Here is a 131,758-nt window from a genome sequence, read left to right as displayed (position 1 = left end):
TAATGATAATATGGAATAATTGCAAATACTGAAAGTAAGTCCAATGTACTACATTCTACGTATATATATATATATATATTCTGATATTGAAATCATGTCGTTCTTCACTGTTATATCAGTGGATGAGTATACATCATGCATGCAGCAACGCCATTTACATCATTGCGAGACTTCTTGTTCTCTTAGAAGCTAGTAATACTCATAGGGTCGTTTCTGCTCTTATCACTTGCTTTCCTTCCTTTTAGTTAAAAAAAGTATCAAAACACTTAAAACTCTGACACTGCTAAAGCAGCAAACTGACCCTTCTCGTAGATTACCTCATTCTTAACCATTATCAATTGGTTTGCGTAATGAATAGTTTTAAGATTACGTAAGAATTTTCCCAGTTGACCGGTTAAATAAATTGACTTAAATACGGCCATTGACTAAACATATGATTTTTTAATCGTTATCTTTCAGATATTTAGCTTTTGCGGTATTTATCTGTGTAATGATCATTTATATTATGAGTTTTGTTTCAGTTTGTAGACTAATTACAAGCATTTATCCTAGCAATTAATTAAAATTACATATTTCATGAACTGTTTCAGTCCTCTTTGCAGATGACTGATATTTGTTATGTAATTGTAGAATAGGAAATTGCAGTTATTACATCATTTTAGCTCACCGAATTCAACAAAAATAAACATCTAGAGGTCAACATACGGGCTTAAACAATTAAAGATTTAAATAATATGTTAGCTGTTATATAAATAGTGGCATAAATGTTAAGATAAATTTACCAAACTCCTAGGCAGTTTTTAAAATTGAGCCCAAAATTATTGGCAAATGTTGGACACACATGCATCACCAAAGCAACAAACGAATCTTATAGAAAAATCACTCCTCGACAAGGTGTATTTTCTAAGGGAAAGAGACAGATATAAACTGATCAACACTGATATTTTTTTTAAACAAAAAAGGTTTTGGTGGAACTACATAATAATTTACTATTCAAAATTTTATGAAGCGGGATTAATCAGGCATTTTGTTATGGCAATCTTATATATAAAACATAAAAAAGTGCGTATGAAATCTTGAAATCTTTTGTTTTGGCTATGATAATATAAATAAGTGATAATGGTTATTTATATAATATTTGTCTGACTGTTGTGACATCATTGCGTTTTCTATTTTTCATATTAATATCGATTTGCATATTTACAATTTGAAACATGCCCACAATGTTTCATAAGTATAGGTTAGATAATACTTGATCATGTTTTATGAATATTTGAAGCCCGAGGCGTAGCCGAGTGTTTTAAATGTTCATAAAACGTGACCAAGTATTGTCTGACTAATTTAGAACATATTCACGCCTACGAGTGACATAACAAAATTAGCCTCTCCCTTTGTAATAACTAAACCTTAATATGAGCTCACTTTAAGTGTTAACATGGTTAGTAAAAGGGATGTGAATCATATGTAATGGTCATTTCAACTGATGGGATGAAATAGCAATGAGATAGTTTTGTTATAACATAATAAGGATGAATTATTAGATAAGAAAGATTTCTTCTGATTCGGGTACAATTCAATACTTATATATAAAAAAATCCTTCATTTTAAAAGGAAACAATGTTGTATAAATCAGCTTTTCTAAAATTGCATGTTTTTTAATAATGACAAAAATTCATCAATGAATTTTAAAATTACAATAGTTTCAACATCAAATTTCCTTTGGTTTTTTTATCAAGAGTCATTGTTTCTTTAAAAAAAAATTGATTTAATGTCTCATATAGGAATTGTATTAAATATTATTTTACTTACATCTTTGCCGCCTTTTCAATTCTTTTTTATGGGGGGTGGGTCTATATATGTACTATTATATAACGCTTACAATGTTGTTATCTCAACTTAAAATGCTTTAATAGTTCTATTATGTTTTCATTTACGAAAAATATACAAACAACAGTACTCATGATTTATTTCTTTTGCTCTTTTCCCAAGAAAATTGCCTAGGGGGATTGTACACTTCGTTGGTGCAGTTTTTAAGAGTTCACTTTCATAATTAACCTACATGTACAATGAAAAGTCATTCATGTATAGTATTTTATAGTGCATGGAAAGCCATGTACTAAGAAAAATAGAAGGAAAAATACTTATTTTCCATTGGACGAGAATGGGTGAGTATGTTTTAACCTAGTTTTCTGTTTTGAAATTTAACAACATAAATTCACCTTGGGCATTGCACAATATTGTATGTTTTGTACATTACGTTTTAGTATAAAATCTCCTTTGTGGAAAATCGTCGTAAAAAGGACTAACAAAGGTAGATTATTTACTTCGTTCTTACAATCAGTAACTCGATTTATCTGCAGGTCCTTGGTATGGAAATTATACTTCAAGTCAAAATGCCAGATGTTGATTGGTTATTACGAGGGTGATAACTTACTCTATCCCATGGCTCAGCATGAGACAATTTTTTAAATGTCACCCTCGCGTGCTTGTGTCACATAGGGCGCGAACGAACACCCTCTCGTGCAGACCAATCAAAATCGATCCTTTAAATGACAATGAATTGAATTTACATCAATGATTTTAAAGACAATGCTGAGGTTCTACGTTTCGGCCTCAAACCTTTTACATAGACTGTCAACATAAAAAGAATACATCTTGCTTCACTTTGGTTGATTTTCTACCTATAACGTTGTTATGCTTCGCCTCGGTTGACACTGTTTTCTCGGGGTAACAATCTGTAAAATATGATGTTTTATTGAAACGCGTGTGCTCTAAATCGGTAATATTGATGATATAGATTTTCACCCGTATTGCTATTCATTGTGAGTTCTTCTCTGCATATTTGTTAATACACTGAAATAAAGGTACGCGAATCAAGAGACGAAGGTTAAATAATCGAAACACATTTTATCTTTGAAAGACATTAGTGTGTCTGTTTCTTTGTTTTTTTTCAATAAAGAATTTGTGTTGATTGTTGATTTTTTTATTATCTTTCTTTAATTTTAATCACAACTTTTTTAAACTCCATATCATATAGAATGTAGCATATTATGTGGACATTATCTTAATATTCTCCTACTGCTTAATTCACACGATTATCAGATGAGAGACTATACGAATACGAATACGAAAGTTTTATTTTGAGTCGGTTCACATATAACAGTACAAACACATCAAACTCTTGAGAGCTTTTTACGACGCAGAGATTATTACCAGATCATCTGCAAAGTTAATCCTGGATTGATTGCACTTGTAAAATTATTGTGAGGTAACGTTTATGCTATTTTCAGCGTCATAATTGCAATTCTTATATTTTGTTGTCAGTTTAAGTAATGTATTATGTAATTGGTGACTTTATTGTATTTTGTTGTCGCTTCCATTATTGTGTTTTGTTGTTGCTTCCATTATTGTGTTTTGTTGTCGCTACCATTGTTGTCGCTACCATTATTCTGTTTTGTTGTCGGTGCCATTATTGTGTTTTGTTGTCGCTACCATTATTGTGTTTTGTTGTCGCTACCATTATTCTGTTTTGTTGTCGGTGCCATTATTGTGTTTTGTTGTCGCTACCATTATTGTGTGTTGTTGTCGCTATCATTATTGTGTTTGGTTGTCGGTGCCATTATTGTATTTTGCTGTCGGTGCCCTTGAGAATTTTGTTGTCGCCATTTTTGTATTTGGTTAACTAATATACTAATAATATGTTTATTGCCAATGTCATATTTGTATTTTGTTGTCAGTGCCATCATTGTATATGGTTGTCTGTGTCATGACTGCATTTTGTCGTCAGTGCCATTACAGTGTTTGTTTTGTTGCCGCATTGTTGTCAGTGACATTTATGTATTTTGTGGTCAATATCATTTATGTATTTTGTTCACAGTACCATTTTCCGATTTTTTTTTTCAGTGCATAATTGTATTTTTATTGTCAATTCCAATTTTGTTGTTGGTGCCATTAATGTATTATGTTGTTGTCAGTGCCATAATTATATTTTGTTGATGTCAGTGTCATTATTGTATTTTGTTCTTATCTGTGCCATAATTGTATTTTGTTGATGTCAGTGTCATTATTGTATTTTGTTCTTGTCTGTGTCATAATTGTATTTTGTTGTTACCAGTGCCATTGTTGTATTTTGTTGTTTTTGTCATTATTGTATTTTGTTCTTGTCTGTGCCATAATTGTATTTTGTTCTTATCTGTGCCATAATTGTATTTTGTTGATGTCAGTGTCATTATTGTATTTTGTTCTTGTCTGTGCCATAATTGTATTTTGTTGTTCCAGTGCCATTATTGTAGTTAGTTGTTGTCAGTTCCATTGTTGTGTGTTTAATTGTCGGTGTCATGAATGGGTTTTATTGTCGGTAAAATTCTTTTATTTTGTTGACAGTCTCATTGTCGTGTTTTGTTGTGAGTGCCAATGCTGTTATTTTTTTTTTCAATTCACCGCCCCCATATTGTGTGTGCTTACGATAAGGGTAAATATACTTAAGCTCGTCCAGTTCCCTTTTTCAATTTAAAATAAACAATAATATTTGTAATTTTTTAATAGAATGCTGTATTTGACCTAATTATATACTTAACGTAACATTTGGAATTCTTTTCTTCGTGTATTCACCCCCTCCCTATCATAATATGTTAGCTGTTATATAAATAGTGGCATAAATGTTAAGATAAATTTACCAAACTCCTAGGCAGTTTTTAAAATTGAGCCCAAAATTATTGGCAAATGTTGGACACACATGCATCACCAAAGCAACAAACGAATCTTATAGAAAAATCACTCCTCGACAAGGTGTATTTTCTAAGGGAAAGAGACAGATATAAACTGATCAACACTGATATTTTTTTTAAACAAAAAAGGTTTTGGTGGAACTACATAATAATTTACTATTCAAAATTTTATGAAGCGGGATTAATCAGGCATTTTGTTATGGCAATCTTATATATAAAACATAAAAAAGTGCGTATGAAATCTTGAAATCTTTTGTTTTGGCTATGATAATATAAATAAGTGATAATGGTTATTTATATAATATTTGTCTGACTGTTGTGACATCATTGCGTTTTCTATTTTTCATATTAATATCGATTTGCATATTTACAATTTGAAACATGCCCACAATGTTTCATAAGTATAGGTTAGATAATACTTGATCATGTTTTATGAATATTTGAAGCCCGAGGCGTAGCCGAGTGTTTTAAATGTTCATAAAACGTGACCAAGTATTGTCTGACTAATTTAGAACATATTCACGCCTACGAGTGACATAACAAAATTAGCCTCTCTCTTTGTAATAACTAAACCTTAATATGAGCTCACTTTAAGTGTTAACATGGTTAGTAAAAGGGATGTGAATCATATGTAATGGTCATTTCAACTGATGGGATGAAATAGCAATGAGATAGTTTTGTTATAACATAATAAGGATGAATTATTAGATAAGAAAGATTTCTTCTGATTCGGGTACAATTCAATACTTATGTATAAAAAAATCCTTCATTTTAAAAGGAAACAATGTTGTATAAATCAGCTTTTCTAAAATTGCATGTTTTTTAATAATGACAAAAATTCATCAATGAATTTTAAAATTACAATAGTTTCAACATCAAATTTCCTTTGGTTTTTTTATCAAGAGTCATTGTTTCTTTAAAAAAAAATTGATTTAATGTCTCATATAGGAATTGTATTAAATATTATTTTACTTACATCTTTGCCGCCTTTTCAATTCTTTTTTATGGGGGGTGGGTCTATATATGTACTATTATATAACGCTTACAATGTTGTTATCTCAACTTAAAATGCTTTAATAGTTCTATTATGTTTTCATTTACGAAAAATATACAAACAACAGTACTCATGATTTATTTCTTTTGCTCTTTTCCCAAGAAAATTGCCTAGGGGGATTGTACACTTCGTTGGTGCAGTTTTTAAGAGTTCACTTTCATAATTAACCTACATGTACAATGAAAAGTCATTCATGTATAGTATTTTATAGTGCATGGAAAGCCATGTACTAAGAAAAATAGAAGGAAAAATACTTATTTTCCATTGGACGAGAATGGGTGAGTATGTTTTAACCTAGTTTTCTGTTTTGAAATTTAACAACATAAATTCACCTTGGGCATTGCACAATATTGTATGTTTTGTACATTACGTTTTAGTATAAAATCTCCTTTGTGGAAAATCGTCGTAAAAAGGACTAACAAAGGTAGATTATTTACTTCGTTCTTACAATCAGTAACTCGATTTATCTGCAGGTCCTTGGTATGGAAATTATACTTCAAGTCAAAATGCCAGATGTTGATTGGTTATTACGAGGGTGATAACTTACTCTATCCCATGGCTCAGCATGAGACAATTTTTTAAATGTCACCCTCGCGTGCTTGTGTCACATAGGGCGCGAACGAACACCCTCTCGTGCAGACCAATCAAAATCGATCCTTTAAATGACAATGAATTGAATTTACATCAATGATTTTAAAGACAATGCTGAGGTTCTACGTTTCGGCCTCAAACCTTTTACATAGACTGTCAACATAAAAAGAATACATCTTGCTTCACTTTGGTTGATTTTCTACCTATAACGTTGTTATGCTTCGCCTCGGTTGACACTGTTTTCTCGGGGTAACAATCTGTAAAATATGATGTTTTATTGAAACGCGTGTGCTCTAAATCGGTAATATTGATGATATAGATTTTCACCCGTATTGCTATTCATTGTGAGTTCTTCTCTGCATATTTGTTAATACACTGAAATAAAGGTACGCGAATCAAGAGACGAAGGTTAAATAATCGAAACACATTTTATCTTTGAAAGACATTAGTGTGTCTGTTTCTTTGTTTTTGTTCAATAAAGAATTTGTGTTGATTGTTGATTTTTTTATTATCTTTCTTTAATTTTAATCACAACTTTTTTAAACTCCATATCATATAGAATGTAGCATATTATGTGGACATCATCTTAATATTCTCCTACTGCATCAATTCACACAATTATCAGATGAGAGACTATACGAATACGAATACGAAAGTTTTATTTTGAGTCGGTTCACATATAACAGTACAAACACATCAAACTCTTGAGAGCTTTTTACGACGCAGAGATTATTACCAGATCATCTGCAAAGTTAATCCTGGATTGATTGCACTTGTAAAATTATTGTGAGGTAACGTTTATGCTATTTTCAGCGTCATAATTGCAATTCTTATATTTTGTTGTCAGTTTAAGTAATGTATTATGTAATTGGTGACTTTATTGTATTTTGTTGTCGCTTCCATTATTGTGTTTTGTTGTTGCTTCCATTATTGTGTTTTGTTGTCGCTACCATTGTTGTCGCTACCATTATTCTGTTTTGTTGTCGGTGCCATTATTGTGTTTTGTTGTCGCTACCATTATTGTGTTTTGTTGTCGCTACCATTATTCTGTTTTGTTGTCGGTGCCATTATTGTGTTTTGTTGTCGCTACCATTATTGTGTGTTGTTGTCGCTATCATTATTGTGTTTGGTTGTCGGTGCCATTATTGTATTTTGCTGTCGGTGCCCTTGAGAATTTTGTTGTCGCCATTTTTGTATTTGGTTAACTAATATACTAATAATATGTTTATTGCCAATGTCATATTTGTATTTTGTTGTCAGTGCCATCATTGTATATGGTTGTCTGTGTCATGACTGCATTTTGTCGTCAGTGCCATTACAGTGTTTGTTTTGTTGCCGCATTGTTGTCAGTGACATTTATGTATTTTGTGGTCAATATCATTTATGTATTTTGTTCACAGTACCATTTTCCGATTTTTTTTTTCAGTGCATAATTGTATTTTTATTGTCAATTCCAATTTTGTTGTTGGTGCCATTAATGTATTATGTTGTTGTCAGTGCCATAATTATATTTTGTTGATGTCAGTGTCATTATTGTATTTTGTTCTTATCTGTGCCATAATTGTATTTTGTTGATGTCAGTGTCATTATTGTATTTTGTTCTTGTCTGTGTCATAATTGTATTTTGTTGTTACCAGTGCCATTGTTGTATTTTGTTGTTTTTGTCATTATTGTATTTTGTTCTTGTCTGTGCCATAATTGTATTTTGTTCTTATCTGTGCCATAATTGTATTTTGTTGATGTCAGTGTCATTATTGTATTTTGTTCTTGTCTGTGCCATAATTGTATTTTGTTGTTCCAGTGCCATTATTGTAGTTAGTTGTTGTCAGTTCCATTGTTGTGTGTTTAATTGTCGGTGTCATGAATGGGTTTTATTGTCGGTAAAATTCTTTTATTTTGTTGACAGTCTCATTGTCGTGTTTTGTTGTGAGTGCCAATGCTGTTATTTTTTTTTTCAATTCACCGCCCCCATATTGTGTGTGCTTACGATAAGGGTAAATATACTTAAGCTCGTCCAGTTCCCTTCTTCAATTTAAAATAAACAATAATATTTGTAACTTTTTAATAGAATGCTGTATTTGACCTAATTATATACTTAACGTAACATTTGGAATTCTTTTCTTCGTGTATTCACCCCCTCCCCTTTTTTTCCCCGGCTACAAAAATACAACAACTAAAGTACAAAAATACGTTAAAATGCATTGAAATCTAAATGACATTAGATGTATAACCATCAAAATCCTACAAATGAAGTTATGAGTAGTATACCATAACGCACAAAAAGATTTAGCCTACAATACTGTACTCCCTCTTTCAATCAGAAGACAATATCTTAAAAGACATCATTTGTAATATATTTTTGGCGTATTTTCTGTATCCATCTATAATATCTAGAATTGGATTTAATGTTAGATCATAACGACAGCTTGTGTGTGTATTGTCTGTCTTGTGCATATAAAATTCTAACTAAAATGACATTGGTTATATAATTTATTGTAAGGACAGACCATAGTTTAAGAATGACGTGCTTGAGAACTATAAAAAAATATTTGTTTTTATTCGCAGTCTATTAGCATAAAATCTACCACATACTAATCTATTAGCGTGATAGAAAGAGATCTGTGTTATCAGTGTCGAAAATTTAAAAAACAATTACATCAGATTTACAATTATAATGATCAGTAATCTAAATCGAGAAAATGAAAACAGCATTTCATAATATATAAATTTGGTTCGTCCTAAACGGTTTTCTTGATTTACCTTCATCATGGACACTCTAACCCAAAATTTGAAGGCCTAGGATGTTGGAGTGCTTGAATACATGATAAGCTTTTAGGTAATAATGGACCTTTAAAGAATAATTAAATCCACCTTAGGTCTATTTTGCTTCAGGGAGATAGGACTTTAGTGTCTTCAAAATTTCTTAATTTAGTAACTGACTATTTAAGAAAGGAATGTTATAAATCATGTCAGTATAGCCAAGTACCGACTACTGAGGTGATGATACCTTTGGGGGTTTGGGTGTAACTGTTCACAAGCGGTATCAACACAGTGAAAATAACACCTTATAAACGTTGCATCCGAAGAGCTATCTCTGGAATACCATTTAGAAGTTGATATCGTCTTCAGTGCCTGAAATATACAAAAGTACAAACAGTTTGTACAAATATACATGAACCTATGTATGTACCGGTCGTCTAAAAATAGCAATTGATTCCTTTTTCCTCGGTAATACTTGCTCTTGTTATTTTTTCAGTTTACTTTGAAGGGATGTGGCAAGGTTTGAACTGTTCGAAAACGGACAACAACCTCCCTTACTTTCGGCTGTTTTATTTCAGATTAATGTCGGTGACGTAGCTTTACCCTTATTTCAAGTGAGGCAAACGATTTGAAGCTGGAGAGTCAACGACACGGTGCGGAATTAATCAAAGATTATGAAGCAGTTTGTGAGTTGATGGTTCAAGGGGAAATCCGGCGTCTCAAAAGAGATTTTATTTACAGATGCATCCCTCATAGAATTGTTGCTATGTTTTTAGCGTGTAGAAAGTGTGTCATTCACCCTACACAAAGCATCACTTTTACGTTCAATAATTTACGTTTTAAGTCAATGTAAAAAACAAATGAAAGAATTATGAGCATCTCTAAAGAGGTTTTTGTAAAATCGGCTATGTCTTTTAACATATACGTTTCTAAAGGGGATTTACCAAACTACAGGGATAGATTATAACTGGAAGAACTATGAAGAATAAAGGAACATGTTAATGAAAATAGGAGCGCAGTTGGTTCCTTGCACAGCGACGTCGACTGTCAGTAAGGAATGTCCAATAAACATTACAAATAAAAAAAAAATTCAAGTATGTCACTTTTACAGTTCTTACTTCATGTATGAATATATTTTTACGACGTTGAATTTCTCCGTTGAAGCTACGCCACTGAATGTAATTGAAATCTGTGGGGAATATGTCAAAGTTTATTTAATTGTTAAAACAAATCCTATCTTGTGGGCATATTTTTTTTTATTGATCTATCTTTCTTTTTATTTTTCCATCATTTGTGCTTTCCGTCTTCCAATTACAATATACAAAGCTATATTATCGACTCTTTCCATTCCAAAACAAAATTATGGATATAGATATAATCCATCAAATGACGGGGTAATACGAACTCATATAATGACTTTTTTTTCTTCTTTTCGTTCTATCTAACAATGAAGATCTGTCCTATATATCTAGAACTGATGAAATTCATTTGTGAAAATACATAATATGAAAAAAGAATTTTCCTCTTCATGGATACCTCGGTAACATATAATCTAAAGCCTATTGTCAGTGATAAAGTGCCTATTCAAGGTTTCTTGCCAATGGCTAAATTCATCCATTTATTGATAGTAAAGTGTAATAACATTCAGCAAACAATTTTTCCATAATAGATAAAGGGTCAAGACAAATCAAATATGGCTTATTAGCCTGCTTGAGCTATTCTTGAAGAGGTCTCCAACAAATAAGCTCAAAAGGTGAAGAGATGATTTAACGAAAAATACTTAAAAATTACAAATGAGATGTAAATCATTATTTGGATGAAATTCGTACTGTGAAATAGTTTAGTTGTTTACACACCAGAATAGTCCTCTCATTAGTAAATATCACGATTGTGTTCTATTCCTTATTTTGACTTTCCCTCAAGTTTTTTTTTCTTTCGGTTTGTTTATTCAAAATGGATTTACCAGTAAATTAGCGTTGCTTCTTATATGTAATAGCTCATCATTGAAAATCATTATTTGTTAATTATGGCATGTATGATTTTAATTTAATGACATTTCTATATTTAGGCGTATGGATGTCTGTTTTAATTTTCTGAAACTGGCTTCGTTTTTACTAGTTGAAAAATATCCTGTTATAATCTTTCTTGTCTTTTCATAGCATTTAGTAACATAAAGAGTTTTTATAATATATTAACAAAATAATCAGTGCTTTTGCAGTTGGATATTACAATGGCGGCTGTTTTTAAATTTAATTCGTTTTTTTTAATGTGTGGTTTTCTATTTGATCGCGTTCTTCTTTCACACTTAATACTTGAATTAACCAACTATAGCTAACACATTACTGTGAAGAAAACTGGTTATTGGTTTATTAATGCCACATCTGCAGCTAGTCCAATATCAAAGTTTATCATCAGAATCGCCATATTTATTTTCCTCTGTATAATTACGAAATCTGTTAAAGAACCCGCTTGTACTGGATCGATACATCCTTGTGCGCAAGGCAATTGTTCAGCTATCAAAATAAAGACTGAAGTCAAATAAGGCAAAAAGTTTTGTCACAAGTGTAAAGAAGTTTATATTATGATATGAGGACTATGACGCCGGAAGAAAAATTATTATTATATGAGACAATAAGCAAAGAACAGAAAAAGTGTACAGAAAGCATTTCTAAGATTAGGCCCAACTTTGGAGGTAAGAAAAACTTGTATAATTACAGAATGTGATATTTTAAATGAAACACGATAAAATATTTAATAGTTTGTCTATATATGAACTAATTTCTCACTGTTTATATAAAGAATAGTATACGCTATCATGAGTGATGTCCAGTTTGCATCGATCAAAAACTACAACATAGAGCTAAAAGAGGCAGTGCACTTAGTACGGAAACAACGTAAAAACTCATTGAAGAAAAAACAAAGGGAGTATTGACCCTGTGAAAATATTTGTATTTTTCAAATTTTCACACGGTGACTTACATGCAAGTTAATTTTGTCAGATTTTCGCTTAATGCATAAAAATACTAAATAATACGATACCGTCCAACTGAGTATATATATATCAATAACTTTAAGACATGTGGGATAAACGTGGAATTTTTTGTTTTGTTTGTCTTTAGTTTGTGTTTTATATACTGTTGTTTGTTATTTCTATTCTATTAGAATAAAAGTCTATTCAGGAGAAATAACATCAGAAAATTCTCGATGATATTTATTTTAAAAGATATTACGTACAATTAGGAGTTATTATTATTATTCTAAGTTATGTATCTATGTTTGGCTTTTATTTGGATGGGTTTTTTTTTTTTTTGGTTTTTTGTTTGTTTGTTTATTTTTCAAATTAGATCTTTAATCGTTTGAAAATGTTATATTTGAATCTGTTTTTATTTCATTCTATTGTCTGTACTGTAACAAAATGACTGATAGCACCTTTTGCAAATTGCCTTGGTATAATTTATCCATATATAAGATTCATACACAATACTAATTTCACTTTAGACGGCCAAACAGTAGTGATATGTTTAAGTACACAAGTATGGTTGAAATGAATAAATGACATGGTAATAGCATTTAAATGATTTGTATTATTTGTAATATGAGTCCATTAATTGGATTTTTACAGATAATGCAAATACTATAATAATACATGTATTATTTGTAAATTGGCGAAAAATGTCCTGTTATCCGTGTTTTCACTTAACAATGCTTAGTTTTACTTATTTAAACACTGCTTGATAAAATACAAAAAGTGGTTCTTTGATAATGAACTAAAGTACATTATATTTTTATTATTTAAAAGACCTGTATGTGGACTATTATATAACGTCTTTATTCTAATGTAATATATACGAGTGAACATACAGTATGCCTTCAAATGTGGTTTGAAGTCATATTAAACGAGTTTCTTGTAATTATAGTATAAAAACGCATATATGTAGAACTCGACTCGACGTCCGGTCTCTAATCGATGCCCGTTCTTCAAATCGACGTCGAATCTAACGTGATAATTCAATAAGATTCCAAATCGACGGCCGATTTTATGCGCTCTAATCGAGTATTCTCAAATCGAAGCCAGCTTCTTGGCTTAGATTTCACGAATGAAAGAAAAATTGCATCAAATAAATAAAAAGTTATTTAATTAGATTTATTAAAATTTTGATTTGATAATTTATCATCGAGGTAAACAGGTAAAAAAAAACTGATGTTCATTTTAAATTGCCCTAACTTTAGAATGGTACGTCAGATTGGACGTCGATTTGAGACCGGACGTCGATTAGGGTCTAACATATACTAAACTAATTCATCTATCGTATGCACTTTTTTGTTAACATTTATTACACGTGTACAATCCATAACGTATCATATATTACCAAAAGATATCATTCAGTGATTGTTGATCGAAAACTTGGCTGCTTATTTACTTTCGGGTTATGTTGCCGAAGTTTACCAATCGTGACCTTAGTAAACAATCAACACAGATCATTGAGCACTTGAACAATAAGTGAGATAATAGAGCGTTGTTTAATTTTGTTTTTCTTTCATGTTTTCCATGCGTTTCCATTTGTTAATTTAATTTTGCCTTAACAGTTGTTAAATGATAAGGTCTAGTAAAATTTTACTTCTAGAATTAATTAACACTATCTACCTTGAAGTTCCACGCTCGTTTACCTTTTCTTTCATCACAGTCTTTCCCTCGCATTTGAACTGTGCGGTTGCCGAAGTTCTAACGAGAGGTCTCGTGAATAAGGTCACTGTATACTGAAAAGCTGTTAAAGTACGGGAAGACAATAATTCATTAGCAGTACATTTCTTAAGATTTTGATAAGATAAAGGATTTTCTTATAAGAAAAGTTCATGTACACGTGTTTTATAGTAAAAGTTAGCCATTCAAGTATACAAAACATATTCAACTTATTTTTTTAATTTGAAGTATCATATGACTTAAAGAGTTTTTCTAAATGAAATGGTATATATAAAAACTTCGCTTAGGCTGAATCAAAATATGAAAGATTATGCAGGTCCATTGATTGTTGTAATATATATTTCGAACACGTTTGTATAACATCTTTGTGTTCGAAATATAGGTCTTGGTATACTATATAATTTACCCGTACATAAGTTGATTTGAAACAGTTCATTTTAGTTGAAGTCAACAGCTTGTTGCACTGTTTTTCTGTTTTACCACAAGTGTACAACTATGATTTTTCCGCCACATACATTAACAAATTGTACATGTCCACACCAGGAAGTCAAGTGATTGTTATAGTAATCTTATACATTGTATTAGTATTATTATTTTATTTTACATGCTTCAATTTGGCAATCTTTTATCTCAGTTGAATTTATAGTATTTGATATATTCACCGTTTCGTTTAGGTATATAAATATATATAGATGGATATTTATCGGACATCGGGATAGTTGCATCATTTGCAATAATACCATGTTTCTTTATTAACTAGGAAATATTACAACAGCTGCCATTTCATAAGATTTGTCAGTTTTCAACCATACAATCTTTTCATTTTTATGTATGAGATAATAAACAAATGTTTAGAATGATAATGAATTCGCGCCGTTTCCCTGGCTTTTTGAAATTTTTGGTATGAGCGTTCCTGATAAAGGATGTAATTTTATATTGGTTTAATTCGTCAAAACAGTATATCTGTAAAATATAACTGAGGAGATGTAGTATGATCTCCAAAGAGACAACTATTACCAAAGACTAAATGACAAGTATGGATAACAAGTAATCGTAATTACTATGGTCTTTAACAATAAGAAAACCCAATACCGTATATTAATATTTTAGTAAGCTATAAAAGTCCCCGGGGTAACAAAATGTGAAAATTTCGAATCAGAAAATCAACAGCCTGATTTTATTTAATAACATTCAACAATACTGGGATACATTGAAAGCTGAACTTTAATTTCGTTCTACAGGGGATATTGGGTTTCCATGCAATTCCAAACATCTTTTTTATAGGGATATTGAGTTCCTATACAATAACATATTTCATTTTTTTAACGCAATTCATAATATCAATCGTTAATGTGGATATTGGCATATACTATTACATTTTGACACACTTATAGCTGAATGTGAATACACGTTGATGTTGGATAATGAGACGGCAACCACACACCACAATTTATACACAAATGCGTTATGCATTTAAAGTCTTCTCATTCAGACATATATGAAAAAAGGAGATTTCAGGTAAACATCATTGAGACAGCCACTTAACGACCCAAAAAGCATGAAATCTAAAGAATGAATATATGTATGGTCTTCAAAAAAGGCATATGTCAAGGTCTGTATTTGCATTACAGGCAAATGAATACTTGATCTGGTAAAACAATTGTTTTATTTCTTCTAGATCTTCTTCTTGCATGCTAAGGACATACTTTCCAACGGGTGTGTGGAGTCTGACTATCGCCTTATAAGTACGCCTATAGATATACTTTTACAGATTATGTATGCAGATTAAAACTATATGCAGTCTCTCCATTAAGTGGTATCTGGAACTTGTTCTTAGGGCTGTCTGGAATACGTCCAGTGTAGGTGACTTTGTCAAGTTGGTAAGAAGAAGAATTCTCTCTTGAGTGGTTCTTAAGTTTAATGATGATTTATTTTGTTAACACGGAGAGTGGCTCTTAATTGGTACAGACGTTGTTGTCCTCTAGTTCTATGGTCGTTTGGTTTCAGTATGTCACTGACATCTACAACTACGAAATTATGATCTTTTTGGATATTGTGTAGCAAGGAAAACCGCTGCTTCTTCTCAGAACCGGTAGTTGTTCCCAGCTTAGGTCTGTAATCATTTTAGTGACGCATAATGGAGTATTGTCTGAGATTGAGTTGTTATAATTGAAAAAAACGAGCAGTTGTTCTCTGCGTCTTGTCCAGTGGCGATATTCACCCTCCCATCACATAAAAACAAAAAGAAAATAACCAAAATGTTAATTTGTAATAACGTAACCGAAATGTATTGATTGTACATAATGGGGCTTTGTCAGATAGCATTTAGTATTATATGTTCTGATGATTATAGTGACTTTCTTCTAAAGATATTCAATAATCAATTTTTTGTAATGCTGAATTATATACTAATTAGATATCTTGTACGGGTTATGGGTAATTTTCAGTGAGATTGCCATTAACAATGATGTAACGTTTTGTTTCACAGAAATCGACCTAGTTTCATATAGGGGATGTTACGTCGAAAATTCGATGTGCATGCACTTACTTAACAAGAAGAAAATAACGATTATATCATTTTTGTATCATACATGTATCTATGGAGTTACATAAGACAAGACGAAGATATTTCAATTATTATCTTATGAATGAAAGTAAATAAAGGTTATGTTACTAGTCACGGTACATAAAGAAACAAAATTATTTTAGGTAGATATAAGAAGATGTGGTATGAGTGCCAATGAGACAACTCTCCATCTAAGTCACAATTTGTAAAAGTAAATCATTATAGGTCAATGTACGGCCTTCAACACGGAGCCTTGGCTCACACTGAACAGCAAGCTATAAAGGGCCCCAAAAATTACTAGTGTAAAACCATTCAAACAGGAAAACCAACGTTCTAATCTGTATAAAAAAAACGAGAAACGAGAAACACTTATGAACCACATCAACAAACGACAACCACTGAACAACAGGTTCCTGACTTAGGTCAGGTGCAAACAAATGCAGCGGGTTTAAACGTTTTAAAAGGCGCCAACCTTCACCCTAACCTGAAACAATAGTGTAACATCACAACATAGAAAGACACATTTTTCAGGTTTGTCATCGAAAGAAGCAATTTTGTCCGAACTTGTATATTCTATAAGTTAAAGAAAGAACTGTCTTAATAGTTGTTACTATGCATGAAAATGACTTGTCTTATTTGTAGTATGTAGGTTTTACATTGTATGTTTAACCTATTTTAAATATGAAATATTTGCTATAAGAACAAGTTGACACGACTCCTTTACTCTCGTCACTTGCAATTTATAAAATGTCGCACTGTTTTGTCATTAAATTATAAAAAGTTTGCGAAATAATGCACTTTATTGATGTAACAAGAAGTATAAATTAACGACCACATACAAACAGAAAGTCTAACATATGTTACAAAAATAGAAATTTAAATGTAAGATATCATAACTGATGAGTTTTTTGGAACTCGTGTCCATATCCTGAATGCGATATTTACACAACAAGATAACCACTTTTCTCTCGCACTCCTATGCCACGTGCTTCTAGTAGCGTGCAAACATTTTTGCGTGTATATATTGGCGAGTTTGGAAGTGTCTATGGGCCACTCGATATCCTCGGAATCACGATTCTCTGAACGTCTCGAAAATTTTCCATCATTTATATAGGTAGTTATTTATGTCTTTGATACGGTCCCTCTATGGATAGGCTACAACGTGACATTGTATATTTCAACAATCTGACAAACGGTTCATTTGTAGATTTGAAAGTAAAGTAATAAAGAATAGGTTGCATTCGAAAAAATCGTTTATATGTTAGAACCTATTTGCCTTTTGACAAAACATATATGTTTTTAATAATGTAAATGTTTATTAAATATCAAGTATAATGATAACGCAATTATATAGTTCATGCTTTGAGACGGTCCCTCTACGCGTTGTGTGTGTTTTATTTAATAAACCTGGGAATAGTTTATTGATATACAATGACCCAGAATAAACTGATTATTTCTGAACGTTTATCATTTGATAATTAGTATTTCAATCATAGCATGAGAAAATGTCGGAAAGAATGAAGAAAATTAAGAAAACGATATTTCTGTTAAAAATATTTATCTAAGGTCGGAAACACAGTGGTCGGAAAGCAGTTCAAGTTAGCTAATTGAAATATCTAAATTTTAAACGGTCGTGAATGAAAAAATACTTGCGTGGTTTCAATTCTCAAGGATTTTAAATCCTTGCAACTCACAAAAAACGTAATTAATATTTTACAATAATCATAACAAAATTTAATTACTATCATAATGTTAATTATTTTTTTTTATTTTTTTTTTATTTTATTAGTTCAACCTTATAGCATCTAAATATTTGTACTATGGTAAGGTTTTTAAAATTGTATTCATTGTGTTAGTCAGCTATCCTACACGTCTTGGTTCATTCACATTATACATCACCCTGTTCACACGCACACTATCGGTTTGCGTTCACAAAAATTCCGGATAAAATGTCAATGAATCCGGAGTTAAATCACTTGAGGTAGGTAGTTTGACATCCGAATTCAACTATTAGATTAATATATGTGATGACGCAAATGCGTATTCTCATCCAGAGTATCAGTGCGTTTGCTTTCTATTTACTATTTCTTGCGCAAAAATATCACGTTCATGCATAAATATTAATTTCACTCGCGAATGCGAATTTTCGCTTTTCTTATCTAAATTCAGGACACGGCAATAAGAGCTTGCCATGTGACTTTCAAGCACGGTTATCATTGCTTACGGTATTCTGACCTCTAGCTGCTTCTCTTTTTTCTTATTTTTTTTGAGTCACTGTCCTTTTATAAACTTTGACATTTTCGAAATGCCAAGGATTTTCTACCCAAGGAATAGATTACTTAACTTCGTACTTTATTTGGCCTTTAAACTATTTTGATTCGAGCGTCACTGATGATTCTTTGTAGACTTAACTCGCGTCTGGCATACAACATGTTAATCTTGGCATGCCACAGGGTTTCACTTCACATGGAAAATGGTCTTTAAATTTATCTGTTACAGTACAACATCTACCATGAGTACAGACAACTTCAATAACGAGTTGAGAATATTTAGGCATCCATGCAGGAAACAAAATATAAAGATGTGATAGATAAAATAAATGCATCCAGATTATAAAGCAAACTGAGTGCTTAAATTTATATTGCGATTGGTTTGTGCAATTTGCATTATTCATCCGGTTTGTAGAAACTGGGATTTGCAATAGGATTATAAAAAAAAATGATGTACAATCCCAAGTAATAAATGAAATAGTCGAGCTTTAAAATGTATATTCAAATAGTAGTTGTATATACACTTTTCTATTCACACCTATCCAACATTGCTTTCAACTGACTTGTGCAAGAATGTACACACTATTACATTTTTATTTTATTTTTAATAAAGGTAGCTTAACTTCATCATTATCTCCTTCTATTCACAGTCAATTATTTCAATTCAAAAGCAAACAAAAATTCAGCAACAATCTTTTGGTGACCAGTCAGCGGTCTTAGGTTCACGTATTGCTTTTCTTTTTTTAAAGAACGCAACTTGTTTTATGTTTAAACATTTTCAAAAAATGAATTTAACTTGTAATTTCAATATTGAAGATCGGATTGTCTGTGCATAGCTGTAAAATGAAATGACCACAGAATAATGCAACGGACTAAGATATGGCTTCAGTATTCTAATGACCATGTAATTGACGTCACAAAAGATGAATATTTATTATAATAAAGATGCTGCAGGATTCCAAGTTCAGCAATATGTTATCCATATAATACCAGATAATGAAAAAAATAAGGAATACAGGCCATTGCTATTATTTAATCATGGTGTAGGCTACTGATAATAAACACCAAGGTTAACAACAATGCGTGCACTGTTTCAAGATCTTACACCGACCGACAGGGTATTTACGCGACCTTGTTCTAAGAAGAATAATCTATCATTTAAACATGCACTGTTGTAATAACTCTCGTCAGAAAAACCAGTTTACGTGGACAATTTATAAGGTTTCTTTTAAACTTCTTCAAGTTGTCTTTTGAATGCATATACCTTGTATTTAATATAGCATTTATAGAGCATATTGATACAATAGTACATATTGATATTTCCATTGCTTCAAGCAGATATCTTCTGGAAATTACTTACTCGTGATATGGAAATGCAAGGAACAAGTCTGTTTTAAAGATTCCAAATTTCATTATTGGCTTTAGATATAGATAATACGTGATACATATGTACGGATATTCTTGAAATTACTATTTCGCTTATTCAGACACGGCAAGTGTCACTTGTAGAACAGGAACTACAGTCCATCCTTTTATAGTTTTTGATGTAGGGTTTTGAGGATTGCTGTTTGTTTTTTCGTCGTTTTTCTTTTTTGCCATGGTATTGCCAGATTTTTTTTTACTTATGATTTTTTTTATTCCCCCCTAACTCACACAGACAGACACACATACACACACTTTTGATATCTTTTCCAGCGTTTTTATAGCTCAGATTACGATATAAGTGTTTTGCATACTTTTTTTCAAGATCTATTAAATCTTGCCTTTTTTCATAAATGTACCTTATCTGTTAACTTCTATGTCATTTGGTCTCTGGTGGAGAGTTGTCTCATTGACAATCATACCACATCGTTTTATTTTTATACGTATCTCCATATTTGTATATGAAGGACATTAAATGATACCTTACTATATTGTGCGGGCGGACATGAAATATTTTTACCAGTGTTAATTTGTCCCAGAATTGAATGTACTGGTAATTTTGCTGTCATTGCTTCCTATGGATATGTACTTGCACACAATTAAAGTTTCCTTTTTTCTTCTCATTTAATCACATTTTTACAATAATAGAGAAATAAAACTTCTATTCATGGAAATTAACAAAGCAATAAAACATATTTTGAAGAAACTAATTGGATGGGAACACTAATGAGGTTGTCACAATGATTGATGTAAAATAAATAAAAACACAAAGTGAGGTTAGAGGTTGTGGAAAGGGTCACACAATATAAAACCATAGCAGTAAGTGAAAAAAAAGTTATAATTAACCCACAACACAATACGAATTAAAAATTAGAAATATGATTATTTGAAAACTTTTGATATGTATCAAAATCTTCTCACCTCAATTTTTACTTCAGGTTTCCTTAAATGAATTTTGTTAAAATCTTCGACTTAAACAAGAAGCGTATTTAAAAGAGCAAACGATTCACTTTCATTTAGGACACTGTCATGATACATGATCCGTTCAACTAAGTGAAAAATAATGGGGTTTTATATGAGTTGTTCTGATATAAACTTCCAGTGGAAAATATTTCATGCATTCTCAGAAAAATAACTAAAAAACAAGTAACCCGTTGAAAGGATATACGATGTTTACAATAACACCACAAAACAAGTAACCAATTGAAAGGATATAAGATGTTTACAATAACACCCAAAACAAGTAACCCGTTGAAAGGATATAAGATGTTTACAATAACACCAAACACAAAGCTGTTCATTGTAACGACTGTTTGACTAGTCGATATAAAAACAAATTGTGGATATCGAATTTTGAGGGACCATTTTTTTCCTTGGTCCTGCCTTAACTTCGATGATTGTTTTCAAGAAAAACATTTTTTCAGATATAACAGAGGATGGATAGCACATTTTCGTTTCCTGCCATTTAAATTTTTTTCCTTTAAAATTAATTGTATTTTTAAAATCTTATAAGAGACGAAAACCCAATCTATACTTTTTATTAAAATTTACATTTTTAGTTATGTTTTGTTTGATTTCTTTTATGCAAACTACATGACTTTGTATATGTAATTTACAATTTTCTCTAATTTCTAATGCATAGATTATTCTTAAAAAACTATATGTTGTTGATACATAAATTTCCGTTTTAATGATATAAAATGATCATATGGTCACCGACTTTGTTTTTTGTCTATGAAATCAATCTAGTGAAAAACGTAAAAAATTAACGTTTTACGGCCTGCAACGAATGACGTTACGATAAATCTGACGTTTTCTGTTTTTTGTTTTACATAGAACACCACTTTGAATGATGTACGAAGTCGGTGACCCTAACAAGATTTGATGATTTTAAGACAAATTTAAGGTTTTTTGCCGATTTTATGTGCTTTTATACAAACGTTTACCTATTTTGAAAGGATAAAATCAGTAATATTTCAATTAATAAAAGAGATAAATGCATTTTTTTTTCGATTTTCAGTTATTGTTCAAAGAGCCATAGTTGTATGCAAAATTTTACCAAAATCTGTGATTACCGATTTACTGTAACTTGACCTTGAACTGTTTTTTGTATAACATTTTTTTTTCTTTCAAATTATTATAATATCTCACGATGGTTCTTTTACTTTATATCTGTGTGTTCAACAAATCTTTCGTTTTGCTATTTCAACGGATGACGTACAACGTAACAAATTCTACAATTTATCCATTATCTGTTGTCATGTTTTGTAATCGGTAAGATAATGACAAATAATAAGTTAACAGTAGTTTTGTTGTATGAGGCCAGCAGAGTTAATTGCATTTGGCCTCAAATTATCGTAACTTTCTGTATACAAACAGGAATAAGTGATTGTCAGATTGTTCAAATGGCTGGGAAATTTGTGGCGTTAAGATGTTTGTTTGTAATTGTGCTAAAATGTAAAAACTAACTTATCTAAAAATGTATAACAAAAATACCAAACTCCAATGCCAATTCAAAAAGGGGAAGTCCATATAAATTCAAAATTCCCTCAAAAGTGAATGTTAAGCCAAACGATTTAAAGAAAAAAAAACGCAGACTGTTCACTCTTAATACGTATATGGAAACAATAGAATTTGTTCAACGCTGCATATGATTTTACGGGGAATTTGTGGTACAAGATTTAGAGAACCTCAATTTAAAGTGAAATTGTATGTATTTTTAGGAATGATATTTTTGTTTGGAAATCAACAGATAAACAAGACATATTTTTGTAAGAAGCACAACAGAAGAGTGGTAAAAAATGAATTATCCTGAAGAAGTACTGAAAACATCGAATACGTAATGCTCAGTCACATTTTGGCAATTCATAGTTATAGGTGTAGTTATTTTGTTATTTCAAGAAAAAAAATGGGTTAATTGAATCAATCTTTCTATCAGACTTTCTGTTTGAAAGGTTTTTGCAATAAATGTCATGGACGGTTACGTTACTGAAACGTGGTAATAAGTTTGAATGATTAAAGAAATGATGCTATGACTTTGATGATAAAATGATTATCAGCTGAACTCGAGAAAGGAACGGTAGAGATAAAGAATGAAACTTTTAATGGGGCTGTAATAAGAGGTCGATTTACTGCAATAAACTTGTTATCATACAAATATGGTATTGTAAAAGTAGATAACGTATATATAATGGATCCGGTCTTCTTACTCACCACCGTTAAAATAATAGACTTTTCACGACCGATTTATAAAAATGTGTAAAATTATGCTATAATTTGTACATTACAGTTATCATATATAACATTGTTTTAATATCATAAGTAACAACATATTGCACAACCGGTTGAAAACACTTACCTAGAAAAATGTCGGTCTAATGACAGGAACTATGTTCCTCAAATTTCCAGATTATGAAATAATAAATTGAGTAGTATTTTAAGCTCTGAGGATGTAGATCATCAACTTTACTGTCATAAATTGAGTTTCAGGAAGGACTGAACATAATTGTGCTAGAGAATTTAGGTAAACTACTTAAACAGGACCACGAAATAGATACATGAAACAAACACTTATGGAAAAGTATAAAATAAAAATCGTTTAATAAATTCAATAAAATCTACGAAAATTATAGATTTTATATTTCTATATTATTTGAATGTCACTTAAAATTACAAACTTTCGGAGTAGGATAAACAAATTAACGTACGTAGGAAGAACAGCTTAACTATATGTTACAAAATATTAATGTACATTTGATAAATTAGTTCAGTCTTATTTTAATGTTTTTATATATATATATATATATATACAAATTATCAATTCAACTTTGGATCAAATGATATCATGAAATGTTTGTATATGTATAGATGCCTATACATATTAATCTTTTGTGTTATTTTGCTGACCCTTTGAATTTTTCTGATTATCTCCTTATTCTTAAAAAAGATAAGATTAATCTAAGGTTTGGCTCCTTCCTCCTCCTCTTATTAACATGTAACCACTCCCCTTTTTCGAAGTTCCTTGATCCACTACTGATAAAACTAAGGGAACCAAAAATAGGTGTCTGTGATTTACCTCTTCCGTTTGACCAACTCACCAAGACAAATAAAACAATTCAAAATGTCTTTAAATTTGACACCCTTATAATTAAAAGTTCTAAATTATATAGAAATTGCTTGCGCTCTTCGATGTATTTAGGACATTTATACAAAAAATGTATTTCATCTTCAATTTCTTTTTTGCAATTGTACATCTTCCAACTTTTATTTGTAATAAATTTGCATTGAGTCGAAATTTAGAATTCTAAAAATAAGAAGACAATCGAAAATAAATCAAGACCAAGATATTAGGGGGTATAGTCTAGTCCTGGAATTGAGAAAGTAGCTAAGTAGTTATAACGAGTAAGCTAAGTTGTTTTAACGAGTTAGTTAAGTCGTTATTACAAGTTAGCTAACGAGTTACTAAGTCATTATAACGAGTAAGCTTAGTCGTTATAACGAGATAGATAAATAAAAAGTTAGCTAAGTCGTTAAAACGAGTTAACTAAGTCGTTATAACAAGTTAAATAGGTCATTAATACGAGTTAGATAAGCAAATAGATATAAGAAGATGTGGTATGAGTGCCAATGAGACAACTCTCCATCCAAGTCAAAATTTATAAAAGTAAATCATTATAGGTCAAAGTACGGTCTTCAACACGGAGCCTTGGCTCACACCGAACAGCAAGCTATAAGTCGTTATAACAAGTTAGCTTAGTCGTTGTAACGAATTCACTAGGTCGTTATAAGGAGTAAGCTAAGTGTTTATAACAACTTAAAAAGAAAACTAACCGGCTTCCGTAGATCTAACCTATTTACAAAACGTAAACCTTCTCACTATTTCTTAAAATTGACAGTTCAAACATGCAGCGCTATAAGGGTTATGTATTGCTTTTTCTGTACATGCACGAAATTTGTTAAGAATCAAATTCTAAAAGTTTTAATTACTTGTTATTTTTCACACCTTTTTTTGTGTTGACTGTTAAATAATGATGAACTTTCAAGGTAATTAAAACGTTAAGACATACAACACGTAAACGAACATGTTAAAAATTAAAGAGAGTTCTTTACGACAACAAGTAGCAATCCACAAACACCTGCTATGAGCAAACAAGATATACAAACAACAACGAACAACGCATGGTCCAGAAAGCCTGACTTGGTACAGGTACAAAATGTAGTGAGTTAAACCAGTCTTATATGAATAAAGAGTTCAACTTATAAAATAAGATAAAAATAATAAGTGAAAATAATAATAATGATAATTTGTTTTAGAAGATTATGCTTTAATTGTTTTCGTAAGCATGCACATAAAGGTTTTTACTGAAAACTCGTATTGTCTTTATTAACATTGAGTTGTCTGAGATGAATAATTTGTTATTTTCTTCAACTGATTACTAAAAATGAAAAACAACTTTTCCACTTGCTACTTGATAAATTAAGTATCTATTGAATTAGCTGTGACAGTGAATGAGGCTTTTGTAATTTGCGGAGAAAACTGATCAAGTTACAAAAAACCAAGGTTATATGTAATGGGAATCAACAGCTTCATGGTTAGAAATTTACTTACTTAATTCGCAATCTTTAGACAGAAAAAGTCTTTAAAATTTGCAATTAGTTAAATCATCAAATGTCTTGTTTAATGTTTCTGGTATTTCCTTCTTTGAATGAAGGTTGACTTAGTTTGGTTTAAGTTTCTTTTACCTTTTTCTCCTTCTTCTATATTGTCTAAATCGACATAGTTTACCGTTAAAATAGACACATTACAACAACTAAGAATAACATTCTAGTTATACAGAGTTCAGCAAAACATAACTTCCAATTTAGAAATACTTGTATATTTAAATGCACCCTTTACTGCAAGTTTGTTTTGCAGCTCACCTGGCCAAGAAGGCTAGTGTGAGATGTTGTATAACTTGTCGTTCGTCGTCTATCGTCGTTGTCCGTTATGTTTTACAAAAAAACTCTTTAGAAACTACTGGGACAATATTGAAACCAAACTTAATTTGCCACGATAAAAAATTAAAAAAATAGTGAATCCGATACTAGTTAGGCATTCCAACAAACATGGCCGACATGTCTACAAATAGAATAAAGCGGTAAAATACAAGTACATGTTTTATCTTGAAAACCGTTAAAACAGAAGAAATCTGACAGGGAACGGAATTGATCAGAAGTTCAAAATCTCCAATAATATTCCATTTGATATAAAATGTCAGACCATCCGAATAGGAGTTATAACTCTTAAATGACCAGTTTTACCATTTCTTTATTTTTGCGTTTCATCTTCAATACTGTAATAGAGAGAATATTTAAAAAGAAAAAAACATTATCAGCAAGAAAAATATCTTCAATAAAATTCAATGGCCGAAATCATGAGTCAGCTCCCTGGAGGAGTTATGCCCTTAAATGACGATTTTTACCATTTTAGTTTCCTTTTTTGCTTTTTACTTTGAACTAAAATAGATAGAGAAAAACTTTAAAAATGAAAATTAAAGTGATCAGCAAGATCGACAAATAAAACAAACTGCCCCGTTATGTTTGCTTCTTAGCTTAATAGATAGAGTTCTTCACAAGAAACTATAAATATCAAAAAATGATCATCGGAAAACAAGAAGTAAACTTGGCCCAAATCATTTTTTTTACGATTTTGCCCTTAAATGACAATTTTATACCATATATTTTAATTTTATTTTTTTGTGTGTTTACGGCAAACATTATAGTTGGTAGAGCAACACTTGAAACATCAAAAATGATCAGCAAGAAAAGATCTACTAATAGGCCTACATAGCCGAAACTGATTTAGTAAACTCCTAATAGAGTTATTGTTATTTGATAATTGTAATCCCTTTTTACATATTTTTGCAAAAACCTATAAAGAAAAATTGACAACAGCACAAATGATGAGCAAGACAAGATCTACTAACAAGTCAATATAGCCGAAATCGTCAGTCGACTCATATAGGAGTTATTGCCTATTTTTGTGTTTTGTGTGAAAAGATAGAAAGAAACTGTAAACAACAGAAAATTATCAGCAAGACAAGATCAATTAAATAGAAATGGTCATTGTTCAAGATATGCACATATCCAGGTGAGCGACGCAAACTCTTCAAAGCCTCTAGTTTCTATAATCACCATAGTACATAACTAAATATACAAAATATAAGTCAATTTGTTAATTCGAAAATAGAAAAAAAAATGAAAGATCAATTTTCTTTTCTGGACTATTTGTTTCCCTTGATACCCGACAGTTCCATCAGAAAATAGTCCGTTAAAATCTTACAAAATGATAACTTGATCTGTCTCTACCTTATGTAACAACGAACTTATGTAGTTTCGATCTCCTCTCTGCAATACAGATGGCTTTACTATCTAATTGACACAGATGTTTAACTGCATGAGAGCATAAAATTTGTTAGAATTTATCATTTTTCATTAGAATTATATCTGTAAGATCTAAGAATGAAAATTGATCATTTAACATCGCTCAACGCATTCTTATTCTTTGACATCAAAAGAGAAAATTCTGCTGAGGAAACATAATTACCATTTCTTAATCTATAATTGTGGAAACTTTTGTTTTTCTGAAACTGGTTTATATTTTTTTAGGTGAACTAGAAGAGATTGAAAGTTAATTTACGAAAGGCAGTAATTATGTCATGGCATATTGATGTTTTCCTGTTTACCGTTTTATTTTAACATAAAAGTTCTTGCAGCTCGGTAAACCAAATTGTTAGTTCAATAAAGATGATAATTCCTACTTAACCCTTTTTTTCTTAACCGCTGCAGACAATTTTGTTTTATAAAAACAAATCATGGTAACATTAAAACAAAATTAAAAGGTTAAATGTTCATCAATAGAAATTAGATAAATGTCAAGTTGACACACGAATTGGAAAAGAACAATGTTTAAAAAAAAGAAGAGAAAATGAGAAAGTCCAGGTCATTTAATGATTTGAATAAAAAAAGAAATATCACAACAATAATATAATACTAGTATTCAGTCATCTAACTGACAGTATACGAAAATTAGAAATGGCAAAACGATTTACTATAAAATTTAGAATGGAAATGGGGAATATGTCAAAGAGACAACAACCCGACCAAAGAGCAGAAAACAGCTATAGGCCACCAATGAGTCTTCAACACAGCGAGAAAATCTCGCACTCGGATTCGGGCTTCAGCTGGCCCCTAAATAAAAATGTGTACTAGTTATGTGAAAATGGACGTCATACATAAAACTGGTTTAACCCCACATGCTGTGCCTGTACCAAGTAAGGCTAGTATCTTTACCATTTGTTGTTTGTCTTTTGTTTGTGTGTCTGTAGTTTCTGAGGAGTCATGTGTTTGTTGCAGATGTGGTCTGTTGTACTGTGCTGTATTTGTTGGGCCATGATACCTGTTATCCTTTTAATATGTATTTGAATTAAAATCTATTGGAAGAAAATAATTGGCCAAGGTGCCTGAGCATGTTATTATTAACCAGAAATCAATCTAAAATGATCGATTTACTGATTGTATGTGTTTTACTTCAAGCTGCTCAAAAAGTTATATCGATACTATTAACATAAAATGGGTGATGCAGAATGCATAATAATATGAATAAGTGGAACCATCTTCAATGGAGTAAGTTCGGATAGTATTGCATCAGCGATCCCCAATGAACCTTTTATAAACGAATGCTGCTGCAGGAGGGGTACTTTGTGCTAGGAGTATTGCAACTAGCTTGGAACATTTTTATTATGAAACTCGGCAGTGTATTTTTTAATGACTGCTCGTTTTTCTCCCATTTATACACAAGGTTAATATAAACTGATCTTTATTGACTGAAACAAATGAGACTTGACATATCTTCACTGAATGAACTCTATTTGACCCAATTGGACTCTACATATCTTCTTGGCATGATCTAAAAGTCTTCACTTTAAATTACTAACAAGAACAATAATAACCATTAACACAGACTACAGATTTTAATTCAGTAATGGTCGGTTTAGTTCAGAATTCTACTAACAGTGATCGAGTAAGATAAAGTTTGAGATAGTCCGTCATTGACCTCTATACGTTATAGCCAATATACCATTTTTCGTTTAACAGGGATATAGATTTTTTTTAAAGAATTTATAAAGTGATGTGTTGTAAAACAACATTTTAGGCATAATAAGAATAAACCCGTTCAACTAAAGCATTTGTATTCTGTAGAAAGAAGCCAATGGAACGTCATCGTCTAGAACCTATTTTACGTGTGCAATTATTCAGACCACTTCGTGAAGCAGTAATGTCATCTGTTCCTTCTGAGAACACATTTAAACTTATATGACGGTAACTTAAGAGAATCTAGTTGTCGACTATAGATGTTGGAGCAAACAATCTACACGAATATCAAAAATAGTTTGATTAGCGAATCTTTTTTTTTTTCTATTTTACTAAACATCAAAACTCACAAAATAGGAATAGTTTATCCTCTTGCTTATTGTTGAAGTTACCGTTTTTTATTTAAAAAAAAGGTACTATGGATGAATAAGAAAGACTTAATATATTACTTTCAATAACCGGTAAAATAATTTATATATTATAGTCCATAACCCAACAGCTTGATTTTTATTGCTAGGTAAAAATTGTCAGCGTATATAGTTTGAAGTCATCGATCTAAGCAATAGAGTTTTTCTCTCTCGTTGTTTTCTCATACGGGCATTTAGATTTGAATGACTACAAACACTACGCTGGGACTTTGAATAGCAGTCATGAATAAAATTTACACTTCAGTAAACTATGCCACTTCGTACTATGAACTACATGAGAAATAATGTACATGACATTTCAATTTAATTTTATATGCAAGACCGCTGCCAATTACAGCAAATTGAGTTCACCATTGTATTCTTTGGAAAGAATATTAGTTTTCGATAGGGAGCGTTCCTTTCCTGGTGCGCTTCAATTTCCTTACAATATAGCATTTGTCGATCCGCAATAACTAAATTTTCCCTCAAAATAATGATCACTAAAGCAAGTTGCTTGTATAAAATCTTCATATTTGAGACTTGCCATATGTTAGGAACATATACACATATTAGAAACTGTAGATAAAAAAAAATAGTGGAAAACCTATTTGAGCATATCTTTTGTTATTTAAGGTATTATAATTCCTTCACTATCCTATCTTTTATATATTACTATTATTCGTGTCGAATTATTTTCTTGTAGCAGTAATACTTGCTAAAAAAACTTTCATGCATTTCATCTCATGATATACCAGTAACTGTCATAGCATATTTAGTGAAATGTATGTCATATTTTAGCAGACCTTCCTATTTTTTCCACTAAAAGGTATTGTAGTTGCGATGAGGTTCTCGGTATAATTAATAACCAAATCTCAAACTCTGGTGGGGTTTTGTCTTCTATTATTTCATTTCAAATACAACAGAAACGACTCCCCACTTTGTCCTCAGGTACGTGAAATGAAACTAATGTTTCGTGTACACAAAAGCAACACGTAATTATGTCTTCGCATACACTGGCGCCACGCGTTGCAACTATTGCACGTTTGAAATTGTTCGCGTTGTTCAATCGGAATAATCCTTATCCCCATACTTTTAATGAATTCGTCTATTGAAGAACAGGTTTTAACCAGTTATATTTGTTCCTACTCGACAATTTCATTTAGATGATTCACTTCCTTTCAATCCAAAATAAGTTTCTGTGTTATACATGTTTATTCAGAGTCTTTTACAACAGCGTCATTCTGTTTTTCAAACTTTTTAAGACTCGATAGCCGTTGATCTACGTTTGCATGAAGTTACATAGAGAAACGTCCGTTGATCGAGTATGCTACGGGTCCGATGACAGCAATTTGGAAAAAGTTGCTACAAGTTTTGTAGAATTTTGTAATTTTCTCGACTTCATATAGTTTTTTTTTGCAAATAATATAAGGTATCTAGCAAATTGGTTCAGCTAAACGAAAAGAACAATGCAAATTTCAAGAGTCAAATGTTTGAGTTCTTTGAATAAAAGTGACAAGTGACTGGAAACTCCTCTAAACTTTCATTTTAAACTTTTTAATAGTTACGATAAAAATTTGAGGAACGGAAATAACGGCGAAATTCAAATCAAAACATGACAAGCGCACCAAAGAAAGATAATGTGATGCGTATTTATTGTTTCACGTGCAAAAATCTGAATACCAAATACTTATATAAAAGTACAAATAATCTGTGCGTTCATGAGTAATGACCATTTAATCAGTCAATATGAAAAGAGAATATATATGAGCTGCAGCGAATACTGCGTACGTTTAATTATTACGTCGGTGACATTTCTATCGTTTGTCATCTGTATGATTATGTTTAATGTGTTGTATGATTCATTAGAAATCCTCAAGCCTAACCATTCCTTGTTTTCTTTATCGTGGCTTAAACATTTCAGAAACGACGAAAAGAAAGAACAGCAATCTATTATTTGCAAAAACACTAGAAAAACTGGTGTGCGATGTTTGTCGGCACCATACTTCTCTTTAAAGTTAGTGGACTATACAAGTATATTATTATTCAATAAAACGAAGAAAATGTCACAGAATTAACATCAATTGAATTTGCATGTTTTCCAATTCCAAAGCTTTAAAAAAATGTCAACCTAAATGTTTTTTGTATTTGCATAATTATGCGTATTGCAGTTCTTTAGTACGAAGAACATTAATTTTGTATAGTGGTGGTATAAAGGCAGTTGACTGATTAAAGTAAAGAAATAATTACGAGACCAAAAATTATCTCGTTGCATTTCAAATCAATGAAAACTGTTTCCTTGTATTTTTATTTTATTACCATTACTGAATAAAAAGAAATATATGATAAAAACAAATGAGACAGCGATATGGCAACAAAACTTAACCACACAAGACATTTAAGGTCTTAATAAGGCTTTCAAAAACGGACAACAGCATATAACACAAGATTTATACATACTGTATAAATGAAGATAACCAAATATATCACACCAAAATCGATTCTCTTTTTAAAAATAGAAACCCTGAAAGTATAAAATGGAACAACGTTTAATGAAAGTATAGACGAAAGTTTTCTATAATATTAAGAGTCGTTCCAGTTTAGTATCAATAGATGGTGAGAGGAAAAATGTTTTATACTACCTAAGGGAAAAATCGATATTATACAATCAACGAAACTATAGGAACAGGGAACAACAATACCAGTCATCTAGGTCTATTCCAAGAAGTCAATATCATATGTAAGTAAACACTGGTTCCTTTCAGGAATATATCACAATTGAGGCACTAGGAACATGCACTATCAAATATTCCTACCACTACAAATGACTGTAATTTCAGTTAAAATCATGCGTGGCTATATATTCAACCGACTTTTGTCTTATAAAGCTCGATACAAATGTAGATCCTAGATAAAACCGAACAACGCCTTTCTTTTAGTAATGAAAAACTATCATCAGTTATTTCAATGTTATCTAGTTACTCAGACCTATATCAAATTGCGGATTCTGAGACAATTAAGGAATGTTGATGCAGATATTTCATTAAATATAGGGGCGACAGATTTTTGTAACATACACAATCCCAAAACTAATGCATTAAATAACTTTCATATAAACAGGTCGTGTATTAAGTTGTATAACATTATTTCGTTGTCTTGTGTAATGGCATGCAATATCGTAGCTACTCCGGTGTTTTGTTATTTAGAATTTCATCAAAGAGAATCAATCATCAAGAATTGCATCGTCTATTAATGTTTCCCATTGCGTTTCAAAACTTAGAATATGATTGGTACAACAGATGGAAAAATCACAAGAAAATAAAATACTCAGAATAGAATATAAGAGAATGAAATCAAACAAAAAGTCCTTTTACTTTAAATATAAAAACCATGCATTCTTGCGCAAAATTAGAAGCAACAGTTGTTTACAGATGTTCAAATCTAATAAATATATTAAACTATAACAAATGAAGGTAAACAAACCAAAAAACTAGGGAATCGTATGAACTCCAAAAGGAGGGAGACCTTGCAAAAGTCTCCTGTCGTAAATGCACCAACCGCCTCAGTCAAAATGTCGCACGACACATGATTAAGATTATTATATTGTACAAAGACGGACAATTTAGTTATTTATCTAAACAATCTCTCCTTATTTTATATTAGTGCAATAACTGATAAAATGAAGGCATTTCATCAAAACTTTATTATTTTCTAGCTTAATATATGACTTTTCATTTTCAGTATCTTTCATTGTCGAGTTCTTAGTTAGGATTTTACTGTTACGATAAAAGTCGTTTATGACACGACGATGCATCTCCTGAGAAATTTATTATTTACTACATAAAATCTTAAAAACGATGCTGATTAATTAATACTGTATGTGATCTCAGTGATCTTCAGTGGTTATAAAACGGATGTCTTCAGGGTAATAAAGCCTTACCTAATTTGTAACAGAGAGTTCAAAAAAAAGTAAATCCTTTGGCTGTAAATTGATTTGCCTTCTTTTAGCAAAAATCGAGTCATAAACATTGTGATCCAAGTACATTAATATACAAAAAAGAAATGAAAATTAAATTGCATTGTTCTTTAAGCGATCTCAGTGACCAGATGTACGGAAAATTGATAGCTTTTGTCAAGACAAAGGACAGTTGTTCAGAAACATGATGCAGGAAAGATTAAACGCAATAATCTTATTCTTTGGGCCATTTGAATCTATATTTCTCAAAAGGATCATGCATATGCTACCCTTGATTTTGCATTGACACGTGTTCCAAGCACATAAAAGTTCAATTTCTAAGCAGCCATTATAATGACAACAATAACTTATCATTTGAAGTATTGACGTAAAATGCATTTGCTTGCAAGAGATTGGGACAATACACGAATATGTTAAGGGTTTCAAAATATCGACTTTATTTAAAGTTACTGAACCATTTTTTTCTACTGAGTTATACATGACTGTCCTTTATTTTGTCAAAACCTTCTTTTTAAATTGGTTATTGGGATGGGCAACACACGAAGAACATATACTTTTGAATGTAGACACGGGTTATGTTCTTCTCATATATGTTATGATGGTATGATACTAAACCCCTAACGGGAAGAATTGTGCCTGATATTCATATGATGAAGACATAATCTTTCAATCAGTTTAATTGAAGTCTGGAGCTGGCATGTCAGTTAACTGCTAGTAGTCTGTTGTTATTTATGTATTATTGTCATTTTGTTTATTTTCTTTGGTTACATCTTCTGACATCAGACTCGGACTTCTCTTGAACTGAATTTTAATGTGCGTATTGTTATACGTTTACTTTTCTACATTGGCTAGAGGTATAGGGAGAGGGTTGAGATCTCATAAACATGTTTAACCCCGCCGCATTTTTGCGCCTGTCCCAAGTCAGGAGCCTCTAGCCTTTGTTAGTCTTGTATTATTTTTAATTTTAGTTTCTTGTGTACAATTTGGAGTTTAGTATGGCGTTCATTATCACTGAACTAGTATATATATTTGTTTAGGGGCCAGCTGAAGGACGCCTCCAGGTGCGGGAATTTCTCGCTGCATTGAAGACCTGTTGGTGACCTTCTGCTGTTGTCTGTTCTATGGTCGGGTTGTTGTCTCTTTGACACATTCCCCATTTCCATTCTCAATTTTATTGATGACAAATAAAGTTGATTTTTTTCTCTTACATTGTATTCTCATTTTATTGTTTGACTGTAAATGTGTATCAGCCAAATTGTTTCTCTTGTTGATTGTATACCGTTATTTCATCGGTGCTGGTTATCAGATCCGCGGTCGGTTTGGTCATACAACTAGATGCAACTTAGTTGAGAGGTTGTAACAACTTTCTCATAAATATTTCGTCAAATGTAATTTGGTAGCTTGTTACATTACCCTTTCAGAGCAAAATAGTATAGATGATATTCAAATTTCTGTTCCTTCGAAATACGACATATTGCAAGTGCATTTTTCGCGCTTTGTACAGAAAAATAAGGGAGTAGACCAATTTTGTTTTCTTCTTTCAGTCGACTTCATACATACACTGTCGACAGCTTTTACCAATAATATCATCCCTAATCTATTAGTTTGATGTTCAGTTATATGTACGTGTATCATGTTAATAGCAATACACAAATTGATTACTGTTCCATCAATGCAATAAAATACTCATCAATAAACGTTGGCAGTCAACCAGCCCCATTTGGGTTGTGTAATCTCAAACTACTTCAGTAAATCTTTAATTCCTTAAATAGAAGGAAGCTTTATTAACATGAATAAATGGGATCTAATTAGTGTTTCCTATGTGTAAGTACTGCCCACATAAAGTCACCACATCTTGACATGGGTCATTAATGAGCAATTTATTCTTATCTATTGCTACATTAGATCTAATATAAGGATGATAAAGAAATAAGTGCTTGTCTGAAATACAGGCCGTCCATCATATGTCAATGAGATACTTTACGGAGATCTTTTTAGTTCAGGTATACGTGGATGTGCGCGATAAATTGGCATGAACATTAAACATCAATATTTGACATTGTTTTACATCAAGTTTAATAACATACTAGGCATTACATGATTCTACAATATTATTTATTTTTGAAAGAATAATTAAATTTTCACAGATAATACATAAAATCATGCTGACAATATTGAGTCATCTTTTCAAAATTCTAAAATAAATTTCGTATCTTATTCATAAAACGTTTGAGATAAATAGAATTGAGGATGAAAACGGGAAATGTGTCAAAGAGACAACAACCCGACCAAAGAGCAGAAAACAGCCCAAGGCCACCAATGTGTCTTCGACAGCGAGAAAATCCCGCACCAGGAGGCGGGCTTCAGCTCGCCCCTAAACAATAATGTATACTAGTTCAGCGAAAATGGACGTCACACTGAACTCCGAAACATATAAATGAGCCAAAATTAGAAAACACACAAGACTAACAAAGGCCAGAGGTTCCTGACTTGGGACAGGCACAAAATGCGGCGGGGTTAAGCATGTTTTGTGATCGCAACCCTCCCCTATACCTCTAACCAATGTGGAATAAACGAACACACAGCAATACGCACAGTAAAACTCAGTTTAAAAGAAGTCCGAGTTCGATGTTAGAATATGTAACAGAATAAACTAAGCAAAATGACAATGATCCACATAAATTAACAAAGGACTACTAGCAGTTACTGACATGCCAGCTCCAGACCTCAATTAAACTGATCGAAAGATTATGTCTTCATCATATGAAAATCAAGATCCCTCTCATTATAGTGGTTTAGTATCATACCATCATAAAATATACGAGAAGAACATAACCTCGTATTTACTAACCATTATCATGCCAACAACTTTAAAGAATAAATGTGTTTACTATTTCCGATGCAAAGACCCTATGAATGAATCAGTATTGATTTTATTACTATGACTTGACTGTTAGTGTTACTTTCTAGATAAGTTACTGTGACTTGACTGTAAGTGTTGCTCTCCACCTATTGCAACTTATTCAAAATATGGAAGACTTTTTGAAAGAAAAATTGTATGAAAGTTAAGTTTGGACATTTTTATAGCAATTCAAAATTACTACCTATCACCTTTAGCATCACACTTACAATAAAATTTGTATACAAATTGTTAGACTGATTTTTCATAATATCAATGAAGTGGAATCAAAGTCTTATAGTATTGTAAGTATGATTTATTTCATCACCTTGCACTTTCACGACTTGACTGTGGATTTCTACAGCAGTTTGTTCAAATTTCTGACCAGTTGAACAGTTTGGTTTTATAAAACAAATTGCAATTTGGTCAGAATTTTGAATAAGTTGCAATAGGTGGAGAGCAACACTTACAGTCAAGTCACAGTAACTTATCTAGTATATTCAATGACTCTACCATCCATAGTCAAATACCTCCATATTTTGATAATACAGAACCACCTATTATTTCGTATTCTTATAAAAAAAAAAAACAGCAGAAGTTTGATTTTTAATTATACGTCAGTTACAGCAGACGTCAATATAGAAAATAATGCTCCTTCCACTTGAGACTGTGAAACATCTAGTTTTAGATAAGTTCCTTATGGTCATGTCATTACAGGAGACGTCAACATCGTCGAAGACCGTGAGGTCAAAACTTTTCTAAGAAAGGACCTAAATATCGTCCTCCATCTATAATAGATCAGAAACAGTGTCGTCATGTCATTAAAGACGTTTTGTTTGCCTGCTGTAAACATTGGTGTAAACGTGAAAAGTCTGATAAAAAATCTTTAGACAGTTATTTGATTAAAATTATGAATACTGTTGATATTTGTATATCTCATTTTGAAAACAATTCTGAAATTAATAATAGAGTCCATGATATACCCATTTCTAGAATATAAAATAAACTTCAAGTACTCGCAAAGCGGTTTGTGTTCGTACCGACAGAGAAAGCAGCCAATAATGTAGTGGTGGTGTGACGCATATATACTACACGGAAGTTCTCCAAAACGAAATTATCAGTTCGTCTACATTCAGGTCCGTACGCTCCAAAGATAGTCAAACAAGCATATCACTGCCACTACCCAGCTTAAAGCCTCTTCCGAACATTCGAAAGTCCCGACTATGTACTGGTTACCTAAATTACATCTAATAAGTGTTCTACTACTAATCTGTCAGTGCTTCTAACTACCTCCCTTACTACTATCAAAGAACTTGTTATTAATTTTTGTAATAAAGCTTATGAAAATAATGGTATTAATTATTTTTGGAGTGTTAAAAATTCATTACAAGTTTTAGATAAAATACGTGCTTTTGATGGTCCTTTTAATTCTGTTGACAGTTATGATTTTTCTACTCTCTACACTACACTTCCACTCAATCTTATCAAGAAAAAGTTTTCATATTTAATTAAATGGTCTTTTGAAAAATCTCATTGCAGATTTATTTGCTGTAACTCGTTTAAAGCCTTTTTCTATAACGAAAAAGGAAAGTATGCTAGATATACTTACTGGAAATGTGAAGATATGATTGAAGTTTTAAATTTTCTCCTGGACAACATATATGTACGTTTCGGCGATAAAATGTATCGAAAGGTAGTAGGTATTCCTATTGGCACTAACTGCGCCCCTTTAATAGCAGATTTGTTCCTGTATTACTATAAATCTCAGTTTATGACCTAACTCAGTAAAGACACGTCATTGTTACATTTAGTTGATAAATGCAACAACACCTATCGTTATCTTGATGAAATTTTTTCGTTAAATAATCCAGAGTTCTCTAAATACACTACCGAAATTTACCCAAAGGAACTTACTTTAAATAAATCTAACATAAACAGCACTGGTTGTCCTTTTCTAGATTTAGACATTTCAATTTTTAAAGGGAAACTACATACAAAAATTTACGACAAAAGAGACGATTTTTCATTCCCTTTTGTTAATTTTCCCTTTTTAGACGGCGATGTTCCTTTGGCTATATCATACGGTGTTTATATATCCCAACTTGTTCGTTATGCCTGTGTGTGATGTCATATATAGATTTTAACGAACTTAATCAATGCATCACTGGTAGATTATTAAGTCAGGGATTTCGTTACCATGAATTGCTTAAAACTTTTACTAAATTCTTTCATAGATACAAAGATTTAATTAGTAAATTTGGCTGTACCTGTAGAAAACTTATTAAAACATTTTACGGTATTATTGTACTAAAAGCGGGCAAATCACTATGTGATCCGTGTAAACTCATCGAACCTTTAAACAAACTTATTAGTAAAGGTTATCTTACCAATGTTGTAATTAGATCTTTGAATATAGTTTATATTGGCACAAATATCGATTTTGTCATCAGCAAATTAAAACATAACTAAATCTGTATTCTTTTCAAACGGTTTTTGGGATGTATAAATACACATCCACGTTCATTTTCTATATAGAGATTACTCAATCTATATATTACATTATACATATTTATTAACAGGTTAACTCCTACTGCCTGTCGATACTTTTATTTTGGCATTGCACAAGTCATGTCTTATTTGACTGTCCATGACGTGAAAACACTAAATCCCTGGGATGTGTTTTAGTTGATTTTAGTCTCTGATGCATGATTTTTTATTATTAATTGATTTTGGCTTTCAACTAGCTTTCAGTAACTGCGAGTACTCTCAAATCGTACTTTCGTATTAATTTGACCTGTTGATACAATTTGTAATGTATTTGTGTTATTTAATGTTTACTTATTTAGTGTTATATCTAGTCTCACTATTTTTAATATAGACCACCTTTGAGAAGTGTTTAGTATGACGATAAATTTTCACTTTTGTTCTCGTACTAGGAAAAACAAAATTATTTATTTTGTAAAAATTATTTCCGTACTCAATGTATACCTTACAACTAAATTATTTGTATTTACCTGTGTACGTTATTTTATTTGGCGGCATTTTGTCCATGGTTATGGTTGTCTTTCTGATATTCTTTTACATCTAACCCCTTGATTTATTAATTTTGTACTTACATTGTGTCATAGATCAAATTTATTCGTCCAGTATATGTTCACTTGTTTTTGTTAATATGTCTTTTGATTGCGTTAAGCCATTTCAATTCATATTTTATAGTGTGTCTTTCTGTGTTGTGATGTTACACTGTTGTTTCAGGTATGGTGAAGGTTGGCGCCTATTAAAACGTTTAAACCTGCTGCATTTGCTTGCACCTGTCCTAAGTCAGGAACCTTATGTTCAATGGTTGTCGTTTGTTGATGTGGTTCATAATTGTTTCTCGTTTCTCGTTTTTTATATAGATTAGACCGTTGGTTTTCCTGTTTGAAAGGTTTGACACTAATCATTTTTGGGGCCATTTATAGTTTGCTGTTCGGTGTGAGCCAAGGCTTCGTGTTAAAGGCCGTACTTTGACCTATAATGGTTTACTTTTACAAATTATGACTTGGATGGAGAGTTGTCTCATTGGCACTCATACCACATCTTCTTGTATCTATTAATTCCAAAAAATGCCATCTTTAATGACCTGACAACAGTATCGTAGCTATATCCCTTCTGAATAAGTCTGTTTAAAAGTTTGGTTAGCTTTTGAGGTGAATGACGACATTTTTATGCTTTGTATAGAATATTACCATAAAAGATGGGATGTTAAGTACACGAACGTATAAGATGTCTGCACGTTGATTTATATTTACGAATATTTTCCTTGTACCGATGATAAAATTTAGTTTAACTTCGTCAGCTGTTGTTTCAACTAATATCTTCAGCTAAGTATAACTTTGTCAGCTGTTGTTTTTGTCTTTTCGACTTATCAATCTGTCTTGTCATAGTACTTTATTGTTGTGATAGCCTATATAACGAGACAGAATTCATGTAGAATCTTTTATGTAATTTCCTTTTTCAAAGTGTGGTGATATGTTCATCGCGTTTATCCCATTAAACTTAAAATAAAAGATACAACAGATTACCAAATCTAGAAATTGATAACGAGGGTCGGTTGAAAACTGAACTTTACGACAAAACAGATGTTTTCAATTACTATTGTGAACTACTACATTATATTTCTGTGAAGCAAATTCTTGCAGCGCCTGTATATTGAGTATTATACATCTCCCAGCATAACTTACAAATACAACACGTCGAACAAAATTCCTTCACCGAGTTTTGATGGACATATTTTTTCACAATTTCCGATTATAAACTACAAAGATTGTTGCCTGTTTCTTTTTTTATTTCCTTTTTACATTATTCTATATTCTCGAAAAGTAATTGTGTACAAATCCTGAAATATAATTTGTATTAATTATTTTATTAATTTAGATGTAGCATGGATCACCTCTATGCAATGTTTACACTTTCTGATTGTATTTAACTTGCACTCTATTCAAATATGCATATAAATTACATTTACATAGCTCTTCTTCAAAGGCATTGTCCATATGTCAAAGTTACAAATGTGTATATGACATCATTTCTTAGCATTACTGTTGAGCTGTTTGTTTTCACGAGTTTTATTTTGTCTTGATCTTCAATTGTTTCAAATCATTGATCAATCTATAGGTATTTCTGCCCGCTAAAAATACTCTACATTTGCCTGAATATCGCATCTTCGTTTTAGTTTGCCAATGGATGAATTTCGTCAGTTTACCTTATTTACTTCTTTTACAAATTTTATTTTAATGATATGTTTTGTGTTATGTATAATACACAGCCACGAGAACAGTATCATGTACCAATCACATCACTATGGAACCTGAAACGTAAACACATTGAAATGATGGAAGGGGATATACGTCGCACATTTTAATCTGACACGCTATTAATACATTTCCGAATATTTTGTTTACATTCTCTTCCATGCTTTTTTCAATAATACATTTTCACGTTAAAATTGCCTATAAAATGTGCCAAACTAAAACCAAAATGGAATCAAACGACACTTCCTTGGACAATATCTAATACACCTACATTTAAAAGTTGCAGGCCAAATTACCCGCCCTTCATCTCGGTCGACTAAAATTGCAGAGCCTACAAATATTATTTGTTGTTAGTTTTGTCTCGTCCTAAATGTGCATAAACTATTTTACATTGGACGTTAAGCAAACAACAATCAATCAATGTATTTGTACTACACGTGTTATCAGTGTATTTTATTATGAAGTATTAACACTACATCCAACGAAAACAAGATATGGTAGCATTTTAAAAAATTAAATTGGTAGAAACTTATTAGGTTTAGAAATTTATCAAATATGGATAAATAACAGTATTATAGTTTTCCTCGTATTCATAACATTTAAGGTGCAATGTTTTGACAAATTTCATACTGTTATCAAATCGTATGCTTTAAAGAAAAACTATACTAGAAGGACTGAATCACACAAATGGATTTTAATCCCTTGACATTACGAACTCTAGTCTTCAATTACTGCCTTCACTGTTTGACAAATTGTCATCGTTTTCTATAAATATTAGTTTGTCTCATGTAATTTACTCAAATCTCCTAGAATCTTCTGTAACAAGTAAAATAATTTACTACGTGTGAAGGTAAAGTACAGTAGAGGATGTTTACTGGAGAGAAAAACCGATTCAGTAATTCTTAAAGTGACGCCACATTTTTTTTTTTTTTTATAAATTTATATGTTCATATTATTAGACTGAGGAAGTCTGTCGATGTTTTGTTCGCCGAACAAGTAAATAATACAAAACATACTAAAAAATAGTAAAGAGAGGGTCAGTTCATCTATATTACTAATTGAATAGAGTTCAAATTGGGTGTCGCGTTTTCTTATTTCACATAAAATCCACGAATATTGTTTTATACCACAAAGGGGTAATGACCAGCGTAGTTTATTATGTGTTCATTTCAAGATCTTTTGTGGGGTATTTGGGGGTTAAAATCGGAAAAAGCCAGTTCGGATCGACCGTCCTTCACGACGTTCGGCTTTGAAATTTAAGTGCCGTCATCATTTCCTTTCGGGGAACCGCATCAATTCACATGAAAAGGGCGGGGGGATTACTTCAGTTTTCGGTTAAAAATGGGTACCGAAGTGCGGCTGGAATGTGACCCACCCCCATTCATATATTAATGCATAAAATTTTCAGCCCACTCATATATGGGGGTGATTCTGAGCACGGAAACACCAGAAATCAGGTGCGGATCCAGGATTTGATGTTAGGGGGGGGGGGGGGTGCAAAAAATATTGTTCTGCGGAACGGAGCATGTTGCGAAATATTTTTGGTTGAATTAGCAAATATTTACGTGCGGTCATCATTTCCGCTTTGTCTGCAAGTATTATGGTCTGCTCAGCAAAAAGGTATACCTTAAAGGGTGGGGGATTACTTCGGTTTTCGGTTAAAAATTGGTACAGAAGTGCGGCTGGAATGTGACCCCCCATTCACATTAATGCATAAAATTTTCAGCCCACTCATACAGGTGGTTCTGAGCACGGAAACACTTGAAATCAGACGCGGATCCAGGATTTGAGGGGGGCGCAAAAAATATTGTTCCACCGAGAGGAGCGTGTTGCGAAAACCTTTTGGGTAAAAATGCCAAAATTTAACCAGGGTTCTGATAGAATGGTGCAAACAAGATATTTCATCAACATAAAAACATGTGATCAAGATTGGTAAATTAGCAACAAATGATTACCTAATCTGTATATTCCGCCTCAGTCAGGCGCACCACCAAACGATGAATTTGGGATTTACTATTTTCACGGATCATAATCACACCTGAATTTCGTCATTATACAGGGATTGACACTACTAAATTCAATCATTGACCAAACAAATATATCTATAAGTAGTTTTCGGTTGTTGTAGGAAAACCAGGACGAATTCAAACAGAAAGATTTTGAAAGCAGAGAAAACTGTGCACCTCAGTTATAATCAGAATATCTTTATCAAATGACAATACGAATACTAAAAATCCAGGCTGAAAATAAGGCGTAGATACTTTAATTCAATCACGGACCCGCGATGTGGCGGGTGTGTTCTAGTTATATATACATGTATACGATGCTTTCCGCAATTAGCTGTCATGTTCTAAATGTTTTGATGAGTTATTTGGTGAAACTTCTGATCAAACCTAAATTTATAACCACTAAGTTTCTCCAAGAAGGTATACCATAAATTAATAGACAACTTTCGAGTTCGATGCATTTCCGTCAAAAACTCTGGTTTTAGTGAACATCATTCGTGCGTTTAGGGGCATCGTCACTTCCGTTCCAATGTTGAGCAAGTGGTTGGAAAACTATAATGCTATATTGCACGAATTATTCGGCAAATTAAATTCTCATAATTGACAATCAGCACTACTGTCATTAGGGAATTGTGATTAAGTACTTACAACACAAACATTATTTCTAGTTTATCCTGCACAATGACGATCACTAAGACGCTTGATGAACCTTAATATAGTGCAGGTATACAGGCGATCCCCTCTATCTGGTAAATGACGTCATAAAGGCGCGCATAATTGACGAGTTTTTTCCGGTGAAGGATGAACTCGAAAGTGGTCTATTACGTTGGGACATATTTAAGAACACATTGATTATCGTCTGAAGGTTACAACTGGTATACACTTGTAATTGACCTTAATGACCTGTACCAAGTTAAGTTAAGCTGTCTGTAATTAAGTGGCTGGTGGTGCTATAACAGAGACAAAATGCCTGACTGAAAACGAATAATTTCAACAGAGAAACCTGACAAATATAAAATTTATTACAAAAAAATGAAATAATATAATTTTGAAAATGTTTTAGCTAATTTTGAAAATATTTTTCCGTCGAATTCCCTGAATCCTGAGCTGTTGTAAAGCGTAGTTTGCGCGAACTATTGATGCTTGCGAAACAGTGGTTGACAGGAAATTCCACGTGACATGTCCTATCAACTGTAGTATAACTAATGAAATGTGAGTTGTAAGTTGATAGAACTTGGGGGATAAAAAATTGTCATTCAAATGACTGACCAGTGATAAAAAATGCAATGAATGGCAGTGCAGAGGTATGGCTGCGTAGCTGAGATGTCCCCGTCACATGCGGAATGAAGGCTGGCTGACAGGGGCAGGCGGTGGGAATATTTTTGGTTAGACAAGAACTGCTAACAAACTGATCGAAACAAGAAGACTGAGTGTTATCTATCAAAATAATTTCAATAGTAATTATTTGACGGCTTTGATCTAACCGCTATCTGACTGCTAAGCTATAAATTCTAGACGAGACACATTAACAAAAACAAACACCCGAAAGCTGTCGAAACACTTCTAAACCAAATTATTTGCTATATATTCAAATAATTTAACACCAATTCCATCAAACGTCAAAACTCTGTATCTGTTCGTTGTTAAGAACATTGGTCCCCATTAATCACGTTTCACGCACGAAATTTATAGTGTTTATTACATTTAATAGCAATGGGTCGATACCGCTGAAGGTGGGCTGTTAGTCCTGAAGGGTTTCATCAGCTCAGTAGTCAGTTCCTCGCTGTTGACATGATTTATAACAAATACTTATTTAAATTATTAAGAAACTAAGGTTCCAACTCCCTAAGGCAAAGTTGACCTTACACGAATTTGGCTATTCTGTTTAGATCCTTTTTATTTTTTGTCATATAAAGTTGCAACGTATTTACGCATCCCTGGCTTTCAAATGTTTTGGTTTAAGCGTTCTTACTGAAGGTAAATCCAGAAAAATGCTGCGGACGCACAAAATGTATGAAGTGTTAATTTCTTCTAACGAGTCCAGAAGTCAAAGTCACCGATACATTTTCAACTACTGTAACTGTAAAAAAAAATAAGAAGAAAGTTGGCACGACCACCTATTCTCCCCGAACCGCATAGTGATGGATGGTTCTTGTAATACCTAATAATATTGCTGAAAAAAACTCAGGTTACTAATACAGGAACCAAAATTGTTATAAATACATTTTCAGAGTCCAAATATTAATAAATACTAATACCCTTTGGATCAATTCCTTAAAAAGAGACACATGTCCAATAAAATTGCTGAACATTAAAACAGTTCCCTTTCAATACATTTTATCTAGAAACCACGCTTCCTTTTTGCTAAATGTTTTCTTAATATTCAAATAGCATGCAACTCTGTTTAATCTAAAGCACCGACCATTTTGAACATATTGAAAGGGGAGATGTTTTAAATGAGTATTGTTTTTTAAATAATACTTTCCAACAGAAACAAATCATTTTTCCACTTTTCTTTTAAAGCAAATTATTAAGAAAAAAATAGAATCAAACAATTTGTTTTAAGAAAAATGCCCCCCCCCCCCCACCCTTTTTCAAAATAAAAAGATGAATCCCTCTGTTCAGGTTGCTTTAAAGGGTTTGATTGTTTATTACATGATCCCTTAAAGTTTTAACACACAAAAAGATAAAAACGAGTTCATGTATATAAAATCTTTAAAAAGGGGTTCATGTTGAAATAATATTAAGTCAAAGAAGAACACACAAAGTCATGACAAAAAATAAAAAATGACGAAAAGATAAACTAGACTAATACACGCAAAACACCACACGGGTTTAACATCAGAAACGACAAAAACTAGGAATGAAATCAGATGTCATAACAATAATACTTTATAAAACCTTTTGCTAAAAAAAAAGCAAAATATAAACAGCATATTTAGGAAAGGTTTCTTGCAACTTTTAAATACAGTTTTATGAAAGGCTTTTAAGAAATTATTTTTATTTACCATACTTTTATTTTATTTTCATCATCAATGTTTTGTAAGTATTGAATTATACTTGTTCCGTTTGACCTAGGATTGATTGATTGATTGTTGGTTGCTTAACGTCCAGTGGCAAGTTTGACCTAGGAAGTTACCCGCTTTGGAACTGCGTTATTTAAATGATTAATGCTGATTGTAAATATTCAGTTTACAAATTATTGAATTAAGACAAATTTAATCTTGCACTATTTCGCCTGTTCTGTAAAAGGTTCTTTGGTTGTATAGTATATTGGTGTACAGCTTTCGGCAGTTTTGTCTCCAAGCGTATACCTGATAAAAGTTCATCTTTAAACACGTGTTGTGTGGACTGTAATTGATTTCTGAATCAGAATATATTGGTATCTGATAACTCACAAAACAAAAATATACCCTTCAGATATTTTAATTCATTTACATTTGTATAATGATTTTATTTGTCGTGTGTCATTTTTGAACGCCAACTGTTGAGTAGAAATAGCGTTTGCATCAATATCAGCGTCTAAAATATTCTCCTGGAGCAACAAGTCATTGTCAAACATTACAGTCAGTAAATAGCCAATCAATAAGTGATGTTTGATTCTTGATTTTGATTGACAAACAAATCATCAGAATTCCGAATAGATTGATCGACATTACACTTGTTGAAGCGGTATCATAGCATTATAGTTTTCTGTACATTTCATAAAATTGTATAAGGGGTTGGTGTATAGTGAATCAACATTTATAAATAATATGTTTCGTTTTTAAGATAGCTTATTTTGTAATGGCACAGCTGGAAGGATGGGAGCATGCTGGAACTATACATTGGCTGGTGAAACGGCAGTTCAGTCAAGGATCATAGGAATCAATAGCTGTGCGTATTCTGTTAACTGTATTTTTCTTTCTTACTAAACATCTAAATACCATGGAAGTAGTTTGTCCAAAATATAATTAATGTGTAAACTATATTGGTTACCTTATTAGAGGAGGGTTGAGCGCTCGCAAACATGTTTAACCCCGCCAAATTCTATTTGTGCCTTCCCCAAGTCAGGAGCCTGTAATTCAGTGTGTTGTCGATCGATTTTCGCTGTCTTTTATATTTACTGCTATACAAATAAATCAGGCCATTGCTTTTCGACGGTTGCATTGTTTTACATTTTGTCATGTCCGGGCCTTTTATAGCTGACTATTCGATATGGGTGTAGCTCATTGTTCAAGGCCGTTCTCTATGTCATTTGGTCTCTAGTTGTCTCATTGGAAGTTTTTCCATAATTATGTTCTTTTTTTTTAATAAATAAACGCTTTCAAAATATAGTCTCTGGTTGATAGTTTTCAGGAGTACAATATATTAACAAAAGCTTGGTTGTCCTTGCATTCTGTAAGTGTGTTTTAAGAATGGTCGGTTTAATTGATAGCATGTTTTAAAACAATTGCTAAATACACTTTTACTCGTTATTTCTTCATACCAAGTGCAAACAATATGTAAGGTTTTTGCAACGTGTATACATTTGTACCTTATACTATTAAGAATGTTCTGTATGAAATATTTTGAAAGTAAAGTAGCCGATTTAAGACCGTGAGGAGACATAAATTCATTGTGAAGATTTAAATCAATTTCATTGATTGATTAAAATAATTACTTAAATGTCCAGTTGCAAATATGTCACACGTATTCAGGACGAGCACAACTTACCAATTAATGCAATAGATATGTTCTGCAAGGTAATGAAGTACGAGAAATTGGGACTGCCAATTAAAAATCAGGGCAGGTTGGATAGGGCATATAATAGTTGCCTTGCAACAAGCCACATGTAGACTCATCAGATATGAAACAAATTGATGTAACTTCCGAACGAGTTTAAGTACTTGTGTGGCCTTTTTTTATGCTGTAAGAATTTGGCAATGCCTGGAGCAAGTTAGGGTCGATGGCCACTAATAATCGCTAAATACCTATAACAGTTGGTAAATTAAGTACATATTCCAAAGCTTAATTTCATCGCAAATTGAAATATTTAGATAACCGAACGGCATACGCTGTAATAAGCAAAATATTGGTTCTATTGCAGATCGAATAAGTTACCATTGTACAGAAAACGGAACATGGGACAATAGAGGAGAAAATTATACACACTTAAACGTAAGCTATAAATAAATGTATTTATAGTAGTTATTACATTATTTGTAGCTTTATATAGTACGAAAAATAGGTCAACCAGATGTCATGGTATAAGAAGGTTCGATATCTTGGCGGTCTTTAGCTAAATACAATGTGTTTTTTTTTTCTTTGAAGTACAGTATAACTGGTTATTTCAAGCATTGAGCAGTTTGACAATATTGTTTGAAAAAATGCATTTTCCCTCGCTTTAAATTGCGATATCTAATCATTCCAGCAACAACAAAAATAAACCAACACAAATTATGTTATTCCTGTAAACATTTTAATTCTATATAATGTGAACATATTAGGGGTCATTGGATTCGTTTTTGCTGTCTTACTCATTAAGGTTTGAGAGTTGTATGAAAAAAAAGCTTAAAAAAAACTTTGATTTTGCAGCGTAACGGCGTAACAAAGTATTCTCGCACTTATTTGTGTCCTAATGATGTGTGTATCCCTCTGCATATTACTAAACATGAAATTATGAAGCTTAATTAATAAATTCTTTATCACTAAAACGAAAAATTGCACAGCGATAACATTTCGATTACGACATCACCGAATGCGATGTAGGTTCGTGTTGCTCAATCTTTATTTTCCTGTACTGCATCGCGACTATTCAGAACTTGACTCAACCTTCAATTTAAACCGCATTACTTTTAATTTTTGTTAAAAGTTTATGATAGCCATTTGAATAGAATATTTACAATAGTTTAATTGCAAAGTCGTAGGTCGTCAAATATCTGGCAAATGTTAGCTTTACAGATATCGCGAGCTTTACCATTGCGTCAAAACTAGGCAAGGTCTCAATATTTATATATACATTAAGTATGGCATATCGAACATTTTATTTAATGCTTACACTTGTTTAATTTTCTAACCTTTTTTAAGTATTGTGCAAACTTTTGTCTTTACTAATGTTCAATAAAATCTAGACAGGATCAGAGAGATATTTAAATATTACCAGCATGATATTATCATTTCTTATGTTTTAAATGTAAAGGATCTTTTATAGTTATCATATATGGCCGTTCGAAGCACTGCTTGTTGCACTTTAAATATAAAGATACCCAATGGGGCTTTATTTGCCTTTTTATCGGTTTGTTTAATTTTTTTCATTTGCGAAAAATGATTAAATCAAGACAGCTGTGAAAAATTAATTTCTTGTGATTTATTTTAGCGCGCTGCATATTTTGAAAAACGTACGATCGATTTGGCTTGTAAGTAGCGTTATATCGATATTATTTAAAGTAATTTCAAAATGTACGGTTCACGCTGTAGTCTGGCATAAATATAATTCTGGAAATATCCCTAACTTACAATTTATAAAAGTCGATCCACTGTATTCATCCGAACGTATATACAAAAGAAAATACTATAAGGAGTCAAATCAAAAACAAACATTTAAGTAAGGAAATACCTGTCCAAAAAAAAAAAAAAAAAAACACCAGTCCACAAAATAAAATACTTAAGATCTCAAGATTGAGTCACACAAACCCAAGAAAAAAAACGGGAATGACCTTAAGTGGTCCATTAAGGTAAACATTTCTGGTTCAAACAATGGCAACCGTTCTGTTGCTCACGACAATATATTTGCAGTTATAACTCGCTTTCAATTATGTAATATTGAATTTGCATTACAAATTACAAATATAAACTTCATAACGAGGTTCGTTGAATGACCTTAAATATAGTGATTCAGTATGAAATCGATCTTAAGAAAGGAGTATTTTTCTAATTTTCTTCTAGCTTTTATATAAAGCCATCTTGTCAATTGGTAAAAATTGCAGATAATCGGAAAAATGTCTTCAATAAAAAAAAAAAGTTTTGTCACCAAGACCATCAACAATATACATAGTATATCATAATTGTTTATGAACCTTGCGTATAACGGTTTTGTGAACTTGCTACAGAAGTATCGTAACATTTCACTGCGTACGAGTTTGTATTCTTATTTCAAATGTTAAATAATTATTTATGAACATTATTGATCTTATTGATGCAATAACGAGTGAATTGTAAAAATGCATTTGCAATACTGTGCAATAAATAGCGACGAAAAGACCAGGCTGAAGTCTTTACGGTTCCCTTTAAAGTAATAACGCAAAAAATGCATTATTTTATTTCTTTACTTTGTACAACACAACGACCAAACAAAGTTATTATAATACTAAAAAAGTGATATTTTGTCCATGTCGTTAGTTTTGATTTTCTTTAGATCATGGAAATGATCAGTATGCGCCTTTTATTTTTCAGGATCTTTGCTTTCCGTCTGTTGCTTAATCTTCTTGAATATAAATGAATTTACTTTATTACTAAAATAGAACATTAAACATTTCGATATAATGAACTGACCAAAAACAATTTCTAAAATTTAATCAGAAGCACTCTTAATGGAAGATTTATATCACAGTGAATTAAGCATAATAAAATGTACATCATACCTAATTTTAAACAAATCGTCCAGTAGTTCTTAGAATATTTATCGACTCACTAGTTCACATTTGAAACATAGTCATATTTATCGGTTTTCTTTTCTGTATTTGAGTGTTTGCACGTTTTCAATATTCATTGCAACATATCTTGTTTTTCTTACAATGTATTACGTGATATATATCGTTTTAAAACCTCAATAAATCATGTTTTCTGCTCTTTGGTCGGGTTGGTATCTCTTTGCCACTTTCCCCGTTTCCGTTCTCTATTCTATAAAAGTACAGCTACCTATTTAAGGAGCAAGATGGAATAATTTTATATGAATAGAAAACAAACAATTAGTTTTTTTCTATTAATGCATATATTTTGTTTGATATGGTATAATTTAAATCACGTCACGTGAGCTTTAATAATTTCTTGACGTTTGGCGTCGGTCGTCCGTCGTGCCAGATTTGGTCCATAAGATATGAGTATTACTTTAATTGTCCTTTCTTTCATATGTTGCTATTTCAATTATGTTTACATTTTCTATGTGTGATACGAATGAAGGCTACACAGAATCTGTGCAAAAAAAAAAAATTAGCATTTCATATTATTCAATTTACATCTATTCAGTTGGAGCCAAATATTTCTTAATATTTAGATAAACTGCAAACGCTTTTGATATTAAACTTTAATTTCCGCAGACAAACGAATAGAAACGTACGTTTTTTATTATAAAAAGCATGTCCAATAAATTCATAAATAAGTTATTTAAAAAAAAAAAATTGCAAATATCAACAGAACAAAGAGTAATCTGTTAAGTCTAGTGACAGCTGAACCCTTCGTATGCCTACGCTAATGATAGGATAGTTATCTTCATTGGATTAAGTTCGTGCTCTAAAACTAATGATTAGGTAAATGTCAATAAATAGTAGAATACATGGGTATACGTCATAGAGACAGAAACCAAACGACACACAAGAGAAATGGATAAACGTATTAGAGACAGAAAACAAACGACACACATAACCAAAATACTATTACATTATAGGTCAGCATAGAGACTTTAACAAAACAGGTACATAAAAGAACACACAATATAACAGTTCATGAAAATCACTTTATTCCAAAATACATTCCAAAATACTTGTGTAATAGAAAACATAGATACATGTGCAAACAAACCAATAGTATCCATTCTTAATAGACTAACGTATTAAAGAAACCAGGTTCAAAGTACTTTGCCTGTTGAAAACAAATCACGCCGTCCTTCACTCTTATATCGGTGACTGTAGTTCATAAAAGATTGAATTCAAAAATACAGAAACTTCATAAAAGAACAGAAAGACACGATCGTGTGCAATGTCCATAACAAACTGAATAGAAAGACACGATCGTGTGCAATGCTCAGAACAAACTGAATAGAAAGACACGATCATGTGCAATGTCCAGAACAAACTGAATAGAAAGATACGATCGTGTGCAATGCTCAAAACAAACTGAATAGAAAGACACGATCGTGTGAAATGTCCAGAACAAACTGAATAGAAAGACACGATGGTGTGCAAATTCTCAGAACAAACTGAATAGAAAGACACGATCATGTGCAATGTCCAGAACAAACTGAATAGAAAGACACGATCGTGTGCAATGTCCAGAACAAACTGAATAGAAAGACACGATCGTGTGCAATGTCCAGAGCAAACTGAATAGAAAGAACGATCGTGTGCAATGCTCAAAACAAACTGAATAGGAAGACACGATCGTGTGCAATGTTCAGAACAAACTGAATAGAAAGACACGATCGTGTGCAATGCTCAAAACGAACTGAATAGAAAGACACGATCGTGTGCAATGTCCAGAACAAACTGAATAGAAAGACACGATCATGTGCAATGTCCAGAACAAACTGAATAGAAAGACACGATGGTGTGCAAATTCTCAGAACAAACTGAATAGAAAGACACGATCGTGTGCAATTTCCAGAACAAACTGAATAGAAAGACACGATCGTGTGCAATGTCCAGAACAAACTGAATAGAAAGACACGATCGTGTGCAATGTCCAGAACATACTGAATAGAAAGAACGATCGTGTGCAATGTCCAGAACAAACTGAATAGAAAGACACGATCGTGAGCAATGTCCAGAACAAACTGAATAGAAAGACACGATCGTGTGAAATGTCCAGAACATACTGAATAGAAAGACACGATCGTGTGCAATGTCCAGAACAAACTGAATAGAAAGACACGATCGTGTGCAATGTCCAGAACAAACTGAATAGAAAGAACGATCGTGTGCAATGTCCAGAACATACTGAATAGAAAGAACGATCGTGTGCAAGGCTCAGAACAAACAGCAGAAAGAACGATCGTGTGTAATGTCCAGAACAAACTGAATAGAGTTTCAATTCTGAATAATAAAAGAAGCAGAAACATTTTAGTCTTGCTTCAAACTATAATAGAATAGGGAATTGATGTTTAAAAAATTTCGATACATAGTATTTAACAACAAAAATATAATCATTATTTTTATCAATAATTCCATGAAGCCAAAAAGGTAATATTTGAAGGAAATTTCTATAATACGTTAGCTTTATGAATATTGTTACCGTACATGCTGGATGCCAAATAACTTTTTTATTAAATTTATGCAGATGGAATCTTTCTCCCGCTATGTATCTCTTTATTTGTGATAAAAATATTAGGTAAAATAAGTGATCAATTTATGAAAATATATATCACTGCAGTAAAACATTTTAAGAATTAAAAGTTGGAACTAACGGGAAATCACTATCTCTCATTTCGATATCATAAATATTTATAAGAAAATAGTATAATACTGTTTGGTTTTGGTTAATTCCAAATCTGAGAAGTGCTTTAATTTAAAGTTGAAATGTTGTTTTCTTTTGTAGGATAATAGTGACGAGAGTCAAGGTTATGTTTATGTATATATTGCTGGAAATGCGTTGTCTTTAGTGCTGCTGACGATTGCATTATTCATCTTCTTCGGATTCAGGTAGGAAGGGATATTGTGTTCATGTTCTGTAAAATTGGTGGGAGGCTCGTGATTTGTGTTATTTACATGGATTTCTTTGTATGTACATTATGATAGGTGAAAATACAGATTGCAGAATTGTTCAAATTGTATTTAAAATATACAAGTGGATCCGTAAATACGCATATAAATTTTGTTTAAGCCTTCAAATAGCAATTTTATTACAGAAATAAAGATTAACATAGAAATAAACTCATGCGAACTATTCATATAATTTACATGTTACCAAACGTCGTCTTCTAATATTCTCGGTCTTTTATGAACAAACGATAAAAGTCAAAGTACTGCCCATGTTTATTTAATGTTCATTTCTATACAAAATGAAAACAATTTCAACTAAATCGTTAGAGCGAGAATGCTAAATTGAAGGATATAAGTCACAACAATACAAAAGTGCACGTAGTATGTCAAAAAAATTGAAAAAAAACTTATCATATCTATAATCAGTAGAAAGGCTCGACCTTTAATTTATATTTTTCGACATTGTACGTTTTTGTATGAATATATTTATAAACCATTTGATTACGACACTATTATGCAATGTTAAAGTTACAAGGATATTTAATCAGATCAAGAGTCATATTTCTCCATTTTCCAAATGACATATTTATTATTCCTTCATATTTTTCGGTTTAAATTTTACCACATTTATCACATGTATATAGCATGTTTTATACATTTTGCTTTCCAATCTTTTGGTTTTGAGCGTACCTGTATGGTGTTATTCCAGAAACAGCTGTTTTTGCACAAAAACATACCATACATACATGTTTATAAAAAAAATAAGAAAATGTGGTATGATTGCCAATGAGACAACTCTCCACCAGAGACCAAATGACACAGACATTAACAACTATAGGTCACCGTTCGACCTTCAAAAATGAGCAAAGCCCATACCGCATAGTCAGCTATAAAAGGCCCAAACATGACAAATGTAAAACAATTCAAACGAGAAAACTAACGGCCTAATTTATGTACAAAATATTGAACAAAAAACAAATATGTTACACAGCAACAAACGACAACCACTGAATAACAAGCTCCTGAACTTGGGACAGGCACATACAGAATGTGGCGGGGTTAAACTCGTTTGAAGGCGCCCCCCCCCCCCCCCCTAACCTGGGACAGTGGTGTAACAGAACAACACAAGAACAAACTATAAAAATCAGTTGAAAAAGGTAACTCATCAGATGTACGTTTACGAAATTGTTTTATATAAACAAAGGTTTGGTTTGGAAGTTTGGCTGTACCTGAAGAAACATAATTATAAACGGAATATCACATCCTAAATATTACGGTTATGATTTTTTTAGAGCCCGTAAATTTCGAAACGATCCATGTAAACCTATCAATACTTTGAATTAACTTATTGTGAAAGGTTATCAATGTAACATATAGTAAGGTCTTTGAATACGGTCGTCATCGATACTAACATAGATATAACTTCTATGATTTTATCAAATTAATCTTTAAAGTCTTTTCTTGTAAAAATAAGGAGATGCGGTATGATTGCCAATAAGACAACTATCCATCTGAGTTCAAATGAAGTGGATGTAAGCAATTATGGGCAAAGTACGGCCTTCAATAATGAGAAAAGCAAATATCGTATAGTCGGCTATAAAAGACCCCGACATGAAAAATATGGAACAATTTAATTGAGACAAGTAACGGCCTAATTTATAACAAAACAATTTACGAAAAAACAAATATGACAGACATGAACCAACGACAACCACTGAACTACAGGCTCCTGACTTGGGACAGGCACATAAAGAATGTGGCGGGGTTATACATGTTTGTGAGCGCTCAACCCTCCCCTAACCTGGGACAGTGGTGTTACAGCACAACATAAGAACAAACTATAAAAATCAGTTGAAAATGGCTTAACTCATCAGATCGATACAAAACAGAAAAACATCTCACAAAAACACAGACCGGACGTGGCAGGGTATTTATACATCCCTAACAGCAAAAGACACAAAGTACAGATCTAAGAGTACTCGCAGTTACTGACAGCTACATTTGTAGTTCAAAGCCAATAACAATTAATAGTTAATAATTAACACATACACATGTTTGGATGTTGGATGTGTACTGATTGATATATTAGTGTATCTAAGACTAATATATCAATCAGTACACATCCAACATCCAAACATGTGTTTGTTCGGGTATTTACTGATATATCTTATGCAAACAATCTCTTCGAATATCAACTTTTTACCAAACAATTTGGTTCAAACATATTATAATTATTATTTATTTACTTTGTCTCCAGACAGTTAAGGTGTGGAAGAGTGTTGATCCACAAAAACCTCTTCCTATCATATGTGTTTACTGGCTTAACATGGATTCTGTACTACAAACTGGTTATACTGGACGGAGATATTATACATGATAACCCGGTAAGTATCTGCTATACTACAAACTGGTTATACTGGACGGAGATATTATACATACTAACCCGGTAAGTATCTGCTGTACTACAAACTGGTTAAACTGGACGGAGATATTATACATGCTAACCCTGTAAGTATCTTCTGTACTACAAACTGGTTATACTGGACGGAGATATTATACATGATAACCCGGTAAGTATCTGCTATACTACAAACTGGTTATACTGGACGGAGATATTATACATACTAACCCTGTAAGTATCTTCTGTACTACAAACTGGTTATACTGGACGGAGATATTATACATGCTATCCCGGTAAGTATATTCTGTACTACAAACTGGTTATACTGGACGGAGATATTATACATGCTAACCTAGTAAGTATCTTCTGTACTACAAACTGGTTATACTGGACGGAGATATTATACATGCTAACCTGGTAAGTATCTTCTGTACTACAAACTGGTTAAACTGGACGGAGATATTATACATGCTATCCCGGTAAGTATATTCTGTACTACAAACTGGTTATACTGGACGGAGATATTATACATGCTAACCTGGTAAGTATCTTCTGTACTACAAACTGGTTAAACTGGACGGAGATATTATACATGCTAACCTGGTAAGTATCTGCTGTACTACAAACTGGTTAAACTGGACGGAGATATTATACATTCTAACCCGGTTAGTATCTTCTTGTTAGTTATCTGGAAAGTTGATAAATATATTAACTCAAATGTTCATTACAAATTTAATAGCTGCAATATAGAAAGTAATAGTAATTCAGGATATAGAGATTTTTTATTTGGGTTTACTGAGATGAGAAGTCTCTGTGATAGAAAATGTAAACATGATACGAAAATAAGTGTGCACGAAACATGGTTCATTAAATAATCGAGAACAACCACAGCTATAGTTCAGTTATTGAATTAATGAAATGAAATATGTTCTTTAAATCATGCCTGCACTGAAGATGAACCTGATCGCACACTTTGTTGGACCACGAATCAACCAACAAACGTGCCCAGTGACAATATCGTATGATACTGTTTTCAGTGCGCATGGCGCTTTTTTTTTAGATTAATATTTATAAGGTACGGTAGAGACCGATATTTCTGGAAGATAGGTACATAAAGGAATTGGAGTATTAAAGGCTTATGCTCTTAGATCCTAGTAACATATACCGATATCATAAGCAAAATAGAAAAACAATAGAAAGGTGTTCCAAACATAGAGTAACTGGCGATGTGTTCTAAAAGAGAGGCGAAAGATACCAAAGGGACATTCAAAATCATAAGTAGAAAATTAACTGACAAAGCCATGGCAAAAAACGAAAAAAGACCGAAAGACATTCAACAGTATACAAAACACAACATAGCAAAACTAAAGACTGTGGAACACAAACCTCTCTAAAAACAGGTGATTTTTGGTGTTCTGGAAAGGTAAGCAGATCCTGCTCCACATGTTGCACCCGTTGTGTTGCTAATTTAAGTACAAACCCGGTGATAAGTCTGATTCAAAAGGTCACACTCAAGGATAAGAGGACGGCATTGTTGTTATGACAGTTGGAACATCTCTGTCGTCATCTGTGAAACAGATATTCGATAACGGTCAACCAACTCGTGATGGCGGCTATATACAAAAAAAGTACAATCGCAAAAATAATCAAATGGCAAAATCAAAAGCTCAAACACATCAAACGAATGGATAACAACTGTCATATTCCTGACTTGTTACAGGCATTTTCGTATGTAGAAAATGGTAGATTAAACCTGGTTTTGTAGCTAGCTAAACCTCTTACTTGTATGACAGTCGCATATAATTCAATTTGATTGAAAACGATGTGTGAACAAAACAAACAGACAAAATAGGTAAAAATGTCAACAATAGGGGTACAACAATTTTCAAAGGAATGATTTCAACTTCACCACTTGTAACTCTTGGTTTGATAGCTTCCTTGAAAGCGGCAACCATTTATCAAGGAAATCATGATACGAAATGCAAGCTCTAGAATATCGTATCAACTAGGAGATATTTACTTCAGATGCAGGCGCTGCTGAAATGTTGCTATATAAGAACCTGTTTTTTCCTGGTTGCATACTACACTAAGGCAACGGGATATACATTGCAAAAATCCTTCATTTTAAGCTGTTTTTTTAATATTTTTAATATTTCTATTTGATACATACGCGAACACGCGTAATTTTGCGTGTGTGTTATATCACCATTCAGTTTCTGTGTATCTTGAATCGGTTCCGTTAACATTTGTTTATATGTTGTAACATTAGAAATTGGTTTACTGGTGGAATAAATTAGAAATTTAACTTCATTTGTTTTATAAATAAGATATGTCGATGGACACAATGTACATGAGATCAACAGACTTACATGGTATATCAGATGACTAATGAATATGAACAACGAAACTGTTGCAGTAAAATAACAAAATTATCATTTTTTCAGTGGTGGTGTCAATTTATGCACGTGTTAGCACAGTATTTTATGCAATGTAATTTTGCCTGGATGTTTTGCGAAGGACTTTACCTTCATACAGTACTAACCAGAGTATTCAGCAATGGAAAAATACTAACATTCATATGTTATGCAATTGGATGGGGTGAGCATGTTCTCTTCCTTTTTATTTCAAAAGTGCATAAAGTTATAGACTTGTTTTGTTTATCATAGCAAAGATGGCGAGTATGCTCGGGAAAGAATTAACTATGTGTTGATCATTTGTCTGAAATAAAAAATGTACAATTTAAGATTTAAAACAAGAAAAGCATTTTATAAAACGAACTCTGCAGTTTAATGAATTTGAATTGGACATTTTGATAAAGATACAAAAGCGTATTATCATTATCTATTGATATTGCTATATATTAAACCCATTCATCATTACCGTTAAATATTATACATCATATATCCATATTCTAAATTACAGTGGAAATGTTTAGTTTTATTCCGACTTTGAAACTTGATCCAATTCGTGAAACCTGAAATATGTGTTTAATACCATATAAATTCCACTGAAATTAAAGTCGTTCAATACCAACAAAACACATATTCAGAAGATAATGGTTAAAATATAAACAGTAAAAACATAAAGTATCAGTTATTAATTGCTTGTAATTATAGTAAATAATGTTTATATAAAAAAAACCCGTAAATTCGGAAACTAGTGACAATGTTCGTATCATAATATAGTGTTCATTAAACAGAAAACTAAGATGCAAAACAATATCAAAATAGCCAATGTTAAATGATAAAGGCTTTTGATAATAACTCTCTTATCTTACAAATATTTAGAAAATAAAAAAAAAAACGATTAAAACATATTCAAATACATTGTTATACCAATAGAGAGGTACATATTAGAAAAACGCCTTAATCAATGGACGCAGAATAAAGGTATTTACCGTACTGATAAACTGATATATCCTCTTGCATTGTACTTTAGAACAAATAGCTTTCTGTGTTCAATTTCTAAAGTATCAATAACGAATGGTTAAAAACCTAGCTTTGAATGTTGTCATTTTTTCACAATGTTTCCAGGAACTGCTCCATGGGAAAACTCTACAATTGGACACCACATTTAATACAAAGGTTTATATTTTTACATCCTACAGGTATACCATGAAAATCTCGAAAACTTAGCCGGTTTAGAATTTATGGTGAACAAGTATATATTTACTTTCTCTTGTGATCATTGTTATAAGCAACAGTTAGATGTACCATACTTCAAATATTTTTTGTAATATATTCATATTGACAAGGAATAAATGTAAAGTGTTATCATGTTGCAGGATACCCGCTTATTCCAACCATTATTTATACTGTTCTTAGAAGTCGCACAGGAAAAGGGTAAGAGTAAAAGGAGTTAATATTATACGATGTAATGTACCTAGCGCAAAATTTGTAACGTTATAAACGAAAACCCGTTATGTCATCATTGTTAAGCGATACATTTTACATACTTTGCTGTCGTTTGATCTTATCAATACATTTGCACAAGTAAATTAGTGTTTAATGGTGTCTGTTTTATTTGTTTGATTTCAAATGATTTATTAAACAATTGTAGTCATTGAGACACTAATAAGGAATTGCTCGGTATTAACAAAACTAGTTTAACCCTCCACCTTTATGTGCAAATATCCCAACAAGATTCTCACCTATTGCACTCACTATCTCTTTTTATTTATTTTCATTTTTTATAATTTCATTTAACTCTGTGTGACTTGAAGCAATATAGAGCGCCGTGTGACTCTATCCCATATGCAGCGCTGTGTGATTCGACCCCTTATAGAGCGCCGTTTGACCCGGTGCCATATAGATCGCTGTGTGACTCGATTCCGTATACTTTGTGGTCGTTGAAAACCACACGGTGACATCTAGATATCAGTTGTTGATAAACTATTGACTTCCATAAGTCTTATTTTGGTAAATAGCCTGTGTTGAAGGATTGTTATCTCGAAGACGTTTAACCAATATCTCCTTTTTCATAATTGATGGTTGATCATTTATTTATTTATTATTTTTGATCTAGCATCGAATATTTCATAAATGAACTGAAGATGAGAATAAGTTCAACATCGAACATTATCATAATGATTTAAAATGCAAATATTTTGGGAAACAAATGAGCAAAGAGTATACCAAATCTAGAAACTACAGCATTATAGATTAAAGGTTGACAAGGATGTTTGGACGCCATGTTAATTGACATTGGTTTAGAGGGTCTCAAGGGAGATGGCATAAACACTTTGAAACAGAAAACACTTCTACAATGGAATTATAATGACTCTAACATAGAAACCCATCATTAGCAAATGTAGATCTGATGTGTTTGTAGTCAATACTTGATCCAAAGTATCCCTACCATACGGTCAAATAATAGAGATTGCATCAAAATGGGACACTGACGGGATAATATGACTGAATATTTTTCTATCACTTGAATGATCTATGTTTCTGGCAACTACCCATACATAGGAGGCATCCAATATACAATCACTTTAAGGGCAAACGATACAGAAAAGATCTCTCGTTGGGTTTCCTTCAGATTTTGACACAACGTCAATTTTGATATGCAAATATACCTTCATTCCTTACTTTTATCTAAGTTATTTCAATTTGCATGTAAAAATGGTTGTAAAAACTTAAAATTTCATTTTGTAATAGCCGGTCCAATAATGATAAACAATGAAATTAGCACTTTTGAAATTATTACACAAAGGGAAATTCGCGGGGATGTTATTTTGATATAACATTTAATGGAAATAAAATAAGAAGAATCTTTAAATCATTGTTTGCAAAGAGATAAAATGTTTTGAAAGTTCCCGCGATAATGAACAGACCGGTGTGCTCGAAACCGATTTAGAGTATCATGCTTAGAAATATCAGGTCTGATATTGGGATACAAAAATTAAAAGAGTTTTAGATTTTGTTATATATAATTTATTTATATTGATGAATAATTAACATCCTTAAAATCTCGGTAATGTCACTGGAGTCTGAATTGATTTTGATATTGTCTATAATTAGAAATGAATTAGTGAATACACAAAGGCTTTACAGAACAACAATCTCTTTAAAATTTACAGCATAAACAAGTACTTTTATAGTTCAGAAATTCATTTAATTTTCCGTATTCGGTACGCAAAAATATTTTTATTTGGATGCATTTATTCATTTGAAAATATTTCATAAAAACAAGTGTTAATGCAGAAAACATTTCGCACTTAAATACTTCTCTAAGCATTGTCCTAACCTATCGTTTGAAATTCATTATACCGTCTTATTGGTTCACGCCTGGTTGTTTGAACTCAACAGCTTCATCTTAGAAATTGATCGAATCGTACTCGTTAATTAAAATCTACATGCAATGTACATTACGACAATGATTGATATTCCCAGAGAAAGTATTTTTACATTAAAAGATGTGAAAACAGCAGATTAAGATAATTTGAATGTTATAAACGTGATTATATCATAAGGTATTTTACAACAGTTGACACCTACTGAATTGTTTTAAGATATATAGTGCTTATGTTTATGGCATTCGACATTTCGACGATTGGTTTTCGTAATTAATGCGTTCCTCCAAACCAATTTCATAGATATAGTGACGTTAATTGCTGTTTGTTTTTCTGTTTGTCTGATAATACAGCATATTAACTCGTAAAAGTGTAAAATTTCATTATTTCTCAAATTATTTGCTATAACTAGAATATTAAAAAAGAAAACGTGTGATTAAGTAACGGTAAAATGTACCTAATCGCTGCTTCCAGTACAATACACTTGGCAGAAAGCAAACGCCATTCTCCTTAACAATAAGCTTACTATTCCAAAATTTATTGCCTATAATTTTCTTCAAATCTTAAAGAATCGCATCAGTAACGTGGACATTGAACAATTTCTAGCTGCAAGATGACAAATACGTGTATTGCCAAACAAATCAAACGTAGAGCAATATAAAATGTGCTTCTATCATCGCTTTTACTCCCCATACAATTGCCAAAAAATCATTCAAATCCTAATTATTAAATTATTTAGATTTTCCTCCTACATGTCATTTTAAATTAATAGGAGGATGACAGAAAGTGAAAATATATACCTTGTATGCATACGATGCTTAGTTTGTATAAACTCGAAGATTTTCCGACGCTGACTAATATTCTTTGGTTGCCACTTTTATGTTGGGTAACTGATACGGATGAAGAATATTTGTAATCCAAATATTGATTAGCATTAATATGATATGTATATTGTTGAAAACTCTTACATATTTTTAGATGTTGGCATGACGAAAGCAGTTTGCAATGGATTATGTATGGTCCCATAGTTGTTTCCATATGTGTAAGTATTCAAAAATATACATGCATTGAGTGGGTTTACATAATTTTGATACTTGCAACAACTTTTTATTTTTAAAATTATTTATGCTGTTTGTTTTTTTACATTTTAAAATTCATTTATATATCAAATGCAAGTAAATATTCGAATTTTTACAGAAAATTTCATACTATCGACTTCAATAATTTTAAATCTGTTTGTTATTATATTCCTCAAATGACTGACACATGCTAAAACATCCTTTCAGAGATTTCTTTTTTAGAATTTTGGTCTTTTTAACTTTTAATTTTTCTTTTAATTCAAACTTTGCATATTTCAGATCAACGTAATGTTCCTTGTTAATATTGTTAGACTACTGATGACAAAGTTGCAGAAAATCCCAGAAGCATCACAAAGCAAGTAGGTTAAGATTTATGACTTAACTCCTTCTGGAGGGTTTGGAAACTCATCAAAGATATTTTGTTTATACTTCAGTACGCCATACTCGTGTTTCTTCTACATAAGACGCACCAGTTGGGCTCGAATCAACCGATTGGACTGCAAAATCAATTACAAAGTTGAAGAGGATAGAAAGAAAAATCCAAAAGGTGTGCCAAATCTGGTTTAATAGAAAAAAACAAAGGATATAGGGTATCTATCCATGACACAAAATCAGTACATGCACAGCAAAAAAACACAAAAAAATCAAAGGAACAGCGCTTTTTTTATGTTCTTCATCTCAAAGTCACGTTGAGGCCTTCAACACGGAACAAAACAAATCTCTCAACTCTTAGACTATATATTCGTTGGGTTAGAAAAACTTAAGTATTTAGAATGAGAAAGAATAACTACAATTGACAATCCGGTATTAGTACATGTATAACCATCCCGTATTATTTGACTGGTATAAGGCACTACGATAGTAGTCTGATTGTTTCCTGTTTCCTGTTACGAAATTAACAACTGACTCCGGATTCGAATTGCCGACAATGCATGATTGTCAGGGGACGCTTACTGTGTCGACTCACCTGGTCTTGTTCTGTTAGAAGCTGTTGGGATTCCCAGGTGTATTGTAATTCAAAATGAATGTACAAGTTTTGACTATCGGTAACTACTGTTTGCTGTTATGTACGATAAGGTTTAAGCTGGTTGTTACTTCAATTAATGCTCATTTGAACTGTATTAACATTATTGAAATGTGTCATACACGATGTGGTCTATGTTTATGAACATGCGCATTCATTAACCATTAAAAGATCAAGTAAGTGCTTATGAGGTATGTGTATCGAAAGCATTGTAGGTCACCAGATATCTGAACCTTTCTGGATTCATGAAGTGCAACAACATATGGTTGCAATGGCAAGTTGATGGTATAGATTTTCCATCTAGATTCTCCTACAGCTCGAAGAACGTGATGAATATTATCATTATTCTTGCCGACATCTTCCTTTTTTTATATAAAGCAGGGTTTAAACAGGAGCTTCATAGGAAGAACTAGCATTATCTTAAACTTCACGTTCCGCTTTACAGTAGATGTTCTACCACTGAATAATTCAAAGTTTGGGGATGATGTTGGATACAAATGAAATAAAGAGACCACAGATACAATCAAGTTCCCGACTTGCATCTAGAAATTGACAATAAGGTTCGGTTGAAAACACATGTTTACGACAACAGGGATGATTTCAGCTTTCCCTGTGAACTTTCAATTTCTATGTAACAACATACCAGCAGCGCCTACATAGTGAGTATATAACTCCAAACTGGTACGACGTTCCAGAGCTTCCGTTTTCTATCATAATTTCCTTGATAGAGGTTGCTGGTAACAAGGAAGCTATTAAAGGATTCCAAGTGATTAAGTTGAAATCAGCACTTCAAAAGTTTTACAAATGTCATTATGAGTTGGTTGACCGTTATGGAGTATCTTTGTCACATATTAACCTAGATATGTTACAATTGTGTCTTTTTTTACTCGATTGTGACATCATTGCAAGATACGTATCACCCAATTTATACTTACCATGAGCAAGCTGATGGATGCCACTAGTGAATCAGGATCTGCCTACCCATCCGGAATCTGAAATTACCCTCATTTTCAGTTGGGTTCCTGCTGCTCGGTCTTTAGTTTCTATATGTAGTGTGGACTTGTTTAACTTTTCGTCGTATTTCGTTTTTTGCCATGTTATTGTCAGTGTATCCTTCACTTGGGTTTTGAATGTTCTCTTGGTATTCTACTAATTTGTTTACTATTACTGTTTATATATGTATTGAAATTTGATGTATATTTTGTTAAATGCCTATAAGCTGTATTGTTTTTGGAAATAATGTATTATTATTATATTACCCTAGTCATCCCATGTGTTTTTTTCTTATAAGATTAAAATAGATTAAAAGAATACTATTTCGGTAACTGAAGTCACAGTATCTACAAATATATTTTTTAGGAAAGCAGCAAGAGCCACTTTGGTGTTACTTCCATTACTAGGATTACAGTATCTTGTATTACCAATGAGACCAAGTGAAAATTCAGATTTCACAGATATCTATGTGTATTCTGTGGCAGTTTTGACTTCACTGCAGGTATTGTTCCCGTATTCTCAGACTCATGTAAATGGAAATAGGTTTAATAAAATTGAGATCGGAAACGGAGAATGTGTCAAAGAGAGAACAACCCGACCAAAGAGCAGAAATACGTTTCGGTTCAATGAGAATAGAATATATATATTTGACATCTATTATGAAGAATTGTTTTTTTTATGAAAGCATTCAACATTGATAAATTGCCATTGTTCCATTTTTAGGTAAAGTCTTTATAAGATAACGACACATAATGTTCAACACGTGTCTTGTGCACGGAAATCAGTATCATACAATTTGTGCATTAAATAACCTTTACAACACAGAATTCTAAATATCCATATGATGATAGGAATTTAACAAACAGTTTGTTAATGGTTTAAACTTGAAGCCTCCAGTTCAATAAATGTTTCTGATACATATATTCCGTAACGGCGAACTAAATCATGATGGCGTCCTCAAAACATACGAACTCTCAAATTGAACATTTAAAACTCTTGGTTAAATAGCAACACTGTAAGCAGAAACACTTTATTAAGGAAGTTCTGATAGAAAACGCAGTCTCTACCACCTACAAATAAAGAAAAAATTAAGATACTTTCTATAGAAGTTAAGTAAACACACTTATTGTTATTGTCAGTTTGTTTTCGACTTATGAGTTGGAATATCATTTTGATATCTTTCGCCTCTCTTTCATATTATTTTAAAGGACTTACGGCAACATCTATTTTTTACCATTACATTATTCGCAGACCTCATTTATCGTAACCAAACTGCGTAAATAATTGTTTTCCCACAAGATATGAAGAAGCATTTTCAAACCTGTGACAAGTGGTACTATTTCTGAAGCGTGATGTAAATACACCGTTCTGTAATAGATCATTTGTTTCAATAACGTTTCATAAATTGTAACACTGGTCAATGAACAGTGAGAAATACAATAATCGTAGAATTAATGTATCTGTAATTACCAGATTATACAATACTCATTAGTTGTAAGAACAGGAAATGAAAGAGCTTTAAATAAAGGGATTTAATGATCGCCAAATGATCATTGTCGTTTTACTCTTATTTTACTCTTCATGTAAATAAATATGGCTTCCAAAGCAACACTTAAAAGACAGAAAACATTTGAAAACATCCGAACAATAGTTCTTTCGAAAACATAATCAAACCAACAACGACACAATAGGAACTATACAAGTCTCATGGTAAGTCAATGCAAACCAAACAAAACAAAAAGGAAAACGAAATCACCACAGTTCAAAAAATCACTAAGGACTCATATGTATGTTAATGAAAACATATCAGTTGATAATTTGTTTGTTTTATTTCTAGGGTTCGTTTGTATCCATCATGTATTGCTTTTGTAATAGCGAGGTATGTTCTTTTTATTTCCCCTTATTTGCAGATTTCAGATATCCTGTCATTACCATTATATGTTTTGTTATTACAAGTTTACCTTACTTGATAAAATTTGTTTCATGATTTATCAATAGTATCTCACAATAGAATAATTGACAAGTAGGTACAACGTATCTTTGTTGACAGTTATTTCTTTTTAGTTAACCGTATGCATACGAGTACTGTTACGATAACGATATGGTGATGGAATTAAAAGTATAGACGACATAGTCATATCCTTTATCAAAATAAAGGCTCCAATTTTCTGTTTCGGAAAGGAAAAAAATGTTCCTAGATTGTTTTAGTACAGTTTTAATTTCTTCAAAATTTAGTTCTATATGATGATGTCAGATCTTTGTAGTATCTCAATTGGAAATTTAAGAACTCAGCTGTTGGATATTAGTTTTTAATTTTGGGGTTTTTCGTTGATGCACTAGCATTTGACCACTTCAGTGATTTTATATACCAAAGATTTGTTAGATTTTGGTTAGTTTTATAATGACAAGGGTTGTCAGACAAAAGTATTTCCGATGGTTGTATACTATAATACTCTTTCTTGTTTAAATAACGCAATACAAAAGCAACATAATTCAGAACAAAGTATAAGCGATTGTAAAAAACTATAAACATCAGCCTTCAAGCAAGCGCAAAATAACGGTCCTTAACTTCATATCCAGAAATCAACACCACTTTGCTTATTTGAATATTATACTAAAGAAATCGGATACGGGTCACGGAAATTATATTGAAATGATAGGGGATTTTGAAAAAAAATGTCTGTTTTAACTTTAATTTAAGTGATAGACAGGTTGCCGGGACAGAAAATAAATATACACAACAATATACACCATTTAAACGAAACAAAATGACTGTTGTTGAAAAAGTCAAGGTTCCTGAGCTATTTTAAAAATCGAAGCGAGAGGCTTTTAACATTGCAGTATAAAATACAGGCTAAAATGGCTGAAACGTCAAATTTGCAAACTTCGTGTTGAAAATTGGCTAACAAGGTCATTACAAAAACAGGTTGCCGGGAGTGCCGGGATGAAACTTGAAACTTGAATGTCCAAAGAATAAGCAAGTCCAAACCTTGTATGTGTAGTCGTTGAACTCTAGGTTCCCACGTAAAGTTAAAATGCCCCTATTTCAAGAAGAATAAAATCACGAAAACACGAAAAATTCACTAAATTCGCGTTCATTGTTTTGAATTTGACCGCCTGACAACTTTACGGAAATATCAGAGTGATTATAAACAAGGACTATCTGTGACGGGCAACTTATAATATACGTGTTTTAAAGATTTTAATGATATCAAGCAAGTCCAGTTCAAACTATTATCACGTGGTACAATTCTCATTTACATATAACGAATATTAATTAGCAAAAGTATTACTAATTTCTGGCTATGAAATGTGGGTAGACTTATTGTTTAAATAAAAGCAAGGTTTTAATCAGAATACACACAATAGTATATTTTGTGTTTGGTGCAAATGCTACTACGTATTTTGCAAACTGGTGGCGCTAAGTATCATTGGAGCAAATAAACTGTGGTGTAAAAGGATGCTTTTTGGCACAAACGAACTTCTTCCCATATTTCAATCATAAATATGTGTTAATGAAAAGCAAGATACAAAGATAATTTCAAATTATAAAAACGAAAGCGATGATCCAATAATTATCCAACTTTAGAAATGGATCGCTCTATTGTAGAAGTTATGAACGATCAAAATGGCTTATTTTGGGTTATGTCAGATCCCATTAACATCTTAAGTGTTGTTTCACCTTATCAATGAGTACTTATAAATGCCATATGCTCATTCACACATGAATTACGATATGAAGCTGATAGTTATATCAAAGTAAGTCAGAAGCAACAGAACAACTGGAATTCGTGCAAAGAGTTTAAATCTTGAAGATACATCGCAATAAATTCCATGAATGGTTTAATGGACAATTAAAAGCATGTTTTAAAAACCGCTTTGTCCTTAAGACCTAGGAAACAACAAACTTGGACAGAATTTCGTTTCAGATTCCATTAAAAATACACTTTAAGACTGCATACTACTTGTGTTTGAATAACAAAATAACTCCGTGCTACTATAATTATGAAAAGTGAAAGAACTTTTCTTACATAGACAAATTATTTTTTCAGTTTTTATTATATTCTCTAGGAAAACAGGTTTATCATTAATATATACATGAAAATGTAAATAAAAAAGAAGTTTAACAAACTGTTCAATAATACCCAACCGCCTCGATGGTCTCGTGGTAGCGTGCCCGCCTCGTGTATTGACACTTTCATATACAACTAATAATTTTCAGGAGCTCTAATAACAGTTGTTCATCTTTATAATGACTATGTTTGCCTTGAAAATAAAGAGAAATCACTAATTTTAAAACATGAAAAGATAAAATAGTTTCAATGTAGCTTCTTTTATTTTGATTTAGATCACTGCGATTTTGAAACGTAAATGGGATCAACATTGGTTGATGTATGGAAGCGGGCGAAGAAAACATCGCTGTTCATCTACACATTATACCGTCACTGAAAATATGGCTGACGATTGTAACAAAAAGGTTTGTTACTAAAATTGTGATTAAATTATGTAATTTGATGAATATGGCCCCTGTTTGTCCCTGTTGACTAATTTAAACTCAATATTCATATGAAAGCTTGTGTAAATTCTTAAATATTAGAAGGAAATAGATACAAAGTTAAAGAGGCGAATTTTAAAAGCGCAAGGACAACCCAGAAATGACAATTGAAAAATAGCACAGTTTAACTTTTTTGAAGATGGATATTTTCAGATTATTTTGTCATATCTATGTCGTTTCTTTAAATATTTTAAATGATTTCACGAAAAAAAAGACGAAACAAACTGTTTATCTTCATGAAATTTATTTTATGGAATGTCATTTTATTTAAAGATGTTTAATATCATTGAAAAATAGAATTAACTTTTTGCTTACAATACATTTAGGTACTAGTATTGTTTTTAGAATACGTTGAATCTTATTTTTTTCGTTTTCTTCAGCAAACTTTTGCACTCCTCATGGTGGATTATATCAGTTTGTCAATGTCACATATCATCAGCTATTCTTTATAAACAAGGCAACTATGTATAGTCAACTATACTAGTGAACTGTTTGTTCATTTAATTTTACCAAGTAAATGAGTTAATGAATGAAAGCAAATGTTAAAAATAAATCAGCAACCAAACAACACAATTTAATAGAAAAACATTGAGGTTTACTAACAACAGTGTTTATGCCATGTAAAAAGTTGTATTTCAACCAGAGTCTCGATATAATGATATATTTACTATCATTATTCTTTTCCAGTTCACAGATAAGCCAGAAATGGTGCCACTGCAAGAAACGATGTGTGATGTGTAAATGAAGCAAGTGAACAAAGCACAGATTAAAAAATTCTTCAGGGAAAACGGAAGTGCAAAACATCAGCGATAGACTGAATTAAGAATAGAAGTTTTTATATTTCATTTTTGTAGTTGCTTACAATATAGTGTTTTATAAATTGCAATTTTTCAATGTTCTTTGGTGTACGGAATTTTTCTGAAAATTGTGTCTTAATATTATCTCTGTATATTACAGAAACTTACAACGTTTTTCATTAAACAATTTTTCCAGGATCTTTGGTGTACAAAGTTATTCTTAAAAAATATGCTCAATATTATCTTTGTATACTATGAATGTTTTGTCATTGATTATGTATAGGTATGTACATTCATTAAGGGTACATATAAATGTAATAACATACAATAATAAATTTGTACAGAAAAAGCACTTAACTTAATAATATCGGTATCCCAGATTACAAAAACCAAAGTACAAACGAAACCAAGATAAACAATACCATCTCAAAGAATGTTAAACTGAAACATGCTCAAAGTACTTTAAACCATGTTGATTGATATATAACAACGTCATTCAGCACTTTTATATAGGTATTTATTATCTCACGACTGTACGTTTTAGCAGTTGTGTGATGGTAGAAATTATCAAGATGTATTATTATACTTACTTATAGTGGCCACAATAAAATATAGAATATATTATGGCAGGTTTTTTTTCCATTAAGATAAATAACGTCAAGTTTCCTTAGGCAAACTGATCGAAGGCACACTAACTGTCTTGTGATATACAATTATTAAAAAATAACCCTTGCGCGTCGAAGAAATAACTAGTTGGCTTGAAAAATTAATTTTCGTTTTAGTTCAGTATAATTAAATAGTTATTTAAAAAAAAAGTAGTTGTGTCCTTTATCAAAAGGTGATATTTGAAATTATTATATACATTTTTTTGTACTAGTAATAAAAAGAAGAATATTTTATGGGTTATACAATAAATAGCAAACGTTCTGTATTAGCTATCCGTGATGATATCGATATCGGTCACGGTTTCAAAGACTTTATCAAACCCTTATCTGTATGACGTCGCCATGTCACGTGAAACATCCACTTTAGGTATGTAATAACACACACCGTATCGACCATCAACCAATATATTCTCTCGAAAAGAACTCTGGGTATTAGATAAGTGTCTTGGGTTGACAAGCCTGTGTTACCTAGGTAAATGTGTATCTTCAACAATGGACTCTCTCGAACTTTGTAGACAAGAATAGAATTCAAGACAAAATTTTATTTTTCTTTTACCTTGATTTGCTGATAATTTTTTTTTTCTGATTACAGTAACTCTCTATCTTCTTAAATTTTTGCCAAAACACAAAAAGGGGTAAACAATAGTCATTTAAGGGCAATCACTCTTTTGAAGATTCTACTAACGATTTAAGTTGATGTGTAGATCTTACCTTGCTGACCATTTTTGCTATTTAAAGTGTCTATTTGCCTTTTATAGTTTCAAGCTAATAGGCAAAAACGCAAAGAATGGTAAAAATTGTCATTAAAGAGCAAAGAACTCCAATAAGAAGTCGACTGACGATTTCGGCCATGATGACTTATTTGTAAATCGTGTCTTGGTGATCATTTTGTAGATGCAGATAAGGTGAAAAAAACCTGTCAGGTATTGAATAAAGGCAACAGTAGTATACCGCTGTTCAAAAGTCATAAATCGATTTCGAGAAAACAAATTCGGGTTACAAACTAAAACCGAAAGAAACATATCAACTATAAGAGGAAAACAACGGAACAACAGAAACACTGAAGTGCAACAAAACAAACACCAACATACATAGAAACGAACTATTTGATAACAACTGCCACATTCCTAACTTGGTACAGGACATTTTAAGAAAAAATGGTGGTTTGAACCTGGTGTTATGGCTAGCCAAACCTCCCGCTTATATGGCAATGTTAAAAAATATCACTAAAATGACAACACTACGCGACAGAAATACAGCACAAACAAATGCAAGAACACTCAGCACAGAGAAACGCACAAACAAATAATATAATAGTCGTTACAACATGTAAACCGCAGAATAACAACGAACATCTTCCATTAACGACAGCACAGGACATCACAAACAGTGATGTATTTTTGTAACGAATATATAATCTTGAAATTCATACAATTATTATCACAATACTAGTCTAAACAATTATCATGACTATGACGGTATTGAAAGGCTATTTTAAATAACTGCTGTGACGACGTCATAATTATTTGTACTAACACAATACTTTTTCCATGGAAAATGGAAATTAACTCGACTATACTGACAAATAAGACATGTGTGAAATGTACCGAAAATATAGAATTCAAACAACAAACGATAAGACATAACACAATATCTAACCGAAACCACAACAGAAACATCATAAATTAATACATGAATGTTGGATGTATAAATACCGGGACACGTCGTACAGCAATGCAAATTCACATTCGTCAAAATAATCATATTCGGGAATAGGTCACATTCGATACTTAGAAGACAGACGACATAGATGTTATACCACAATCTAAGACGTGGTAAAAATGTCATTAGTTAGTTTAGACACAAGTGTAAGCGTAATTTCATGCCACCGTGTTTTTATTCCGGGTAACTGTATTTCACTAGAGAATATTGGATGTAAATAGTGTGAAAGCGTTGATCTTGATATATCATTGTTTTGTTTATATTAGACCAGTTTATTGTTTACATACATTAATAGATTAAAATTAGAATAGTTTTCAAGGAACCAGTTTGATTAATAGATATTGACATAGAAGATTTGATTTTATATCGAAGTCTACCAAAACGCAAATGCGCAGAAAAACTTCGGCAATCCAGTATGTATAAATATTACAATAAGTGACAATTTAAAAGCATATGATTTGATGGAATGTGATTAGAAAAATTATCAAAATTTAATTCGTAAATAAAGCATTATATTGTGTTATCATGTGTTGAAAGTGATTTGTAAAATACTTCATGTATGAATCATAAAATATTAGTGTAAAAAATCCCGGTTCAAAGTAACTAGTGCAATCATTCCAGTTACAGATCACTAGTATAATAATTCCTGGTTCAAAATCACTAGTGAAATCATTCCTGGTTCAAAACATTTGTGTGAACATTCCATGGATGAAAAACACTAGTTTACTTTGTCCATTTTTTACATAAACCAGCTATGCAAGTTTTAGTTGATTCAAATACCCCCAAAACATACCAAGCCCCATTTCTTATATATTTCCCCTTCAAAAAACTCTCTGTAGAATCTTATCAAGAACGGTGGATATTTTACACTTGACCCGGATTAAAAACCCTAGTGAATTTTTGTTGGTGGATAAAAAACACTAGGAATTTTCATCCTCTGGATAAAGTACACTGGCGGAATCAAACCACTGTTACACAGACACATCGTATAAATCAACCAATTCGTGATGATATAATAGCAGACTACATTTACATCACTATTATAGTCTCTCAGTATCTAAAATTTATTGAAAAGAATTGAATGATCTGCCAAAAAATATCGAAGACTAAGGTTTGCAAGTTTTACCATCGTACAAATTTAGCAGACTTAAATATAGTGTTATTTCAAAATAAATGACGGTTTTGTGCAGAGTATAAAAAGTTAAACTCGACTGTATCCAGTTTATTTATTCGTGGTACACTTACCCAAATTGTTTTGTAGTTTGGAAAATAAATAAAAATAATCTACAAAAAATTATGATTATCAATAACACTTTAAAAAAATGTAATTCGCATGTTTTATTTGAAATATGACATTCTTTTTTTAATTTCCAAATAATTGAAAAAATTTAACATTGTTCACATGTTGATTAAAGTTGAAGATGATATCAAAGTCGCAATAAATAATCATAGATAAAAAGGGATACACAACACCGAAATAAGACACAAGTCTCTCCTACTAAAGTAATGTTTTCAAACGCGATAAACTTTTTTTATAAGACGAACCTTTAAAACAAAACTTCCGCCGATATTCATGCGACAAAAAAGTGATGTCAGACGGACGGAATCGTAAAATAAGTTTATGCATTGGTATAAATTAATATATTTACAAGTTTCAGATTTAAAATGTACATATGCATGCAGATCTTACAAATGTGAATAAAATTTAATCATCTTTTCTAATCAACTACATTAAGATAAATAAAGGGTCTGATGATGATTTTATTACTTTTGCACATATTCAATGTTATATTTTATGGTATTCATGCGTGTATACGATATGGTATTCTCACTTAAGATAACCGATTGTTTTTATAACTTCTTGTTGAAATTAGAACGATATGCACAATAAAAATGAGGGTTTAAGCCATATTCTAAAATCCTATACGACATCATGAACATATTCATTATGTGCCTATCCCAAGTCGGATGCCAGTTATCAAGTGTTTGTCGATGTTACTGTCCTCGTTATTCATTTATTGTTTTAGAATGAACCAGTCCATTGATTTTGCACTCCGGGTCTCATTTATTGCTTACTATACGGAATGGATTTGAACAATACACACGACTATGCTATAATTTAAATATGCTGTAGCATTGATTGATTCTAATTGTTTCACATTTGTCATCCCGGGCCTCATTTATCGCTTACTATACGGCATGGCTATGAACATTACACACAATAATGTTATATTTTATATATGCTATAGCATAATTGTACTTATTGTAATAAACGTCTTTTCTTATCTTATTACAGAAGACCTACGGTGACCTGAGGTGTTAATTGTATCAATGGGAATCATACATTTTCTCCTTGTTGATATATTCATTGAGACACGCTGTAATCTTTCTTTTTTCTTTAAATATGAACAAAAGGATATGTAAGTTATTTGTCAATGAGAAGGCATTCCAATGACACATAGCTAAAAGAAACATATTTAAGTTAAAATAAGTCTTAAATAATAACACGTGTCTGTACAAACTGTTAATCTTTAAATCCTTGAAAGTCTGGAAAAGCTTTGAATGATTTTATGACCAAATATCTGCCATCAATACCAGTCTCCCTGAATGTCAACAACAACAAGATATAACAAACAATAGACATTTGCGGAAACTGTCATACACCTACGATTAGGATTACAATTACACTTACAGGTAGCATTTAAATCTTGGGATTTCTCAAAGTGTAAAAATAAACCGTCGATCCAAAACAATGTAACGACAGTGATGTTTTTCTGTAGTTGAACAACGATTTTTTTCTAATATATTTGCAGCAATGTGTTAACATTAATTATTGTATACGGTGTTATCCAAGTTGAAAATGCTGTAATTGTACGAAGTATGATAGAATGAACTAACATTATTTTAAAAATAAATTTAACATAAGACGTTGCAGTAGCTAGATTGGAACAATTGCTGAAAAAAATTCAGCAATACTTTGTGTTAGGAAAGGTGCAATCAACCATGGAGCATCTTAGCATGTTTATGCTAAGACATACTTTCTCTCGTTTATTTTGTTTTAAAGAGAATGAGGAAATACAGCAGACGGATGTTTTTGAGCTATTTGTTCTTCATGAAATTTCACTTGCCGTTCGGTATAATTTTGAAATCTTTTTTTTTTCCTGAATAGGACAAACACTTTTTTCTACGTTTTTGGTTTTAATAGAAAAAAAATCACAACTATACGAGAAAAAAAAAACAGTTATCAACGAACTTCTCTATGTCGGAAATATATTTAAGACTGTTCGCCAGACTCAGTTGAAATGTAAGAATAGGTGTACTCAAATAGTTAAAACTTTGCTATCTATGTTTTCAACAGCAACAAACAAAAAATGACAAACGAGTTCCAAGTTGTTTTTCTTTTATGCAATTATTACAATAGAGATCTTGGGAATCATTAGGTATGGACGGTTTTTTTTTCGCGGTGTCGATAATTATCCCCCATGAACATGGGTGGGACTGGTATGCTCGAAACATGAGCTTTAACGCCTGTTCCGAGACTGGTACTATTTTCATGGAATTGTAATATAGAGTGCACTGACGACGCAGGGGTCGATCCAGCCATTTTCAAAAGGGGATCCCAACCCAAGATAAAGGGGGAGGGGAGGGGGGGTCCCACCATATGTCCCTATTCAAAAGCATTGATAGGCAAAAAAAGGGTGTTACAACCCCCGGAACAGCCCGTGATCTCTCACTGCGACGTTGTTCATTTCAACACAACGTTTATACGCAGATCTATTCAATTGATTGTTAGGGATAAAAAATGCAAAAGTGTAGCAGGCGAGAAGAAATTGTTCAAAAAATCACAATCTATTTAATTCGGCAAGGCAACAGTTGCGGATACAAAGTTGTAATCGTGCATAACAAAAACGACACCAACATTACTATTTCAAATGAAAGTTTGTAGAGTATCCTCTGAACAATATTTTTGCTGGTTTTCGTATACTAACCATTGCATTAAAAGTACCATGTTTCGCGGGAAAGTCTATTGCTCCTGCTGATAATATATATATCATACATCTATCGACACCTTCGGTCCTTATAAATCCTTGTCTTCAAATATTTGGCTTTGTGCGGTCCTGATGGTAAATCCAGAAAAGCGCTTCGGACACATGAAATTTAAACGTGTTGCTTACATCTTTTTTTTTATAGAAGACACCATTTGCTATTTTGTATCTGTATTTTTGGTTTGTTTTTGTATTTTGAGATGACCCCTTGTTTTTGTCACCTGTAATCGTAAGTCTAAAGTGTAATCCTAGGTATAGACCTAGTTTCCGCAAATGTCTAATAATCACTGTTTAGGCTCCTTACTTCTATACAGGGAAAGCATTTAACTTAATAACATCGGTATCCAAGATTATGAAAACCAAAGTACAAACGAAACCATGATAACAATATCATGTCAAAAAATGTTAAACTATTGCTGCAACATGTTCAAAGTACTTAAGAACATGTTGATATGTAACAACCTCGTTCTGCACTCAAATTTAGGTATTTGTAGTTCGGAAAAGATTTAAAACAGCAACGTCATAAAAAAAAGTCAAGGCAATACAAAAGTGTGCATTACCAAGAACTGATTTGTACAGAATTAAACTTTTGATGCCAAACAAATAAAAAGAAACATTTTGGTCTTCCTACAATAACATTAACGGTACAATTTTATTGCACCGGATGCGTATTTCGACAATTGAAGTCTCTTTAGAGATGTCAGAGGCCCTCATATTTGAAAATCAAAAACCTAATACAACGTTGAAGAAGTGATAAAGACCAAAAAGGACCAAAATGTAACGCCAAACTCAGACAAAGAATCAGAGCAATGCGTGAGGGAGATACATTCCTTAATTTTAAATAATTTAAAAAATGTTTTAACAGCCAATTTTAATAAAACATATACGTATTTTCATTCCAGTACCGAAGTACTGGCACATTATAAATAATAGAATTGTTGTGTCATTGTAGTCACAATTCCGTCCTCTTCTCTTCGGTTTGAACATCGCTGAACGAGATTTATTGTCGGATACTTATTTTAAAAGGGCAAACCAGAGATGACTCTAGTGGAGTAGGAATTGTCCAACCTTCAATGTCACCTGTGTTCACTTAATTAAATTCATATGATGGAGTCCGTGTTGCTCAACCATTGTTATTTGAGCAGAATTTTATAAATTGTTTGGATATTCGTCTTTTTTCTTTTGTTCTGGGTTTTCTGTCATTATTTATTTTATGGTTGTTTTATTATCCCTTGGTATATTATCCCCCTTCTTTAACATCAGTATCTTTTTTTTTTTTGTATATTTAACCATAATTTCTTATATTCAGATAAATGATTTATTACTGAAAATTAATAAATATCTTAATAGTAAATAGTCTTTAGGATATCAGATATTAAATAAAGGCAACAGTAGTATACCGCTGTTCGAAATTCACAAATCGATTGAGAAAAAAACAAATCCGGGTTACAAACTAAAACTGAGGGAAACACATTAAATATAAGAGGAGAACTACGACACAACAGAAACACAACATTAAAATCTAACACACACAGAAACGAACTATAATATAACAATGGCCATTTTCCTGACTTGGTACAGGACATTTTAAGAAAAAAATGGTGGGTTGAACCTGGTTTTGTGGCTAGCCAAACCTCCCGCTTTTATGGTAATGTTAAATATAACATTAAAATGACAACATTACATGACAGGACTACAATACAAATAATTGGAAGAACATATAGGACAGAGAAACATACGAATAATAGCTAACAAAAGGTACCAGGTTTAAAATTGAATACGCAAGACGCGCGTTTCGTCCACACAAGACTAACCAGTGACGCTCAGATCAGATCAAAAAAGTTCGAAAGCCAAAACAAGTACAAAGTTGAAGAGCATTAAGGACCAAAAGTTCCAAAAAGTTGTGCCAAATACGGCTAAGGTTATATGTCTGGAATAAGAAAATCCTTAGTATTAGAATAATTCATACTTTTGCAAACAGTAAATTTATAAAAAAATTACCATATAATAGATATACATGAAAACACCGAAGTGGTGACTAACTACAGAATGAAAACGGATACATAAAACAACATAAACCAGCACATAAAAATTCACAGCCGAGTTGGCCAAAGAGATCAACGCAAAATAAAAAGGTGACGTCACATTTGAATTTCTGAAATTTCCCCAAAATAGGATAGAATTAATATAGAATACAAGATTTGGTTTAAAATACTCATATAACATTTATTAATAACAATGAAAATTACAATACTAATTAATATAAAATGTGGTAGTAATTAGATAATTAATAGTATTATCTAGCTATGTCAATGTTTCTTCTAAATCAAACTGTAAACCAAATATATCGTATAAATTTAGTTGACCCAAACTAAAATCTAATTAATGAACTTGGTGATTAATTATCTTTACCATAACACACGAATACAACAGAAAAAAAATAAGATTTACAACTACAAACGATAAGACAAAATCCGATGAGAATAACAAATATAACATCAAAACTAAATACATGAATTTTGGATAGAAAAGTACCGTGACACGTCTTATAGCAATGCGAATTCACACTCAGCAAAACAGTCACAATCGGGAATAAGTCACGTTCGGTAATTAAAAGATCACACTACGTAATGTCAAACCACAATCTAACACGTGGTAAAAATGTCCTTAGTTAGTTTGGACAAATACACATCATACGGATCGACCAATTCGTGATGGTGTCCGAAAATTTACGGAGTGTCATTTTTAATCTGTCCTCCTTATAACTTTGTTGGAGCAGTTTCTGCGTTAGGAGCACACTCCTGTATATGAAGTCCGTATAGTGTGAACATGCACGAGCATAACGTATCAATTGAGATATGTAAACACCATACGAAGGGGCAGAGGGTATGTTACTGCTGAGAAATGGGAAATTGATAATTGGGAAGTTGAAATCGTCCCGTTTATCATAGATTTTCGTGTGAAGCCGTCCATCTGTGTCAATATTGAGGAAAAGATCAAGGTATGAAGCAGTCCTTCTAGTATCAGTAGTATCCTTAATTTCAAGTTCACTGGGATATATGAGATGTAAGTATTGGCTAAAATATGGGTTATTGAATGACATCATCAATATATGTGAAAGTAAAATTAAAGAATTTCGCAAGGTGCTTTTTCTTTTTGTCTTTCTGCTTCATACGAGTACAAAAACAAATCGGCCAGTAGGGGTGCACAATTAGTACCCATTGGAATACCGACTGTCTGTTGAAATATAAATCCTCCAAACTCAACAAATATATTGTCGATCAAAAAGTCCCGCATTTTGATAATATCATCTTCAGTATATTTTCTGGTAAATTCAGTGTGGTTCTTCACAAAATATGAATCATTGTAACCCAAAACAAGAAATTTGAATCTACGATTCCCATTTTTATAGAAAAAGCTCTGTTTAATGAGATGGTGAAGTCGATCTTTCAACTGAGCATGGGGAATAGTAGTGTAAAGCGTAGAAAAATCAAAAGTCTTTATGTTGCTGCAAAATTGCAAAGATTGTGATCGAAGATTAAGTAGTAGATCTTTCGAATTTTTGAGAATTCACATCTGGTTAACACCACTGGTAGAATATATCTCATCACAATATTTTTGAAGCCCATCTTTAACTGTAGAAAGAATAGTAGTCAGTACTTTAGAAAGATGTTTAGTCGAACATTTTGATGACCCAGCTATGTATCGTTCTTTATATGGAGTTTTGTGAAGTTTTGGTATCCAGTATAATGATGGTAAATTTTCTTCGTTTTCTTTGATGTTGATACCAAAAGAAAGAAGGACAGATTTGTGATTTTGTAAAATTTCGTCCTTGGTAAATGATGTTAAAAGATATGTAGGATTACCAGTAGTTCTATTTATTCCAAGCTCTGTTGTGAGACATTGCAAATAATGGTTTTTACATATGAAGACAATATCATTGGAGGCTTTATCTGCTGGAACAACGACATATTTGTCATGCAAAGAGGATAAAGCATCCATAACATCCGGATTCTTGAAAGGGTTAGTAACTCTTGTGCTCATAGTACATCGTAGTTTTTGAATGCGCTTCTGAATGCATGATCGAATAGCTTAGATCCATTCAGACAAAGTGTCCAGTTCTGGTTCGTCTGGTTCGCGCTTTACCCATTTTCTTGCATAGTCCTCAACGTACTGTATCGAAAAAAAACCTGGTATAATAGAAAACACTTACTTTTTAAGTTTTCATATAATATTAGATTTGTTTTCTTTTCTTTGCTAGATATTAGTTAGACGTCCATTTGTACTGAACTAGTACACATTTTTGTTTAGGGGCCAGCTGAAGCCTCCGGGGGCGAGATTTTCTCGTTGTGTTGAAGACCCATTGTTGGCCTTGGACTGTTTTCTGCTCTTTGCTAGGGTTGTTGTCTCTTTGACACATTCCCCATTTTCATTCTCAATTTTATTCCAATGAGCAGCATCTCTTTCTTTGCAATAGCTTCTTTGCAATAGCACATATTCAAAGTAGCATGGTCTCTTCCTTTAAAGGTGAAATATATATTCCTTCGCTATAATAGATATCATAATAATTAGTATCTCTTCCTGTGCATTTCGTTTGTTCTAGACATTCCAATGAGCACTGTCTCGTCGTTCGCTTAACTAGACTTTCCAATATCTCATCCTTCTCCATGCTAGACGTTTCAAGACTCAGTATCTATTCCTTTGTTTTACTAAGACTCTCCAAGGAGCAATAGCTCATCCTTCTTTATGCTAGACGTTTTAAGGTTCAGTATCTTTTCCTTTGCTTTACTAAACTTTCCAATGAACAATATTTCACCCTTCTCTGTGCTAGACGTTTCAAGGATCAGTATTTCTTCCTTTGCTTTACTAGACATTCCAATTAGTACTAGTATATAAAAAAAGATGTAGAAAAGCAGGTCTGTTGTTTCATCGTTTTCCTATATTGTTGTATGTTTTCCTCTATTTACTGTTTTGTCTGTTTTTCTTCTTCAATTTTATATAAAAAAATATGATTTCCTAAGTTTAAAACAGGCAACAGCTTGATCCCGGCTTATCTTTGGTATCATTAGTACATGTAGCATTCACGTGTCACTATTATCAACAGTCATGTCTCAGACCATCTAGCTCTATCAAAAATGGGAATATTCAAACACACAAAAGGCGTCCTCCTTTGGAGAGTCAAAATAAGTTAAAAACAAACAAAAATTATCTCATATTTGTATAAGGAAAATCGGTCATAAAGCGTCATATTTTAAAACAAACTAGGTTACTGTTTTATGTGATCAAAGATTAAATAAAAGATAAGTTTAACACCATGCGCACTATATTTGTACTGGTTTGTTGGTCCATGTTGCTCAGACTGTTTTGTACAATTGTACAATGAGCATGTTACTGTTGCTGTTGAAGCAAATGTTAAAACATTGTACATGGATATTTAACATTTTTTCTTCCTTTACCTAATAACAACTAATAAAAAAATCATTTATCTAAGACTAAAATATCAATCAGTACACATCCAACATCCATACCCTGTTTTTCAATTCCCTGATAATACCTCAAGTTTGCTTAAGTATAAATAGCAGTTTAGAAACATGTATAAGACTTAATGTTTTGAAAACACAATGGTGCTTAGATAATATTATAAACTGGTATACACGAATCTGTTAGATATCCTTGTTAGTGGTATTGATACAAACTGGCACTAAAGGTAAAAAAGAGGCGGAAGATACCAAAGGGATAGTCAAACTCAAGTGATAAACTGACAAATTCATTGCAAAAAAAGACTTAAAGGCAAACAACAGTATACAAAACACAACTTAGAAAACTAAAGACAGAGCATTACGAACCCTACAAAAAAAAACCAGAGGGATTTCAGGTGCTCCGGAAGGATAAGCAGATCCTGTTTCACATGTGACGCTCATAGTATCACTCCTATGAAATATGCGTCTATGTGATATAAAATTATTAGGGATCACGCAATAGCGCAAGAGAGTAATTTATCATAGGGATAGTTTTAAACAGTTCGAAATGATGGTTTTGCTGTTGAACGCATAATAATATTAGGAAATATTCTATCTACTATATTTAAGGGATATTGGATTTCTTATTCCCTTTTTCTAGAGTTTATAATTTGTCAGTATCAATATTTGTTTTATCGTCTTCTACTAATTTTTATTTATAATTTATGCGGGTTTTAATCGTAAATATGTTGCTTAAACTTTAATCATCATCGAACGTTAAATCAAAACGAAGTACTCATTGAAATATACATTCTCGATCAATTTTATATCAACTAATTTTTCATTGAATATTTGATCTCCAGTTTTTCTTGTTATTTAAACGTTTTTATCTAATATCCCGGCACTATTCTATTTACTACAGCCTTTTGTTATGCAATGGGTTATTAACACATACATTCCATTTTTTCTCAAATTATCGAAATGTCCGTGCTAATATAATAAGAATTACATTACATTTAATTTATTTTGTTAGGAATTTTGTGACTTATTGGTATATTGGTATCTGTTTGTACATGAAATAGGTTTCTTGTCAAAGCGCAATCTGATCTATATTAAACCAAAACATGTTTTGCCAGTCCAGTACAAATACGATTGACAAGCAAAGCTAATAACTTTCACAGACTTTGCGCCAGCATGATAATTGAAAAACACGCACAAACCAATTATAGATTGTAAATTATTTGTCAAGTTCTAATAGTTTTCAATCATAATGGAAAGCACATCAAGATTGCTTTATTGAATTGAAAACCAGATTCAGTTTTAACTATACATATTTTACATCTGCTTCAAATATAAATCGTCGAGTGGTGAGATTTATGCAGAGTAGACACATCGTGCGAGACTTGGGTTATAAGTATAAATTAACTTTAAAAATTAGGAGACAGACTTTTATTGTTTGGATCATGATCACGGATGCTTTTGTCTATAATAACTTCTTTGTCTTATTGTTTAAAAGAAAACACGAATTATTGATGATTGATCACTGTTTAAATGGTTTAATGTTTTACTTAATGACATTTATTGTAACTTTCCACTGAAACATGAATAGTGGGTTTACCAACTTGCACTTAATGTTACCAAGTCACTGTCCTTGAAATTTTAATATTTTAGAAATATATAGTATATTCTTACGCATCGGATATTACCAAGCGTTATTTTTATTCTATAATAGAACCATATTACTGTACTTAATTTTATTGATTTTACTTTCAATGTTTTTCTTTAAAAAATTTAATCATCAATCATCATGAAAATTTAAATCAATGGAAACAACATTAATGGTTCATTGGTCAACTTAGTTTGGGTGCCGTGTTTAATAACAAACAATTGTTCTGTTCTATTCCGTGCTTTAGTCACTTTTAAATTATTCAAATATTCAATGAATTGTCAAAAAAGGAAGATTTGTGTGAAAAAATTAAGTCGGTACCATAACAATTCTGTTTTACATAAATATGCTATTATGCAAATATGTATAAGCACAGGACATTTTCTGTTCAGTGAAATCCAATTACAACTGTATATAATTTTGTTCTACTTACCGACAAACTGCTAAGATAATTTGCCCTAGTAGGAATTAACGAACGAAAATCAAAGGTTTATCCAAAGATATTTTTTTATTTAGATAAAATATGTTATACACCGATATTTTACATAATATACTACACAACTGTTTAATATTAGGAATCCGGTGTCGATTTATGTTCTTTAAATAATTTAAGACTATCATTTCTAATTGCTGGTCTATATCGTGGCAGCTTAAGAGTTTGACATATGGTCTAAACATGTGTCTGTTGTTAACTGTTAACTTCTTTAGCAGTAAACATGTATACCTTTGTCAATGGTGTCATCTGCTTTTCTCGACTAACGGTTTTTGTTTGCCCTTTAGATGCATATCTCTTTTTATTTTAAGGATGCATTCGATCAAAGTTGCGTCGGATGTAAGATACTTTTGTAAGCTCAATCGTATTCTATTTATGAAACAACAAAAAACATACTAAAAACGAAACTTGTAAAATAAAATTTGATAATAATATCCATAAAGATTCATTGTCAATATTTTTTTATATAAATAAAATGAATTACGTAGACAAAATTTATGTGAAAGGCAGAAATCAAAAGAAGTTAACTGATGACTGTTCAGATTCTGAAGCGTATCCAGAAAATCTCGGAAAAATGGACTAGTTGATAGAGACAAGGGATGTCTTTCTGTAATGTTTTTTTATCGATTGATATAGATTGATGGTAACCTTCGCTTTATTAAGACAGTACATAAAAGTTATTTTATTAAGCGAATGCGTCATCTCAGGTTATTTTTTCTATTTTTTTTTTTTAATTCCGAACAAACAGAAAGAATTTTTATGTACTTTTAGTCACTATTTCGAGTGAAGTAAAAACTAACAAAAATACAATGTTTTGATTCCGTTTACTAGCAACTATGGATTGGCATTACACCTATGTTTATAAACGTGAATTTTTGTGAATGATTTGGAATAACCTGTTTGAAACATTAATCTCTTATGAATAGTATAAGTTTTGACCATTATGACCGACAAGATGGCTAGCAATTAGACGGAAATATGCTCTAGATAGCCTTGATTTGTACGTTTAATCGTTAACAGTTGATTAATGTTATAACATTGTCCTAGACTGTTTAAAGATAGACTCTCACGACAAGGTATACACATAGTAAAATGTTGTCTCTACAAAGTAGATACACTTAAATGTTAAAAAGTTTACTGTCTTTATTTGAGCGCCATTGTTGAGTTTATGAAGACGAAACGCGCGACTGGCGTACCAAAATATAATCCTTGTATCTTTAAGGAGTTAAATATAAGGATCATGACTCGTGCTGTATGCTGTGTATTACATAATTTTTAAAGTACAATGATACCAAAACAGTTAAAATACTTAATATAAGAGATTTGCAATTTTGTAAATATACTAATGGGAACGTCGTTCACAGATTAATATTTATGGTTTTATTGCACGTAATGGAAAATAGGGATTTTGTGGCAAATCAAGTCAAGAATTTTAAACAAGATCAATAGACTTAATAACAGAGATTTTCGTTATAACATTTTAGCATAAATTACTCAATTGTTTGTCCATGTTTTGTAAACAGAAGTTTTTAACAAACCGTTCTACACACCCTTTAGAATCTAAAACAACCTCGTGCTGAGTCACTATTCTTTTATAATGATGTGTAATTAAACGATAATGAAAATTAACGAAAGAATTATATCACTTTAAATTTTTTTATTTTATTGCTATTTAGGATATCACTTCCAAGAAATTTAAGAAAAAAAGAGGCGAAAGATACCAAAGGGAAATTTAAACCCAACAGTCAAAAACCAAACTGACAACGACGTGGCAAATTGAAAAATTAAAAAAACCACCAAAAATACAAACAACAGTATACAAATCACAACATAGAAAACTAAATGTTGAGCAATTAAACTGTTGGATTTCGATAACGTACAGCAAAAACTTTTGTTGCATTTAATATGAGACTCGGTGGGTGTTCATGAGATAGATATCGTTAATATGTGTTAGTTTTGCTAGTTTCTTCAATAATGTTAACTTGTTGTGATCAAAAAAGTTTAAACAACTATGATTGAAGAGATGGCGTATTCAGTCTTATTATAATGTAATATACTATTACTTAGGTATAGACTTTTTGGAAGGGACGAAATCTGTTGAATTTTTTTTTTTTATTATTCACAAAACATAAAATGAAAACCATTCCAAATTAAAGAACATCATTATAAATAGTAAACTATGAAGATTCATTTTCATATTTCAGGTGATTTGAAGTAAGAAAAATCATAGTAACTCTATACATTGGGAAAAACTGGACATTGGCACTATTGGCCTCCTAACCATTATTCCCCAGAAGTATATCTATGAAGTAAATTTTTAACTACAATTTTGAAATAGATTTTAATTGTTTAAATAACAAGACACTTTATACTTTTATTAATCTGTTATCAAAAGTGAAGAAACCAAGATAGCTAGTAAGGCAGCTCAAGTTTAAAGGACACCAAAGGTAAATAAAATGCCAGATTGACATGGGTCACTTATGAAGCATTTTATAGCAATTAGTGTTGATACCATTAGATGGAAAATCAATTCAACTATTTGAAAACTGAAGATTTAAAAAAAAGGTATTTAATTATATGCATAGTTTTGTCATTCGGGAATTTTCATGTTTATGGCAGATAATTGATTGTCTTTGTTTAATTTATTAATATGTTTACCAAACTCGGAACGATGCAGATCTTCTCAAATTGTTTAGACACTTTTCTATTGTAGAAGATCGTACGTTGACCTTTAGTTGTATTGTGTACGTAATACATGCTGAAATAATTAAAATCATTCCATTCCAAAATTGACAAAACAAAAACGTTATTCCTTATCCGTTTGTCATTGTTAATGTAGCTATAATGGTCGAAAACAAAACCGCTGATAAAAGACGATGGTTTATTTTTGAAACTCATGCAACATTACCCTGCATTTTTTTTGTTGTATCGTATCTTAATGGATTTACTGTCAGATAGAAACATCTCATTAATAGAATGTTGTCAATCAACCAATAATTTAACAGAATAAGCTATTTGTTACAAAGATTTCTCGTTTTCAAAGTATAAACATGGAAATAAGTCATGCGAAATTTATATCTTTTGACTTTTACATTAATCGCTTCTTCAACCTTGTATTATCATAAAATCAGGTTTATTCACACTCGACAATGTCGTTAACCCTACGTTTTGTGAGGCTCGTCTAATTGCATAGGTTGTAGGCATTATGTAGAGCATGTCGAGGTATGATAAGAGCCATCATTTGACACCTGAAATTGCCAAAATAGTAACATTCTAGTAACTTTTAAAAATTGAGTTAATTCGATTAAACGATAACCAGGTTGATATCAACAGGACATTAAGTCCGGAAATGTCTCATGTGATTGGACTTAGATGTCATTCACATGTCAAAATTAACATAGTTGACCTAAATTGGCCATTTCACATATTTTTTTAACAACATTACAAGAGTTAAGTCTTCGGTCAAAGGTCAAGGTCATCTTATAAAATGAGAAGTGCGAAGTAATTTACATTTTGCGCACAGGGGGATTCGTCTGCAACTGCATTTGTTTGACTGGTTAATTTTCCTGATATTAAATATTCCTAGGGAAGGAAAGCATAAAACACTTAGTTGATTGAAAGCATTTCCTGTCTATGGTTTTAACTTGTTCCGTAGCATAGCTATTAACTAGAATTTGCAGTGACTAATTCACCAGTGATATCTGCATATGGTTTTAAAACACTCATCAAAGATACTAGGCTAATAATTTAGTAAGCCAGATTTCCCCGGGAACGAAACGTCCACCAGCAATGACATCGACCCAGTTGTTGTGAAAACTCATTAAATATACCCCCCATACGCGCGTTTTGTCTAGATAAGACTCATCAGTGTAAAATACAAATCAAATATTACGAAGTTGAAATGCATGAATAACCGAAAATTCCAAAAAAAGTGGTACCAAAAACCTACAAGTTTGAGGTACACGAATGACTACAAAACATTGTATCTTACAAATATTATTTTATCTACACCTCTTTAGAGAAAAATAAAAACAAAACGCAACAAAAAAGAAAATAACACCCCATGACTGACATCTATTTTTTTATGTATGTAAATGTATGCATAACATCAGAAACAATTTCACAAAAAAAGATTTTAAACTGAAAATACTAGTATCAAATCATTTCTCATTCTGATTTTTATGAATAATGGGAATTTCAGATTAGAAACCTCAATGTTTTAACCAAAATATGTTTTCATTTGATTTTAATACAGCAATTTGTTTATAAACATTAATAGGAAGACTTATTTGTTTCTGCTGATCATTTTGTTCTTGGTAGTGTACAAAATCGCGTCTTGATGTACTGTGTATGATGTTGTAGTATTGTTAGCTTGCTTTTAATTACTTGAACATTCTTTGAAACGGTATGATAATATTGTTTTATTATTATGTTGTTTGAATAGAGGTTAAAAAAAAAGGGGGTTCATATTTATGAAAAAAAATGTGAAACCCTGTTATTTTGTCAACGTAAATTTGTTTCCCCTAACAGAAGTTCCCCTAGAAACTTTTTTATAAACAATGCTATGATACCTGTGTCTATTGGAACAAATATTTTATACTCTTTATTCCATAAAGAACAAATACTGAAATATTTCTTCCAGTAGAAATAACATAATATATTTTCAATTTGAAACTGTTAGATTTAAAGGAACTTATATTGTAATACAATATTTGTATATGTCTGTCCAAAGTTAGGAACCTTAACTTTGATTGTCTTCCAGGTAATTCTAAGCGTTTATTTTTGATATTTTCTGTTTCATTTATTTATTTAATTCATAGCTTGACAACTGTAAAGACACCTGTTTATTGTCTGATGTAAGATTCCAGGTACTGTAAATGTCTTTCTAGACAAAAATATTGGGACACGTGCAAATGAATCAAAATTAATCAATGTTCTTGTACTATCGTGTTTCTCATTAAAATATGGAAAAATTTCTTTATCCTTGTATTGTTGTTTGATTTTAAAACAAAAACATGGTATATGGTAATAAATATAGATATTTTTATGCGTTCAATGTTTTGTTCTTTTTGCAAAATGTTATTTCATCATTATCACTTAATATTGAGGCCAAATGGACAACTGAATAAAGTCTGATAAGAGCAATTATTTGGCCTTTGAAAGTTAAAAATAAAAATTCTTTAAGCCTTAAAATATTATTGGAGGTATAATCTTTAGTGCATACAAGTTATTTTGTTTTGAATAAGATGTTATATACATCTAGAAATTGACATATTACACTACAAACGCCCACTTTGCTCACATTTTTGGCAAAATAAATATCCAATATTTTCGCTAATGGAAAAATTGCATCGTTTGAAGCAAAATATGTGACCTTATAATATTGAAATACTGCATTTAGTCTATACCATTAGCTTCGAACAAAGAGCGTCTTCCACCAAGTTGTGAAAATATCGGCACTAGTCTATTAAATATTTTATATTCAATAGTAGTATTTCTTCAAAAATTTGTTTTGGTTCTACTGGTTCTTTTTTTACTTTCTTCATTCAACGTTTAACATAGACTCGTATTATTTCGCAATGCACTGTTTTGCCAATAAACGATATGTCGCGAATCATTGTAATCTTCATATGACCTCGGGTCAAATAATGGATATTTATCACGTTTTAGTGTCAGGGAAATAACGCTTTTCACCTTTTCAACCTTTATCCCTTCAAGACGATGTGTTTCTTAATGAATATAACACTGATGTTTAACTGTGAAATGATAGATTTTTAGAGGACATTTTTGTGTATACCAAAAACCATTATTGCATGCAATGGTAAAGAAAAGAAAAAGGATTAACAAAAATACCGAACTCTAAGGTAAATTCAAAAAGCGAACGTCTATAAAAACTGACAAATCAAACGTTAGACTGCATCAACCAACGGAAGAAATGGAAAACAACGGTTATATTTCTGACTTGGTACAAGCATTTTCCGAAGGAAATGGTGGGTTAAACCTGGGTTAATAGCTGAGCAACCCGAAACAGACAGTTTACTAATAGGTTAATGTTACAATAATTGGGATCTTGCAACCAGAACTGCTTAAACATATATCACAGACATATAACACAACTGACTAAATATTTCAAACATTGTTCATAAGTGTTTAGAGCGTTGGTCTTCCTGTTTGAATTGTTTTACACTAGTCATTTTGGGGCCCTTAATAGCTTGCTGTTCGGTGTGAGCCAAGGCTCTGTGTTGAAGGCCGTACTTTGACCTATAACTGTTTACTTTTTATACATTGTGACTTGGATGGAGAGTTGACTCATTGGCACTCATACCACATCTTCTTATTTATATATAGATAAATCCAACAAAGACGCCAACAAAAATGTTAGTGTGGTCGATAGTTAATTTGACAAAGACGCCAACAAAATTGTCTTTGTAGTTGATAATACAGACAGTATATAAAATTGAGAATGGAAATGGGGAACGTGTCAAAGAGACAACAACCCGTATATAGTATACACTTTCTAAAAAAGGACAAATTAAGAAAAGAAAAAACAAATACAAGGGTGAAAAAAATTAAAACAACACTGTAAAAACCTCTTGCGTCCTGCACCAAACACGCCTAAAGAACTCTATAAAGAATATTAAGGAATGTCCCAGTGAGTCATGCCCACCTTCCTCATGCCATATATTGATAAATCGCACACCCATTCATATTTTTTTAGTTCTTAACCATATATATTCTTAAATGTCATGAAACGACTTCATAGTTCACTATAATCTATTTTCCAAATACCCAGGCCTTTGGCATAAATTATTCTTAATTGTGGCAATGAGCCATTTCAAGTGCGTCTTGGTTTTGTCCCCTAGGGTTTGGCATTTGCTCCTTTCAAATTATATCAATATTATAAATGGTTGAATATCTTGAAACTTCTCAGATCACCCACCCATTGTCAAAACTAGACTTTTTCTGTTCTGTACTTTCGTGCATAGTATTAATTGTTTAAATATCTCTTCATCGGTTTTTCCGCCCGCAACCATATACATTCACCATTGCCATTTTTTGCAACGTAGATTACGTTATATCATGAATTGTTTAAAAATCGAAAACCGCTACGACCCTCTCCCCTTAAAAATATATATTCTCGTTTTCAATGACAAGGCTTTTACAGTGCTAAATTGTTATTGTTGTGCCTATCATACACTGTAGAGATATCTGTAGATGCTGATTTACCTTTTTCAGTTCACTTCAACAGTTACTCCTAGTTTAACATAGTACGACTGAAACAATTCGATAGCCCATTTTTGTGCATAATAGTTTCATTTAATTAAGTAAAACGAAATTCCACTTAAGAATCCAACATCAGTTGTTGTCATCTTACTAAAGTACATGTCTCGAGCGTCTTTAATTTCAATCAAATAAAATCTTTAATGGAACTAATCTTTTCCTATTCTCCATTTATCCATATAAGGTTCAAAAACAGAATTGAATTATATAATTCTATGGACATTACCATTTATACGTTTGATTTATTTTCGAAAGTCGTTACTGATTATAATGGAAATTATTTATCCAGACACATTTTATCCAAAAAACAAGTCTTCTAATAGTTTTACAGGACAATAAAATAAATGATCTTCCATCAAAGTCGATTGGACTTCCCTTCTTTACTGCGAAAATCTTAATGAAATATACAAAAAAGTTCCATTTGTTTGCCGGAGAAGATTAACGGTCATTAAGAAAATAGTGAAGTTACCAAACAGCTTACTAAGTACCGTATTATGGAAATCGAGTGACCCCCTTTAGTCGTATACTGTTTGTTAAAACATCAGTTATTCACAAATGTTCAGACATCAAAAGAATGATAGAACAGTATAATGAATTTAAGAAAAAAAAATATCGGTAGAACAGCTGCTGTACAACTTTTTCACAAAATATATAAATTATATATATGTAAGGCGCATGCTGTCGTATCGTTTATCTTTCAAACCAAATTCAATTTATTTTTACAAATTGTCGCAAATAAACTATAAGTATTGAACAGTTCAAAATATCTCACCAACAATTGACATCGAAAACAAAAGACATACAAAGAAAGCCAAACAACATTGATTGAATAATTGGTGTTTAACGCCAATTTTAGCACTATTGGCTATTTTGTGGCGGTCAGTTTTTACTGGAGGAGGAAGCTGGAGTGCCCGGAGATAACCATCCACCTTTGGCCGGAGAACTGACAATCCTTTTAATTAAGATTGAAGTCGAGAACACCTGCCACGTGCGGGTTTCGAACTCACGACCTCAGTGTTGACAGGCTTGTGATGCAGTAGTGTAATTACTTAGTCCACTCGGCCACCGAGGCCCCGCCAATCTACATAATGGTCTACTAACATATTGTAGAACGATAATGAAAGTTTGGTATCATTTGTCTACATTTCGTAAAAGCCTATGCAGTACCTCTTCATCATCAGAAGAATATTATTTTAGCAATAATAATTTTCTTATTATATCTTGATATGTTGTCATAAATGAAATTATTTCATTTAGTCTTCCTCAGTTATATGACTAATGGAATGTGAGGATATACGTCAATGATACAGCAACCAAACGACTCAAACTACCAAAAGAAATATGAAGACCAACTTAAAGTCGTCAAAATTAGACAGACTTATATACAGCATGTCAAGCTCTAAATCTCCCCAAGTTTTCCAAGAGATCTGAACAGATTAAATAAAATATCTGCTAGCAATACCAAATTTCTTCAAATAACAATAAAATAATGTGTCATAAATGTTTCTGGGGATGTGGAAATTGTTAATATACACACATATGTTCTTAAAAGTTTACAGCTGCTCTACTCCGACATTCAGCATCGTGGCATTAAAAGACAATTTGAAAAAATGAAAATGGATAGCAAATTGTGAAAACTCGCATTGAGAGGGAATATAAATGGAATTGCTCAAAGAACAAAATTATTTGTCTTTTGTACATAAAGGCAACAGTAGCTTACTGATTTTCAAAACTCATTAAATCGATTAAGATGAGAAATCAACATACTACTTAATGCACTGTTGTTGACTATGGTGATACTTAGTTATATTGAAGAGCTATCATTGTCTTACAATTGCTGTTTTATGCTGCAAAACATTGGTTTGAATGTATCTCAACTTGTACGAAATGCCGTCTGAGTAACTGTAATAGTAAGATTATGTGAATAAGGTATTTGGTAAGAAAATTGATTTTGTAGGCAACATAAAAAAAGCTTATAAGCGGGAGGTTTGGCTAGCCATTAAACCAGGTTTAATCCACCATTTTTTTCTTTAAATGTCCTGTACCAAGTCAGGAATATTGCAGTTGTTATCAAATAGTCCATTTTTATGTATGTTGGCGTTTGTTTTAGTTGCAGTTCAGTGTTTCTGTTGTTCCGTTGTTTTCCTCTTATAGTTGATGTGTTTCCTTCGGTTTTAGTTAGTAACTCAGGTTTGTTTTCGCTTAATCGATTCATGACTATTGAACAGCGGTATACTACTGTTGCCTTTATTTTTGACAGAAATAGATTTGTTTCCTTCATTTATACAGTTGTTATTATTTATTTCTTTTGTTCGATGTGTACATCTGTTTTCATGTTTGTTTTTTTCTCCAAAACTTTGTACAGTTGTATTTGTTTATTTGTTTATCTTTAGCTGTTTTTATCTATTTATTGTACATTTTGTACAACTGTTTTATCTATTCATTTTCATCACTTTGTACATCTGTTTTATCTATTTAATTTTAAAAAAACCTTCAAAATTGCTTAAACCTTCTTTTTCTACAGCTGCTTACATCTATATGTTCGATCTTTATTATGCTGTATATATCTATTTGTTCTTGTCATTTTGTCCATTTGTTTCTATCTCTTTGTTTTCCTTCACTTTGTACAGCTGCTTATATGTATTTGTTATAAATCACTTTGTACGGTTGCTTTTATAGATTTGTTTATTTTGCTTGTACACCTGTTTATATCTATTTCTTTTCCTCCACGTTGCACAGTCGCTTGTATTTATTTGTTTTCTTCATTTCGTACAGCTTCTTCTGTCCATTTGAGTTCCTTGAGTATGTACAGCTACTTATATTTTAAGTTGCTTTCCATCACATTTGCACAGCTCTCTTTAATCTATTTGTTTTTTAAATACGGATTTTGTATCCTATTAAATTCTTTGTAATCCTTTCGAACTGTTCATGTTTAACATTACATGAAATTGAAATTAAACTATTTTTTTTTTTTAAATTCTTTTCATCTGTCATATTAATCATGATAACAATAATAATGATAATATTAATAATGATGATTGATGAGAAGTCTCATGACAAAGGAAGATTATCATTTTTCTCATTGTAAAATTTCATTTCGATGTTGCTATACCTTACAGTAGTACCTTTATTTATTACATCCAATATGCCCGAAAATAGTCGACATTCAAGGACTTGTATTCCCTGTCAAGATGTTCCTGATACAAGCTTGTTTCGTGTTGCTCAGTCTTTAGTTTTCTATGTTGTGTTTTGTGTACTATTGTTTGTCTGTTTTTCTTTTTCTTTTTTCGCCATGGCGTTGTCAGTTTAATTTCGAGTTTGAATGTCCCTTTGGTATCTTTCGCCCCTCTTTTACAATGAAGTTTTATAATCAAAGCTTCTTAAAGGAAATTTGAAGTCGTCTCTTCCAAAGATTTAAAGACAGTCATCACTTTGATAACCCGTCACGAACTAACATTGCCACAGATGACGTGGATTGGAAGTCGTACACTTGAGTTAATCCAGTTTTTTTTCCGTTTGTGTTCGTGTTGTTCAGTCTTTAGACTTCTTTTAAGTAATGGTAATGTGCTGTGTAATATTGTTTGTTTTTTCCGTATTTTTGTCTAATGGCAATGAGTGGTTTGCCCTAAGACTTTTGGAGAGCTCTTTGGTATCATACCATGTAGAGCATAGGACGGCATAATTTCATATCAACAGGTTTAGTGCGTTGGGTTTACTTACTGGTGGAAGGTAGTTGAGGAATATGCCCGAAAATGGATAAAGCGCGAGTCAGTTGAACCAAAACCGGATGGTTTATCTGACTGCTTTAAAGATATTTGTTAAAGTAATCACAAGCTCATTAAAAACTTTGATTTACAACTAGCATACGGATATCTAACTCTTTCAGGAGAGCATGAGTTTGAAAATGCTTTATCCTCTCTTCATGACAAATGTGGTGTTGGTAAAGCAAACCAAGCCTCGAACAATATTGTTTTGTATGTAAAATTCATTATTTAGAATGTTTTATTGGGAATTAACAGCAAATCAGAGGATCCCACAATTACAACTATATCATTTACTAAAGAGGAGATTTTAGAACAATTACATGTCCGTTCTTTTTTCTTTTTGTTATTATATAACAAATGACGATGAACACAAATCCCTCTGAAGAGAAAGATATATAGCCGGGTCGTCTAGATACTCTTCTAAAGATCTTTATAAAGTTCTTGCTACCATACTACCGTTCTTTCTACAGTAGAATATGGCCTTCAGGAATATGGCGATGAGGTATATTCAACCATTGGTGACAATCCGATCTTGTTTTTTAAATATTATAGAGATCTACTCAAAAATACTCAATCACAATCTTTAAAATTTTGCAGTAATATCAAAATTTTAGATTTTCTACACTCTATACTACGTATACTCTTCACCTTACTTACTTGAAAATTGGATTATATCTTCACATTCAGCAGTGATTTTTTTCTACAAAAAAAAAAGATTCAGAAATAAATATTCCTTGTTTAAGGTCACGAAAAATTTTAATTTATGAAGAACTTCTTTGATTCCAACTAGGATATGCCGAATATCATATCATCAAGATGCTGGACTTTTTGATCGACAATACTAGTATTTTTTTTGCGTTTGGTGGATTAATATTTCAAAAGACAGTACAATTGGAACAAATTGTTCACCCCTACTGCCCAATTAGTTTTTGTACTGATATGAAGCAGAATTCACATAGAAAAAGAAAAGGCATCTTTCAGAGTTCTTTAATTTCCTGTCACTCAATCAACCCAATATCAGGAAATGCTTGCATTGAATATATACAAGTGAACATAAAGTAAAAGATCTGCTTCATTTCTTGATCTTTTCCTTGTAAATGACAAAGATGGACGACTTCAAACTAGAGTATATGATAAACGTGATAATTTCAACTTTTAAATTGTCAACTTCAAATTAATCAGCAGTAACATACCCTCTGCAACATCATACGGTGGTTACAAACTTTCAATTAAATGTTTCGATCGTGCATGTCCGAACTATACAGACGTTATTGGCATGGATGTGCTCTTGAACTAAACTTGCTCTTACACAGTAGCGCGGAAGAACGACTGAGATCGAACCTACAAAAGTTTGGCTATTACCATTACGAATTAGTTGACTGGAACGATGTGCCTATATCTCAGATGACTAAAAAATATTCATCTGATATGTATAGTACATTTACCGACTGTGTCATATTCCCGATTGGGATTGTATTATAGATACAATGGATAAACGTTGATTTTTGAAAAATGAAACCATGAGTCCGAAGTAAGTGAGTATAACCATATTATCATGTTCAACGATGCATTAATAAATCAAAGTTCACAATTAATTGGTTTGAGAAGTACAAATATAACATAACAAGTCTGTCTTTAAATTATAATGCATCTGAATATTATCCGTAATTTACAAAATAAGACATATTCAAACTTATTTCTAAGTATATATGATAAGTATTATACAAAAGACTGTACTGGTTACCGACATTTTGGATACACCAAACCAGGTACTTCATATATGAGAAACAGGCAATATATGCCCTCAATATGTGTTCTACAAGGATCACCAGTCCTTCGCCTTTCATCTGATACTTTAATTACTAAAATATATTCTACATAAATTTAAGGTGACTTTGAGATGAAAAACAGCAATAAAAGCGCTGTTCCTTTGCTTTTTTGTGTGTTTCTTGCTGTGCATGTACTGATTTTGTGCCATGGATGGATACCCCATATCCTTTGTTTTTCTATTATGTAACTGAAATGTTAGTAATAATCGCCGCCATATAGCCTTTTTGTGCTGATGCGGCGTAAAGCAATCACCAATCAATCAATCTAACAAGAAACCTAATTCTAGGTACATCACGATTTACTAGCATAGAGATTTGCGAATAAACATTTTTAGAGATCTGTATTAAGACAGACTAAAGCATACTATATTTATAAAACAAAAATCGACAAATTGAATGGAATAATTTTCTTTTCAAATACGTGATATAGCCAATAATAATCCAAAAATAAACGGGAAACCCCGCTAATGTTACAAAAATATCCACAATAACATACAAAATAAGAAATACGGAAAAACTAAAGAATTGGGATAACAAAGAAAAAAACAGGGATTCGAACCTAGAACGACAAGTCTATAATTCATTCATCTTAACCTCGCGGCTACCAACATATACTATACGATCGTCTATTATGTATATATAAAGGTACAAGCCCTGTGTGTTTGTTTACAGACGTGTATCATATATTAATTTATATATATAAAATAGATATCTATATTGCAACACATTGGTAGCCGAGAGGTTTCGTCGATGTGTTGATGTCATTCATACGTAACAGATTTCAAGGAGGGGTTCGATTCTATGTAAAGGCATTTAAAAATAACAAAAGTTAAAAGTAAGTTTTTAAATTAATTCAATTAGTGAACAGAAATCAGTAAATTAGCCAATTCAACCTTAAGACAATTAGGCACAAAAAGGCAACAATTTCAGCAACAAATTTAGGAAGCGTTGATCTGTAATAATTATCCCATGAGAACGCGGTGTGTCAATGTAAGATCATCCCTATGGCCGAAGGCTAGAGGGTGATCTTACACTGACACACCAAGTCCGAGTGGGATAACTATTTTACATCCCAGATCTTCTAGACTATATGATAAAAACATTTACGCTTCATAACATCTAGTTCAGAATGCCATAAAATACTTATTAAATACTTTATATATAATTACTGTATAGTATATACGCTTTATGAGCCCTGGATACAATGTTTAAATATGTTAAATTAACAGTGAGTTTGTATCTAATCGTCCTGGTGTAGGGGTATGAATTTATGAATCGTGGCTTCATATGCTTAAGGTCTTGAGTTCGATTCCCCGCATAGACACTGGGAATTTAGTGGAATTTTTCTACATAGATTGTGAAAGTTCATCTTTATTCAGAATTGATATTTCTAAGTTTTACTGTGTGTTCAACATTCCCGCCAAAATGTTACAGAACATGAGAAAGCATGCAGAACAAAGAAACCCAAGGTAGGGTGATCTGGTAAGGGTGATCCGACTCAGATCACCCCTGTTAGAACAAAGGAGTTGGGATGTAAAGAAAAAGAAACCACGGTAAATGAATAGGCTGACGTCACGGCAATGGTTTAAGTGAATATAACACATATAGGCTCTGACAACTCATCATATAAAATATTTTGAGAACTCAAAACGATTGTCATATTGGTGTGACATTGGGCGTCGTGAAGTATGCTGTTCCACTATCATATTTGCAATATGTCTGTTCCAAGTCAGGAACTTGTAAGTAGGATTACTGTTCATTATATTGTTCATAATCATTACACATGTATTTACATTTTCTATTATATTTTTATTTACATGTTTTCCTTCAGATTTTGTTTTTTGTAATTTTGTAAAAAAAAATGTTTAGCAACTTTTAATTGATATTTCAACTGTACTAGGTATTTCTATTCTATGTCATATGCATAACAATTCTTACAATATTTATCTGTCACTCATAAAAATGGTAAAAAATAAAACTTTGGGAATAATCAAGTTTATTTACAACATAAATATTTTTTCTCTGACATCTGATCAGTCTTATCGTCTTTATATTTTTCGATTTCCTATTTCAGTTAGTAGGTTAGCAGTACTTCAATAATATATTGTGGAATATGAGCGTTCACATAGATGAAATTCGGATTGAAATTCCAACTGTCTGGATGATTTGAGTTGGTATATGTTTTGGTATTTATAGACTCTATAATTACAAAAATCTGATTTCGGCTGCCAACCTTTTTCGATTGATCATATTACATTATGGAGTAGTGTCAATAGATTTGACCTTTTTCTTAAGCTGCCTGTCTTATGTTTACTGATGAGTTACTAGGAAGGCACAATGTCAATTCTTATTTGTCATTAACTATTGAAATAAGGCTGCATGTCTGTTCTGTATTATTTCCACAAACCTCAATTATTAAATATTTTATTTAAGTTTGTCATTTTATATGATAGATATAATATCTATTTGACGAAGAGTACATGTCTGTCAATAATACATCTAAATTCTGTTTGAAATATTCCAAAAGCATTTTGTTTTGTCAGGAGAAAATCGAATATACAGATGTATGAAAGAAAGACAACTCAAAAGCATACTTTACAAAAGTTGTTTTTCACTCGTTTTCTGTTGGTTAATAACATTTAATATTGTCAGTTTTTATGGACTTCCTCTTTTTAACTTATAGTTCGGTATTTTTGTTATACTTTTTTATTGATTATTAAGTGCAGTCATTTTGAACGCAAATTTATTTTTAATGCAACTAACACAAATGAGGTAAATTTTGATAAAACTTTCGCACAAACTAAAATTCGACATAGACTAGATAAAGCGCCATTTTTTAATGTACTATTTCTAACAAAATCTTTACAGAGTTTATGATACCGCTGCTGTTTATGCACAAATGTTTCTCAAAGTGTCACAATTTTATTTTTAAAAATGGAAAACAAATATTATATTAAGATGCATATTTTTTTACTCTAAATATTATTCTGGTGTCTTAATAAAAAAAAATATTACCACAGTTATAGTGTCCTTAGAGAGCGTATTTTTACGAGAATCTTCTACAAAACTGTGAACAGGCATATTGCTCTTGAACGAAATGAAACATTTATATATTTGAATAAAAGGAGATGTTGAGAAAACGCCAATGCGACAGCAACCCAACATCAACAACAGGCAAAATCATTAAATTTGTTCATTTTTCTTAAATAATTGACAAAAATCGCTGTCTTTTTTAGTATTTGAGGTACGCTTGCGATAAGAGTTTAGAGAGGGAAACATTAAAGTGTCCATCAGGTACAATTAAGATTCAGAGTTTGGAGAGTCTAACATTTAAGCCATCAGCAGGTACGATTGAGACTGGATAGTCAAACACTAAAGCCTTCATCAGGTACGACTGATATTGAAAGTTTTGAGAGTCAAACCTAAAAACCTTCATCAAGTACAATTGCGATTGAGAGTTTAAGAGTCAAATATATAAACCCTCATCAGGTACGCTTAAGACTGACTGAGATTTTGGAGAGTCAAACTTTAAAACCTTCATCGGGTACACTTAAGACTGAGAGTTTGGAGAGTCAAACATAAAAACTTTCACAAGTTACGCTTGAGACTGGGAGTTTGGAGAGTCAAACATAAAAACTTTCACCAGTTACGCTTGAGACTGGGAGTTTGGAGATGTCAAATATATAAACCTTCATCGGGTACGCTTAAGACTGAGAGTTTGGTGTGTCAAACATATAACTCTCCATCATGGTACGCTTGAGACTGAGAGTTTGGAGAGTCAAACATAAAAACTTTCACCAGTTACGCTTGAGACTGGGAGTTTGGAGAGTCAAACATAAAAACTTTCACCAGTTACGCTTGAGACTGGGAGTTTGGAGATGTCAAATATATAAACCTTCATCAGGTACGCTTAAGACTGAGAGTTTGGAGAGTTAAACATAAAAACCTTCATCAGGTACACTTAATATTGACAGTTTATTTATTGAGTCAAACATATCAACCTTCATCTAGTACGCCTGCTAATGAGAGTTTAAGAGTCAAACATATCAACCTTCATCTAGTACGCCTGCTAATGAGAGTTTAAGAGTCAAACATATCAACCTTCATCAGTTACACTTGAGACTGAGAGTTTGGAGAGTCAAACATATAAATCTTCATCAGGTACACTTGAGATTGAGATTGAGAGTCAAACAATAAAACCTAAAAACGTTCATCAGGTACGCATTATATTGAGAGTTTAACAGTTAAACATAAAAACCATCATTAAATACGCTTGATATTGAGGGTATGGAAAGTCAAACATTAAAATCTTCATCAGGTACGTTTGAGATCGTGAGTTTTGAGAGTCAAACATGAAACCCTTCGTCAGTTACCAATTGCTCCCTTTATATCAGACTTGATCCCAGTTTTGGGGCAGTTTCAGTAGATAAGCGTCTTAATTCCAATTAATTGATAAATTCAACAAAACTTTACGTTACTTTACGTTATTTTGATGATATTTTTTCGTTAAAAAATCAAAATATACTGCCGAAATTTACTCAAAGGAACTTACTTGATGTAAATCAAATATAAACATCAATAATTGTCCCCTTCTGGTTTTTGATTTTTTTTTTAACACGCGAGACTCTACGACAAAAGGGATGATGTTTCGTTCCCTATTGTTAATTTTCCTTTTTTTGACGATGATGTTCCTTTGGCCCCATCTTACGGTGGTTTTATATCCCAAACTCGTTCGCTATGTCCGTGTCTGTATTGACCATTAGAATTTCAAGGAGTGTTATCTAAGTATTACGTATAAATTATTTAGTCATTTTTGTAATCACAAATAACTTAAAACCTTACTAAATTCGTTTATATATACAAAGATTTGGCTAGGAAGTTTGACTGTTCCTGTAGAAAAGTTGTTACAAACGGGATGGCACATCCCTATATATACGGTGATGTTGTCTATCGAGCCCGTAAATTTAGATACAAACTGGATAAACTTATCGATCCTTAAAGTAAACGTATTCTAAAAGGTTACTAATTCAACAATTTTTGAATATTGTTTTGTCGGTATATATATTGATTGTGTTACCAAAAAAATTAAACCCTACTAAACATTATTGCTATACACCTAGGGACATTCATTGTCCCACGGTCTGTCGAAACCTATGTTTTGAATTTGCAAGATTATGACGTCTTTACACTAAATCCATTAGATGTTGGATGTGTACTGATTCATAATTTAGTTTAGATACAGATTTTTTTATAAGTTGTTATAGGATTTGAACTAGTTTTACATAACTTCGAGTACTCTAAGATCTGTAATTTAGTGGGTTTTTTAAAGTTGTTTGTGCTTTGTATGGATCTGAAGAGTTAAACCTTTTTCAACTGATTTTAATAGTTTGTTCTTATGTTGAGCTGTTACAAACACGTCATTTGGTTTTTGGTTGAGAGTTTTCTCATTGGGTATGGTACAACATCTTCTTATTTTTAAATTGAGACGGAGAGTCAAAAATATAAAACGTTTTGAAAGTACAAAACCCCAACGAGCAAAAATTGATAATCCTTTTAAAATCAACTTTCCTCAACGGAATCTTTTCTAATTCTCTATTGTAACCTTCATCAAATTCGTTTGAACAAATCATATTTCAAATTGAACTAGGATAGTTTTAATGCTTAAGGGTAGGTTAAGACGGAAGTTTCTTTATCTTAAAAAAAGCCAGGAAAGTTTATGCGGCTAATGTAAGGCATTTTCTAGAGGTTATAATATTAAGCGTTACCATTCTTACATTTAACTGTTAACAGTTGCTTATCCTTTATAATTGCTGTAGTGAACTTTAATGATAATATAAATATTGTAGAAAAGGCATTATTATTTTCCATATATATCTTAGTGTGTGCTGTAGGAGAGCATTACTCTAGTTATAATTAAGAAATAACGTTCAACAAAAAACAAGCCCGTAGGTTTACACGATTTTACATGTTCTTACCAGTAAAGTCTCTGCATTAACTTGAACATATGAAATCATTAAATCCACAAATATCCGTCACACAATTTTAAATGCAACTGTTTCTTTTTCAAATAAAATAAGAAAGCAGCCTTACAAAGACAGTGTCTTTTTTGTCATGAACAATGGCACTTATAATGAAACACAAAAATTTAAAATATGTCTAATATGTCTAATATGTCTGTTGTAAGTTGTGTATAGTTATATTGTGAAAACCATCATACATTTCATATGAGTTATTTTAATTGATATTTTCAAATCCAGATACGTTTTATTATTTTTTTTTTTCCTATCTTATGTTTAACTTTTTCATATTTTTCATTAACGAAATCTCTTGTTGAATGAAATAGCGAAAAAGAAGTTGAAATAAATGCCGTTAACGTCCATACATTGTTTTGTCCAATCAAATTGCAACTATTAAAAAATACACCACTCAACTTTTGCACGTACACAAAACTATCATTGGATCGCCATTTACATATTAAAATGAACTAATCAGCTGTCGATTTGTAATTACATGTAATACTCTGTGATAGTACATATTGAATAAGTAAATTGAACAGGTGATCAAGTCTTCTGATATAAAATTGAACATGAGCTATTCTTTAGATTGTTCTCAGACTTCAACCAAATAATTGATAACGTTCTTTTTCTTTTTCTGTGTTTATTGAAATATTGTTTAGCAACTTGTTTTATTCGGTTGTCATCAAATTATTTCTCTTTAAGCTGATTGATTGTCCATTCACGTCTCATCATTGTAGTAATTTTGTATCTTACAACTGAATTTGTAATCCGGAAATTGATTTCTGTCCATTCCGTCCTATTTACCGATCTTTTTTTTTTCTTATTCATTCAAATCTTACATCATTAGAGCAGTGGTCATGACAACTAAATTGTTAAGGAGAAGAAGTATAGGATGCGACTTCACGATAGTGGAAGTCTTATAGACGCCTGTAGAATTTTTATATTTCTTCGATATAAAAGAAGATGCTTACTTATAATGAGCAAATAATTTTGCTCGCTTGAGGAAAAGCAATGGGAAGAAAATTAAGTGTATCATGATAATATGGGATATAGATAAATTTTCTTCTCAATCATAACCGACGTGAAAGAAAACACACTCTGATCGATGAATGATATTGATAACATACAAATATAAAAATTAAAACGATAACTAGTGAGTTACAGATAATATATTTAAGCGAATGTTTATCATAATAGAAAAACAAAGGATATGGGGTATACATCCATGACAATGTTTATTCATCAATAAATATATTTGACTAAATAGATAACTAATGCAATATGATTATATTATTAAATTATATGTATATATAAACTGCACCCTTTGTTTTATATAAAGTTTTGATACTTAGAAGAACATGACAAATTGGATGTCTGTGTGAAGCTGTGTTGTCTCTTGAATTCCGAGGTATATTAGTATTTTTTTTTAATTTGCTTTTATTCTCAACAGGTTTTTGATGAACAATTTGGTGTACCATTTATATAACTAACATTTAGTCCTTACACACTTTAAAAAAATATAAATATTCCTTTTGAACCATATTTTTAGTGTGTTATGCTGATTATAACAAAAATAAGGGGATGTGGTACAATCGCCAATGAGACTATAAATTACTAGAGACCAAATGCCGGTGTGAACAACTATAGGGCACCACACGGTCTTCAACAATGAATAAACTATACCATAAAGTAAGGTATAACTTGTACTGGTATGGCAAAATGTGAAACATTTCAAACGGGAAAAACCAAAGGCCCGGAGCCTGCTTTTCGAAAGTATCTTATGACTAAGACATGTCTTACGATGGTCTTATGACATGTCATAGTCGTAAGATACGTTTTCGAAAGTGTCCCAAGTTACGATATGTCATAACTTTCATTGTATACTTAAGACACCCCGCCACATGGCTTATGATGGTCTTATGATTCTGCGCTTAATATTGCACATGCAGTCTCCCATGCTCTCTTTTTTGGCACTGTTTTTTGTTGTGTTACTCAGTCTGCTAAATAGTAAAGATTTACTCTCTTCGCCACTTTGTCAATTAAAATTTTAATCTCCTGCGACGTAAAATTTTGACTCTTTTCCTTACTTATGATTATGTAGAATCAGGTGCAAAACAGTGTAGCCGAGACCATTTATTGGCGCGCTAAAATATCCCATTGACTGGGTCAGATTAGGTGAACGTTCGTCCGTAACGCCCACAACTCACGACGTATTTATTATAAACATTTAAACTATGGGGTTGCCAAAGGGTCTCAGTATATATACGAACTACAGTGCACAGTATATTATATACATATTTTATTTGCGATCATAAAATGTACGAAGTCGTTCATTACTATGTAAATTGGGTCGATTAAAAAAAAAGCTGAATATGTTTCTGTTGCCAAGGGTTTAGTAGTTAGCAGAAAAGATCACCAAACTATACATTTTACCTATTCAAAAACGTAAATGCAAATTTTACTGTCTAATAACTTGCAAATACGAAAAAGACAGGAAAGAAGTATATTTTGTCTATATGTTTTGTGTTTGCACACTTTTTAAAAAATGATCATGCATTCGTTCTAAAATAATATTTTTACCAGATAAAAGTTTAAAGATGACATAATTGGACAACGGCAATTGTTAAATCGCTTTGACGTCCGAAAAAAAGATAATAATCAACACATCCATTGTAACTTTTAAAGCCAGTTAAATCCTTTTTTGCTGAAAGAACGTCCGATATCATAAAAAATCATTATCAAAACATAACAAAAACACAAGTAAAGAACGTTTAAGTATTCAATATAAATCAAAACACAAAGGTTATTCCTGATTCGTTTTTCGAATTATTTTATTTAGGCGTTGAGACCCTTTGGTGACCCCACAGTTTAAATGTCTATAATAAATACGTCGTGAGTTGTGGGCGTTACAGACGAACGTTCACCTAATCTGACCCAGTCAATGGGATATTTTAGCGCGCCAATCAATGGTCTCGGCTACACTGTTTTGCACATGATTCTATTATAAATAGATATATTAATTCTTTCCTTATATAGTAGTTTATTAACGTATTTGCACGAGCATTTCGTTAAGCGGGTACTCGATGTACCAAATCTTAAAAGTTTTCACAATAAAATAACACTTCATGCATAATAATACATGAACGCGAAGTTCTAGAATTTATATATATACAAACTAAATTAAAAAAAATTATCATCTCAGATTTGAATTCCTTTTCATATATATATTTCATGTTCATTATAACAATAATAATAAAAATATTCATAAATATTAAAAATGATATTAATTATTATTTCCATACTTATTATTTTTATAGTTATTTTCATCATTGTTTAATCATTATTTAAAATAAAAGTGAATATGTTCACTTATGACAGTCATAAGAGCATCATAGGTATGACAATCTTAGGACAGCTTTGATTTATATTCTATGACATATCATATGATAGTCATAAGATGGTCATAAAATTTGTCCTAAGATATATCTTACGACATATCTTATGATACTTTCGAAAACCAGGCCCCCGATTTATGCTAAAACATAAAAAATTGAAATTGATCATACTTATACATGAGAAGTTGATTTAACGATCTTATTGTAAAGGTAAACACACATTTGACCTGTCCATTACTAACAACGCATGAGGTTTTTGCAGTGTGATTTTGCTCAAATCACTTACATTGCTGGAATGGTAGTCCCCGATGTCATCATCAGCTTCGGTACAAGATTTATAAATATATCTTTCTTAAAATGAGCGTTGATAAATTTAGATAAATTTGACCATAGATGGATAAATCCTTGGCTTTTAAAGTTTTAAGCTTGATCATTCATGAAAAGTTCACCCAGAAAAGCGCTTCGGACGCACCAAATTGTAATTTGTTATTTTCATTTTAATTATGACATGAAAATCATTGGCAAGATAGACAAAAATATAGCAGTGGAAGATATTTCTGGATTTGGTTTTCGGCAGTACGTTTTATAAAGCTCTATCTACCACTTGTGTCAAATGGTTCATATTGGTGAGCCTCAATATGCTGTCAGAGCTTCCTTCCCTAGGTTTTAGTAATTCAATGAAATTTTAAGAAAAACAATTTCATTGTAGAAATTTCTACAATTTACAGCTAAACTTTCTAACGAAATTTTGTATCAATGAAAGAATTTAGTAAACGTTTCATAAATTTGTTGTACAAAAATCCCTGATTTAAAGGAGTATAAGGTACGAATTAGATAAAAAAAAATTAGAATATAATTTTGTTATTTCTAAAACACTAATTAAAGTGGAATATCGGGGTATACCAGGAATAACCATTTCGTTGATTGATCCGGTCAACAAACAAGCTAAAACGATGATTTACACTTATTTTTTATCTATGATATGAAATCAAAAGACATAGAACAATCGTCATTATACGAATGCCCGTGCTAGTCTTTCTATTTTTATTTATATTTATGTTTTAATTAATGTATAAATAGATGGCGTCTAGTCTAAATACGCACGAAATACTGATACAATATAACGAGTCCATCCATTGTCAATTGTTTCGTTTTGGACTTTTTGTAATTTGGATATACGTTTTAGAATGTTATAATACAATTATGAGAATTCGGGTCAAATCGGTGAACATGAATTTGACAGCTAATGTCCCTTTTGTTTATTTACCAATTATACATTAATTACGTATATTTAATTCTAAAATGTGACTACAGACATGGTCATCGCGAACAAGTTGTGAAATAAACACACCGTACGAATAGGCTAATGGGAAAAATTAACAATATGGAGCGTTTGTTGTAAATTCTTGTACATATTTTCCCGTTTGAAATAAAAATTATTGTTGTCTGTATTAGATTTATTTTAAGTTACTTCACTTTGATAAATTTAAGGATTTAAAAAAAATATATCATCTAGGTAACGGTAAGTGTTTTTTTTTTTTAAATTTATCAACTAAATTTAATTTAGACGGATCTCTTCTGAGTTCGGCCGTACACTGTGATTCATACAGCAAAAGTCTGCTATAAAAGAGACGCAGTTGATCCCCATAGTAATGCCTACAGCCTGTCAATAGACTTTATTGCCGAAACATACACCAATGGTGATTGTTTGTTGAAAAACACGTCCTATAAACATAACAAATATGTTGTCAATCAAGATATCAAGTATCTCCATAAATTCAGATTTAGGGAATTTTTTGTTTGAATCAGAGTGGGTTTTTACACAAAGTACGATTTATACTTCCCTCAAACAAGATACGTGTATCTACGTTTACTATTCTTCTTTGTAAAACAGAGCAGGATCAATTAAGTGTTTAATATTTCACTTAAAGCCACTGCTCTAACCTGTATCACTTCTTTTTTATAATACTTTATATTGCTCGTTGCTTATTGTTTGTAAAACATTATATAAATAACACATAGCTGAGAGGGTGATAGAGCAGACTGTTATCCCGAGAAAACATTGTCAACTGAGACGAAGCCAAGGTTGACAATATCTTTTCGAGGGGTAACAATCTGCTCTATCACCCTCTCAGATATGTGTTATTTAATTTATTATACTGAATGTTCTGTTATTACTGTCGATTAAATTTCAAATTCAAAGTAATAAACTTTGACGTCTTGTACATAACAACTATCCGTATTTAATAAAGCGCACACTTGATCAAGCGTCTCCGTGAAGGGTAATAGAGTATTTGCCATAGGATAGAGTCGTATTTAATAAAGCGCACACTTGATCAAGCGTCTCCGTGAAGGGTAATATAGTATTTACCATAGAATAGAGTAAATTGTCTCCCTTGTATGAACCAATCAAAATCTGGCATTTTGACATGAAGTATAATAAAGTTTATTGTTCTATGTTGTTAATGCGACTTTCTTCATTATATTTATAAGTCAGACTACCGAAATATATATATATGTATTGAATTGGTCGGTGGTCATGCATGCAGATGCAGAGCCAAAACATACGGCTTTCGAACACGTTTAAGACACATGAGGTTGTAGAGGCTATATCCTAACGACAAATACACAGGCATAGATGACCTCGATTTGGGACAACTTTTCATTTGCAATGCTCTTCAAATTAATTTTAGACTTTGCCTTCCAACTGATTTTATTAAACGCACGTCTGGCATATTGTTATAGTATTTGTTATGAGTTTTTTTATATACATATAGCAGGATCCTGCAGATATTCAACTGTAATTATTTACAACTACCACTGTCATACAGTAAAAGCTGTTCATAAAAATATTGCGATGGAATAAATTCAACAAGCAGTACTGGTGTCAATGAGATGTGGATTATACAAAAAGTTTAAAGATGTACTTGAAATCTTCAACCACAATCATTACAGTGTTTCATCAACATCAAAAACATTCTACCGTTATTAGTACCGTAAATGTAATAACCACCACTTGATCGATACCTTTACTGAAGAACTGTTATTCATCGAGGGTAAAACAAAATTTTACTTACCAAAGAACAACACAAATGTCAACAAAAACCTATCAGGAATACAAAATCATCAAAATGCTGGATTTATTTATTGACATTATTGCGAGTTTGGTGAATTCATATTCTAGTAGCATTCGATATGCTATCGGGTACAAATTGTGCATCCCTACCGCACGACTCTATGAATATTCAAAACCTTAAAAAAAAAAGCATCTCCAAAGTTTTCAGTAACATTCAGATGTACTGATTATGTCTTGTCTCTGCTTAACCAACACTTCAGATAGTGTCTATCTCAGTTTTACCAGTACGATTAACATTAAAATTAGAACGATGCTACAGAAAAAAATCTTTATCTTGAAACTGATCCTGACACAAAAGAACGACTGCAAACAAGACGCTATAAAAATTGTAATGATTACTTTCGATTTTACAACAGTAAACTTTCCATTTCTCATTTTTCATTCCCTCTGAACTATCGGATGACATATTTTAAAAGGGTACTAATTGTGTACCCCTATTTGTAATCTTGTGCGAGTATTCGTGTGAATTACTACAAACCTTCTTAAGGACCAAAAGAAAAGCATCTTACAAATTTCTTTGATTTCACTTTCAGTTATATATTGATGATGACCTGTCGCTCAAAAACACATTTCAGTGAGTGATTGTATATAACATATCCCAGTGAACGGGAGATAAAACATACTACTGAAACGGAAGATGGACGAACTCAAAGTAGAATCTATGACAAATATGATTATTTCAACTTTCCATTTCCAATTTCTCAGCAGTAACATACCCTTTGTCCCTCCTTTTTGCGTTTACAAGTCTCAATTAATAAAATTAAAGAGGGGAGAAAGATACCAGAGGGACATTCAAACTCATAAATCGAAATTTAACTGACAATGCCATGGCTAAAAAAGAAAACGACAAACAGACAAACAATAGTACACAAAACACATCATAGAAAACTAAGGACTAAGCAACACGAACCCCACTAAAAACTGGGGGTGATCTCAGGTGCTCCGGAAGGGTAAGCAGATCCTTCTCCACATGTGGCACCCGTCGTGTTGCTCATCATAGTACACACCCGGTAAATAGTCTAATTCGGTAGGTCACATTCGTGAAAAGGGAACGGGATTGTTGTTACGACATTAGCAACATATCCGCTATCATCTGTGAAACGGATATTCCATAAAGGTCAACCAACTCGTGATGGCGTCCGTAAAATTTACGAAGGGATGACTTCAACTTCACCATTTTGAACTCTTGGTTTAATAGCTTTTTTGTGAGCAGCAACCCTCTATCAAAGGAAATCATGATAGGAAATACAAGCCCGGGAATATCGTATCAATTGGGAGATATAAACTCCGTATGCAGGCGCTGCTGGAATGTTGCTACACAGAATTGTGGTGAAATCATCTCTTTTGTCGTCAAGTTTTGTTTTCTACCAACCCTCATTGTAAATTTCTAGATGTGAGGCAGACTTAACTGTATCTGTTGTATCCTTTATCTCTAGTTCGATGGGATAGATGGGTCCAACAAAGTCACCAAATTTTGAATTATCTATATAGCGGAAAGTAAAGTTAAAGGATACTGCTAACTTCTTTTCTTTCTTTCTTCCTAAGAAGTTCCTGTATGAAGTCAGCCTCATAAGAATAAAGGAACAAGTCGGCAAGAAGAGGGGCAAAGTTGGTTCCCATGGGAATGCCGATAGTTTGTTGAAAAACATGTCCTCCAAACGTAACAAATATGTTGTCAATCAAGAAATCAAGCATCTTGATAATGTCAGTTTCAGAGAATTTTTTGTTTGAATTAGAGTGATTTTTTACAAAGTAGGAATTATCCCTTCTTAAGACAATATACTTGTATCTACGTTGGCCATTCTTTTTTTATGAAACAAAGCAATACCAACTCTTTCAATTTGTCTTTTAGTTTGGAATGGGGAATACTTGTGTAAAGTGAAGAAAAGTCTAATAAGTTACGTTTTTGTTTTTTCAACCTGATTTGTATTAGTATTAAATTGGAACATCGGTAACCTACTGTTGTTCCTAATTTACATATTAAAAAGTAAATAACTCTGGTGCATGTTTCCATTAAAAGGACTTCATTAACAGGAGTTTGATTCTTTCTACAAAACTCACAGCGAAGGATATGTGACAGAACAACTGCAATCGATACGATGCAAGCTTGACGGTCACCATAAATAGTTTGTGAAACGATAGGACGTGCCAGTGTTCCAAGTTAAGAGACACATTTGCGCAGTCTTATATCTAGAGACACCAGAAAAGTATCTGATTTCGCCCTGTTCCATATTGTGACAATTTAGAATGTGGCTGCATTCAAATGGCATATTATCTATGCAAGATCACACGGTCTTTATTCGAGATAGTTCAACTCCATCAAGTCTTCGTGTGTGTGTTGTGTGTTTAATCTCTCTCTCTCTCTCTCTCTCTCTCTCTCTCTCTCTCTCTCTCTCTCTCAATATATCTCTTGTCTCTGTTGAGAGAATCTCGTATACATTTACATGTGTCAATATAAAAAGAAGGCGATGAAGTATGATTGCCAATAAGGCAACTATCCACCAGATTTCAAATGACAAAGATATAAAGATAAGATCAGGTTGTAGAATAGATCAGTTAATTTTTTCTGATTATGAAAATTAAGTGTTTAAGTGGTAGATATTGAACTGTATCTACTGGGCCTTTCTGTAAAGTAGCTCTATTTATATCCTACTTTCTCATAAGAAGGAAAACAACTTAATTGTTAAGCCAAAAAAGGGCATGAGATGACAATAAAAAATCCTATTATAGAATATTCTATATGTGTTACAGACATATTGATGTATTTTATCATATTTTAAATAAGAATATACAGATATACCAACGTTTTACAATAAACGTATATAATAATACAAAACAATAAATAAATTGGTTTTTTTGTTTTTGTTCTTCACTTTTATTCTCTGATTTGATCGAAACATTGTTTATCGGATCTGAACAAGTTAAAGAAAATGAATAATGGCGATATTTCAGCCTTACAATTATGATGAATTTTTGAGCGCCAGTTCCTTTCATTTCTATGGTAACACTGCAATCTTAAAGGTCGTAATTCTATCCCTTTTTAATTAATATGATTTTTTAAATCATTACTATTGCTGTAAACGGAAGGTTTTGTACAGTAGACACTATCAGGCCGCATTTATTTTTATTTCTGGTTTATAGAAGGGATATTTGTATAAGGGTAAGTAGGCGTGTTCAATTTTCATTTTATTTTCCAAAGCAAATTTTATGTAATCATTGTGCAAATGGTCGTTGGTGAAGCGCTTTAAACAATAATATTAATTAAAAAATCATGAACAATTTAGGTATTTCATAGTTTCAAACAATGTCAACTATATTTGCAAGGCCTTTTGGGCTAAACCCGAAACGGCACTCCCAGATGTTTTTTTTTTGCATGTAGTTCAAGTGACCATACTATTTTGTTTCATTAGATAATATTTGATTAAAATTTATTGGAAATGTAAAATCACTTGAATTTGATGGAAAGTAATTAATATCACAGCAGCACATAAAACCTTAGACACACTCTGTTTTAATATCCAACTAAATGTGCTACAGTAAGTTGTTTGCAATATTTTAAAACTACTTGTTTTTCTACTTTCAGTGTATATCATGTATGCCGAAGGGTATTGGTACCCACATGTTTTTGCATGAAGACATTCTCAATGTTCATACACAAAAATCATTTTCCTCTGCTACAGTTGTTTCAAACTTTATTAATCAATGTTGCTCGAAGCACATTTACCCACATCCTCCTACAATATGTTTTACATTTTAAGATACAGCACATGATATAAGTAAAGTATTCAAATATATTATTGTTGTGAGCAACATTCATCGTTTCATTTACAGGGGATAAATTCTGAGGTATGCCTCAATGACAAACTAATAAAATAAGTCTTTTATTCGCCATATATAACATCTATATCTGATTGCACTGAAGTAATTAAGACGGTATACTCTTTATCTAAAAGAAATTCCAATGAAATTGACGCTAGTTTTTTGTAGAACTGTATCAATATTTCATCTTTTTACCTGTCAACCTGCACACGAGTTAATGAAAGAAATTCCAGAAAAGCGCTTCGGACGTATGTAATTTATAACATGTTGTTTTCATTATTTAAGAAAAACGTAGAATACGAGTGTTATAAAACTCATCAACACATTTTGGTACGCCAGACGCGCGTTTCTTCTACATAAGGCTGATTAGTAGTGTTCGAATCAAAGCAATTAGAAGGCATGAATCTAGTCATTGTCAGTTGATTAACGTTTGAAGTTTTAAGATAACGTGTCGACTTCATTTCTGACACAGTACTCCAAGCGAAATGATTGGTTTGAAATTAAAGGGGATTCCTGTTGTTTCCATACTTAGCTCCTATTAATTTTAAGAACAATAATATTTTACCATTTTGTATTGGCATGAATTTGAAAATAAAGAGTTTGTATATAGTTTGCTGGTAGTGAAATAGGTAAAAACCGCTAAAGCGAAAACCGATATCAGGTAAATTAAAATACTTAAATAGAAATACAACTTCGACAATTCACAGAGACATATCAATTCTTGTTTCTATATTGTGTAAGCTGTGAAATATGTTATTTCTTGTCAGATGAGTCAAATGTCAAATTAATAAGACCTCAATACTCATATCATTGATCAATGAAACATGTAGTCTGTCGCAGAACTGTCAAAAGATCCATGGAATTTAATAAAATCGCAAAGAAAAGTTTTTTGATCAGTAACTACTGATTTGGTTTGGTGAGTGCCATCAATTCTGGACTTTCTTCTTTCTGAAACAACAGAAGATTATGTAAACAGAAATTTTCGTACGCACAACACATATTTCTTGAATGACTGGTAGATTGTTTGGCAATAATACCACATCTTCTTATTTTATATTTATAAGGTTTTCAAATGCTATCCAAGAACTGCTATCTTGACTTAATTATCCTGGTGCATATCGAGGAATATAAATAACAAAAATATTAGAGACATGTTACATGTGAAATAAAGTCATATTTTGAATAATGACCTTCAATCCCATGATCGTAGTCGCGTGCATTTAGTTTGAATACAAGACATGATGCTACCTGTATCCAACATTAAGCGATAAATTTCAAATTTATAAAATTAAGATGTAACCAGCAGGTGCCACAAATAACACCAAATTTACATCAAATTACATGAAAGATGACTATAATTTTCGGTTAAGCAAACAATTATGTCAAACTTGATATATTAAAAGAGGGATGAGAAGATACATTTTGTAAATTGAAAAACAGAAGTAGAGGAACAGCAGAAAACACCATAAAGTCACGACGAAGAGACAATCTCAAGTCCTAACAAACATTACATGGAAAAATAAAGATTGACCAACACGAACCCCACCAAAAACTGGTGTGATATATAGTGTTCCGGAAGGGTAAGCAGGTCCTGTTTAACTAGCGGCATGTTGCACATGGTAAGTAACTATTCGGTGATAATTCTCATTAGGGGATGTTCCAATCGAGAAAAAAAGGACGGGATCGTTGTTACGACAAATGGAACATATTCTTGGTCATCTGTGAAGAAGATATTTTATAACGGACTACCAACTCGTGATGGCGTCACTAAAACATTCGAAGGAATGACGTCAACTTTACAAATTGAAGCCTTTGGTTTTAAAATACGGTTTTATTATTGTGCCGATTTTTCTATTTGTATTTCTTTGATTTCCGACTTTCATTTATGTAATGTTATCTATTTGCTGTTATTGTATAAGGATTATCAAGACTACATGTATTTCGTAGGCTTTGAGCATCAGCTCAAAGTTGACGACTACTAAATCTTCATTATCATACCTACCATTAGCATTCTTGACGTCAGTTTCTTTTTTAGTATTTATTACGTACCACTGATTCCAAGCGATGGCAAATTTGTTCTGTATCATTGGATTTTATAGACGGAAATCTTTGTTTAGCACTTCCAGTACAATGCATAAGTCTGTATTGTTTCCATTTTCGACTCAGAAGCGAAACTACCTGTTTGAAATAAGAAAAGTTCGATTACGTCTTTTGAAATAAGATCGAGCAGCATTAGAATGTCATTGCAAATTATAAGCAACGGCTGTATATAATAACAATTATTTGTAATCATTACTTACCAACATGTAGGTATTTGTTTTTGGCATTCTGATGACATTTAAAGGATAAGGGTTCATTTGGTCAAATTTGGGCCCCAGTTCCCCGTGAATTTATTTCAAATCATAAGTTCTTTCAATCTTTCCTTAAATTTGAAATGCAATGTGTGTTCTTTGAGATTCTTACAATATAACGGTTTTTTTTTCACTAAACAGATGAAACAATTATAAACGCATAAAGCTATACTGAGTAAAAAATGTTTACCAACATATATTTAATAAATTATCTTTAAAAACTACAAAGCAGAAATGCATTTTAATATCTTGTTGTAGAGTAGCATTTGCACCTGCTGTTTTATTTTCTTTGTTACAATAATTTATTTATTGTTTTGTTTAGAAAAATAGTTTATTTTTTTTAAATATGAAATTAAAACCATTCATTGCTAAACTTTATTACTCAGTAAATTTTAAAACCACTATTTGAGAATATTTGAGTATTTATCAAATAACTTCCATGGGAATAATGTTCTTAAAATCAAACTTTTTTTGGAAGTAAATCTATGAATTATGTTCACTGTCGGGTAATAATTTATTTTGGTAAGAGGCGTCCTTCGAGGGACTTTCCGTTTTGAATTTTCCTCGGAGGTCAGTATTTTTGTGATTTAACTTTTTTCGGTACAAAAATTTACAAAAACATTTACAATTTGCACCATTTTATCCAAATGTCCTCAACATCAACATGTAGCGTTCAATAACAATTATAAATAGTTGTAAAATAATTGTAAAAAGAATATATTAAAGATTCTTTGATATTTAAATTTCAGTGTCACTTGACAACTTTGAAATTTTCAATCTGTGAGTGAGATAGGCCAAATTTCCCATAGCTCTTCATTGAACATTAAATGGATATATGGAAAGTAACAAGAAAGAAAATGTAATGCTGTAACTTTAATTCAAGTGAAAAGTGTTAATTTCTAAAGTTATTTGACATCGAAAAGCTCAAGGTAAAGCCAGTATCGAACACAAACAGTTATGTTCATACACGAATAAAACATTACGTTTGACAACAAAACATTTTTAAATAAGGGTAAAAAAAACAAAATTAAAGCAAACCGTATTGTCTTTCTATTGTATACGAAATGATATCGGGTTGTCAGTTTAGCTCAATGTTCAGTTGATATCAAAACTATTTGTACTAAATGTAGCACAAGTGCATATAGGATATAGCTATGGCGATTATACTTTCGTAATATTCTTTGTTCATACTGTTTTAACCAAAGCAGATCCTGATTTGAAAGCACTACCATTGTAGTTATTGCAATAGAACAGGGTTCGGTCTTTTATTTTTCTTACTTTTCTATATTTGTAAATGTTTGGGTCAAACATGTCAAAAACATCCATCTCCATTTAAAGTTAAATTCACGTTTGGTGGCAAAAACATAACCCTCAAAATAACAGGTCCAATTTGATGACAGATATGAAGGTACATCGAGTATAATAAATGGGCAGATAAGAATAAACTAATACATACCTCACCATTGCAAAAGCAATATATTATGGAAACAAAGGCCCCCTGAAAATAATATTTTCATCATTGTAAATTCATACATTAATATGTATAATGATGGAAACTATTGATATTAATATACAAATTAAGAAGATACAAAATGAGGAAATAAAAGTTTATAATTTGAAGGAGAAAGTCAAGCAAAATCATGGCCCAGGAAAGCCAAAAGAAATCCCACGAACACTACACAGAAAACTACAAATGGAAAAATACAAACACCATAAAACTTGAGAGAGATCTCATGTGCTCCGGAAGGAATAAGCAGCTCCAACCAGCATAAGGATGCATGATAATTTTGAAATGACAATTGTGTATTTGAAGATAGATTTTTAAATGCCAATGACCAATTACAGGATACAAACTATATGTTTACATTATCGAAAAATATGGGTTTTTTTTATCTGTGCTAGCTACAAAACTGAAGAAAATCATGGTAAGCATCGCTTTTCTTCCTGTTTCTAAAGCTCTAACAATATTTTTGTTCAATTAACAGAAGGTAGATCTTTTGAAAACTTGAAAATTAAAATGAGTTAATGTTCAGAAATCATTAGTATATGATGACAAAACACCTTTCACGTTGCAGTGTTTCTAGGCCTAATAGTTGTTCACCTAAACTTTGATGGAAAATGATAGCATTATTTCAAAAATATGTGGTCCTTAAACGTTTTTCCCCGAGTATATATTAAAACAAATCAAATATATTTTGTTCGTATAAAAAAAATGTACCTAACCGATGCGAGCTTTTTTTTCAAAGTCTGATAATTTACTGCCCTTTTTACTATAGTTCAAGTTGTATTTACGCAATTTATGTCATCATCAAAATGGAAAATACACTTAACAATGTATACAGTTTCTAACATTAAGAGTAAGAAATATATTTCAACATATATTGTAAATTACCAATCGCATCTCAAATCTAAAGCTTTTTCGTGGACATAATTGAATGAGCATACGAAAAAGAAATGCACAAAAGCCAATTTGGAACAAGAACAGTTAATCCTCTTTGCATATAATTTATTTAAATGAAGAAGAGTTGCTTTTATCATATCTTTTAGTGACTTAATAACAAATCAGAGTGTTTATAACATATGTGATGTACGTCGACTTAAATTCCCAAAAGGCCACTTTTTCGTATTTCTGATATGGAAATGTTTGTTTGACATGACTACTATATGAAATGAAAACATATTTCCACAAACATTTTGAATATCAAGTTACAAAAGGTAATATTATCAGAATATAAACAATAATACACTTAAATAAAAGATACAATTGTTGGAACATTTTGATAATAGTTATCAAAGGTACCAGGATTATAATTTAATACGCCAGACGCGCGTTTCGTCTACATAAGACTCATCAGTGACGCTCAGATCAAAATAGTTATAAAGCCAAACTAGTACAAAGTTGAAGAGCATTAAGGACCCAAAATTCCAAAAAGTTGTGCCAAATACGGCTAAGGTAATCTATTCCTGGGATAAGAAAATCCTTAGTTTTTCGAAAAATTCAAAGTTTTGTAATAAGAAATTTATAAAAATGACCATATAATTGATATTCATGTCAACACCGAAGTGCTGACTACTGGGCTGGTGATACCCTCGGAGACGAAACGTCCACCAGCAGTGGCATTGACCCAGTGGTGTAAATAGTTATCAAAGGTACCAGGATTATAATTTAATACGCCAGACGCAGGTTTCGTCTACATAAGACTCATCAGTGACGCTCAGATGAAAATTGTTATAAAGCCAAACAAGTACAAAGTTGAAGACCATTGAGGACCCAAAATTCAAAAACGTTGTGCCAAATACGGCTAAGGTAATCTATTCCTGGGATAAGAAAATCCTTAGTTTTTCGAAAAATTCAAAGTTTTTTAACAGGAAATTGATAAAAAGCCATCCAGTGTCGTAGAAAATGTGTATCACTGTGTGTTTTTATTTTCACTTAATAGAAGTAGTGGCTCATAATTGATACGATCATTCTCACAACTTACATTGATTTTCTTCACATTCCTTAGTTATGACTGATATAAAAAGCATTGGTCCTTGACATGGGCAGACATGATTAAAGCTTTTAATTTCAAGCTTGACAATATTTTAGTTGGTTATGGCAAGTTAATTTATCTTCAAATTATCAGAATTCCTAGGAGTACTAACTGTGGACCGCAACTTGTCACATTTTTTTTAAACTTTTATGAACCTTCCTTCATTGTAAAGTTCTAAAGGGGAAAATTACACATTCTGATAAATACATTGTAAACTTTAACAAATGAAAATAACACTTGATAAATTTCGTACGTTCGAAGCAATTTTCTGAATTATCCTTCATCAGGAATGTTCATACTCAAACATTTAACAACAGCAGCATATAACTTGATGATTCATTTACGGTTGATAATACCGAGTTTATTAAACATGATGAAGATATCTATTCAAAACAACCTCAACTTTTTAATGCAAAATATATAACATTCAATACTGTCCATTTTTACATAATTGCACTGGTAAAACAGGAAAACATAGAAACTAAATTAAGGTGACAGTTGCTTACCGATGTTCAAATCTCGCAAATCGATTTAGAACAGACAAATAAATTTAACAACCAAAACCTGAGGGAATCGCATGAACTCCAAAAAGGAGAGATACTGGGTGCGTCTACAAAATAAGCGTCTCCTGATATGCATGCATCACCCACCGCGCGAATAATTCACACTCTGTCAAAATGTCAAAATCTGGTAACAATCGGTAAAATTACAGATCAGACGTCTATTTTGGTACTTAAAAATCTAAGACCGCGAAAGCATTTCGCTAGTGAGTTGAGACACCGACACATCGTATCGGTCAACCGATTCGTTATGGTGACCGTTAAACTTATCAACTTATCTACGATCTGCTTAACATTTCAGAGCACCTGAGATCAGCCCCAGTTTTTGGTGGGGTTGGTGTTGCTCAGTCTTTAAGTTTTCTATGTTGTGTTTTACGTACTGTTGTGTGTATGCTTGTTTTTTCTTTTTTTTTTCTTTTATTTGCCATGGCGTTGTCAATTTATTTTCGACTTATGAGTTTGAATGTCCCTTTGGTATCTTTCGCCTCTCTTTTATCTAGTGTCGATTTCAGTCGTTCATAATTCTTTTCGAGAAGTTCTTGTGTATGGAGTGTGAAATATACCACAAAAAAAATAATATCAACTTTCCCATAACAAACTTCCTTTTTAAGATGGCGATGTTCCTCTTGCCGCATCCTTTGGTTTGTACATACTACTACGTGTACGATTTGCTCTTATATGTTCTAATGAAGCTCACTTTAACGAGCATAACAATTTTAACATAAATGTTACTTTTACATATATGATTAAACTTGTAAATGATCATATACAACAGCAAGGTCTACAGTTAAAATGTTTCTTCCTTCTAATGTTCTGACGATTTTAAAATAATTATTGACGTTTCACAAATACTGCTAATTCAAATTAAATTTTATGATGAGACTTCATGAAACCTGTTTGGAGTTTTCTGTATCATTTTAATTTGTTTTCATTGGCGGTTATTTTCACACAAAATTTGTTACAACTTATAAGCCCTGGTAACTTTGGTGTTGTTTAACAGATAGATGCCCAGATATGCCTTTAACAATAGCATTGAAGTGTCATAGTGGTTTCATGTCGGCATACATTTCTCTTAATAGATTTAGACATAGACTTTTGAAATATTCACAAGATAATTCTAACCTGGCATGACGTTAAAATAGCAGAACAATACATATAGACATCTTCAAAGGGGGATCCATGGTCAGGTCTCATCGGTAAAAGTAAGTATTGAAATCCTAATAGTGGAATCAGAACTAATGTGGCTCTGGCTGCTTTCCTAGTGATAAAGAAGCCATTTTTGATGTATCATATAAGTCACCATTTTCAAAGTATGCTTTCATTTGAAGTATTTAAATCTTGCATAGTATATGTATCAAAATGTTTAATTGTATATTGTAAAAACAATCCTTCGAACGAAATATAATGAATGTAGTGCGAATTTAAATCAGTTCTTTTCTTTATTTTATATTTCTGATTATATTTCTATATTTTAATACTTAAACTAGATACAACTTTTTTTTTATCAAGGATGATATTTATTTTCTGAAATGAAATAACTTAAAAAATAAACATTTGAATGTTCACATAACTGCATATTGAATTTCCAAGGTCAAATATAATATTGCATCCACTTGATTGTGTACTTACTTATTTTGCGCTGCTTCTGGTAGATCCTTTAATTTTGTCACCAATAACCGCACAATATTTATGAGAAATATGATATTAACCTACAAATATAATATTAATGTGAATATCAAAAATATGTAAGATTCTTAATATACACATTTTACATGTGTAACCGTCACCTGTACATGATATCCAGTCCAAAAGCTTACTCGTTTGCCGTAATTTCCAATTTTCAAAATGTTCATTACACAAAATTTTGTACCGCATGTTATTATGATAGATATAGTCTTTAAAAAGAGGAAGGAACAGAAATAATGTATTTTTTCTTCACTTTCTGGGAAAAGGGGGGGGCTGGGGAGGGTAACAAAATCATTACAATGAGACCGAAGGAACATTTAGGCGCATGATATTGTTTTTTCTTCATCTGATTCCTGGAATTAGTGTACGATGATTATGTATTTTAACAATTCTGTAGTTTTTTTAAAAACATGTAATGCTTCAATCTATTTTCTAGTGAACATATCGAAAAATCTATCCTCAATATTAGTGAAAATAAAAATTTGGATTATAAATAATCACTGTAGATCGTGTTTTCGCCAACAGAATTATTTATCTTATTTGTACATCCAGTGTACTGTTATTATGTGTTCATGTTAACTACTTACAGCCAGAGAAATAACTATTTGTCCATATATAATCCATTGAGAACTACTAACAGCCAGAGAAATAACTATTGGTTCATACATAATCCATTGAGAACTACTTACAGCTAGAGAAATAACTATTGGTCCGTACATAATCCATTGAAGACTACTTACAGCTAGAGAAATAACTATTGGTCCATACATAATCCATTGAAGACTACTTACAGAAGGAGAAATATCTATTGAACTATACATAATCCATTTTGAGACTACTTACAGTCAGAGAAACAACTATTGGTCCATACATAATCTATTGAAGACTACTTATAGCCAGAAAAATAACTATTGGTCCATACATAATCCATTGAAGACTATTACAGCTAGATAAAAACTATTTGTCCATACATAATCCATTGAAGACTAATTACAGCTAGAGAAATATCTATTGGACAATACATTATCCATTGGAGACTGCTTACAGCCAGAGAAATAAATATTGGTCCATACATAATCCATTAAAGATTTCTTAAAGCTAGAGAAATAACAATTGGTCCATACATAACCCATTGAAGACTTCTTACAGCTTGAGAAATATCTATTGGACTATACATTATCCATTGGAGACTACTTACAGCCAAAGAAATAACTATTGGATCATACATAACCCATTGAAGACTTCTTACAGCTAGAGAAATATCTATTGGACTATACATTATCCATTGGAGACTACTTACAGCCAAAGAAATAACTATTGGTCCATACATAACCCATTGAAGACTTCTTACAGCCAGAGAAATATCTATTGGACTATACATTATCCATTGGAAACTACTTACAGCCAAAGAAATAACTATTGGTCCATACATAATCCATTGAAAACTACTTACAGCCAAAGAAATAACTATTGGTCCATACATAATCCATTGAAGACTACTCTCATCCATCCAACATCTACAACATATCATTTTTATTAGATGTTGGTGTTTTATTATATACAGCGACAATTTAATCATAATTTAATTACTAGATGATAACATGCAATACATGTAGCATTACTCTGACCTTCATCTTGATTTCAGTATTATGGAGATGCCAATGTAAATTTTAGTCAGAATTTGTAACACCATGTGTGAATCCTATATAAATTACATCTTGAACAGCTGCATTCGTTAGACGAAGATTTATTTCTATTTCATAAGAATAACATTGTTTGTTACCCTGGCGTCAAATTGTACTCAGAATATTCTACCTATAAAAAGAAGTCGCCACAAGGAGTCATAAAGACATACTTTTATTAATATTTACACCTAGAAAGGAAAATACATGTTAAAAGGTTACACATTTTTTTTCAAATATCTTGTGCTTCAAAAATATTTTGCAATCATACATTGAATTTTTAGCTTACTTTCGAGCGAGCCTTATGTTAAACATGTTTTTCTCGGATTCTTTTTTAATTTACTTTCACAAGCTGTAAGCTGAAATAATGGAGTTCTGTAGGGTATTAAAGCATCCACGAAAGTTGTTATTGAAAGAAAACATAATAAATATTTTGGGTAAGTTTTATAAGGATAAATATATTTTTTCTTAAAGTTATTGACAAGTATACAGGGCAACTGACTCGTAAAATTTACATAAAAGTTTGGACTTTTATTACGTGTACGATTTAATCGACCAAGTTTCCAGATCAATGACCTCTAAAAAAATGTGCTTAATCCTATTATAATCCGTGCTTAAATTTGTGTAAGGGGTTCATAAATGAAGTATACCACTCCCCAAAGCAAATATTAGTCAAAATACCAGCCTTACAATTTGGTACGTCAGACGCGCTTTCACTGATAAATGAATTCTAGTCTGAAACGGTCATTTTTATCTTAACATCATCTAAAAGTCTGGACAAGATGATTTAGGCATGCTCAGTCCTTCAGTCAATTTTCAGATGTATTCACTGAGGTGATTTTTGCTTATCCTTCCGGAGTCCTTAGATCACCCAAAATTGCGTTGGGGTTCGTGTTGCTCAGTCTTTAGTTTTCTATGTTGTGTTTTGTGTACTGTTGTTTGTCTGTTGGTCTTTTTCTTTTTTAGCCATGGCGTTATCAGTTAATTTTTGACTTATGAGTTTGAATGTCCCTTTGGTATCCTTCGCCTCTCTTTTTCAGTACTGTTCAGATAATTCGTTTGCCATCAATTCAGTTCTGTTCAGTAGCTTTTCAGACAATTCAGAATGAGTTGACGTGTACAGGTAAATGAGAACTACTACCAGTCTGAACATAGATTGACCAGATCTTAATTGACTGCAAGATAATTGTCTGAACAGTACTGAATTTACCGCAGTGGAAAGTAAGAAAATTACTTCAAAATAATCGTTTCAGATCAAAATTATGTTATTCCTCTACGTAAGACTCATCAGTGGCGCTCGAATCAAAACAGATGGATGTCCAAATTAAAAACGTAGTTAACGGGCATTGAAAACAAAATTTCAAAAACAATTTGCAAAATACGACTGGTGAAAACCTCGCGGACGAAACCCCACCAACACTTTCATCGAGGAAGTGGTAATAAAAATTCATTAAAGATACTAAGCTTATAATTTTGTAGCGCAAAAGCACATTTCGTCTTCATAAGACTCATCAGTGGTGACCACATCAGAACAATTGGAAGGCCAAATCAATTACAAATAAAGTGAAGGGCTGTAAACCCCTAAATTATAAAATCAATTTGCCAAATTCGGCTTAAGTCATTTAGGCCTTCGATAGAAACCTATCCGTTTCGAACATTTCATAAATAGTAAACCTACAGAAATTGTCCGTTTTATTCTGTTGCTACAAGACAAGTAGTCACACAATAATAAGGTATAAATTATAATTCATGCTCTAAACGAACGCATTATTCAAACTTATGCAATCGTGTGTGTCCACAATCTCTATCTGTTTAGTTGATTCGTTCACATTTGTTGTCCATTAATATCATTGATTTTAAACGTATATTTCTTCACGAATCACTTTGTCGTTGTTACCTTTTCCAATAAATACATTTTTGGAAACCCCTTTCGTTTTATATTCGCAATTATGATATAAACATTTATATGAGCTCATTGAAACAAAACAAAACAACACTTTATGGATGTATGCGTCCGAAGCGTTTTTCTAGATTTACCTTCGTCAAGAACGCCCCAAGCCGAATATTTGAAAGCCAAGGATTTATAAGAACCGAAACAGTTGAAGAGCTATATGACTAAAAAGGACATAAAAATAATAGTCTAATCCATATAAAGTAACCTTTGAATGAGGGAGGTGAAATCTTAGTTTCTTAATAATTTCTAAAGTAAGAAACAGACAATTCAAATAAGGTATGTTATTACTCATATCAGTTCCGAAATACTGACTACTAAGGTGATGATACCCTCCGGGACTTGTTATCTAATCACCAGCGGTATCGAACCATTGCTATAAAATTTGCGTCTATTTACCCCTTGTCCATGTCAAGCAAAGTCCGGAACAGAATACACCCAATGTATACCTAAAAACTTCAAATATGGACAATTATCATTTGGTTTTTTTTCTCTGTTTGATGTCATCTTTCGATATATTTATTATTCAAGCAATCCAAATGTCCAGAGCTATTTTCAATGACCATGTTTATCGCTAATAACGGATCACAAAGTGAGTGATCTACAAATGAGGACCCTCATATTTTTGTAAAAAATCATATACTTAGTAATCATCTGATCAGGTCTTATCAATTTCCTCAGCAACATATTTATGATTTAATATAAAACGGACAGTCGTGATAAAATACAATATTTCATTTTAATAAGCGAATTTGCTTCTGGAAGTTATGATAACGATTTCCTTTTTAATTTTGAATCATTATATATTAAATTTTGATTTTTGTTTTACAATAATCAGTTGAGGCGTAAACAGGAATGAAATATTGTAGAATATAATGGCTACATGATAATGTTTCCTTCTTCAATTATTAACTCCGAACATTTCCAATTATTGTCAGTATCGTCAGCGTTACAGAAGACTTTTAAGAGATATAAATAAGAGCGTAAAATGATTTCAATTTGATATATAGACAAAAGAAATAGTAATGAAGTCGTAAAAATAAAACATGCACTAATCGTTTTATACGAATATGTCTGACTTTTTGTGTGTTTTTTTTTTAGTTTCATATGCTGCTAGAGGGGATTTCTCTCAGGATTAAACTTCAATTCCCGAAAAAGAGGAAGATTTTAAATTATCATTTTTTTTATCCAGACTATTGACATTTTCGCCGATTTCTAAAAAAAACAAATGAATGATTTGGGAACTTTTTCGACATAATTGTGTCTATTCTGTCTTCCTATGTACGCCTTTTAAAAAAAAGCATTGTTCTTCACAACAAAATGAAACAATAAAGATTATTGAGATAATAAACAAAGTAATAAATTAAATGTAGTTCACATTACAGACACAAACAAAAGGGTTATGAGTTTAATTTGGCAAAGTTAGCAGCTAAAGTTTGTTCATAATCAGTGATTGTGTGTTAAACGAAAACAAACCGTAACTATTTCTGGACTCCTTCACCTGACAAAACTTACACTGTATTGTCTACTGTTGATATGGCTCTAAGTACTGCATATATAATGGTTGGGTAAATTGGGACCACTAAAACGAAAACATAAAGTAATTGAAAAGGGGAAAATAAAGTACTCGGAGCTTAGACCATATGACCAAGTATGACCATATTTATTACAGTCGCAGTAAATATATGCAATAATTGACTGGTTGATCGGTTGATGGAGGTTTAATGCTCGAGTAAAAATATGCATTGGCTTTGTCGTTGACAAAACATATTTTCCAAAATAAAAATCATGCAAAAGACCAATTTAAGAGATAAAATCAATGTTTAAAACAAATTTCTTTTCACATTTAAAAGAAAGAAAAAATGTCAGTTATAGAAAGCATTACACCACTGGCCGAAGGAGGGAGAGGGTTGATTGCTCACAATAAAATTGAGAATGGAAATGGGGAATATGTCAAAGAGACAACAACCCGACCAAAGAGCAGACATGTTTAACCCCGCCACTTACTTTTTGTACCTATCCCAAGTCAGAAGCCTGTAATTGAGTGGTTGTAGTTGGTCCATGTTTGTCATAATATATTTTCGTATATTGCATTGTTATTAATTAGACTGTTAGTTTTTTCGTTTGAATTGTTCAATATTTTTCATAGCGGGGCTTTTCATAGCTCCCTATATGGTATATGTTTCTCTCTCTCATTGTTGTTAGGTCTATATGGTGGCTTATATTGCTCACATGCACGTCATTTGGACTCTGGCGGATACTTGTCTCATTGGTAATCAGACCACATCTCCTTATTTTCTTATTTAATAGGGAAAAAAAAGAATAATAAAAAAAAACGAACTGCAAGGTTAATTCAAAAAGGGGAAGTTCATAAAAACTGGCAAAATCAAACGTTATCAACCAAAGTTCATATTCCGAAACGCGAGAAAAGATCTAAAACGTCATATGTTATTAAATATTTATTTATGTATGCCTTATATTTTAAAACTCCTCCATTCGATGTTGAAAAATTATATTTCTATAAATTTTTACCAAAGAAAGATTATGTGAAAGAGTATTTTAAAAGTACGTAATTATCTTTTACTTGTAATTGTACACTCTGTAGTTTTTCTAAACGAATAAGTATCTGACGTGTCTATGTCAAATCAGACTTACAATTTGTTCCTTTTATTGTTTAAGGTGAGTTTGTTGTCATAATGATGACTTTTGATATTTTGTTTATGTTTTGAAAAAATAACTATAGTATTTTGACAAATTTTGACAATATTTACTTAATATCTGAACTTGTTATATTCCACTTTCTCATATCGACAGAATATAAATTGTAATCTAAATGTAGCATAGGAGGAGTATGATATTTTTGAAAGAGATTGACCAGTTCATCAGTGATTTAAATGTGCGCCATATTGTCATTTAAGTCTTTGTATACTCACCCCATCCTATTATCACGCAAATTATTATGAGTACTCTTTCCCCTTGGTATGCCTTCCGTAATATTGTGTGTAGATATAATCCTTCGCAAAACATCCAAGCAAAGTTACAAACCATAGAGAAATGAGCCAAAACATGTAATACCTGGCACCATACCTTAGAAATAATAACAGATATTTTCAATAAAGACTGACAGGCAAGATAAACATTCTAAATTTAGTGCTCTATCTGTCAGCAAACAGTAAGCAAGAAAGTACAAAGACTCGTGAACCTTTGTCATTAGCAGAAGAAAACTCATGAACTTTTGTCATTAGCAGAAGAAAATAAATATATATCGGTTTCTAAGTTTATAACTGGGACAGTTCAATTCAATGTTCACGGTAAAGCCTTCGATGGTATCATCTGTATTGCATATTTAGTCTTTTTGTACAGATTTAATTCAAATAATTATAATTGTAAATTTTGAGTTTATTAATGAAGTATTTGTGCTGACATTTAGACTGTAAATTCCTGAATCAAGGTTGTATTTAGATGGTTTTGTTATTATTACACCCTCATTAACATACTAAATATTTGGCATCAAGCTTTCTGAATTTCTACAAACGAAATTCTTTTACACAGCTAAATCTAGAAAATGTTTAGTCTGAAAACTTTAAGTATATGCAATATTCAAACTTTTAATGCTGATATAGGTAACGAAAAATATCAAAAATCGGCGACGGAACTATCCAAAGGGTAAAAGCAAATTGTTGTCATATATCCAAAACACCAATGAGTTTCAATTTAGTCAAACTAGCATTTAATACTTTGGAAAAACCATAAAAATCGTTGCTTCGATACTGATATGATTTAAAACATACTTTTGCAATAAAATTCTCCATAAATAAATAGATGAATTAAGAAATTACTAAAACAAAATAAGGTTCCAACTCCCTCAGGCAAACTTTACATTAGATGGATTGTGGTCCCTTTTGATCAAATAGCTTCGCATGGGTTTATGTAATCATACATCCCTGTCTTTCAGTTTGTTTGGATACGAACGTTCCTGGTGAAGGTAAATTCAGAAAAGGACTTCATACGGAACAAATTTATATAAAGTGTAATTTTCGGTTTTTTAACGCTGATATAAGTATCAGTATACAGGAAACTGAACGTGTCTAGGAGGTCTTGAATACCTCTGTAATGAAACTTCAAATTAGATAGTAAGAAATTACTTATGTTTTGTTGCCTTTCTGTAAAACATCTTGTATTGGCGTCTAACATATTCTAAAATTGTGGGATATGTGTAAGGTAAAATTATTGCTCATAATGTCTGATTTGTTTCCATTTAAGAAACTTATTCGTTAGACCTGTTTTGTATTTAGCTTAACCTATTTAAAAACAAACTTCTGGTCTACATAAGGTACGGTCAAACAGTATGATTGACTTGTCGATTATCGCTCACGAAAACCGGATGGACATGTGATCATATGATAACCTTTCATTCGGTTTCTATTCGAAAGGCAGAATATTAAGTTAAACACTCCAAATAAAAGTCAAAACAATAGACGAACAATTTGATTTATCGATAGTTTGATCTCGTCGCATATGATTATTCGTGATATGTTAGAAAAGTTCATGTTAGCTTTCCATAGTAAACCTACCCTTATTCTCATTAATTGTAAAAGTCTCAAACATCTATGTGGAGTGTGTTACCTTCCCTAATAGTAAGGTATTGAATGAGCATGCTTTTGCCATTAGTATGCAGAATAAAACGAACAGGTTTTTTAGTCTTAAATTTGTTCGCTGGTTTTGTAAACTTTACCTTTAGAAAGATTTACTCAAATGTAAATATTTACAACTTAAAAACTGCAGTTATAATTTTTCTTATATATTTGATTTATGTTAAGCATGTTAAGTATGTCCAACAAATTGTGAAATCCTAAATTTCATGCTTTTGTTTTAGAAAAAGAATTAAATATATTAAAAAGGTAATTTGAATCAGTAATAAATCATATAACTAGTGGCTTTCTGGCTGTGGTGTCATATAAGAAATAACTATCAGCTGCATAGACCAAAAGATTTCAATAGCATTCTCTGCTATTACTTTTCGGATTGAATATATTCATCAGTGAACATAATAACTATTTGAAATTATAATTTTGTTATCATATCTTACTGTGAGTGATCTTTAATATATACTAGTCAACAAAAAAGATACAAGACAATGCATGTTCAATATACATGTATAATGAAATTGTATGCACGGTTCCAAGACAAAATAAAATGCATAATAGGTCTAACATTAACAGTGTTATCAATTTTATTGGTACAAAGGCGCAATTTCTCTAAAATAATTTTGTTCACTCAAAATTTAAAACAGAATATAAGACTGAAAACATAAACAAAGTTTCATCAAAATTTTGAATGCCTTCGAAGATATTTGAATAAAGAAATTCATCGCCGAATATTTTTAATATTTTTTTTTATCCTCCTCCGCAAAATAAATCTCATAAATCGATTAAGAAGACATATCAAGGTTACAAACAATAACTGATAGAATCTCATGAACTCCAAAAGGAGCAACCAGATGCGTCGTTAGGGTAAGTGTATCCTGCTATGCAAGCATCGATATTTTGTTGGTATCGCACTTTTCTGTGACTAAATAATTGACTCGTAACAATGTATAATAGAAGACATTCTTCGAAGCTGCCATAGAAATAATAATAATTCTTATGAGAACTCTAGATTTTGTTTAGCTTTAATCGCCTTGGTGAATTATTTCCCGTATTTTAATATTCAATTTGAAAAAATGTGACGTTTTTTACCTCTATATTTTTCACACTTCATAATACGATTAATCTCGCACAGCAGATCAAAACATTTACAAGACGTTTGTCTGAACTCGTCAGAACCATTGTAACAAAACATATAAACATCTTCCTACTGAAGTTATTTCAGACAATTGATTTGTCAGACGCATTTAAAACGAAGTCACTTGGCAACATAAAACCAAATTTTCTTCTATAATCGGTCTGATCTGATGTATCCCCAAAGGACACATACCGAGAAAAATGTCACGATCTGCATTAGTATGTTGTGCCTTGAACTAAGTTGGTTACAGTGGACATATATGATTGCAGAATTTCAATGAATGAAGAGACGAATGTTGTTTCTATTATTATAAAGGTAACAG

At 31.8% G+C, this 131,758-nt stretch overlaps 2 protein-coding genes across 2 annotated transcripts; one reads left to right on the top strand and one right to left on the bottom strand.

Moving 5' to 3' along the window:
- The first annotated feature begins 11,504 nt into the window (after positions 1-11,504).
- On the top strand, positions 11,505-70,795 carry LOC127730448 (calcitonin receptor-like). The gene is made up of 13 exons (XM_052238876.1): positions 11,505-11,824; positions 47,074-47,178; positions 48,371-48,441; positions 53,791-53,894; positions 56,212-56,338; positions 58,800-58,953; positions 60,140-60,197; positions 63,128-63,191; positions 63,508-63,587; positions 65,612-65,747; positions 67,083-67,124; positions 69,594-69,722; positions 70,488-70,795. Exons 1-13 carry the CDS (start codon positions 11,719-11,721, stop codon positions 70,539-70,541), a joined length of 1,230 nt encoding a protein of 409 aa, XP_052094836.1. The 5' UTR covers positions 11,505-11,718; the 3' UTR covers positions 70,542-70,795.
- Positions 70,796-113,938: 43,143 nt separating this feature from the next.
- Positions 113,939-128,737, bottom strand: LOC127727727 (calcitonin gene-related peptide type 1 receptor-like). Its single transcript, XM_052234841.1, has 8 exons — positions 128,728-128,737; positions 127,168-127,234; positions 123,473-123,536; positions 121,963-122,042; positions 121,456-121,591; positions 117,697-117,738; positions 115,939-116,067; positions 113,939-114,837 (listed from the first exon to the last, which is right to left on the bottom strand). The coding sequence occupies exons 1-8, from the start codon at positions 128,735-128,737 to the stop codon at positions 114,790-114,792; spliced, it is 576 nt and encodes a 191-aa protein (XP_052090801.1). The 3' UTR covers positions 113,939-114,789.
- Between the last annotated feature and the right edge of the window lie 3,021 nt (positions 128,738-131,758).

This window comes from Mytilus californianus, unplaced genomic scaffold (assembly GCF_021869535.1).
Source record: "Mytilus californianus isolate M0D057914Y unplaced genomic scaffold, xbMytCali1.0.p SCAF_2, whole genome shotgun sequence".
NCBI classification, from domain to species: domain Eukaryota; kingdom Metazoa; phylum Mollusca; class Bivalvia; order Mytilida; family Mytilidae; genus Mytilus; species Mytilus californianus.
This window is presented reverse-complemented; position numbering and strand designations above follow the sequence as displayed.

What these genes read in the sequence shown, in the direction of transcription:
- LOC127730448 (XM_052238876.1), top strand. Translation starts at nt 11,719, where the DNA reads ATGAGGACTATGACGCCGGAAGAAAAATTATTATTATATGAGACAATA. An exon ending in GATTAGGCCCAACTTTGGAG is followed by an intron (nt 11,825 to 47,073) that starts GTAAGAAAAACT and finishes TTCGTTTTTAAG; the next exon opens with ATAGCTTATTTTGTAATGGC. An exon ending in CTGACGATTGTAACAAAAAG is followed by an intron (nt 69,723 to 70,487) that starts GTTTGTTACTAA and finishes ATTCTTTTCCAG; the next exon opens with TTCACAGATAAGCCAGAAAT.
- LOC127727727 (XM_052234841.1), bottom strand. An exon ending in TCAACAGTAGACAATACAGT is followed by an intron (nt 123,537 to 127,167) that starts GTAAGTTTTGTC and finishes GATATGTTGTAG; the next exon opens with ATGTTGGATGGATGAGAGTA. An exon ending in CTATTTTAACGTCATGCCAG is followed by an intron (nt 117,739 to 121,455) that starts GTTAGAATTATC and finishes TATTATTTTCAG; the next exon opens with GGGGCCTTTGTTTCCATAAT.